Genomic DNA, 140,445 nt, shown 5'->3' on the forward strand with positions numbered 1-140,445 from the left:
ATTCCAATACCATCCATTTAGGCTCCTTCTGAATCTGAATAGAATTATTCATATCAATTTGTCTGTGAATTACACGCTTGACCCAGTTTCTTTTCTCTTGCCTTTCCTCAGATTGATTGTAGGGTAAATAAGGTGTTTAAGAGAAACTATGCGAAATGTCATAATGGCCGACGCACAGGTGATGAATTGGGGCACTTGCATTCCAATACAGCAGGGGTGGCTAACCAGTCCAGCTACAACAAACACCAACACCATTCGAAGAGCCGCACTGTTACCAGACCATCAAAGGCATTAAATGGTTCAACATAACAAAAGAACCATAGAGAAGAGGTGACGGAGAATAAATCAAAATACAGGAGAGCAAGGTGGCGGTAAAATAACCTCTCTCACAGAAAAAAAAACCCCTGACAACACATAACTGAGGGGAAAATAACCACAAACAAAAGACAATTGATTGTGTGTGTTGTGAAAATAAAAAGATAAAGTATTAACCCACACGGGTAAAGTGCTTAAAGATTAACTAATAAAGAATGTTCAAACTATAAACATAAGAAATATAAAATACAAAAAGCGCAGTGTGCCAGCAAGGCACAACGAGGAGCTGCCCAGTGACTGCCAGCGACCTAATCCATAATCAGATTCACAGCACCAGCATATGCATTTCCTGAGCCAATTTCTGACAGATTCCACCAAGGTGTTTCAATCAGAGAGAGAAATGTCATCCAGATTTGTTTGTATACGCTAAACCAATAGATGACAGAGACTTCATGTCCTTCCATCTACATATTCCTAACACTGACTATATCAACACGAAAGAAGTGTGCCTTTACCCACGACCCATTTTTAAAGAAACAAAGGCGTTCAAATGTCATATGTGATCTGAAATCATCAAAAAAGTAAATACATCGGCTGCATTTTACATTCTGCTACGTTCTATTGGTGTTGAAGACTACAACTTTGGAAACTGAGGACATTTCTAGAATCGGTAGGGAATCAAGTCCTGAAATGTGCTGTGTCTTTTCTTAATGTGCGATGAAGTACTGTTAAGCCATTCATCTCATTCAAAAGTGCAACACACAATATTCTGTGTTTGTAATGTAGTGCAGTTGTTCAAGCTTTGCACTACTTTTTCACACTGCTGAATTTATCCAGAAGGTTGTTACCACGGCAACGCCAGAATGGAAGTAGAGGACTGTAGTTACATGACAACTGACAGCTCCAACCACCCACCACCCCCTTGGCCTCATTTTGTTTGCCCTGTGGTGCCAGCAGTAAGTAATTATCAATGGACGGTCTCAGTTATACTGTTGCATCTTTGGGGACATGAAGCATAGAATCAATCTGGGTAGGTGGGAAAAAGAAAGGCTATGACATATGACACAGGGCATTAGTCATTCCAAACTGTACGGATAAATTTCATACATACAGAAAAGTTTTCGAATCAGTACTCAATATTGCAATATCATTTTACATGCTACAACAAAGCTGCTAAAACTAACTAATCACACATGGTTACTTTAGAAAAATACCCTCTATATACTGTAGCACATTATTCTTAATTTCAAACTAAACTAAATTTCATAACTTTCACATATTTTTAACCTGCAAATATTATTATTATTTATTATCATAAAGCAATTAAAATTTTGGCTCATAACTACTTAAAACTGAAAAAAAGCAGCATTTTCTTGGGACGACTTAATTCAAGATCGGAGCATGTGAGAAAGGTAATCCAGCACTTGTACACTCACATAAAAACACAACCAAATCTTTCTTACGACCCTGATTCAATACTATAGCTATACAGTATTAACTCAGCTTTTGCTTTGTGCTTTGTACCCTGCAGCAATATGAAAAGTGTAAATGGCTATAACTCATTGGTCATGAGTCTGACTCATTTCACATTTGGCATCACATCACATTGCACCTTAAATATTTCAGTATTCTCCAAAAACGATTACCACTATCACTGGCATCAAGTATTCAACAAACAAAAGTATTATGGCAGACGCATACCTTTCACACAGATACTACACATAAAATATGTAGAAACTCTCCATTTATAAATGGAAAATGTGACGAGCTAAGAGACAAGGAAAGCATAATGTGTGTGTTCTACCTCATAACCTTTCAGGGATGGTCCCACCAAGACAACTGGCCTCATGGAGGGAACCACATCATACGGAGGGATGTGCTCAGCCTGAAGTGGTGGATACAAATGTTTGCTACAGTCATCTTGGTGTGATTAATGTACAGATGTAAGAGAGTCATATAGGTTGAGATAACGAATGCTAAACCATGTGCCATGCTCCAAAAGTTAAGGACATTCTAATCAAGTCAATTTTCACAAATAATGATTTTTGATAAAGATTTATTCCAAAAATAGGTCTTATGGTAACTCGAAGCATTTTGCAATAATCCTGAACCTCAGTTATGATCAGTTAAACACAGAAGCACGTCATATTAATTTTTGAGTCAAGCTTTTGGTTATACAGATGGTTGGCCTTGACAGTTGACTTTAACAATAATCATAATCATTTTCACAATCATGATCATGCAGAGTATTGTTATTATATGTGCACTGTTTTTCTTAAATAAACAAAGAAATACATTTGTTTATACTCACCACTTTCTGTTTTTGCTTTCCCCCTAAAAACAGTGAAAGATCAAGTGAGTGAGTGTGTGCTGAATGGGCACAGTCAGACCACAGCGTCATAATTACGGCTGCTAAATATGTAGTCGTTATTGAATACAGACACAAAAGCAGAGCCGAGAAAAACTGTTCCTTCCCTGAATGTGATGAATGAGATGTTTGACCTACACTGACTCTAAGCGCCAGGGGGACTAACCTGCACTGTTGGGCTTGAATGTGCCTGACACCATTTCTCCCAGGCTGGAGGAGGAATTCCCAGTGGACCTACTGCTGCATTAAAAAACAAAGAAAATAGAACACGTTAACCCTTTATCGGGCAAGTGTAAGCTCCAGAAAGACATCATTAATCAAAGACCTATCCTTCTGAGGAAACAGGTTATAATAGCCTTTTTCTTTATAGTAATCGTGATATATTTAGGTAAATTCAGAAAGCAATGGCCAGCATTGTTTACGATCTCGGTCTGTAAAAGTGAATGGACTTTACTTAGATTTCCCTTTACCAATTTGTTTTTCCATTTATCACAACCTTTACACTTTTTTTTAAATTTATATTCACAAAGTTTATATAGATCTGCAGGACAAACAAACACAAACAATATGCATAGAACAACCTTTATTTTTTGTGTCTTTTGGCAATATTTCTGACACATTATCAACATTCTAATCATTCAATTCAATTCAACTTTATTTATATAGCGCCAAATGACAACAAATGTTATCTTGAGGCACTTAACATACAGAGAAATGTAAAGAACACATCATTCTCTGTGGATGGGCAACCTTCAAACCCTTTACAGCCGATTTTCACACATTAAGGGTGTGAGTGTTTGATCTGAATCACAAAAAGCTGGAGAGACTGTTGGTCACACGTGTTGACTGGTCAACACGTGTGACCGAAATACAATGTCATTCAAAGACTGACACAGGTCTTAATTTCTGTGTGATGAGTGTCTCAGAATTTCCTAACCCGATCCAAACTATATCAACAGCTACAGTGACATGGCTCATATCAGTTATTTATGAATGAATGATTCTGCTCTGCCCTGGATTTGCTATTTACCCATACGGAGACATCATACCTACAGTATGCCATTTTTTAAAAACACTTAGATAGATACTGCTGCAATTTCTTGAAATCCTCATTACATCCAAAAGGAACCCTCAAATTGTACAGAAACAAGATTCAATGTTTCTGTACAGTCTTCTAGTGATGGAATCTGATTTGGAAAGAACTTTTGAGTTAAAAATAATAATACTATAATTTACAACCAGGGACATCGCTACCTCAATTGTCAGTCATGCCTCATATTGTCATTCCTTCTTCATTTGACCATCTCAGCATTCAGCGTTTATTCAGCCTAATGATCCCCTGTCTAAAGTCCCTTAGCACAGCTGTCGTCTCCTCACCCCTGGAAGCGTCCCTTCTTCTGCTCCTGCTGGAGTCTAATGTTTTCCAGCTTCAGAGGGCTTGGGATAAAGCCGATGTCACAACCTTCCTTTACCAGACGGCCAATCCACCAGTCATTGCTATACTTCTAAAAGCCAAAGCGATGAGAAAAAGCTGACAGTTATTTCTGATGATTGTGCAGTGTACTCTATGTAGTAATATTAGATTGCTGATAATATAGCATACAAATACATGCAAACACAAAACCAACATCATACACTTATCTGTATATGTTATCTGTATACTGTCAATCATATCATCATTGACCCATTGAATTTGAAACTTTTTTGTACTTAGTTGTAATTGTTGTACTTTTGATACACTCTACTTTGTTAAGCTCTTAATTTATCTTATCTTAATACACTTTGCTTTGCTCGTTCCCCTTTGCTGCTGTAACATGTGAATTTCCCCATTGTGGGACGAATAAAGGTTTATCTTTTCTTATCTTAATATGTTTTGGTCACCCATCCAAAGAAATCCGCCAGCAGCAAAAATTTATTTTACTGTTTTATGCAAGAAGCTGTTTCCTCTTCATGTCACCGCAGGTGGACTGAAAATCCTGAATCAAAATGTTCAAACTTGTAAAGACAGTTTAACTCTTTCTACAACTTCACTGCACCAACTCATGAATTTGCAAAGTGCAGGTTCAGTACAATGATCACGATCATTGATATGCTTTGTATTTCTGCATTACTTGTTAAGGTGCATTAAAAGGGAGAGGCCAAAAAGAAAATATACACCATACACTACAGTATGCTCAACACAGTATCAAACGTAGATGACAAATTAAGCCTGCTGTAACTCAAAATCAAATGGAGACAAAGTGCATTAATTTAACAGGTGTGTACAGTACTTTTCTGTAGCAGTAGTGGGCAGTGCCTGGATTGTACCTCTTTTATGTGGAGGAAGTCCTTGGCATCAAATGAGATGCCCATGCCTGCCACAGGGACATCCTCATCCAGGGCACCACAGTAGCTCATATTGGTCCTCACAGCAAAGGCCACTGCTTTAGTCTGTGTCATAGAGCAGTATGACACCAATGCAGTACAGGTATTTGATGTTAAATAAGAAGCCACAGAAAAGTGCTGAATTGTTAATACATGAATGTGAATAATAAAAGGATAGAAACAACTTTAATTTCCATTTAATGCAATCAAATAAAACACCATTGTCCAAGTCCACTCATTCATCTCATTAACATGCTCTGTTAGTCTGCCATTACCCACCAGTCCATCAGCCATCACCATGAATTTCTGTGCCCCCTCCCCCCAATAATATATGACATTATTATTACATTACGAGCATTTTGGCAGACGCTTTTATCCAAAGCGACTTACACTACATTACCACCCTACGCAGAGGGGGGAGCAATTGAGGGTTCGGTGCCTTGCTCAGGGGCACCTTGGCAGGGACTCGAACCGGCGACCCTCCAGTTCCCAAGCGGAAGCTCTACCGACTGAGCTACTGCCTCCCCATTTTTTCCAATATTACAGGAATAACTAACACTTCACCAAAAAAAATAATGGATGTGAGAATAGAGAGCCATGGGAGGCCCATCTGACCTTTGCCCTCTCCAGCTGGACAGTGGCCTGCTGCTCCCTCTCCTGCTGGCCGCCCTCCTTCTCCTCCTCCAGGGACACATCAGAGTCTGATGGTCGGCTTGTGTAGGAATCAGCTGAACCCTGGAGCAGAACAAAGAAGATAGAAATGAAATGTTAGAATAAGGTCTATGAAGTTCAATATTGTACAAAGAGCTGTGGGGTAGCAATGTTCCTTATGATTAAACCTGATGGTGGTTTTAATCCTCTGGGATATAAAGGTAAAACATGTAATATGTCGAAATACCTTATAATGGCAAGCTTTAAGTTACACAAGTATGTCAGATTGTAATGGCATATGTCATGTTGAACACTGAAGACATTTGATTACCAAACACACAGCTACTGTACAAAAAGATGGGTTACAGGTTGCTCAGTCACACAACGGTGTGTATTCCTCTTCATACAGGATCAAAGGCTACCTGATTAAAGGTGACGAGTCAAAAGGAAAGCTACACACAGAAAGACATGGAAGCATGTCAAAGGAGTAAAATAAGAAACGGATACAATATTGTGCAGCAGGAACACACCCCATCAACTGCAAGCAGCAGGTGCAGAAGAATGCTTTCCTGGTGAACTCCTCATGCCTTAATGATAAGGAAAATTGCTCATTAGAGTTTAGAGATTAGATCGCTTATGAGAATTTGTTACTTGTAATTGAATGCTATAGATGAAATGATCTGCCCTGGTATAAACGTCTGCATTACAGTTAAATATTTATTTATTTACATAGTATATTTATATATTTACACTTCTGTTTATGGTGCTGTTATTACAACCTATTTATATGTGTTATTATAATAGATAAGGTGAGAGGATCACAAGAACGTACTACATATTAATGCTAACGCTAAGCTATAAATGGGGCCCATGTTTCTGCTGTTTTTTGGAAAGACCAATGAAAGAAACATTTGTTTAGCCATTGATCATGGACAAAAGCTGAAGATAGGTGGCAAAAGGTGGCACTTTCTCTTTCGACTAGGTCACTACACTGAGTTGACAATTTCATGGTTACACACAGGAGTCGTACTGGACTGCATTATAACAACAGCTGGTATGTTTTACCACTTTAAATAGAATAAATATAAATATTGTTTTTGCTTTCATTAAAGGGTCCACCTGTGTAGGTAATAGGTAGTAGGTAATTTCTTAAATAACAGAATTTATTGATTGACGTGAATCTATATCATAAAGACGAGTTAGCACTCTTTTACACTCCTCCTGGCCCTGTTCCTCAGTTGGGTTATATAATGATCATACAAAAGTTAGACACAACCTTTCTTAAGGTTCAGCGCTTGGGCCAATACTATTCACTCTGTATCCACTTCCATTAGGTAAAACTATTCACAAACACTATTTTCACTGTTATGCGGATGAAACCCAACTTTATCTATCAATGAAGCCAGAGGAGTCCAGTCAATTAAATAAACTCCAAGCATGCATTAAGCCTTAAGGTCCTTAAGCCTTAAGGTCCTTAAGGCTTAAGGACCTGTAATTTTCTACTGCTTAACTCTGACAAAACAGAGCTTAGTGTACTTGGCCCTAAACACCTTAGAAATTCACTATCCAGTTATTTTCAACCACTGTGCCGCACACTAGTGTGCCGTGAGAGATCGTCAGGTGAGCCGTGGGAAATTACCCAACTTCTTTAAATTAGTCTAAAAAAAATGTATTTAGTAACTGCAATGTAGTGACTGGCGAAATAATTAAATCCTCTTCCATGTGTCATGACCTGCCCAGTGGGTGGCAGTAGTGCAATAATGGCCTTGTTAATTCAAGACAATAGAATTAGTGATGCGCGCGAGAGGTGTTGGTGATAAGACGTACACAGCGATCGATAAATATTTAAAAAAAAGGAAAAATGAAGACTCCCACCTGGGCCCTAGACAATGAGTGGCGGTCAAAAGAAAGCAAAAACGGTGAGCTCAAGCAAATGCAGCGAAAGATATCTTTCTTTTGGATTTACTTTCCTGATGCACCGACTCCGTCATGCTTGGTGTGTAGGGAAAAGCTTAACAACAGTGCCATGGTCCCAAGCAAGCTTAAGTGCCATCTCCAAACAAAACACCCGTCACTTCAAAGCAAGAACACAGACTATTTGGTTCGTCTGCGAAAAAACACGGAGGAACAGGCACATTTTGTGAGAAAAACTACAGTTGTCTGAGATAGCTCTCAAAGCTAGCTGAAGTAGCTAATAGTTACTAAGCTGGCTAGTAGTTGAACTCGTGGCCAAATCCAAAAAGCTACACACTGTGGCGGAGACATTAATACTACCTGCCTGCAAAGCCATTGTAACTGACTGAGTATAACTAAATTGAGAGTCTTTTGACTAATTGTCATTGTAAATGTGTAATTTTGTAACACTTTTGGTTGGTGGTGTGACTCAGGATTTTTTTCATGTAAAAAATGTGCCTTGGCCCAAAAAGTTGAAAAACACTTCCACTATCGAATGATATAGCCATCATTGATGACATCGCCTTGGCCTCCAGTGCCACCATAAGAAATCTAGGAGTCATCTTTGACCAGGATCTGTCGTTTTTTGCCCACAACAAATTTCTTGTCTGTCTGTCTGTCTGTCTGTGTCTGTTTCTTTTTCTCTCTATTTCTCTTTCTCTCTCAACCCAACCGGTCAAAGCAGGTGGCTGCCCACCTAGAGACAGTTCTTCCCTAAGTTTCTTCCTGTTTTTCCTTGCCGTTGTTGCCAAGTGGTTGCTCATGGGGGAATGTCAGGCCTCTTTAAATACTCTGTATGTAAAGTGCCTCATACAAAACGCTCATTTGAATTTAATTGAATTGTTTTAAGTAGCTTGACAGTAGGTTACAATCATCACAAGTCATCACAATGCTAAATAGTTCGATTTGATATTGAAATTGCGCAATGACTATTTTCAATCATTCCATGAATCTAATGTTGCAAAATTTGGAATTTTTTGCTGCTGTATACTCGTCAGTATTTTATAGACAGTTATCAGTGTGTACTCTTGGTTAATATTTCATATTTTGGAGTAATAACCCCTACATGCACACGCAGTTTTTTTCTTCTTTGTTCTTTGTTTGTCTTGGTTTTCTTTCCTTTTATCTTATAAAACGCAGGTTTACTTTCATGATCAGTCTATTACATTACATCCATCCTCATCTTCATAAAACCCTTGCATACTTCATGTTTTCATTGCACTGGCGCACTTATTCACCTCATCCACCCCTGAAATACCCAATGCCTGACAGCCACACCCATGTTTAAAAGCTACAGACACACCCATATCTTGTCAAAGGGACTTCTTATCCATTTCAGTACAAAATCCAAGGCTTACACCAAATGAAAACAGCAGTTCAAAAATAAAACTTTGCATTTTGTCATTTTGTGACTGGATAGTAAACTTTTGGAGGATCCTTTCTAAATATGGTGAAGCGAAGGAAATCAAAAGCAGTCAGACCACTTGGACACCGAGATGATAATGTCTGAAATGACTGAAGGATGTTATAGAATAATACTTTCTCTACACTCTATCTGTAAAGCAAAATCTGCCACTTACCATATACCCCTCACCTGTCTCTCTTTGTCTCACACACACACACACACACACACGCACACGCACACGCGCACACACACACACACACACACACACACACACACACACACACACACACACACACACACATACACACACACACACACACACACACACAATGCATTGTTACTCAGGTTATTATCTAGGAGTTTGAAGTGGCCAGCCTTGAGTCCATCGTGCCACACTCAGACCTTATCTGTGCAGACACCAGAGCTAACTCTAGTCCCCTATCTCCATCCTTCTTCCTCCCCTGACCTCCACACACCTATCAGATCTAGACCAGGCTAAAAGCATTCACACTACCATTACATCCAACGGCAGCCACCAGTAGCACCAACAGCCTACAAGTCAGGCAAGTAAGAAAACATCTCCAGGCAACTGCAGAAAGACTTCCTCCTACTTAAATAAAGGAGGGCCTCGATTTATTCATTTATATGACTTAATAATAAACCATGTCTTCTTTCAGAGTCTTCCTCCAACATCTTTACAGCTAGTGTTTAATTGATTGATCAATTAGTGGATCAACAGAATTTCTTTTTTATAAACAATTCATCTTTGTTCATTACAAATCAATCAATCAATCACACTTTTTTGTATTGCACTTTCAAACAAACATTATGAAACACAAAGGGCTAAACAATAAAACACAATAAAAGTAAATGAAAGGTTTAGATTACAAAATAAAGCAATAAAATACTAAAGGGGAGGAGATGTATCGAAGTGAGTAAAACTGAAATAAAAGGACCATATCAAAAGGAAAAATATCCAGAAGATAACAGACTAAACATGCTGATTGAGTTAGAATAACAAACTGGAATCTCTCCTGCCTTTCACCAAGCAGCACCTACTACTCCTTATTGATCCTTGTAACCATTTTTCTGCTGCTCCAACATACATTTTCTCCAACAGATTCTCACTGCACATCGTTACAAATATACTCCAGTCTGTATCAGTGACACTGTATATATATGTGTGTGTACCAGCATGTGATGGAAAAAATTGAATTCAAACTTCTATACTGTATATATTGCACATGTTCAGCATCAAGTGATGTCAAGCTGACCACAGCGTGTGTGGCACGCATTGCTGGGCTCAGACTCAGATGAGAACAGCAATGGGGAAGACAGTCGGCAGGAAGTACAGTAGATGGTGTTGACAGGGAAATGGTGAGGAATGAGATAATGTTGTATTTTAGTGAACAATGTATTGCAAGAGTCCAATCCAATGGTGGAAGGAAAATGCAGCCAGGTTCCTCATCCTGGTTATTTTGGCCAAATTCCACCTGTCTGAACCTGCAACATTAACTCTGAACGCCTCTTTTCATCTGCTGGGAACATTGTGACGAAAAAAGAGTAAGCCTGACCTCTGACCTCAGACCTCAGACCTCAGACGACATGCTCACATTCCTCCACTGCAATGCTTAACAATGTTCTACGGTCTCCCAGGTTGTGTGTATGTGCTTGGGTGTTTGTGTTAAGATTTTATTCAGAAGTGTTATTCATTTCTGCAAGTGTTACTCAAATCGCACTATTTTAACCGCACAATTATTCTTTCTGAAAGTTACTTGAATTTTAAGTTTAACAATTGTGATAGTACACATGTAAATATGACTAATGATATACATACTAATAGCAGGACTGCTGATTGCTTTCTTAAATTTGTTGTCGAATAATGCAGTGCAAACATTTGTTTTGTTACATTTGTCTTTCAAGAGAAGTTGGTTGGATGAAATCGTGAAAAATCAATGAGCCAAGTTATTTATATTTATTTTGGGGTAATTGATATATATATAGAGTAATAAAATATAATCTGTAGATTAATAGACTAATTGGGAAAAAAAAATCTGTAGATTAATCGCATCCATTATCTTTATAATCTTTACTTCATTGATTGAGAGGCAGGCTACACTCACTCACTCACTCACTCACTCACTCACTCACTCACTCACTCACGTTTACAGTTCAACTAACCTGCTTTTTGACAAATTGAAAATTGACAAATGTAAGAAAATGCAATTGCAATTTTAAAGAAATTACAAAATCACTCAATTTGGATTCAAAACATTTTTTGATTTAATATTTTCTTGAGTAATGTATTAGTCTAATAAGGATTTTTGCAGGGCAGCATTTCAAAACCACAGCTAACAGGCTAAATTACTTTTGACTCAGATGGTTAACTATACAAGTACAGCAGGAATTATAAACGGAAAGAGCAAAGGGCAAAGGAACAAAAAGTAAGGCTGTGCAACATTAATGAAATTACTGTGAATCACACACATACATACACAATACATCCATAGATAGAAAGTAATCAGTTGGAAAGATGGTCGATCAGCTCACATCTGCAGATGCTTGATGAGACTGGAGTAGAAAAGCCTCCTCCTGCATTTTTTACTTCTATTTGAAATCACCAAGTGTAACTCCTGTGGATACTTATGAACCAATATCCGCTTATGAGCATACACACGACCATTACATACATGACTCAACATGCAAGTGTGATTCACAAAGAGCTCCTTCACTCACCGCTTCCGAGTCTTCAAATCCATGAAGGTACAAGTTATCATACATGGAGGAGTGAGATTCCAAAAAGCACCTCTTCCGCACAAAATAGGCAACAACTGAAATTACCGGTGATCAACCTGCTCCACAGAGGAGGGATGATGAGGAGAAAGTAGTGACAGAGCCCCAGTCTGACTTCTCCTCATGAATGTGGACAGAGCAAAGGGATCACAGAGGAGAGCCAGCACAGAAAATGTGGGCCTGTGCCTAGCGAGTGTTGGTCCCCATTATAAGGCAGCCTGGGTTTCCCGAGAGGCAGACCAGACTTGGCATTTCATCTGCCTCCTAAACTCAGATCACAGGAGCCAATCCTGTTCTCCTGCACTGGATGATGACAGAAAAGGGATGCAGCCTGCTGATTGGCTAAAGGAAGTGCCACTCCGCTCAGCTGGCTGTGAGCAAGGAAGAGGAGAGCGAACGAGGATAGCAGAGGGAACCAGTCTCATAAATGCATTTGTGTGTGATTATCAGAGGTGGAAAGTAAATTTTCAGTTTTTTCAAGCTACAACAGAATATATAATTAATATAATATATTTTTCTAATTTTTTGATTGAAGCAAAGGTGAATAGATGGTGATGATGTGTTTTAACTGTCCCCACACTTAATGGAAACACAGTTACAACCTTACATTAAGCTAAATGATTCTAAAATCGATATGTCTCAAATTAAAAGAATGTAAGTCAAAAATTGGACAGGCTATTAAAGAAATTGAACAGTCAAATTCACAGTCACATGAACCTGCATAAGAAACCTGCATCAGACAAGGGATAAATGTCTAAAAAAAAAGATCTGTGTATGCCCAAGTGATGTACCGCTGCCCTCTTCTGACAAACTGTAGTACAGCAGCTGCACGTAGTTTGGGTTCTGACACTTAATAACTTGTCTTTACTGATATCTACCGGTGCCTAGTCGTCCCTGGTCTCATATCAGCGACAATTTTGTCACTGGCTTGCCTCCATCTAAAGGTAATTCTGCCATACACATCACTGTGGACCATTTCTCCAAGGCTGTCCATTTTGTGGTCCTGTCTAGTTTAAATAATTTGATGACATCATTTTGTACAATATGGTAATCTCTTTCCAGAAGGGGAATTATTTCGGTAAAATGATTATCTTGATTGGAAGAATGTCTGCAAAGGTGTCATACATCCAGGTTTCATGAATGAGGAAGGTGAAAGTAAGTAAGTAAGTTGAAGTTTGAAGTTTCTATTACTGCAAGAAGATAACGTTCCATTATTGTATCCTGGTAAAACTCAGTCCACCTCACCAATTGCTTTCCTTAGAGAATTATGTTGAGCTGACCCTGTAATAAAGTCAGTCTGCTGTGTAGAAAATGAATTAATGAATTATTTTGTTTTATATTCCAATATGTCACAGTGGGTCTCCTACACTACTTTCACCCTGATTGTAAGACTGATACCTTCAACTATAACCAATTGGTAGAGTTACTCCTACTCAACCACACTGATACTGGCCTCATGACGACATGCCATGGTTTGTGGTCAGGGTGCTTGGACCCCTTAATAGCTGCTATGCAAGTCTACGTCTAGTTACATATTTCTTTTGATGGTTGCATGTTCCAACAAGGCAATGCTGACCACAATGGCCACAATGATGACTTATTCATTACAGATCTATTAGCTCTCTAAAATAGCACCAATCCTAAAAAAGCTTCAGTTTAAAACAAACAGACTCATGGGTGTGCCTCTACTACTGCAAAATCAATATTTTCGAAAATCACAAGCAAGTCAAACAAGTCTTGGTATTCAGATCAAGTCAAAACCGGCATTTTAAGTAAAGTCACAAGAGGTAATAAGAGCCAAGGTTGAGCATGTACAAAGTGTACTTAAAGCTGAACAGGAGGAGGTGCGCCTGCCTGCTAATCAGCCTGCCTGGTTTGAACCCTGCTGTTGAAGGGTAGCTGTTACTATAGCAATATAAGAGAATCAAAGCGTGCCCACTCCTCTCCTCACCTGATGACGATCTCACTGCTGATGACACAAATCACAGTGGGGGATGTGTGCAATTGAGTGGAAAGGGCAAGAGCTTGTATGCGTGTTCTTTGTTTGTTTTTGTTTGTTTGTTTGTTTGTTTGTTTCTCTTCCTGTGAGCCATTTAATCATTTGGTTCACTATTTATCAAAATCTGTCCTAGGTTGAATGGATTTTGACTGAATCTGTCTACCAAAAAATATCCATATATTAGATTTGAGAAGTCTTCTTTGTTGTTTTCATTCCCTGTCTAAAAAGCTGCAGTGCTACACATCCTTCACTGGACAGCACAACAAATTTTGTAGTTCATTATTTATATTTTTTCTTTGGTAGACTGTGTACAGCCAGTACAAGATGAAATATTACTCAAATATTTATAATTACTGGTGATGAAGTTGAAATTAGAACTAATAATACAGATAGATACAGAAAGATAAAGAGGACGCTAATTTGTGTCTTTGTGTCAGTGAATGTCCCTTGCAGCCTCAGTTCCCTTGGTAACTTGTACAATGGCTACAGCTTGGACATGTGAGGCAATGATCCCCGATCCTGCTTTGGTTCACAGCGATACGTGGATGGACTGATCACAGGTCATTGATGGGCCATGTCATTCATATGTGGAAAAAGTAGAACAGTGTCCCGTTTTATCACACGGGAGGCCCAAAAGGAAGACAATTCTTATCTGTGTGTTCACTCACATTGGCAGATATTCAATGCGTCTGGTATTAGAGTTAAGTCTGCATATGTATGCGGTCCAAAACGATGTGAGAATATCTGATTCCGTATTCACAATACATATCTAATATCCTCATCCAAATGTGCCTCTTTTGAGCAAAACGATTTTTCTGTCAGCAGAACCGTAGCATTTGATCCTTCAAACAACAAATCCCCACACATGTCACTGTGAATATAAAAAAGGGATTGTTATTATCACATGTCACAGTAAACAGGGTCGTCCAATGGTGGAGGACAGCTAACAATAAGTAGCTGTAAATGTTGCACCTGTCTGAGGATGAAGCTGGTGGAGGTGGTGCTCCCATCTGATCTCTTCAGCCGACTGCGTCTGGAGTATGTCCCCCTGTTGGCCTGTCATGGGGGAAAACACACATATTTGTTACTCTTCTTTTTTTGTCCCTATATTCCTCCTCACTCTCTCTCCCTCATAGTCAAGGGCACCTTCCTTGACGCACCCCCTCCTTTAAACCAGCATCTTGGCCCCCAGGGTCTCCAAGCTGCTGTCTCCTTCCAGCTGCCTGTTGTCCTCAGTGGTGAGCTTATTATAAGCAGACAGTCAGTTACTGCATTATCAGCTTGTCATGATGGAGTGGCGTTTGCTTGGGTACTCCATTCACGGGCTCCACAGACTCAATTTCCTGACCCATTTTAATAACGAGCCAATTCCAATGCTTGCGGAGAGGATGAAATGCACTTCATCCCTGGACTGACCTCATACACGGCTCTACCTCTCGGCCCGTTTGATACTGGCTCCTGTCTTACTGTGTCTTTGGAAAGACAATGTTTGTGTGATTACTGTGGCTGCTCCCTATTTAGAAATATCCCTCCTTACAAGCTGAGGTCTGACATGAAATATGCTTCATTTCCAGGAAAAATACAACATGTCAGACTTCAAAGCTTCCAATACTGAAATGCACTGGAATCATGCCTACAGACTGGAGGTTTCAGTATGGGTTTCATATAAATATGCTGTAGGAAAGGTATAATTACTCCCTTGTTACATATTGACTGTGTAGCAATGCTACAGATCAATTCTTTCTCTGGAAAAGTGACTTGAACTGGACCATACAGCATGAATCCAGTCTCATTAGAAGAGAAATGAATAATTAAGCACATCATTTCATTTCAATTTAAATAAATCAAATTCTAACCATACTGCAGACCCATATCCATTTTGACAAATGACACCTTAGGGGCCATTAGGTATGTTGAAAAATGTAGAGAAGGCTTCAGTTACAGAAAGGAGTTGTAGAGGTCAGTGTGTCCAATGCTACAGTCTATCTATCTATCTATCTATCTATCTATCTATCTATCTATCTATCTATCTATCTATCTATCTATCTGTCTATCTGTCTGTCCGTCTGTCTGTCTGTCTGTCTGTCTGTCTGTCTCCCTATCATACTTCTTTTACAGGAGTTCACTTATTTTAAATTATCGAATTTATCTCTAATCTTTCATAAATTTGGGGAATCATTTTTTTATTTTCTTATTATTCTTGCTTTGTCAGTATGTAGTACTGTGTGTAGTTAAAGAGAATTTAATCCACTTTACACATACATACACACATATACATGCACTTACTGGAGAAGAGAAGAGAAGAGAAGAGAAGAGAAGAGAAGAGAAGAGACTACCTGAGAAGCTGGTTTGTGGACTCCGTCTATCCCGTGTCGGGTGTATATATGCCGGGACATCTCCGCCAGCTCGTCGGTCCAGGGCGGAGGCTGCCGCTCGGCGCCGCTCCACTGCAGCCGCTGCTGGTGCTCCACTGGAGGACAGGGACAGGGCGCCGGATCCTCCAGCTTCCCTCTGGCTGCTTCGACACAAACAAAATGAAGAAGACAGCAGCGGCGGAGCCTGCAGATACTCCAGCAACACTGTGACTGTGTGTGTGCACCAAGAGCCAACAACACACAAGGACGGATACGCAGCGCTCAAGTGCTGCATTCAAGTACAAACGAAAGATTCCTAACGGCATCTAACCAGATAGAAAACCAAGGCTGGTAACAGCTTGCACATTTAGAAGCCATCATCATTACCGTCGTCGTCGTCGTCGTCATCATCATCATCATCAGCAGCAGCAGCATCAGCAGCATCACGGTGTAATCCGATCACTTCATTTCCATACAACTACAACTACCAATAGGTCGTTCTACATAGATAATTAACGGGTGGGAAAAGGTTTGACAATCAGGATGCGGGTAAAGGAACAAGTAATATATAATAAATACATAAATAATACATAAAGCAATGTAGGTTTGGCTATAGCATAGTTGACAGGATCGATATTGTGGGGGTAATATAGCTTACCACTGTGCGTATTTGTGAGTGTTTTTATGATTATTCTTATGCTATTGGGTACTTCTATCAATCCCAACTAACATTTGATATCATATTGTAGTTAGGTCGGAAGGAGACGCTTGCAGCACAAAGGATTATGGGAGTTTTCCCAACTAAGACATAAATGTGTCGAGTCCTGTTCTAATGGTTGTTTTGTGCGTGCACATCTTATCTCTATCTCTCAAGAACTTGACAACAGTTTCTGACCCTTGGTCTTTTGTTATTGCTTTCACCCAACGACTAAGTGACCAATTATTACTAACTAATGCTTTCCATGCACTGATTTTACCATGCCAATATAATCTCTAACTAGATGTTTGAAGCATACTTCTGGCACTGGAATATGACCTATTGCTGTTGTTATTCCTGTTCTTATATCATTTTGGGCACACATTTCACATTGTCCTAGCACCTCATCCAGCATTGTCTTCAGAAATGGTAACCAATACCGTTGTTTTATTTTTGTTACCAATTACTTGCACAGTGCAAATGGAAAGTTAGACTGCGCAAATCAGAAATCAACATGGTTAACAATGAAACGGAAGCAACTAGTAATCCTTCATGTGATCTCCACAGACCCTTCTCATCAGCTGACCAGCTTCCTGCTGCATTAGAATGATGTCCTCTGTGGTGGTGACTGACCCTAGTGATCCTAGTTTTCAAGGAACAATCCACTGGGATGAGACAATGACAAGACGCAAAATATAATGGAGAGATTATTTATCCCATCTGGCAAGGGAGCATCATGAATTCACCCCTCCAAAATTAGGGGGATAAGGACGAGGGACCAAAAGAGCACTCTCAACACAGACCAGGTTTTATTTTGAAGTATCTTACACATTTGCAGTGTTACAAAACCAGTTGGAAAGTGGATAAAAGGAAGTGTCCCTGGAATATTTAAATATAAAGAACTATAGTGACTTCTGAGATAGAAGTCCAATTTCCGTAACCCAATCTGATCTCGAGAAAACAAGGCATTCAGTGGTACATATGTTTACAAAGATAAGGTGCGACGTCAACACTGACAAAACCAGATATTTTACATCTAATATACAAAGCCTTTATTATGAGGCAGAGAAGAGAAGAGAATATACAGCCCTGCTAGATTAATCTAACAATTGACTGCGGCTGGACTCTACACCCTATGAGATTAATTTAACCCACGGACTTAAGTTTTAAACATGCACTCTAGCTTCTCTTTCTTTACAGTATGTTACCAACAACTGATCATTTCTTAATATGTTCCATTCACATTTCCCCCTTTGCATGAAAAAGTGGAGACAAATTAAGAATCTCTATACATTCTCCAACCATGAAAATGATACATTTATATTGTCCCAATTATAATATAAATCAAAGATAGGCAATGACAATAAAACATTTTGAAATTGATATGAAAACAATCTCTATCTTGCATAACTGTATGACAAAAGGTTCTGCTCCTACGTTCTATAAAACTACAGGTGTCAGGATTAAAAACAGATGTAGCATCGGAGAAATGAAGAGGATTAAGACAAGAGATCGGACAAAAATCATCCCAAAATCATATTAGAAAGGCTTCACAAGCTTATGTTGCAGAGGAACCTGTGAAAAAGTCTGGGTAAAGCCTTCAAACACACGGAGACACACTGAACAAACAGTAACACAAATAAAGGACTTTTCTTAAATATCTCAAGTGCAATCACAGACTGTATTACAAGGCGGTGAGTAAAGAGAAGAGTGATTTTTTGAATCAATTAAACCAATATAGCCACTAACATATAAATGTGAAAATACACTTACTTACATTCTTATAAGTATATCTACATATACTTCTGTTTCGAAATACAGATCAGCTAAATTGAGGGATGCTGGTGAGGAAAATGGAACTCTTGCCTTTCGTATGATAACATTGTGCTTGAACACTGAACAGAAATTAAAACATGGTGTCGTTAAAAACACAAACTATTTACACGACAGCCTCGGTAAAGGATGTCGGGGCCACATCCACGGTAAGGTGAACAGATCTGAAAATGCTATTAATCAGTCAAATGGAACTCCCTCCACACGCAGCCATGTGAGTGGATCACAGAGGGATGGATTTTTTGTGAGCATAGACCAAGTTTAGTCCTAACAAGTGAGCAGAATCTCCATACAGTTCCAGTTCCACTAAGGTCCCAGAAGCTACAGGCCACTCGCTTAACTTAACTAAACTAAACTAAACTAAACTAACCATCCTACATGGAGCGGGTCATTTTCCCTGTAGGTGCTTATGAGGAAAAGGGACAATGAATGATGAGCAGGTGAAGCTTAAAAATAAACAAATAAATATTTTTAAACATGTCTACGTTACTGTGGACACGGCTGTGTTTTTTCTATGAAAGGGCTAAAACAGTGTGGTTCTGTACTAAGAGTTATAAAAAGCTGATTACTTTAGAATAGCAGCTCTGTGTGCCGTCTTCTGCCAGCGGACACATTGAGCCCTCTTGTGTTTTCGCACCGGCAAAGGTAAACACCTAACAAAGCTGATGGCACGCGCAGACGCACGCACAAACGGATGAAAAGACACACACTCCTGATAGCGGACCCAAGTTAAATAGGCTACACACTTATTTCAGTTTACTTAGGTGTTCTCAATTCAAATTTTCCAGGCAAAAAAAAAAAAAAAGTCCCATGCACACAAACACAGACGGGCCCACAAAAAAACTGAAATGTGAATTATGTATTCATCTTTGGCCTTCCATCTGTCAAGGATTTTTACAAGAGAGGTTGCTGATAATAAGCCGCCTGCTGCTGCTGCGGAGCTGGGTGGAGCGGAGCAGCCATTGGATAGGACACAGGCGGCATGTTGGAGTTAGTGTTGTGATATGCTGACATGTCCATGGCCATGCCCATCTGTGGTGGGTAAGGGGCTCCGTGAGCTTGGGGCAGGTACTGAGCATTCATGTCACTGCTGTGGAGAAAACACACCGTTATCTCCCCGTGTGCAAACAACAACTGGAGTCTCATTAGACAAAAACAAGACACTTGCTTCTACGCAGAAACAATCTTGGGTAGAATTGTGTTTAGAAACCGTATATCAGGGGTGTCCAAAGTCTTTTCACTGAGGGCCACATATTGATAAATATATTAAGGGTTGGGCTACTTCTTAGCGGCGGAGTATATTGCCTTACCTCTAGTGTACTAAAGTTAGCAAAATCATTGAAATGTATGTTAACTATTCCTGAGAGTTGAATATGCTTAAAGAAAACACAGCCTACATCACAGCTGTCCATGAATGCTTTTTCATTTATTTTGGTATGAAATTGGTTGGCAGCACATTCTCATGACAGCAGCCTCAGATTGCTTCTTCGTCAGTCTAGTGATCCTCTTCACAGCCCTCTCTATAAAAGGGACATTTTTGGAATCTCTGACTGGATTCTGTCATGAGAGACGGGATCACAGATGCATATTTCCCCTTTTTAGCAGAAAGATTGGCCTTTAGAAATGCAAATTTGATTTTCGGGCAGCGGGGGGGAAGCGCCCGACGTTGAGGGTTGCGTAGTTGTGTCACAAAGAGACGGAGCTTCACACAGAATGCTTTCATGTGCGGATTAAGTTGCGGTCCAAGATGGTCTCTGCCTTGTAGGCTCGTGTTCAGTGTGTTAAGATGATCAGAAAGATCAAATATAAAAGCCAAGTCTGCCAACCATAGAGGGTCACTCAGCTCATAAAGAGGTCGGTCCTACAAAAAAACGGTTGATTTCCTATCTTGCCGAATAAAACCGCTGCAGCACGGAGCCCTGACTTCAGCTACGCACATCAGCTACCTGTATTCAGCATCGACATCAAATAGGAAAGCTTGAAATTGAGTTTGGACACCCCTGATACAGTATAAAGCAGATGATGAACATGTAAAGAAGTCCAAGCTACACCAAGCTTATGCATACTTTATACAAGTGATACAATTCTGATTTTGCTCACATGTGGCACAGATTGGATATTGTTAAAAAAAAAAGAGCGGCTGGAACTGCATTACTTCACATCACACTGCTGATTTAAACAGATACAATGGAATTTCCATTTAAATGCACATGTATGGTTTGAAATCAGAGGACAAAGGCTTTGGCAAGTCTCACAACAGAGCAGTTGAGAATCTGCTTAAGTGAGTACACACAATTTATTGCAATAAAGCTTTCTATAGAGCTGTGTGTGCATGCAGGTTGTCTCAGGTCTAAATAATGTAACCTGTTATGGGGGGGAGGCCATCAAGGAAAAGTCACATGTTTAATTAGGCATGATGTAATGTCCTTACATTTAGCCTAAATAGTTTTGACAGGAGATTGTGCTACTTCCTTCAAAGTTTGATCCCTTTGTGTGATAAAGCTCGACATAGTTTGATCACAGAATGCCCACTCTAATTTGTATGAATAAAACTTTTTGAACCTCCTTCCATCATCGGTTAATGTGACCCCCCCCCCCCCCACCACATTTGTCCATCGGGAGTCTTTACACAATTTGTATTCAGAGAAGTCTTACCTCATGTAAGGAACTGGAGCAGGTTGGCTGTTTGGTGGGGCCGACACATTAGAGGGCAGAGAATGCAGCGGTCCAGGCTGGTCGTTGGGCAGGGTGTATGGCTGTGCAGGGGGCATCGAGGGGGGCAGGTAAGTACTGCCAGGAGGGGCTAGGTACCCCTGAGCAAGTGGAAGGGAAAATAGATTCAATCAAACCCACATCCAATTAAGTTAGGCCAAGCTTTTATCAAAAATTCATTATTTTGTGATTGACTAATACATTGATTTAGAGTCCTTTAAGACACAGACCTACATCCATAAATCAATGCTCTGTGTCAATGTACACAAAACCTGAAAGGAGCATCAGAAATGATCTTTACACTAGTTGAAAACAGCTGAATGAGCAGTGCAGGACAACCCGAGTGTGTTAGTCTGACCTGCATGGCGACAGCTGAGGCAGGAGGCGCATACTGCTGCATCTTGGAGTAGGCCGCGTAGAAGGGAGCCTCGTTCATCAGCTTGTTGTAAAGCTCCAGGGCCTCCAGAATATTCACATTCAGCTCTGATAACTCGGAATGCTGCCTGCCAGGCACACAAGAGACACGTATCATTTATTAGACAAAGATGTGTGTTCATATGCAAAATAGTTCAGGTGGCCAACAAACACTGACCTCATCATAACCCGCAGTAGCTAGGATGCACAGCCAGGTGACAGCAGGTACAGATAGCAACTCAGATAACAGACGGCTTTAAGGTTTTAATGGCAAATTCTGACTTTTTGTTGGAAATATTGAGCTTGGCATTGTCGTTTGTAGGTGGTCCATATCTGATAATTGACTTAACACAGAAACTTCAATCATTAGAGCACCTGTTGCAGGTTGGATTGTGTGCGGCATGATTACATTTGTTATCCAAAGGAACTTACAGATAAGCAAGGAGAGAACAAAAGGACATGCACAAAGACAGGCATAGCCGTCTTGAGCTGGCCTACAGGTCAGCTGTTCTCCAGCTCTATGACCCCCGTGCTGTCTCAGTGTTAGAGGGCTTCTAGCCACAGGGAAACCGGTTGTGTCAACCTGCAAAAGTGCCATCTGCTTTGTTTACTGCTTTGCATGCTTTATTGTACATATAATATATATAATATATATATATAATCCCACTGGAAGTTCCTCTTGCACACCTGGCCATTTATGGTGGGAGAATTTCTCTTCGAATTGCCTCTCTTGAAGTTTCTTCCTTTTTTTCTTATACTCATTGTTCCCTGGATTTTTGGATCTTCCTAGGGAGCTTTGGGCGAGGTCAGGAACTGTCCTAATGTTGTAGGCCTGTAAAGCCCTTTAAGATATTGTATGTGTGATACTGAAATAAAGTTGACTTGACTTTTAAAGACTAACCCTTGGCAGATCAAGTGGAGGTTGATAACTCATTCTACCAATGGAGAAGTGTCTGGCTAGAGGGCCAGATTTACTAAACATGACGGAAATTACTGTCCTGACCACAAATTTCTGTTTTGTCTCATGTTTTCAGTTGAGCAGGGTATTTACTAAGATCATAGTAAATTCAGTGTGTCAGGATATCAATACAAATGCCTCTTGCATTGGAAAGATAATATAGTGTGACATTCGACGCAGCATTTCTTTCTGCACCACAGACAGCGTATTTGAAAACATGGCTTCTCTCCTCAAATATTTGCTCTAGAATTGAATGAATTTCTTTTCTGTGTGTGTCTCTCTCCCCCCCCCCACCTCTTTCTGTATCAAAAACAATCTCCCAAATGTCCCATAACTGTATGCGCGCTCCCATGTTAAATACTTTCTTAAAAAACATACAACAAAAAAAAAGGGTAATGAAGTTGCATATTTTGCAAACTTACCTATCAATCTCCTGCAACTGTGTGTCGATCAATGGGTTCATCTGTTCACATGCGCCTGTGTGGAGAGTTAGGGGGAAAAACAGAACCGACTAGTTAGAATACAGTTACTCCGACCAACCACAAAGGCTGTTGTCAAAGCTCTAGTACTAGATTTAAAAGGCACATTAAACATTGTACCCTCCAATAGGATAAGCTCTGAGGAGTCCGGGGCTAGATCTGCAGGGTCTGTATTCTGCAGCAGAGTCAACGTTCTATCCATCTTTCCCTGTACAAACAAACAAACAAAGAGAGTGAGAGTGGAGGGGAGGGGGGGATTGGATTTTCGGTTTACGAATGTAGGATGTCATTAAAAAGCAAAAACGAGGAGAGACAAATCAAATGGAATAGTGGTGTTGCCATAGCTACATTGTTTAGGATACAGCATAATGACAACCGTTATGATCGGCAACTTTAAGGCATCACCAGTGGTCCTTTTACTTTAGCTGAAACTGGATGTAATACCTCATCAATGAAGACAGGCTCTGGCTCAACTTTGGCTTCAGGACTTGGTTCTTCAACAGTGGCCGTCTTTTCAACAGAAGTCCCTGTTGAAGAATAACACATTTAAATCTGAAATTCGGCAAATACTTTCTACTCCTTAGATTAAATCAACAGACAAGAGAATGTAAGACAGGGCGTGTAAGGAAGAATATGCTAGAAAAAGCATCCAGAAATGACAATTGTGTGTTCACCTTGAGTGTAGATTAATGCCTAAAATCGATAAATGACCTACCAATCTCTGTCTCTGCATTCAGGTTAGCTGTGACAAAATTGGAGGGGAAGAGGCCGACTCCTCTGTGGTTCTCTCCTTTCCACCAATTTGGGTCGCTGCACAGAAAAAAAATCGAGTAAAAATAAAAGACAGGGTCAGTATGTATGAACACTTTGACAAACATTCATATGAAAATATAGGACATATGAGCTTTGTTTGAAGAAGTCAAAGATAATTAGGATTTCAATAAGGATTCATTTTATTTATGCATTTGGAGGCCTTTGATTTGATCTTGAATTGTGTTAGGAAACTTTACCTGTCATCCAAAACCAGAATAAGTTCGCCAGCTTTGAAGGTCAGCTCATTATCCTCAGCGGCTTCAAAGTCATACAGAGCACGGACCTTCTGGACCTCTGGCACTGGGCCACCATTGGTGGAGTTGGCAGGGTCAGAGGTCGGAGTCAGGGGCTGTGTCTCCGCCTGCTGCTTCTGCTCCTGCAAGGACAGCTCGATGGCTGGCAGAGGTGGGGGGTGGAGGGAGAGAGAGAGAGAGAGAGATTTATAGTAGGGCAATTGAAGTGATTGATCAGTTAATCAGTATGTTTTTCTTTCAATAAGAGAATTAGCATTCTCGCTTGGTCAGGACAGTGCTGAATATAAACTAAACACAGATACAACCTTTGATGTGTGGGAATAATAATAATAATAATAATAATAATAATAAAAAGACTATTTGTCTGTGTAAATTTCTTAAAGTAGAAAGCTAAAGGTCAATGAAACAGAAACATTGCTTCTGGTTTGAGATCACTTTGATTGATCAGAAATTGGGTTTAATTCATTTCCTCCAAAATGTATGCATTCACCCATTGGGAGATGGTGCCCAAACAACAAGCGCAACTATAAAAAGTATAGCCCTTTCCCTTACAGTAGGCATGGTAACTGTTGTCATTCTGTTGACGTCATAAGTTTGGTAAAGTAGGTTCATGAAAGGAGAAAGTGTTTCTGAATTGAAAATAATTTTTGGCATGTCAGAGAAGGTGAGATAAATCTATAGGCTCCCAAGGCATGCCAAACTCCAGCTACTAGATGAGCTTACAGATGATCTGGAGCCAACAACAAAGCTAAGCCACACCATCCCTGCAAAACTTATTTCAACTACAAAACATCTTTCCACGCTGGATTTCCTGGCTCCTGGCTCATTCCAGTGCACACATGCTACGTTAGACTTCACAGGCTTGGTTTTCAAATAGGCTGTGACCTGCAGCTGAAGGGTGTATTGTGTCGAATGTCGCACTATATCATACTGTATTTCCCTAGCATACAATTTTTTGTATTGCGTTCCCAACTGAAAAAAATAATAATTTAATGTAATATTAAAGTAAATTAATGAATTAACTTAAATACTGGCAGTGCATTCAAATGAACTTGCTGCTGCTCTGCTCATTTACATGATCAGTCTTAGCAAATACCCTGCTCACTTGAAAACATGCACTGACATTTGCAGGATGGTAATTTGCATCATGATTAGTAAATCTGGCCCTAGAAGAGGTGAACCACTGTGTGGTGTGTGTACGGTGACTTTTCAGTTTACCTTTGGCCAGGTCGTTATCATCAGATGCTTTGCCCACAGCAGGCGTGCTCACCTTTGCGCTGGACCCCTACGGTCAATATAGAAAGAGAAGATCATTTCTTTGCGACTGTATATTACATTTTTTACAGTTTGTGTTGCACAAAAGACTGAAGTTGAAAATGTTATAATTAGAGTGTAATACCATGTTCATGTTGTGTGTTAAATGTCAATATGTAACATGAATTAACCCATAAACACACTTGCTTAGACACTAGATGTCCCTATACAGGGCCTTGTAACCTGTATTGTGCCTGTATGTTCATGTCTTTCAGATAGGCAGGGCTGTCGAAGAGGCAACCAGGAGCACCTGGGCCCAAATCATCCTGGAAACCTTATAATATAAATATGAATGACAAAGTGGGGGCTGGTCTGTTTTCATAGCTCTTGGACTTTGATAGTGCAGATTTACATACATTTCCATCTGTGTAGAAATGTGAACTGAACTGACTCACTAGCCATGGATAGATAAAATAAAAAGGGTTGGAGGAACATAGAGATTAATTCTACGTGGACAGATACATCTGCGTTCACTGCCAACAATACAGGAGAGAAATAATAATAATCAAAAACAATGTGCTTGCTTTATGGAGAGAAATTATCGATCGATGTAATATTGTAATATTCAAAGACATTTCCAAAAAACACGCAGCATTTACTGCAGTACCAAGCTGGAGGTGAACATAAAAGAGCAATCACGACACTGCTGTGGAGAGCAAATGCAATTTCCAAAAGATCTAAAAGCACGGAAAAACGTTCACAGACGGATATAACATGAAAGAATAATTTACTATAATATCTATTCTTGGACTTCAAAAACAAAAGTGAAATTGCTCAGAAAATCAGAGCCTCTCAATACAAAGACCATTAGATTCATCAAATGTGCTATGGATCTACCGTGGCTTAGCATTAAGACTTTTGCCTCACAACAAGAAGTTTGTGGGTTTGATCCTCGACCACGGCTTTTGTGTTTGGAGTTGTGTGTCACCAGTTTTCTGCTACTCTAAACAGCGCAACCCCAATAGCCAAATTCAGAATAGCAGTTTTTTTGTTGTAGAAAATTTGCCATTAATGTCTTATCCCAATTCGGGACTAGACGTCTGAGAATGAAGTCAAGTCACCACAATATTCTTGATTGGGATAAGAATCGTCTTGACGTTTCAACATGCGTCTTGTTCAGTGGTGGTCCGGTTTCAGGTTTCCTTACCTTGGCCATGTCTCAGAGCACTGAACACCTTGTACTTTTGGGCACTACAGGTAGGTTGCAGTTCTGGAATATGACAGCACTAGAGCGTAATGGGTTCCTGGTAGCTTCGCGTTTGATTCTTTCATTCATTCAAATCATTGGCAGTTAATTTGCATCTTTTTTTCACAACACGTTTCTTGCGACCCAGTTGATTATTTGAAACAAAACATTTGATGGTTCTTTGGTCACGCCTCCAATATCTTAGCAATTTCAAGAGTGCTGCATTCCTCTGAAAGACTTTGTACAATTTTTTGACTTTTCAGAGCCAGTTAAATTTCTTTTTTGGCCCATTTTGCCAAAGGAAAGAAGCTGCCTAATAATTATGCACACCTTGATATAGGGTGCTGATCTCTTAAGGCCAGACTCTCCCCCATTACACAAACACACACCACCCGATATGTTTAAATCAAATAAGCATTCCAGTTAAAATAGCTTGGAGTTGGGAAATATGCATAAAGATGACAATATGATCAAAATACTCACTTGCCTAATGATTGTGCACGCAGTGTACTGTGCCAGGTTATGTAGAGGTGTCTACTTATTTTGCATTTCACCTCAGAGATGAGTATACATCATTTACGTTCTTTTCTGAGTAGGTTCTACATGTATTTGTTGCCTTTTTAGATTAATGTAATGTTTATTCGTAGTGATCATCTCGGTCTGCGGTCCGAAATGTGTGAAAATGCACAGTTTTCAGGTAAATAACTTAAAATTGTCGTCTGAAAAACTAAAAATGATCCCTTAAACCTCAACAGCCACATTTACCTGTGAGGATGAGGAGGGGAAGGTTATGCCCTTCTCTTTCAGGGACTTGATCGTGGCAGTCATAAGACTGAGTTGTGGATCCTTCTGGAAGTCTTCTGCCCACTCCACCATCAGTGCCTTCAGCTTTTCACACACCCGGGGATGGGCCTACACAGGGCACACAGCCACACCTTAACAATATGTGAACACATTTACAGCTAAATTGCACAGCAAACTGCAAGGGTGGAAACATATTAACATCTGCATAAACCAACACTGGCTCACTCTGGGTAGCACATTGTGCAATTGTCAAGGGGTTCACTCAGGCACATGTGTAATCCGTAACTTTATAATCACAGTATGCCATCTCATGCATTTCTCACTCCCAAACAACAGAATCACATTTTGCCTTAAGTGCAGTAAGGACAAAAACCTGAGTAAACCTTAGCATATTGTGCATGTAAACATACCGAGTAGAGAGTTGGGCCCCTTCACTTCTGCACATGTACTACATACAGATACCTGGCTCCTGCTTTTCCTCCCAGATCATATAAGTTGACTCATTAATTTTTTTCATTGCTTCTAAAAAGTTAATGATCACTATAAAAAGGAAAATTATAAAGAGAATTCTTAAGGAGTGGCAGGTTCTCCTGACATAAGGAAGGATACTGGAAATGGTTAAAACTTCATGAATGGAAGTCTGACTTCCAAAAAAATTGACATTAAATCACAAAAGACATAGGTCATTTTTTATGGTGACAAATTTGAGGGGTCTTTACTGAGTGTAAAGTTACCACAAGTGGTTTTGATTCAGTTATTGCCTGCTATAAAGGCGTACTGAATAATCTACACTGCCAATGCTACAGATGGTAGCTACAGTTAGTTTTATATCATTAGTATTGTAATAAAATACAACAAAAATGTCTACATACCCTGCTCAGAGTCAGCACACTGCATACTTCATTGACAAATTCCCGTGAGCAAATTTCCAAGTGAAACGTTTTCCCACCGTTTGACACACAGGCACCCAGTAACTGTAAGGGAAGCAGAAGAAAAATGTGTGTAAAAAGAATACCAAGCACTCAATGCATTTGTACTAAAGAAGAGGATTGCGGCAGTGCTCACAGTACTAAATTATTAAATAATTATTATTAGGAAGTGGAACTACAGCAATTAGAAATAGTTATGACAATGTGGGTCAGAATGAAAGAATACAAGGATTCTAAACAAAGTAATTTTAGAGTTTTTAGATTTCTAGAGTTCTTCTCCAATAGTTCCTCAACATAACCAAGTTACTAAAAGGTGTCAGTTTTGCCAAAGGAATAAGTCCACATCATCAATGTTTATGAGTTTCTAAGATCTTAGCCAAAACGATTGATCTTCGCTTGGAAAGAGTCTTGCCTAATTTCTCCTGAGACTGTAATCTCCCTGGACGCTGAAAAAGCCTTCAACAGGGTAGAATGGGAATACTGATTTGCAGTCCTGAAGCAATTTGGCTTCGGAAACAAATTCAGCAGCTGGATCAGATTATTATACTCATCACTACAGGCCAGTGTCCACACAAACAATATTCCTTCAGATTACTTCACACTACAACAGGGGACCCGCCAGGGTTGCCCCCTATCCCCACTCCTTTTTGCCCCGTCCATCGAACCATTGGCCATCTCATTACAGTCTTTCACTCTCTTTAAAGGCGTTATCCGTAATGGTATCGAACACTGACTATCGCTATATGCGGATGACTTGTTGCTCTACTTAACTGACCCCATACCTAGCCTCCAGCTGTCCTGTCCATCCTTGATACATTCAGCAGTTTTTCTGGCTACAAAAATCAACATTTCTAAGAGCGAATGTTACCTCATTAATACTTTAAATTTGCATCTCCGCCAAACAGACTTCCCCTTTAATCTCAGTCGCTCAGGGTTTAAGTATCTCGGCATCAATGTGACTCGTACATTCTTAGACCTCCTGCCTGCCAACTACACCGCACTCACTACAGCCCTGAAAACTGACTTTCTTAGATGGAACAGTGGAAGAGAACCACTCTCCTTAATTGGGAAAATAAATGTCATTCATCAAAATGAATGTTCTGCATAGATTCCTTTAGCTGTTTCAATCTCTCCCTCTATTCCTTTCAAAACAGTTCTTTGACTCTTTGGAAATGATCAGCGCCTTCATTTGAGGTGCGAAGCCCCCAAGGATCCGCAAACCACTATAACAAAGATGTAAGTTCAGTGGGGGTCTCGCCCTACCAAACTTCCAATCCTATTACTGAGCATTCCACATCAACAAACTTCGCTACTGGGTGAATTCCCCTGAGCTACCCTGGTGCAGGCTTGAGGCCCAATCTTGCTCCTTGCATTCTTCCGCCACTGCCCTGATCTACTTGTCTCTCCCAACCAAGATCTCTCAGTTCACCAAGAACCATGTTGTTCTTAATACTCTAATGATTTGGTATCAATTCAAGAAACACTTTAAATTCGTAAACGCCTCCCCCCTGGGTCCAGTATGCAACCAACTGTTCCCACCCTCATTCTTGGACTCTTCCTTCTCAGCATGGCACCACAAAGGCATACAATATTTCCTTGACCTGTACTCCGATGGCAGATTTAACAGCTTCTCCAATCTGTCAACTCAATATACACTACCTGCTAACCAATTCTTGAAGTACTTCCAAATCAGACACTTTGTCTGCAGCAATTTCCAAAAGTTCCCTTCCCCTCCCCCTCAACTCATGTGGGAAGACCTGCTAACGTTCATGACTCCGCCAAGTGGGACCATCTCTGAGATTTACAGCCGTATTCTGATCCTCTGGGACCTATCTAATTTGAAAACACTGGCTACCTGGGAGACTGAGCTTGAACTCCATCTAGACATAGACTGGTGGGACGAAGTCATACGCAATCTGCATACTGCCTCATCCTGTGATCGTCTCGCTCTCATCCAGTTCAAGGTCGTACACAGGGTCCATTTCTCTAAATCCAGATTGACCGAAATGTACACATACGTAGATGACAAATGTAATAGTTGTTCGATGCCTTACTGTAACCTAAGCCACATGTTTTTTCTCTGCCCCAGGCTCCTCAACTACTGGGCAGGTTACTTCAACACACTGTCCACCATATTGGGAATGCAAGTTCAACCCTCCCCTCATATTGCCATCTTCGGCACTCCATATGACCTACCCCAATTTAACACCCCACAAAAGGAAATGATCATGTTTACCTCTTTGCTTGCTAGACGACGCCTGCTCCTGCATTGGAAATCCCTCACCCCTCCCTCTATTTCGCAACGGCTGAGGAATACAATGTATTTTCTTAAAATCGAGGAAATCAAGTTCACTATGAGGGGCCACACTGATAAGTTCTATCAGAGATGGCAACCGTTTCTCTCTTACTTCAAAGATCTACAGGCAATGCCAGAACAGTGACTGATTACCAGAACACCGAACAGTTCCTTTTTATTTTTTTATTTTATTTTACATCCCAGGCGGGCCAGGACGGGGTTGTGTGACTGTGGGGTTGGGTGGGGTTTCTGGGTGGGATGTCCTTTCTTTGTTTTTTTTCTGCTTCTCTCCCTCTCTCCTCTCCTTCTCTTTACCACAGCCTATGATGCGATTTGTACTAGCCTACATTGCTGTTTGACATCATCCTGTAGAAACTGTATTTACCCTATGACATCATTGCAATTCCAATCTATTGTACTCTACCTAAGGGTCTACGTATAAAGTTTAACAACAACAATAGTAGTGATAATACAACCTTCCTTCTTTCGGCAACCAAAGAGCCAACAAATATATTTCTAAATGTATTTCCTTAAGAGCGGCTTCACAATATGCACTGCAATCAGCAATAATCACAGTAATTATTTATTACTACATCGTGTTAAACCAGGGGTCTCCAACCTTCTCCTCCACCCAAACCAGCTGCATGAGCATCTTTTGTGTGAACATTTACAAAAGGTTGATATCCCTCACTCAACACTCACATTTTGTATCAAAATGCACTTCAGAGCGCACTGCTCTGTACCTGCAGTAGACTGAGACCATCCTATCAGTCTGTCTTGTATTAAGTTGCAGAAAAAAATGAAAACGGCCCTCAGACAGGAGCCGGCTCCCATTGTTGACCTAAAAGAGCTAAAAGAGATGATATGGGAACTACAGGGAATTCTTCGAGCTGGTGCCTTCGCTAACGACACATGCCGCCCTGCTAGCAGCCGGAAAGTCCTGTAAAAAGTTGCCATCAACTTTGGTGAAGTGGCGCTCCACAGCAAATGAGACACGCACACACTTGCCACTCACATTCGTAATTTGTTGCCTATTATCGGGGCTGTTTTCGGTGTCACGTAACCAAACTTGACAGCAGCATCGTGTGTTGGACTGACAGCTGATTGGCTTATAATCGTTTTGTGACAAAAGGAGGCAGGTAGTTTATGAATTTGATTGGATAGAAATTTAAACAGCTTTACCAAGTGACGATGTGTTGTCAAATGTACGTATTCTTTGAACCTTTCGGCGAACGACTCGGAAACGCTTTGCGAGTGAGTGGTAGCTCGCGAGCGACATGTTGGCGACCCCCGTGTTAAACAATGTCAGCTCAGAACTTCATATCTACAGGGAGCCACTGCAGCGGGGCAGAAGAGCCGAATGCGGATCCGAAGCAGCGGGTTACCAACCCCTGACGTAGTGTAATGGATTAACTGTAAGCCTTGTATTACCAATGCAGCTAGACGATATGATGTATATGTATAGCACAGATATGAGTACATGTACAGCACATGTGTATGCAACATGCAGTGGGTTTAGTCAAAGTCTAATAATTTTGCATATGTGGTAATGCCGGTGGTGAAAATGCATAGTTTTCAATTCACTAACTTAAAACGTGGTTGTTGCCTGAAAAACTAAAATTTTTGACTTTAAATTATAATGAGGAGGGGAGAAGCAAAAATATGCTTACTGATACTGAGCACAGACATTAAAATATATTATTATTTTTGCACCTTAGGATTGTGGCATAGTAAAACTCACAGTTAGGGCCTGGATGGCAACGTGGTGCACTTTGTGGTGAACTCTCTTCATGATGGCTCTCAGGCAGTCTTTTGCTCTGGAATAGAATGGAATAGAAATTGTTCTAGTACAAGAAATACTTAACAGCACTTTGGGCTGCTTTGAGATGTCCCAGCCCTGTGCCTGATAAAGTACACAGACTATGTCAATCAACTGTCTTGTACAAGTGCCCCAAAAATCACTGTGTTTACATGCACACTATACGCTGAGCATACTGCAATGAAGACAGAAAAAACAGAATTAATGAGTACACCAGTATTCTCGAAGTAAATCCATGACACCATGCATAATCACAGTATGAGGAAAATCTGCCAGGTGTGGAAAAGCATGCAGAAGTGGCCTTTTCTGACTAGAACGTGATTTAAAATCACATATTTACAAAAGGTTTGAGAAACAAACCATTTAATGTGCATGTTTATGTATTAAGTGATGCTGCAATTCTGAGCTGCGTTAAGTGAAAGAAAATCCTTTTTTTGAATTTACCCATTGGTTGTCGTTCCAATCTTATCACAGATGTCCATAATAAGACCCCAGTCATCTGCTGTGTTGTTTTCATTTGTTGCCTTCTCTAGAAAATGATCAAACAAGGGCAAATAGCAGAGTTAGAAAATATTTGGCAGCTTCTCTGTAATCATACCCATGCTGTTCACCATGTCAATTTATGTAAACATGCGATTACAAAACCTACTATAAATGTCTTGCTTGCGGATTAAACAAATTAGACCAACTGAATTATAGTAAAGGACAAACCTTTGAAATAACAGTTACTATCTTAAAAATAGTTTGTCGACTAGGAAATCGACGTCATCCTGGCCATTTTCTACCTTGAACAGGTCAGGCGTGATATTAACACATGTGTTACAAGGACAGATAACACGTTTGCATGGACATTTACATGATATCCGAATTGATAACAGAAAAAAGACAGAATACGTGGCATCATCATGACATCACATGAGTCATTTTCTTGTGATTCGTGTGATTCACAGTTCCAAGAATGTAGCGAGTCACGGTCACTTGAAACCAAACAGTATATTGACTTCCCGACTGGAAGTTAAATAACAAGCGAAAATTCAACGTCAAAAACAACACCATTTAAACTAGGACTACACTGGGTTATTCGTTGTCGATTTTGACATGCAATCCACCTGTCAACTAGCCAGGAAATTAAAATGAAATAACTCAGAAACCTGTTGAAAGTGTTGTTGTCAGAGCAGAAAAGTACATCGCTCACAAGCTAAGCTAAGCTAACACAACCCTTACTTGTTCGCCAGCTAGGTCTGTCATAACGAAAAGGAAATTAAACAACACTTCACTTACCGACATCTTGGTCAAATGGATTCTGAACAAATAAAGGCATGGTAACGACTTAAAAACAACCCGGCTTTGTGAAAAAAACAAGAGTCTATTTGGTGTCGGAACTGAACAATAATCTCTTCCTGATCCATCAAACTCACACCAGTTGCGCTTCCGGAAACTTGGCTGTCTTCAATAATGCCTGAACAAACATTTTAAATGCTGGAATAAAAGGGTCAAAAGACGTTATTTAACCTTGATCGTGGTTGCTGTATAAAAACATTAATTAACAAACAAACAAAAATCAGCTTTAGGCAGTAGGTTTGAGTTGAGAACGGTTTAAAAATTAAATGTACAGTGCAAAAAAAAAGCAGCAAACTGCTGACATCTAGCGGGGACTATTGGAACATAATATCTATGTATTATAACTATGGAAGCCCTTTCTGCCGGCTGAAATCAAAAACAATCTACAAACTTATTTTTCCCTAAATATGAGTATTTATTTATCATAATAAGGACATACTACGTCCTAATTACCAGGTGCTAAGGCACAAGATAATATTGGGACACCCTATAGCTACAGATATGACACAAATTGTTCCGCTCCCCGCACACAACCGTAGTTAGTCATATCGGTTCTCTAAATTAAATTAGTATTTCATGATGGTTTGATAAACATGTGGTTAATTTATGGACTAAATGTTGTATACTACATAATATAGCATTAATAGATCCGTTGAGAATTTGTTTTAAACTCTGGTGACATGGCCTTTTCAGTTAAGTTTTCAGTAACACAAGACAAATTTCAATTGTTTGTGATTGCTGTCAGTTGCATGCAAAATGACTTGAATAAACTATCTTAAATCTTAAAATCTCTTATCACCATTCTGAGGATACCTGTGTCAAAGGGTATTAAACAACTATATAATGTTTTAGGTTATAGCCGGTTCAAGGGGAAGATAAATGCTGTGAATACAACATTCATGTGACATCATACATCAGCTTCTGTGAGGACAGCTGTATACCGACAAGCACCAGGATGAGCTTAAACGACAAACCCTGGTTCACGGTTAAACTCAGGGCTAAATCTAACTGAGAAACTGTACTGAGGAACTGATGCAGCAGTGAAAAACTGAAGCAGCAGTTTGCAGCTAATGACAATGCATATGTGTGGAAGGGTCTCAGAGAAATCACAAACTATAAGACTAAGCCCGCTCAGTCTCTAGATGATCTGTGCCTTGCAAACAGGCTGAATGAGTTTTTCTGTTGCTCTGGTGGTCACGCTGCCAGCCCTGACACCGTCCCCCTTGACACCTACAGCCATCTCCAGCCCCCCCTCCCATCCTCCTCCTCCTTCCCCTCAACACATATGGCCTTCACAGAGGCCCCCTCCTCCCCCACCTCATCAACCTCATCAACAACCCTCTCACTCCTAGAGAAGGACGTTAACAGGCTGTTCAGGAGTCAGACCCCCCGCAAAACTGCTGGTCCAGACTCTGTCTCACCCTCCACGCTGAAGCACTGCGCTGATCAGCTGTCTCTGGTGTTCACTGACATCTTTAACACCTCATACGAGACATGCCATGTACCAGCCTGCTTCAAAGCTTCAACTATCATCCCCATCCCCAAGAAGCCAAGGACCACAGGACTAAACGACTACAGACCCGTTGCTCTGACCTCTGTAGTCATGAAGTCAACATGTCAACATGGCCCTCCACTTAACCCTCCAGCACCCGGACGGCACAGGAACCTACGCCAGGATTCTGTTTGTGGACTTTAGCTCTGCCTTCAATACCATCATCCCGTCACTGCTGCAGGACAAGTGTAAACTTAAATGGCAATAAGCTATTCTGATTCTGATTCTGATTCTGATTCCGATTCCGATTCTGATTCTGAAATGAGATTTGAACCGAATGACCTTCACTGCTTGGTCGGGCCTTAAGGAGCAACATTTGGCGCTCTTCTTCAACCTTTCATCACTACCCTTTGGTTCCCTTATGTTGTTTTTTTTGCGTAATTGGGGATGTCCCAGCTTCTGTAAAATGTCACAAGATTTATATATAAAGTGGCATTTACCATCGAAGCAGTGTGGTTTGTTTAGAACGCAAGGTTGTGTCAGCAATTTACACAACACTTAGGCAGACAAATGGTAAATAAAAGGCTAAATGGAAGCAGTATGGCTTTGAAACAGGGTATGTTTGTGCACATTTTTAGAGATTTTAATATTCTATATACATATTTAGAATCTTTTTAATATCTTATATAGACAGATTCTATAGATTTTATTACAAATATTTTTAATATTTTATATATATGTACAGTATATACATTTATATATTCACATGACATGATACATGATGTCACAAGAAGCACATGTTTATGATTTCATTAACAACTGTGACATAATTCATGATGATTACATCATTAATAACAGCTATAATTTGCAGAATGTATTTCTCACAAATAAACAGAGGCGGACAGTAACGGAGTACATTAACTTGAGTACTGTACTTAAGTACACTTTTTAGGGATCTGTACTTTACTCGAGTATCATGTTGGGGGAGTACTTATGACTTTTACTCAAGTACATTTGAAAGGCAAATATCGTACTTTTTACTCCGCTACATTTCTATCCATAACCATAAGTACTCGTTACTTTTTCTAAAAAACTAAAAAACTAAAAAAGCGGGGAAACCCTGTGGATTCAGTATTTTGTTGTTTCCTTCTCAAACGTGATTGGATTGTACAGGTGCCACTGTACAGGTGCCTATCAGCAATCCGGAGAATGTCAGAAAAAATGACGGGGACTTTTACCTTCTGTAAAACGGTAAAAAAAACCCTGTAAAAACGTATGTAGGTAGTCCGTCATGTCCTGTTTCAACGTAGTTTTCACTGTTTCTCGTGCATGGAGGCACTTAAATATAATAGCCTGGGGCAAAACCGAAGTGTTCTGGACAAACGAACACCGATAAAAAAAGAAAGTCAAACTTATCAGAGGCCGAGACTTTACCACCACTGTTGATGGGTAATATTTGTCTTCATTAATTATTATCAACTTGTCACACATAGGCTTAGGAATACTGTGTGTGTGTGTGTGTGTGTGTATGTGTGTGTGCGCGTGTGCGCGTGTTGTCACACATACACACAAGTTAGCTGCATTTTCTTTTTTCTTCTTGCATATAAACCCATTCATTCGAGCACAATTTTATTTTCATAATTTGTTACATTCTTCAAGGTATTAACGTTAAAGATTCCATAAAAAACTCCATCCAGGAGGTTTCTATAGGTAAAGGTTAGCACTGTGGCAGTCATAATACAATATTTAGAAAATGTACTCTTGGTACTTGAGTACTTTTAAAAATAAGTACTTCAGTACAGTACAGTACTTCAGTACAGTACAGTAAACATCTGACTGTAGTACTTTTACTTGTACTTGAGTAAAATTTAACAAGCGGTATCTCTACTTTTACTTAAGTAATGAAGCTGTGTACTCCGTCCGCCTCTGCAAATAAAACACAATAAAAAAATGGGATTTGCTCCAGCGACTCACTAGTGCAGTGGGCCCTAAAGTGGGGGGTGCTAGCTATTGCAGGGGGGCGCGGCGCAGGATCGGAAGATATGAATAGGTGGTACTATCGCCTCCCCCCCGGCCCTTCAAAGGATCAGCCGTCCTTTATTGTTTTATATCGTCTCACCCCCGTCACATCGATCTGCTGTCCCCGTATTGTTTATATATCTCTCAAAGAATTCTGATAAGTGGTAATGGATGATGGAGATTTTGTTTAGTTTCTGTCCCTTACCTCTTCCAACCAGGTTTGCGGGGCGCAGTGTAAGTTGCCAGGGCAGCATGCCTCTGTTTAAGGTCAACAGCCATTCGCACTTCTGATATCTTCCCTCTTCACAGCAGTACTCTACATAGGTGATGAATGGAAAGTCTACAGTTATTCCTGACAGATCAATATGCAGAACAGTTTAATATATGAACTGTAGCAGTGCTGAAGACAAGTCCCTTTACATAGAAGCCTTTTGTGAAAACTAACTTGTCTTTTTGCCTTCCCTTCAACATGAACTTGTATTGCAATAAGTGGCATAGTGGTCCCATGACATGCAGTGAACCTGCAAAACTTACCCAGCATGAATGGCTGCACTCATTTATTATCTTTTATTTTCTATCCCAGGCAGCTGGAGTAGGTCGCACAAATGGAGCGCTTTAATTAAAAACTGCTGAGACACAGCGATCCAGGGAGAAGACTTGGCAGCCTCTGACAAGTCTTCCATACCCATTCCCAACGTGGTGCAGCTCATTCAGTGAGGGAAAACCAATAATAGGAAACCAATTATTGCCTTTACGGGGAGCCCAGATCCTCACCATACTGTTTATGTGAGATTATTTCAGTCCCTTTCTGAGTAATTACAAGACTGAGGAAGATGCTATGGAGGCAAACGGTCGGTCTGAAAGAGAGAAGTAACTAGTACTCACAGACTGGACCTAAGTACAGATTTACTAACTATTTATACTGTAACTGTAACTAGATTGTGTAACCTGTACCCCTAGGGCAAATTGAGCCCTGCAAATTATGCCAACTAAACTTGATATTTAGGAACTGTAATTTTAACAATGGAGGATCGGCCGTAGAACAGTTTCACCCAGGCCACAATAAGATGAGAGCAAAGACGTATTTTCAAGGTTAAAGTAAAATACTTTTTATTACATTTGGTGTAAATTTGTTAAAGTTGGTGTTGCTGTGGTTGAAAAAATATGGTCATCAATCCTAAAGGTGCTTAATATTTCCAATAAAATTTCACATAGCCAGAGTAGTTTATGAAAATAATGCAACCTAAAGAGACAGCAGATGAAGGGGTAAGCCCACCACAGAATCAGCTACCTCACCAAACGCTCAGTGTCCATGGCAAGAAAGCAAGAAAGAAGTCAGCCACAGACTGCTGCAGCAACCGAGTAGGACCGAAGCTATCGCAGGTCATTTATACCAACCACAATAAAACTGTATAAAAATAAAACAGGTCATAACTGTGTGCATGTGTTGTTTACATATATATATATATATATATATATATATACACATATACACATGCATAATATATGATTATATATATATATATATGTATATATATTTGGACGGTGCAATATATAATATATAATAACTAATATAAAACAATATAATAGTCTTTCTTTTTCTTGCTTCATACATACAAAAGGTGTATTTGGTCACATGTGTATATTGTGTATATTGATTCCTGTGTGTTTCTTGTGTGAATTTATTTTGTATTTCTTCTATACCTTTGCTACTGTGACGACTGAATTTCCCATCCGTGAGATCAATGAACATTGTATCCTATCATATCCTATCCTTAAGAAATTATTTTTCCTCCAAGAAATGCTTTTGGTGACTCCAAAAGCAATGGATGGGAAGAATAGTAATTTTTTTTAAAGAGAGAAACTCATCAATAGTTTGAAACCACTTCACAAAATATTTTATCTGCCAGCAACATTGAGTTGAATCTCCAGATGGGAGAAGTAGATTTACTTATAGATAACTGAATAATTTAAGTAATGCATGATCTGATATAAGAATGCTTGGGAATCAGAAGAAACAATACATGAGTTCTTCATAGCCGAATTATACAGCAGTGTCTTGCAAAACAATAACTAAACTAAACTAAATAAATCCAAATCTCTCTGTCTGAATACTAAACTAATCTTAGTTTGTTAGTTAGAGTGGAGCACACAGACACAGCAGTTATTTGTTAGGGTTAGGGTTAGGGTTAGGTTAAGGTTTTTTAGTCTGGATTTAGACCACACCATAACACAGATGACCTAATGACCTTCTTATTGCATCAGCCAAGGACTTGTCTCTGTGCATACGACACATTGACCAGTCAATTAAAATCCAAGCCTGCCTTAAGGACACAAAGACCTGGATGTCCTGTGACCCCAGTGCACCCCAGCAGTCTAGGCCTATCTCAGCATAATTAGGTGCTGTTCCAAGGCAAGCCTGGCCAGCCCTAACTATAAGCTTTATCAAATAGGAAAGTTTTACTCTTAAACGTAGAGAGGGGTGTCTGCTCCCCGGACAGAATCTGGGAGATGGTTCCACAAGAGAGGAGCCTGATAACTGAAGGCTCTTCCTCCCATTCGATTTTTGGAGATACTAGGAACCACAAGTAAGACAATAGTGCAGCCTAGAGGTGACAAATGCATGTATAATTGTTTCTTCATAATTCTGAAACAGAATGTGCCAGATTTTTGCAATGTTGAAAGAATGTAGTCACTGCATTTCACTGACTTGACTTCTTCCCCAGAGTTTTCTGTATTCTCTCGTCTCACAGTTTATTGTGGAAGCCTGTCCTGTAGAGATGAAGACCGTGTCCTGCTATTAGTATTAATATCATTAGTCATAGTTACACTTGTACCATCTTTATTGTTGCTGTGCCTCTCTCTCTCTCTCAACCCAACCGGTAAAGTCAGACGGCTGCCCACCTAGAGCCCAGTTCTGCCTGAGGTTTCTCCCCATTAAAGGGGAGTGTTTCCTTGCTGCTTTTGCCAAGTGCTTTCTCATGGGGGCATGTTGGGCGTCTTTACACTCATGCTCTGTGTGTAAAGTGCCTCGACATAACGTATGTTGTGAAAAAAACTGTATCCAAGTTGTAAAAAATGGTTGTATTGGTCAAAAATTCATGTGGACAGTTTGACCTGTTGTTTATTTTTTTAAACAACTGTCACATTCTGTCACCTCATGTGCCATTTCCTGTTTTATTTTTAAACTCACTGTCTTGTCTCTGTTTCAGGCGTTCAATTCCTATCCTCCTGTGCTTCCCGCCAGTGTGATTACCTGCCTTCCCTAATGCCATTTACCTGTGTCTCAGTCTCCTCCCGTCTTGTATCTATACCCCTGTGTTCCATGTGTTCTGGGCAAGTTTGTTACCGTTTTTGGCTCCCCATATTTTTCCTCGTTTGTATCTCGCTCCCCGTGTCATTATCTCTCTCTCGTTCCCAGTGACTATCTGTGTACCGACCTATGTCCGCACTCAACCTCGTCTCTTGCCTCAGCCCTTAGATCTAACCTGCCTGTCCCCGACGCTGACTCGTGCCCGCTCTTTTGGATACCTCTGCCCGATTAATAAACACTTTGCTCAGTTGAATCTGCGCTTGGGTCTGTCTGTTCCTTTCATGCCAACAATTTAGGAGCATAATTGGAGAATTTATCAATTATGGAAGTGAAATATTTTTCCAAACTTATTTCATATTATATTATCATATCTCATTTCAATGCCACAATGTTTAAATGTCTCATTGGAAAGTGGTACGAAATTTAAAAAAAAGACTGATCCATCTTACTTCTCTACAGAAATAGCTCAAAGTACAACATGTTGACACACTGCAGTGACATCTTTAGTGTTCTATGACATCCCAAGCTAGTATTGTGCGTGGGGGTGAGATGAGAGACAGTAAGAGGAAGAGCCGTCACGTAGCTATTAAAAAAAATGGAAGAAAGAGGGATGAAATTAAATACTAGGAGAAGCAGAAGCACAGAGAGAGAGAGCACTAACCATACGCACATGAGAATCAGACTCAGAGAGAGTGGGAGGGAGGGAGAAAGAGTGACTGAGTGAAAGAGCAGAGGGAACGCGAGTGAGGGCGGCAGAGGGGAAAACAGGCGAAATTAATTCAGGATTCTGGAAGGGAGGGATGTTGCTGCTGCTGTCCCTGTCGAGGCTCCAGTGCCTCTGTCGTGCTGCTGCGTGTAGCTGAGTGTTTGTGTGAGCAGACAGGACGGCTGCTGGCTGGCTTCTTTACTACAAATCAGATACCACTCCACCCCAGCCACGACTCCAAATCCATGTCTCTGACAAGTCTCCACTGAAGGACTGAACAGGGATGATACTTCGACTAATAGTGGAAAAGGACAGAGGTAGGACAGAGTGTCTCTGTGATTATATATCAGTTATTTCTCCTGTGTCCATATTTACGAGATTCTCTCTCTATCATCAGATCCTCTGTTTCATTTCTATCCCTTTCCTGTTCTTAGCATTGCTGTCCAGCACTGACACCTACATCTTTGCCATAGTTCCCCTCACTTTCAGGGTACTTTCTTTGTGTATTCTGTCCTCACGTCACCAATTTATTTTCAGTTTATGCTGATTAGGCTACAACGTATGTACCCAGATCTTCCAGTTTTATCTGAACCTGTTTTTTATCTCAACCAGTGTACTGAGATGATGCTGAATAGCTGTCAACAGTTGACAGAAAAAGCTGGTTATTTAAATATCACTGCATTGGCACCAGCACTTAATTGGATATAGTGGTGCAATACAATATACAAACAGAACAATCCTCCGATAAATACTAAATTTTTGACATGTTCAAGTGTATTTGAAACTGTGTGTGAATGTAATCAAAACCACTGCGGTGGTCTATTTTATGTTCATATCTAAGATCATATTGATGAAGCTCTGCTGGAGTGCATCACATTGTCATCTGACACTCAAATTAAAATGAATAGCATTAATTGCAAAGAGTTGTTACAGAATATACATTGTGTCATTGGAGAAAAAATAACTTTACCCACAACATATTGGTTGGACCTGATCAGTTGGTTTGAATCACCAGAACTGAATGATGGCATTCATTTCTGAGATTTAATTTCATGTATTGTCTGTGCCTCACGATATTTTTGAAACTATATTTGCTCTCCTAAGCTTTCCACAGCAGTATCCAAATCGCTCTTTTAAGTTAATTTCCAGCGATTAACCGCATCGTTATGCGCAACATTCAATAATGAATTCAAAAGTAGTGAAATGCGCATTTGAAAAATACTGCAATAAATCCCAACTTTAACATTATAAAGTCTTTGTGTGTGTATTGTTTAAAGTGGCCCACAACTTTTCTGCATTTGGCCAGGACATTCACAAACGCACTGTTCTGCAGATAGACACACTGTTCTGTGACAGAACGCTGGAGACTATGCGTGATCATGTTCAAAAGGCAGATGTGCCCGCTGCCCCTGAAGTTGTAGTAGTTGCTGCAGAAGTGTGTTGACTTCATTTGAAACATTCCACTGCCGTGTAACACGAAAATGTTCTGCGCACGTTTCAGCAAAATGTCTTCTGTTTTCATTCCAGTCAGAGCAGTGAATGCAGCTCCCACTTTTAATCACGACAGTAATGCACTGTATTTCCGAGCTGATCATAGTTACGCGGCAATGTCTAGTAGTCTCCGGTGAGGGCAACAGTTGGTGCTTGTTGTAACGCCGTCGCTTTTGGAGTCCTCCCATTATTGTGCAACTCGTGTATTCTATAACATTCCGCAGACCGACATCTTCCACAACACTAATCGGCCTGCAGTTTGTAGCTAGTGAGCAACAAACTTTCAAAATAATAATAACTTTATTTAAAACTGCTTTAAGGCACAATACAATAATTGTCAGCATTAATTTATTATGGCGTTAACGCGATAATAACGCATTTAACTTGCCCAGCCCTGGAATTTAGGAATAGTGCTCTTCGCAACTGGTTGCAATACGTGCACACACGCAGTTCTCCAATTACAGCCGTGATGAGATTTGATTAGGTGTGGTGACTGGAGATTAATCAGAAGTCAGGCATCTCAAAGAGCAGGGGTGTCAAACTCCTTTTAGTTCAGGGGCCACATTCAGCCCAATTTAAACTCGAGTGGGCCGGATTAGTAAAATCATAGCAGTGATAGTAAGTTCATAATGCAAATATTTACTTTTATCGAACTATCTTTTTACAAAACATTTTATAAACCTGAAATTTCAGGACGAATATAACAATACCCTATATATAACAAGTTGTCAAGATCTAGAAAGTATTTTAAATGTACATACATTTCCATTTTTCTGTGTGGTAATGTGAACAAAACTGACTCACTAGCCGTAGATAAATCTCAAAAAAGTCTTTGAGGAACATAGAGTCCTGGACAGTAACAATTTGCTTTCACTGACAACAATACAGTAGGGAAATAATAATAATTAATAATAATGTGCTAGCTATATGGAGAGAAATTAAAGAGAAATTATAATAAATAAGAGAAGAAAACGTGTGAAAATGTTTCCAGAACAAACATGCAGCATTTACTGAAAAGTGCCAAGCTGGAAATGAACGTAGAAGAGCGATTCGGATACTGCTGGGGAAAGCTGGGGAGAGCAAATATAATTTCAAGAAGATGGTGAAGCACGGAGATTACATGAAAGAATCATTTACTAAAATATCAGAGAATATATCCTCGGGAAATCACCTGCCTAAACGCTGATCTGACGCTGATGTGGAAACACTGCAGGGTCCCACAAAATTCAAAAAACAAAACTGAGTCACGAGTGTGGTGGGGGGTCTGGAGCTGGGACCAGTGACCCGTACAAAACTGACCAAACAGAAAGGGTCCCAACAGGGGCAAGAGGTCACATTGGGCAACACAGGGCACCCAGCTCTGGTCGCTGGCCACAGGTCCAAAGGTCTGAGCGAGACGAACGCTCAGGAGGGCATCCCGAAGACCAGAGACTGAAGTCGGGAGGCCGGCCCGACATCCAGAGGTCGAAGTGGGGAGTCCGCTCAGGAGACCAGAAGGCCCGATGTCCAGAGTCCAGACGTGGGACGGCAGTCCGATGGCACATTTAACAGCCCCCAAAAAAAACCTTCACGCTCGGTAGGGGAAGGTCCGGCTCAATCCAACTGCATGGACTCTTCCGCCCCGGGCGACACAATGTGAGCCGGGCTGCTGGCTGGGGAACGAGGATGTCTCTCCGAGCCGCCTGCCGATCGGTCCTGATGGGGGTGCTGCACTTCCTCATCCACTTTGGAAGAAAAAGGCCAGGGAAGGCAGATCCTGGGGCACATCCGGTGGCGACTGCCAGAACTTTAATTCTTTCTGAATCTGCTCATCGAGTCCCTTAACAAAGATCGTTTGCAGCACCTCCTTGTCCCAACCAAAGCCCCAGGCTACTGAGTAGAACTTCCAGAAATACTCCGCCATGGACCTGTTCCCCCCCTTTGGTAGATTATTTTTCTGTTGTAACAATGCTTCTTGGCAATACATTTTATACCGTTGGAAAGCCTGTTTAGTCGCCTTTTAAATGGTGCCCCATTTGTAAGGAACATGCATTTGTGGGATAAACTACGATACCGCGGTAGTTTATTTATTTATTTTTAATTTTTTGCCTGAATCTTAGAGCAGTAATAAATAAACAACATAAACAGCAATAAACTATAATAAATAACAATAAGTAATAAATAACAATAAAGAAACAACACACAGTTCCATTCATACATTAAAACATAAGTAGTCCCATAGCTCAAGATGTCCCAATATTTTGCAATTGACTTTTGGGTAGTAACTTTGATTTTGTTGAGTTCACTTAAAGCCCTTACAAAGAAGCTGTTTTTCAGTCTGGTGGTCCACGTGTCCAGTGATCTGTATCACCTTCCAGACGGTAAGAGACAGAACAGGGAATTACAAGGGTGGGATGCATCTTTCAGGATGGTGTTGGCCCTGTGGAGACAACAAGTCTTAAAAATGTCCTTCAGAGAGGGCAGGGGAAGTCTTGATTTGATAAACAGCTGAGTCAAACTCAGCTGTGCTGCTCATCCCACAAATGCATGTTCCTTACAAATGGGGCACCATTTAAAAGGCGACTAAACAGGCTTTCCAACGGTATAAAATGTATTGCCAAGAAGCATTGTTACAACAGAAAAATAATCTACCAAACACAAGTTTCCGAACTTCCTGTTCGATGTTTATTTATACATAACATTTACTGTCTGTCTGTCTGTCTGTCTGTCTGTCTGTCTGTCGATCTATATAAAAGCTGTGGTTCCCAAAATGGGGGGTGGAGCGCTATTGCAGGGGATAATATTCTTAACTACAGAAGGGGGGCCCTGCAGAAAAAGTTTGGAAACCACTGTATTAAAGTATTATAACTCAATACATCATTTATATTAAATTATAATAGTTCAATATGCACTCCTCATGATATGAGATCATTATTTCTATACATTGCACATTAAACTGAATATGGGACTTTAAAGTAAAACATGTGCCCCGAGGTGCCAAGGTGGTAAATATATGATGGCAGTTTCCACAGGAGGCACAAACTCTTTAAAAATCCGATCTTAGATTCATTCCACAATATGGGCAATACATAAAAACCTTCAAACTACATCAATTGTAAAACATTCACTACCTCTTACCATACTTATTTACATTACATAGTTTGCTGTTGTTGTATATGTTGTTTACATCTTTGGAGAGGTGATTAGATTATGTGTGTCTTATGCCTCTACATTCTTATTTATTGCTGTCATCACATGCTGATTTACCTGATTCACCTTCGTTATCCTTCATCTTGTATGATCAGCCCTTCTTTCACCGGTTTGTGACTTTGAAAGTGTCACTAATTTCTGTTATGGCTGGTGAAGTAATAATGACAATGATGATGGCATTCATATGTTGTGTCTACACGCTAGGAATTTTAAGGATGACACTAATTATTGTCTCCCGCTCTCTTTGCTGCAGAGCTGAAAAAACTACAACATCCAAAACACTGTGATTTGTCTGTTGCTTCCATCTTATCAGGTTGCTTCCATCTTATCAATTATTTTGGTCAGAATTTTTGGGGGTATTTGTATGTCATGACTCAAACGGATCTACTCTCACTGAATTCAGGAAGCAAGACAACAATCATTTTCATTGAATAATCTTTCTTGTTTTCGAATACAGTCTAAAACTCTCCTGTGGCCTCAGTTACGTCATCTACACAGCTACATGCAAGGATAACTGCGCTTTCACTTGGAGGCACGTGTGGACCAACATAGTCCTAATCACACAAGCCCGGACACTGGTTCCAGGCTTCAGGCAGCATGGGAGATGGGAGCTGGGTGTGTTTAAGCCCAGCTGAATTTAACCAGCTCCAACAGTACAGCCAGTGTGAGTACCCACACTTTTAAGGTTTTGGGGAGTTTGATTGGGAGTTTATGATTCTGTTTTTGTATGGTGCCTTTATGTGTGAATTAATTGATGCTGACACATCTTTCTAATGGTTAAGTGCTATGGGAGCTATGTGTGCAAGTGAGCTAGATTAGCCCTGGTGTCCGCCAGCACTCTGAGGGTAGCCTCTATGTCAGGAGCTCTGGCCACAGGTAAGAAATGAACCTCGGCCAGCCTAGCCAGTTTAATGCTGTGCCTGATCGTATCCCCAATAGCAAGAGTCCGGGGATCCGCTAATTCACGGGGGGAGGTAGAAACGCGCCGTCTAGGAGGACTAGCAAGAGTTTGCGACGGGGAGACTGGGGGTGGAGTAACTGCCTTGCAGGATTCTCTAACTCAAAAAGCTTAAAGCAGCAAGAACACGAGTTTGAGGGAGAGGAAGGAAGGGCCTTACTTACGAGCGGTTGAAATATCTTGATTAACAGAGATCGCTGCTAATGCTGCTCACTGATCCCCCTCTTGCCGGAAACCAGAAACTAAAAAAAGTGGGACCAGCGCGACCCATCAATGCTGCTTTTCTGAGTTGGAATTTTGTATTAACGTTAACTAACGTTTTGAAATGCTGCAAAAAAATTATTGTGTAGGGTTTGTGTGGCACACTTGTTATTTAGGTGCTTGTAAGTCTGACACTTTCAGTCTGAACATAAATACGAATGCAGGACTCGTCATGTGAGAGTGACTGATTCAGTCTGAGTGACTGGCATGAATTTTGGCGTTGTCATCATCAGATCTGCCTTTTTTGTAGCAATGTATAATCCCATAAGAAGTTCCTATTGCCCACCCCCAGCCATTGGGGGTGGGGGGATCTCTCTTGGAATTGCCTCTTTTTTTCCTTATACATTTAGGTTTTCTCTGGACTTTTTCTTCGTCTTCCTAGAGAGCTTTGCGCAGGGTCAGGAACTTTCCTGATGTTGTGGGTCTGTCAAGCCTTTTGAGACATTGTATGTGATAATGGGCTATACAAATTAAATTGACTTGACTATAAATGAGGCCCCAAGAGATCAAACAACTATCCACCCTCTTACAAACATTGCTACAGCAGAAAGGATAACAACCTGGCCACAGGGGAATCCAATGACTCAAACAACTATTGTTACAGCAACCAGGAGCATCAATGGCCCTGATTATGACTGTTCACGAGTATAATTGACCCTGATAACGACAGGGTCAATTAGAGATTTAACAGAGATTTAATCCTGGGAATCCCTGCCAGTCAGCCAAAAGAAGTCAAGGAGCCCGTCGGATGGAACCTTCACAGACATCTTCTTCAACACCTCCAGGCCAAGATCTGGGCATAGATTGATCTGAAAATGAAAAGCTTTCCCTGTAGGCTTTGCTCTCTCTTTATAATGACAGTTCCATACAGTTCCAATTCCATCAAGGTCCTGGTCCTCATGCCAGCCATAGTCTGGCATGAGGAATTTGCCCATTCTGGGACGAATAAAGATTTTTTTTATCTTATCTTAGCCTTTGAATATGCAAATTAGGATGTTCTCCCTGGGTCTGCATGGGTTTCCTCTGGTTTCTCCTACCCACAAAAAAATGCATAAGTTACTCTTGTCAGTGCCCTTGACTAAGAATGTTATTCTGAATGTTGATCTGGAGCTGGTCCAGGAGTGCTGAACTATGGCTGCCCACCACTCATCATAGTTAGAATTGGTTAAATACAGAGAAGAAATTTTGTTTTGTGAAAATTCAATGACTTTCTGTAATGTGTTTCCACTCTTTCCTTCTCAGACTCCTCTAAGAAGCTGAAGGATGTACTGGAGGAGTTTCACGGTGAAGGGGTGCTTTCCAAATACCATCCAGAGCAGGTCTGTCAGAACCGGAGTACGGCACTCCTTCATCCTCCATCTGATTTTGTCCTTCATATTCTGCCTAATTTTTACTGTACAAATACATCAAGCACAACTTGTAATATTTGATGCAAATAATCAAGATTCATTACAAAAATGCTTGGTCACTCTGGTGGGTCTGATGGGTTTTGGCCAGTAGTTCATCAGTTTACAGCTGCCGCCAGTAACCATCACCTGTAAACATTTTTGTTGCTGTGGTCTGGATCTTGGATGCTCTCAATAAAATCTAACCAGCAGATCATACAATTAACAGATGAGTCAATATCACCATAAGGTGCCTTTGAGACTTCCCAATTTCCCCCTCAAAAAGCTGAGAAATTTTCCATTTAACTTCACATTTATTTAAGTAGATGTTATGCTGTTAGAAATTGATGTTGGTCAAGCTCCCACACTTTTTATAAATTAACTGCAAGCAGACAATGTACACACAAACAGCAAAATATGTCAACCCTGTCACGGACAATTTTAAAGTAGAATAAATACATTGTAATTACATAGTGATTATAAAATGTATATTTTCAGAAAGCTATTTAGTCCCTTTCTTAACACTATGTTTTAGTTAATGGGAAAAGTATTTGGATAGTAATGAAATTAGGGCAAACTATTTGTTTCTCTATAAAATCAGCGAGAATTGCTTTCTTTTCTAAATAAAATCTACCAACAAAGATATTTGGTCAAACTTTCAAACAATACTATTTGGCCCTCACTTGTTTATAAAGGAATCACACAAAGAGTTTGCTAACTTGTGAAAATAAATTGTTTATTTTCTTAGAACATGAAAATAACAGGGTGGACCTTGGGCATAACAGGGTGGACACATCGTGAAAGGTCAAACAATGACTTGTTTTATCAAATAACTTGTTGTGACAATAAAACCATGTAAAAAAAAAAAGTGATTTAGTATCATTTAACCACTTATACCACACACTGAAGTTAGCAGAACAGTGTGTGGGACATGCCAAAATCACGTACATCAAAGAAAAAAATGGTATAAAATGATTTATTTAATGAATTATTGTACTGATATGTGTGCAAATCTTTGGTCACTTAAATAATAAGACCTCAGAGTTTAATTATTCTGCTACATTTTCATGATGACTGAGTGATTCTGATGAGGACACCAAAGGCACTTTATACTTATTTTCGCACAGATAAAACCACACCTTTATTTATCCCTTTTCACCCTCTCGGTATCTAAATCCTGTTAAACATTTCTCTAACATGACACTTATTGTTTCACATTTGAAATGAGCACTTGAATTTACCTATTTGGATTTTGATGAAAGAGGAATCAAATGGTTTAAATAGTGTCATCGCAAAATAATTTCCACAGGATTAGGAGCTAAAAATGGTTCTAGATCATAACCCTGTGGAATGTGCATGTGGTAGTATAGTATTTGTAGGTGACAGAAGGGTACACAAAGACAGAGCTAAAGTACGTCTACCTGCCGTTTACTTCCTAACTTGAATGCTGGTACACAGTTACACGAGTGCCCGATACAGGTACCATAATTACCTTAATACTATGGGCAACATTACCGTAATACATTGAATCATGTGAACTACTACACTCCTCCCTCCTAGATTATAACCTAGATTAGATAGACTACATGTGCAGGGTTCAATTAACAGTGACATACCCTAAACTGCATAATCATAGCAGTAAACAGTCTGAACATAACTACTGACTTAACAAGCCATTATCTCCACATTAACATTTAGAAATTCAGTCTTTCTGGTGCTGTTCACTACCTTTCAGGATAGCGGCGCTTCCGGAGATGCATCAGCACCTGCATCTTCTTACTCCCTGCTTTCTGCTCGGTCCTCAGAGCTTGCTGTGTAGTCCAGGAAATCGCTGTCTTCCATTCTGCTTGGACATGTTGAAACTTTAGATGCAAGAAGGTCGTCCACATGCACCTTGACTTGGCATTGACCAATTTGCACTAGGTCAGAGGTCCTTTTTGTTGCAGAATTTCCCCTGGAATCTAGTTTCTTACGATGTCTGAAATCTTGAACTAACACCCTCTCTAACAGATTTAACATCCAGTGAGGCTTTGCCTGCTTGTCGTGAGCCTTTTTCTGTTGTAGCTGATGCTTGACCACCACTTCCGGTATGTCTGGCTTCAGTAATAACAGGTGAGTGCGTGGTTGTCTTTTCGGGAACAATTCAGCCGGGGTGCGTTCGGTGACCAAGGATGAAGAGGTGCTGCAGCAGGTCTGTTCAGTGTAGTCTCACACGCTGCACACTGACTCACGTGATTCTCTATGTCTTGGTCTAGTCCAGGCCACCACAGGAAACTTCTGGCTAATGCCTTCATCCGTGTTATTCCTGGATGTCCGTCATGCACATCTGACAGAAGACGTCGCCTGAACTTTGGCGGTATAATGACCCTTGACCCCCAAAGAATACATCCCTGATCCGTAGACAACTGGTCCTTCCTCAAGTAAAATGGCTTGAGCTCTGGATTGGGCACAGACTTTGGCCATCCTGACAATGTCAGATCAAGGACCTTAGAGAAGATTGGGTCAAGTCTAGTCTCTTCTGCCATGGCTTTGGCAGACACAGGCAACCCCTCAACATGGGACACACAGAACACTTCATTCTCATCTGTGCTTTCATCAGCGTCATGCTTGCATGGAAGACGTGACAACGCATCTGCATTGGCGTGGTCACTGGAACGTCTATATTAGATGTCATAGTCATATGCCAGTAGGACTAAGGCCCAGCATTGCATGCGGAGTGCAGCAAGAGTTGGAACTGCTGATTTGGAGGCTAGTATGGTCAAACATGGCTTATGGTCGGTCAAAAGCATAAACTTCCTTCCATACAGGTACTTATGGAATTTCTTGACGCCGAATATTATGCTCAATGCTTCTTTTTCAATTTGAGCATAATTTCGCTCACTTGATGAAAGAGTCCTTGATGCAAAAGCAATTGGTTGCTCTTCACCAGAGGGTAGCACGTGCAAAATTACGGTGCCAACACCATATGGACTGGCGTCACATGCTAGCCTAAGAGGCTTCTCTGGTTCATAGTGTGCAAGACACTTACTGTTCAGGAGACACTGTTTGCAGGCCTTGAATGTGTCTTCACATTTTTCAGACCATGTCCATGGTGTGTCTGCTTGTTGCAGCTGGTAAAGTGGGTGCAGTAATGTAGATAACCTTGCCACAAACTTTCCATAATAATTAAGCAATCCCAGTAAGAAAGTACTTGTGCATCAATTCTGTATCGGAGGTACACCACAGAATCTTGAAGGAACGCACACTTTGATTTCTTGATCCTTATTCCATGCTTTTCCAGTCTTTTCATGACTTCATCTAATATTGCTAAATGTCTTTCTTTTGTAGGTGCTGAGACAAGAATGAGATCCATAAAGCACACTACATTCTCCATTCCATGAAGTATTTGGTCCATTGTGTGTTGGAACACTGATGGAGCTGTGGAAACACCATAGGCCAGAGGTGGTATCTGAAGAGGCTTTGACTATCCCGCTGGCCAGAGTAGCAAATAAGTCCTCAGCGTTTGGTAGAGGATATTCCTCTGGGAGGATGCATCTATTCACAGTCACTTTGTAGTCACCGCCCAATCTCACAGCCTCGTCTTTCCTGGGTACTACGACGATAGGTGCAGCCCATTCACTCCTTTCAATTTGTGTAATGATTCCGTTCTTTCGTAAGCGCTTCGTAAGTTCTTTTTCCTCTGCTTCCCTCAACGCGTAAGGTACTGGCCGTGGCTTGTGGAAGTGGTTTGGCATTGCTCTACACTTTAATCTTTGCTCTAAAGTCTTTAATCTTCCCATATCCATCCTTGAACAAGTCTTTGTGCTTTCAAGCATCTCTTGCAGTGTGAGTGGTTCAGTTCTCTGAAGGCTGAAGGTCTTTCCCCAGTTCAGCTTTATCTTCTGCAGCCAATTTCTTCCCAGCAATGACTGTTTACTGCCTTTAACCACCACAAGTGGCAACATCCACTCTTGTTCCCCATACTTTACCGGCACCAGGACCTTCCCCAGCACAGAAGTGATATCTCCTGTGTATGAAGACAGGTAAATGGCAGCTGGTTTTAGTGGGCAATTCTTCAATTGCTCCTGATAAAGGGACTCTGGAATCAAAGATACTGAAGCACCCATATCCCCTTGCATTTTCACTGGTTTCCCAGATAACTCCATATTGACAAAAATGCCGTCTTTCTTTCCTTGTGCAGTGTATACTGTTAACAACTCCAGCTCATCGTCATCTGGGTCATCGATTTCCCTGGTTGCTATGACCATTTGTGCTTTGTCACTCTCTCACTCACAAATCTTGTTTTCTTGCAGACTCCTTTCAAATGTCCAACTTTCCCGCATCCATGACATGTTTCAGTGCGATAGTGGCATTCAGTTGGTTGATGGTTATCTTTGCCACATCGATAGCACTGCCATTTCTCTGAAACCACTTATTTTCCTCTAGAATCATCCTGCCGGTTGAAACGTGAACTTTGACCTTTCATGTGATGTTGTCTGTCACTTGAAGTATTGAAGCCCCTTTTGGTTTCTCAGCATGTTCTCTCAATTCTTTCGTGTCCTTGTGGGCCAATTCTAGAGCAAGTGCAAATTCACAGGCCTTTTGGAAAGTGAGCTGTTTTTCAGAGAGAAGCATTTTGTGATACTGTTCCCCTGAGAGGCCACATACAGACTGATCCCTGAGTGCATCATTGAGAAATTGTCCAAAGTCATAAGTGCTCGCTAGTTTTTTCAGTGCAAGGATATATTCAGAGACTGTTTCATCTTGCTGTTGTTGTCTTTTGAAGAATCCGACGCGTTCTGCTATCCAGATAGGCTTCGGGTTGAAATGCAGCGACATGGCTTTCGTGAGGTTATCATAAGTCTCCTCCCTGACTTTCTTCGGTGCAACCAAACTTTTCAGTAGTCCATATTCGGTCGATCCAAAACACTCAGGAATACATCTGCATTCTTCCCTGCATCAGTCATTTGCAGACAGCCATCTTTCAAACCTTTCCAATTATGAATCAAAATCTTCTTTCTTACTGTCAAATTCCGGAACCCTTCCAATATATGCCATTTCTTTGCTTAGCCTCGAGAGCAACTTCGGCAGCTAGCACTTTCGATTTCTTCTGAACCAGAAAACATGCAAAATTTTGCATTTAGGTGAAGTTAGACTGATCAAACTTCTTTAGTTTTCATCATTATGGGTTCACTTCGTTACCTCGACGCCACTGTAGTATTTGTAGGTGAAATAAGGGTACATGGAGACAGAGGTAAGGTACGTCTGCTTGCCGTTTACTTCCGAACTTGAATGCCGGTACATAGTTATACCAATGCTCGATACAGGTACGGTTATTACCTTAATACTTTGGGCAACATTACCGTAATACATGGACTCATGTGAACTACTACAGGTAGAAAAGACACTTTACCAGGTTCTACAATTATTTACCATTTTAATGTTTAAAAAATATAATTCTTAAACATTTTGTGGTGTAAAGCAACCTTTACAACTGCAATGTTTATACATTCTTGACATGCTCACTGAAGGGGACAGAAGGGGAGAAAAGGGAATATGTGAGTGTGATACTTCAATAACAAAGGAAAATTTTGAAAAATAAGAGTGTTGGCAGCAGTGTGAATTACTGCTGCCATTAGTATGCGCATTATATACACAAACCATCCTCAAACTTACACACACTGCGATGAATCAGGAAGGTTACATCCAACTGTGCAAAAAGCATAGTAGCCATCTAGCCTCAGTCATTTTAATTTCAGCCCGTACATGCCAAATAGGTAGCTCAGTGGTGACAATATTTCAACCATCAGTGAAGCAGAATACAAACACATTTTACATAATCACCTCTCTTTGGTTAGTGGCAATGGTATTGGAAACAATGGACAAGGTGCAGTAAACACCACCCATCCATTATTTTTGTATAACATACTTTTTTATCATTTCTTGTCATGACTTGTTCAACAGTAGAAACATTATGTGATATCAGGTAAACCTGTGTGGTATTCTAATACACCATTCACTTCTGTGAACTGGTGGATTTGCACAAATTGACAAACATTTCATATTATTTACGAATGTGGCATTGTTAAAAGGCAAATTACGTAAAACTGAAATGAACGAATAAAAAAAATGAAAGATGTCTTTAAAGGTGTCCGTGCTCTGCTGCCTGACACATTTTTTCCTCACAGCGTTAGTGTTTCCTTTTTATGTTTGTGTCTTGTTTTGCTTTTTCTTGTCTTCAATCTCCTCCTCTTGCTTCTACTTTCCCTTCATTATCACTTTCCGCTCTGCTGTAAGCGTCTCCTGACTAACAGCCCAGCTGGATGTGTGGCACCATCTGAATTATCTGGTCCATGAGGCCAGCAGTAGCTCTACAGTGTGACAGCTTGTCAGACTGTAGAGCTACTGCTGCCATCTAGCACTGTGTGGGTGGGCCTGTGTATGTGTGACTATGTCTGTCCATTGTGCTAATTGAAGTGGAATCTACTCAAAGTCAGACCGTGAAAAGAAGACTGTGACACTGATAACTGTTTCTTCAAAATTAATGTTTTGATGGAGCTCATTTTCAGCCACAGTGAAGTGGGAAGGGGAAAAGGATTGATGCTTGAAGCTGTCACCTGTGTTGAGTGTTCGGTTTTATTTTTATTAGGGCTTGGCAAGTTAACACGTTAATAAATTAACGCCAACATTATTTTAGGGCACATTAACGCATTTTTTTGTTTTGTTTATTATAATAATAAGTCACTCACTAGCTACAAACTGCAGGTCGATTAATGTTATGGAAGATGTTGGTCTGAGGAACAGTGTTAGGATTGCAATCCATCACAAGAAGAATACAAACCAGTTGTATGAAAAGGAGGGGACTACAAAAGCGATGCTGTTACAACATGCACCAACTACTGCTCTCACTGCGCGAAAAACATCTGACCTATAAAAGTGGGGCGAGAAAGATTTGGAAACCACTGTCATAAAGTAAATACAGTTTTTACAGGATGATGTCAAACAGCAATTAGGCTACTACAAATCGCATCATAGGCTGTGGCAAAGAGAAGGAGAGAAGAGAGAAACAAAAAAAACAAAGAGAGGATATCCCACCCAGAGACCCAACCAAACCCCGCAGTCACACAACCCCGTTCTGGCCCGCCTGGAAAATAAAATGAAAAAAAATAAAAAGGAACTGTTTGGTGTTCAGGTTTTCAGTCACTGGTCTGGCATAGCCTGTAGATCTGTGAAGTAAGAGAGAAATGGTTGCCAACTCTGATAGAACTTGTACTTGATATTCTCAAGTTTAAGAAAATACATTGTATCCTTCAGCCATTGCGAAATAGAGGGAGGGGTAGGGGATTTCCAATGCAGGAGCAAGCAGCGTCTAGCAAGCAAAGAGGTGAACATGACCAGTTCCTTTTGTGCGGTGTTAAATTGGCGTGTGTCAGATGGGGTGCCGAAGATGGCAATATGAGGGGAGTGTTGAACTTGCATTCCCAATATGGTGGACCATGTGTTGAAGTAACCGGACCAGTAGTTGTGGAGCCTGGGGCAGGGAAAAAACACGTGGCTTAGGTTACAGTGAGGCTTTGCACATCTATTTCATTTGTCCTCTACATCTGTGTACATTTCGGCAAATCTGGATTTAGAAAAATGGACCCTGTGTACGACCTTGAACTGGATGAGAGCAAGACAAGCACATGATGAGACAGTATGCAGATTGCGTATGACTTTGTCCCACCAGTCCATGTCTAGATGGAGTCCAAGCTCAGTCTCCCAGACAGCCACTGTTTTAGAATTAGATAGGTCCCCGAGGTCCAGAATACGGCGATAAATCTCAGAGATGGTCCCACTTAGTGGTGTCTTGAACGTTAGCAGGTCTTCCCACATGAGTTGAGGGGGAGGGGAAGGGAAGTTTTTGAAATTGCTGCAGGCAAAGTGTCCAAAGTGATTTGGAAGTACTTAAATAATTGGTTAACAGGTATATTGAGTTGACAGATTGGAGAAGCTGTTAAATCTGCCATCGGAGTACAGGTCAAGGAAACATTGTATGCCTTTGTGGTGCCATGCTGAGAAGGAAGAGTCCAAGAATGAGGAAGGGAACATGTGGTTGTTGCATACTGGACCAAGGGGGGATGCGTTTACGAATTTACTAAAGTGTTTCCTGAATTGGTACCAAATCATTACGGTAAGGGTATTAAGAACAACAGGGTTCTTGGTGAACTGAGAGATCTTGGTTGGGAGAGAGGAGTGAATCAGGGCAGTGGCGGAGGAGGAGGAGGAGCCGATTGGGCTTCCAGCCTGCACCAGGTTAGCTCAAGGGAATTCACCCAGCAGCGTAATTTGTTGATATGGAATGCCCAGTAATAGGATTGGAGGTTTGGTAGGGCGAGACCCCCACTGAACTTACTTTGTAATAGTGGTTTGCGGAGACAATTGTCTGTAATTGAAATGAAATGCAGTCTTTACTTAAACCAATAAAGTTTTTTTTAATAATGCCTTGTAAAAATATGAAATGCGTAAACTCAACATCATGTTTAGAGAATCAGAGACATTTCCATACAACCAAGACATATGCACAATTTTTTATGACAATGTAGTAATTTCTTCTATTATTGTCTCAGTGCAGAGACCAAACACAAAATTAAGAAAAGTGCTAAGTGCTCTCAGATTCCCTGTGATGAGCCAGTTAAGGTGCTTAATGCTCCTGATGGTGTAGAGGTGAAAGGGTAATAGAATACTGGGATTGAGTGGTGTGACTTGAAAAAGAGCAAGACATTGAGTCCCTAGTTAAATGACTAAGAATAAGAACTGGTTGCTTTCAGAGTTCACACAAGATAAATGGGAAAAACAAAGATTGGACAAAAGTTGTGTTGATGAAAAGTGTGCATTACAAATGCTTGGACCTTTATGGTCTTACTTTTTCCTCCTTCCTACCTTCTGTCTTCTCCATCTCACTATTCCAACTGTTAAACAGAAGCAAGACGTTCTCAACCAAGTAAGCCACAGCCCGATGGGCTCTGCATGCTGTGTGGTGTCTGTGTGAGCAGACTGCATGCACATTCTGTCCACTAACATAACCATAACCCTACCCTGCCCACCACTGGTGCTCTTTAACCCTGGTGGGAATAGGGAAATATGTCATGGGGTTGCTGAGATGTAGTACTGCAGATGCAACCAACTGTGGGTTTGTGGGAGGCAAAAGGGAGGTACATTAACAATGACACCAGAAACATTCTTGGATTGTTAAATTGGCATCATTGGATGTATCTTGCTTTCCTTACATCCTTTTTTTAAGGCATCAAAATTATTGACCTAATCTACGTGCAGCTTCCACACCTCAATTCTCTCATTTTGAAACTTTTTTTCCCGCACATACCTGGTATGTGTGAAAACGCTGTGTTTCTGAATGACTCAGTTACATTTTCTTCCTTGCTACAGTTTGTTTAGGATAGTCTGAGAGTGAGAGTGAGAGTCAGTATTTCTCACAAGTGCTTGAATGGGGACCAAAACAACCACACCAGTGAACGTTTCATGATCTTTTGTAGCGTGAACATGAAGAATATTTTTGCAGTGACAAATCACCTTTACAGTGGAATTGTTGAAAGTCTAACTTCGTAATACTATGTAACTTTTACTGTGTAACAGCATTTCTGCTTTCAACATATTTTCTTCAAATTACCTCTCCCTAAGGGAAAAAATAAAACTCAAAACATTTTCTTTGCAAAAATTACATCTCAATCAGCAAATCTTTTCAGTGACTGGCGTGGGCTCGCTTTGTGCTGCAGATCTTTTCTAATCAGGGTTGCAGCTGTGAGGCTGCCGATCTTGGCTCATTATCAATGTCCAGCTTTGACATGTATTTTGTTTTTTTTGAAAACTTCTCACATAGGTAGGATGCGGCATAATGAAGGAGTGTGGCCATGGCCAGCGGGTAATCACTCATTCTCCTGCTGCAATACTAACAAGCTTTTCATAACAATAATTGGTGAAATCCCTCACAACTGGGCTTGTAATGCTGAACTAGCGGCTAGCCAAGCTAACGATGGCCCCGCACGGATTAAAAACATCAACCAGGCCAAAGAGTCGCAGCAAAAATAGACCTAATACAGATCATAACCTGATAGGAGGATACAAATACATGGAGTAATAATGTTCTGAATCTGGTCTCATTCTCCTGCTGCGATATGAAGAAGTACCCCCTCATTAATTTGGCTTATAGCGATATGCAATAACCTAACCATGTGCAGGTTTTATACATTGGTAATAATTTCATCCATTTGTAATAATTTCACATATGTGCAATAATCCTATTCATTTAATTGTATTGATTTGATAATCAATACAAATGAATACAATACATGTTGTTTTTCTTTCTTCTATATTCAGGTTTCAGGTTTGTGTGCATGTCTGGCATAAACTGACATGGTACAACCATTGTGTTTACACAATGACAATTAAGGTCTTGACCTGACTTGTTTTTATGAATAGCTTGCCTGGCATGCAAATGAAATACCATAGTGATGTCTATTTCAGCACAACCACAAAGTTTGTAATAGGTGTTTATGAATGATTGGTTGTGGTTGTGAGATGCTATATGTTCTTAATGATGCACTAATTCTGTATGCTGACATATATTATGCACTTTGAAACTTGCTGTCATTTTCTTCAGTCCAACAGTACATACCATTTTCCTCTTCCCTCATGAAATGTAATTCATGAGTACAACGGAATTGGTTTTGTCCATGTGTTTGTCCTTTTCTGTCCCATGCAGACGATTGACTATGAGGGTTTCCAGCTTTTCATGGCCACCTACCTGGAGAATGACATCCCAGATGACCTGTGTCAGCACCTCTTCACATCTTTCAAAAGCAAGACAGGAAGCTGCTCTTCTAATCTGTCTTGTCTAGGAGCTAGCAGTCTCGGTAGGTTATTTGGGTTTGCGTAGCTTTATCTCTCTGATGACGGACATTATAATCTCAGAGACTCATGCATTGCTATAACACCACAGTGGTCCATAGAGCATCTCCTTATCATTTAAGCTTTTGCACAGTTCTCTAATTGAGTTCCTTCCTTGCATTACCACCTTCTTCAGGTCCCACGATTATGAAATGGAGAGCAATGTAGTTGTTGTTTTATTATTTGTTGTAACATTTTCTCTCATTTTTGAGACTTGCTTTTGCCTTTTTTTTTTACAATTCCTTAGAAAATTAAGAACTTTTGAAAATTAATTTAATTCAAGTAATTGAATCTTGCTGAATACTTTTGTTAAAGACAAGAGAGAAAGATCTGACATAACAGTTAGCATGTGGTTTTGAAATGATATATGATACAAATATGAGTTAGGTAAAAAAGGAAACAAAGTAATGGTGACAAAACAAAGCCAATTATGATGAAATGACAATGGAAGTATAACCCACAGATGCCTGTTCCATTGACGTAGGCATCTCTACACAGACTGAAGTGACCTCTGCCCCCGTTACAGGTATTGCTACAGGCCCAATATATAATTATGGTGATGTCATCAATTCACAAATGTCTGTTAGGGGTCCAAGCACTAAGAAAATGAAATTTGGAGACATGGTGATGGAGCATAAGATCTAGCCGTATGAGAAAAATCAGAGCCATGACAACAGGTTCATATTGAGGGTGATATATATGTACTGTACAATAATGGACAATTATTGAACTGAACACGTAATGTTTTATAACTTGCAAATTGGAAGGCTCCTATCTAAAGAAACTATATCAACACATTCAAAGAATAGATAAAATACAATTGGCATAGGCCACACATTTTTCCATACAACCATATCAGTTATTGCCAGTAACTGTGGAAGAATAATATTTCATCGCCCCTCAGGAATTCAAGGTCCAAAGATGAGACTTTGTTTGTCAGAGTTGCCCTGAACATTAACTATGGGGTACTAATATTTCATAGCCCCTCAAATATCAGAAATCAAACCATTTCAAGGTAAAAATGTGTATTATGAGTTTATTTTGAAAAATCGGATGTAGTCACTTGTGTATCCTCGTGCTAACTTTGCCAGGTTGCGCTTCGATGCATTTACAATTCAGGCGATAATACGCGTGCATTTGTTTACTTCTCGACTATTTTGGCCATGTGACACTCCGCTGTGCTTCCGTGTCCAGTTTGGCCCCCGACTTATACTCAAGGATTAGGCCAGAAAAGTGTTGTAACTCCTGCTCATCTGAAATTCCATTCCCTCACTAGTCCCATGTCGACATGCCAGGGTTTATGATTCACATCAGGGGGCTTGGACCCCTTTCAAACTTGCTTGCAAGTGTAGTTTAAATTGTACTGTTCCTGTGAATTGTTTCCGTGTAAGGTTTTTGCAGTGTTATGTTATTAAAAATAATCGTATTCTCTTGCTTGCATCCCGAGTAATTTGTACGTTGATGCTTAAAGTGCCTAAATTAACCAAGTCTTTGCTCATATGATTTACCCTCCCTTCATGACTAATTTTATTCTTCCATTCAATTAATTTAACCTTTTACATTTCTGTCTCCTTCCTGTCTCAATTTCATTCTTGCCTGTGTCTTTTGTTTGCAACAGGAATGAATGGGAAAAGCATCCTGTCTGCCATGGGCCGACACACACCAGAGCCCTCCAGTGTGATGACCATGCCAGTCTCTGGTCCCACCAACTCCCCTTGCTCATCTTCCGCGTCTTCACAGCATTCAGGTACAGGCAGGCACACACGTGGGGGGGCTTACACATCACCATGTACCCATGTGAAACCCTCAGGCAGCTGCAGCAATGCCTTCAACACCAACACTGGCCCTTCCAGATCTGCCATTTCTCCACACCTATCACCAGGTGAGACTAGCTACTTCAGAAAACAGGAAATGCATGACGTAATAACAGTAATTGGAAGCTGTCAGTGACTCTCGCAATGCAGGGTCCTTAGCAGTGCGAGAGTCTCCTCATCTGACGGACCTTGAGCTCGAGAACGACAATAAATGTTTGGAAAGACTGTGTGAGGGTCAAATATTAACAGGCAGTAAAGTAGGGTGCGTCCTAGAACAATGACAAACTGACATTGTGACCTCATCCTCATCCAACCACAATTAAGAGCAGCTATAATGTTTAGAATAAAAGTTTTAATACTGTAAATGAAGTGAATGTTACACATGAAAAAATAGAACAGACTGACATGGGCTGCAGCTATTTTCAAACGTCATTTGTTATTTTCAAAAAAAAAATACAGTATCTAAATATCACATTGTGAATTCACAATACATTTACACAATTTTAATGAATGAACAACACTTGAAATTATTTATTGGTTTATGTTAATAAATTACATAATTTGTGGATTTTTGTGGACTACCTGACACAGCTATTGTGTCTAGTCTGAATCTGGATTTTATTTATTGTTGAGTAAGCATTCAGTTGATCCTATCTCAGCGGTAAGAAAAGCAGTCTAATAATATTTATCTGTCTTATTATTGTCAGCTTAGAAACACACCAAATTAAAAGTTCAGGGGTCTAATCACAGCAAGTACATATTAAGTAAGCACTGCCACTGAACTGAAGCTCATTCATATGGCTTTACTTATGATAATTAGTGCACAAGTGTGTTACTTAAGTCGTTCTTCTGTCGTTAGTCATTCTTGAATTTTGCCTTCATTCTGACCCTCTGTGAGTAGTGATGTTTCCAAGCAATGATCCTGTTTAGAGTGGCAGGTAGAGGCTGATATGGACTCCAACACGCCCCTTGCAAGCTATCCGTTTCTGATTAGCTCGCTAAAGGTTCAAATTATACATACTTTTGACAACACGTCACTTCGTACACATGTTTAACTTCTGTCCAATCAAATTCGCAGACATCCCGCCCCTTCGGTCACTAAATGATTATAAGCCAATACTACCGAGCTACTGCCGCCCCAACTAATTTTACGTTAGTGACACCGTAACACAGGGGTCGGGAACCTATGGCTCAGACAGTTCTGAGCTGACATTGCATTGTATGTCATATTGGGCTATACAAATAAAGTTGACATGATTTAACTTGACTAGTCGATTTTCACAGCAGAACCCTAGTAGAGTTGAAAGGGTAATGCTTGTTTTAAGAACTTTCTTGGAACACTTGTGTTGTGCCACAACAGAGATGCCCAGATCTGAGAAGCATTTGTCACTATGGAGGAGCCCATCACCACAGAAATGCTCCCCCTTGCCATCTCCTCAAGTGGTCTTTTTGAAGGACATTGTCTGCTATCTTTCCCTACTGGAGAGGGGAACTCCAGAGGACAAGTTGGAGTGTAAGTGATGAGGATGAGTACTTGGGTAGGGATGTGAAGTTGCAGCAACAACCATACCTATGTTAGTATATGCTTACTGTTCCATTGTTGGGGCCACAGTGGTGCAGTCCATAGGGGACCCTGGAAATGGAGGGTGGCCGGTTCAAGTCCCCTGTGGGCCAGAAAAGTGTGCATTGGCAGCTGGCAGCCAAAGAGTTGCCAGTTTGCCTCCAGGCCACCGGAGGTGCCCTTGAGCAAGGCACCGAACCCCGACCTGCTCCACTGGCGCCAGCTGCTGGCTGCATGTAGTGCCCCCACCGGTGCATGTGTGTAGGAGGGCGGCGCAAACTTTCAAATGTGTGTGTAGCATTTGTGTGGAACATGTATATAATAGCATGTATGTACAACTGCATGAAAATGTAAAGCATGTGTTTGAAAGGAGAATTTCTCAACCTTGAGACAATTAAAGGCGTTCTCCTTCGTTCTTGTTCTGCAAGGCACAAGACACTGATTGAAACTCTGTTTTTTGATTTAGAGAACAAACATGCTATCATCATCTTGCCTTCTTTTTTTCGCTAAATTAGTAGTCACTGTAGCCAATGTGGCCATTCGTAGTCTCTCTGTCCATTGATTGTAAGACTTTCTCTGACACCTCTGGTAACGGGTGACCATTCTGCGCCCCTTCAGACATTGAGTCGCAAAACAAGTCAATATTTTCACCTGCATTTTTTTAGTTGTTTGTATCTTGAGTCTTGAGAGGTATTAAAAGGCTGGCAGACACCCTGTTTGCTCTAAACAATTTGAAAAGCTCTTTCCAGAAGTTTCAAGAAGTGAGCTCTTTATTGCTTTCTTAAAATGAAAACATTGACCATCATACTCAAAGTTCAAAGTTATTCCCCGTTTATAGTCCTGTGGAGAGAAATGGAGGAATCCCTACAAAAAAACCTCTCAACCTCTATAATGGTAGGCTTTCAACCCGAATCTGTCCAACATGGCCTCCACCTACCTGGTAGATGACATGTAGGTGTCATCCATCAGGTACCCTAGTGTGCCCTGGTGTGCCCAATTTACGTGTAAAATGTCTGTTTTAAATCTATATCTGCATGCACTAACAAGGCTAATCCCTACCAACTGGCCCCCACAACATATTACAAATGCAGCTCACTGCACTCCTTCAACCCTTTGAACATCTGGAGAGAGGCGAGGAAATGTTACAGTATGACTTAATCAAATCTGAGTCAAGGTCTGAGTCACCATGGGGTCTTTATTCTCTTTTTTCAGTCATGTTCCGGCTCTATGACACAGATGGCAACGGAGTCCTGGATAGCTCGGTGAGAGGCCTTTGTCTTTGTTTTCTTTCTCTCCTTGATCTGTACAAACAGCAGCTCCAGGAATGGATTGACATTTGTTTTTACCAGTGCTAGGTTAAAGCGTTAACGCATCAATTAATGCAGACAATTATTTTATTGCGCCTTAACGCAGTTTTTTCAATTCTATTATTATTTTGAAAGTCCATCGCTCACTGGCAACAAACGCACCATCACAAGAAGAAGACACGAGTTGTATGAAAAGTAGAGGACTACAAAAGCAACGGCAGTACAAAGTGCACCAACTGTTGCTCTCACTGGAGACATTTTCATATTGCAAAGCAGTGGAACATTTCCAATAAAGTCTGCACACTTGCAGATATTGCAAGAAATATGATTGCTGCTGCCTTACCTGCTTCTTTTTGAACAAGCCCTCTGCCTTCACGCACGGTCTCCAGCCAAATGCAGAAACATTGTGGGCCTCTTTAAACCATACATACATGCACACTTAATACTTGATTTCATTTCATTAATATTTAAGTTGAGATTTACAAGAAATATTTTAACTGCTACTGTGTAAAAGGAATACTTCTGTTAAAAACAATTTATTTATTTACCTACATAATTATTACAAGTGTTTGCAACCAAATGTTATTGCACTTTTGTTCATATTGCAGTACTAAAAGTGCGCAATACTACTTTTTTAATTCATTATTGAATTAATTAATTAAGCACATGATGCAATTAATCACGATAAGAAATTGTAATTGTTGCCCAGCACTAGTTTTTACATAAGATTACTATTAGTAGCTCAGTTTCAGTTGAGTTTAATTTTACCCATCTTCTGGAATGGTCTTGTAAATAGAATAGACATTGCGAAGATCATGCATGTTTAAATTGTTATACAGGAGATAGGATTGAACCGATACATGCAAAGCAGGGAAATGACAAAGAACACAGAGCAGTGTGACATTCTTATACAAGTTCCTAGAGGCTTATAACCTACAACCTATGGTATCACTTAACCTCAAGAGACAAAAAGAATAGCTAGATCTGCACTAAACTGACATGTTCCAGACTCACGGGTTCCTCTGAGAAGATATAGCATATTCTTATGAGAGATAGGTGAAAAAAACAATCTTATCAATCATTCATCAGGGCCTCCACAAGCATAGCCTCTTCGCAAATACATCCCACGTGTGTAAACATACTCAAACCTTCTAAACCAACATCCATTTTTTCTATCACTCTTTCAAGGAGTTTATGTTTCATGTCCATTTGCATACACATTTAGCAGTATACTTAAAAATGTGAAAACTGAGAATTTGCAGCTTTGGTTTGCAATGTTTGTTATGATTATGAAGTGATGATTGTGGTAGAAAATAGGTGTTTTCTCCCCTTTGTGTAGGAGCTGGATCGCATCATCAATCAGATGGTGCATGTAGCAGCATACCTGGAGTGGGATTCAACAGAACTACGACCAGTGAGCGCACTCTTATAACACACTGAATCTAATAAAGTTGGTACTTTTTAAAGGCATTTCCACTTTCATTTTGTCCATGTTTTATGGCAGACCCAAAGTTGTGGAGACAGATAACCAGAGAGTGGAGTTGAACTCCAGTAGCTTTACCTACCTACCTCATCGAGGTCTATGACTTGTCTTTTCTGGTTTTCGGGACTTCTTTTGTGTCATTTTAGATTCTGAAGGAAATGATGAAAGAGATTGATTACGACCGAGATGGGACAGTCACACTGGAGGAGTGGATCAGAGGAGGCCTTACCACCATCCCTTTATTGGTCCTGCTGGGCATGAATACAGTATGTGTGCGTCTGTGTATGTTGATAACAGCAGTTTAAAATTTTAAAGACAGAAAGTTTTATTTCCACATGATCCTTTTTTGTTGTTGACATCTTTATGATTCAGTCCTAACAAACTATTTGCTGCTGATGTGAAACACAACATGCATATTTCTCATATGCCAGAGAGTAACGACCTACTGAATCAAGGGTTCAGAAGACCTGAGGAGCACATTTTTTAAATAAACACCCTGATTCAGGGGTGTCAAACTATTTTTAGTTTGGGGCCACATTCAGCCCAATTTAGATTCAAGTGGGCTGGATTAGTAAAATCATAGCATAATAACCTTTAAATGGATATAAATGGACAGCTCCAAGTTTTCCCTTTGTTTTAGTGCAAAGAAGTACAGGTTCATATTGCAAATATTTACTTTTTTTTTTACAAAACATATGATGAACAACCTGAAATTCTTAACTCAGTGGTTCCCAAACTCCCCCCCCCCTTCTGTAGATATTTTCTTGCCCCCCGCATGATTTTAAATGTACATAAATTTCCACATCTGGGTAGAAATGTGAGCTGAACTGACTCACTTTCCGTGGATAACTCCAAAAAAAGTCTTGGAGGAACATAGAGTTTAATTCTGCCCGGACAGTTACAATTTACTTTCACTAACAACAATACAGGAGAGAAATGATAAAAATTAATAATACAGTAATGTGCTTTGCTAAATGTAGAGAAATTAAAGAGAAATTATAATAAATAAGAGGAGTAAAAGGCAAAATATTCAAAGACAATTCCAGGACAAACACGCAGCATTTACTGAAAAGTACAAAGCAGGAAGTAATATAGCGAATTGCGATTTGGATACTGCTGTGGAAAGAGATGCTGTCACTTCGCGTGTCACTAAATTGACATGCGTGGTGGGAAATGTAGTTTATGGACAATTTACTCTTAAAAGCTCTTTGCTCTCGCAGCCCACATAAAATGACTTGGCGGAGCCTTGAGTTTGACACCTGTGCCCTAGTAAGATTGTCATCAGCATAAATCAACGTTGGCTCCCAGTGAGTTAGAATAGAGCTAGATTATATGACTGTAAATTGACAAATAAACACGTAAACAGTTAGCTACATTTCCACATTTTCCAATTTTATGCATCCCTGGGGGAAAAAAGTGTGTTCAGAAACAGTTAACTTCAGCATGATGTCTTTGCTTTCGTGTCTTTCTATCCTGGTCTTTGCTGTCTTCCCATAGAATGTCCAGGAAGACGGCAAGCATGTTTGGCGACTGAAGCACTTCAATAAACCGGCCTACTGCAACTACTGCCATACCATGCTGTTGGGTGTTCGCAAGCAGGGCCTCTGCTGCTCCCGTGAGTCTTTGTTTCACCTGTTCTGTCTACTGGTCTCCTTGAAATGTGACGCGATGAGATACCACCATATCTACTGATGTTTGGCAGAGTAGTCAGACTGCCAGTGGATTTTTGGTTTGGAATCTCACCTGATGGAATTGGAGACAGACCATTTCCGATATGCGAGTTGAAGGGAGATTTGTAGAAAACCTACCTACCAGTGAGCTGTTATGGCAATCTTTTTCAATCCACTGTGACAGTTATGAGGAGCAAGACAAATAGCTCCTCACAGCATTGATATCAGTTTAATGCTCAAAAGCATGATACATATGAAGCCTATCTTATTATGTGCATCGAACACAAGAACAGTTTTCTTTTGTACTCGTGTTCTACAAACATCATCCATTATCTTCTTTGCTTACATTGTCCTTTAATATTATGATGTACTAAATTTTCAGACATGCTTCAAATGATAGATGGGATTTATGTGTCCCAGCTTGTTTTCAGTTTAATAGAGGTTTTATGGGCCCTTCAATTTATTGATGTGTGAAGTATATTGAACTTGCAGTGTCTCTCTGTATGCTTTTTGGGAGTAAGATGTGATAAGAAGTTACAGATTTGTTGGTTTAAAAGGTGAAAGATTTTAAGATATTTATACTTGTGTTGTTGTATGTTCAATTCAATGTAACTTTGTGCATACAGCCCCAAATCACAACAAACATTATTTCAGGGCATTTTACACATAGAGCATTTAAAGAGAACCAACGTGTGTATATGTTAATATAAACTTTTAAAAAACACTTTGAAGATTCATTTATATTTTATAATAACTTAGCTTCACACGGGGAAGTTCATTCTGGATAGGTGAGTCAAAAAGATTGCTTGTGAAACCAAAATATTGGAATTCATAAAGGAGACAATATGTTATTGTCTGGTAAATGAACTCAGGGTACATATGTCGCACTACCAGTGGTTCCATCTGTGCTACCATGCATGTTACAAAGCTAAGATAGCCAGGCCCTGTTTCTCTGCTTTCACAAGTGACTGTATTCACAGCGGCACCATGGGACTATTGTTCTCAGCCAAAGCTTGCAGTCTGTATTACAAATTTGATGAACTGAAGGAAGTTCTTTATGTGGTAATTAGCCGTATAACAGACACGACAAGCTAGCACTGTAATTTTTGTCCCTCAGAGTATTGTAATCTTTGTAATCTTTGGTAATTGGTTACTGCTTTTTCACTTGAAACATTATCAAATAAAAGAGTAATAGTTACGACTCCTTTGTCAATTTGGAGAGAACCTAAAAACAACAGAGAAGAAAGAGTTTAATAATACAAGTTCGCATATAAAGAATAATGTCTCTGCTGCTTTGTCATCTGTCGAATGTTTCCTCCTCAGTATGCAAGTACACAGTCCATGAGCGCTGTGTGTCCAAAGACAATGCTGCCTGCATCAGCACCTACACCAAGTCACGCAAACATACTAATGTGAGTATAAACACAAAATAGAGTGTGTTATACTACCAAAGGTTTAATGTGATAATCAGGTTTCTGATTTCTAATAGGATTCAGTAGATATGATTTATTTCATCTCAGTAGACTTTAACAGCCACTAATTTTCACACTGCCGGGATTGCAACTTAAAACAACAACGATGCGTATAATGCCACGTCTAAAGTATTGATCACAGCTGATATTCAATCGACAAGATTACACTAAACACTTTCACGAGTTAAGTCCAATCAAAGCCAGCTTCATTTAAAGTGAATTTGATATGCATGGCTCAGTACACTTAACATGTAATCAAAAATAAAATAGGACAATATACACACACACACACACACACACACACAGGTAGAAAGCAATGTCACCTTATAGCAACAAAGGTACCAATATAAACTTGGCCTTCCCCCTAAATTGCTTATAGGTGTGAATGTGAGTATGAATGAATGTATCTGTCTGTGAATGGCAGCCTGAGAGTACTGACAATCTTTCTTTCTTTCTTCCTCCCTCAGGCTATGCAGCACGTATGGATAGAGGGTAACTCTCCCACCAAATGTGACCGCTGTCACAGAAGCATCAAATGTTACCAGGGCCTGACAGGCCTGCACTGTGTCTGGTGTCAAATCACTGTGAGTTTCCACACTGAGATGATATAATTGCACGTCAGTTAACACTGGAGAGTGTGCGTATAGCTTGTGTGAGCTATGGAAAACCATTGCACGTATGCAGTTATATTTCTTAAGTTTTTCATTGTGTTTCCATTATACACAAACTCGAACTGTGTCTATGAAGGTTAAAGGTAAGCTTATTGGACATTTTGAGCCCTATTCAGCATGTGAAAACACCTGTATAGAAGGCTTTTGTGGCTGTCACAAGGAATACTTTGCTCCCTTAGAAGTGACAAATCTTTCAATGCTAAAGACACTCTTAGAACTGCTGTGTGATTTCCAGCCCCTGAACATAGAGCGCATTTCATTTTCAAACTGTTTTCTGCGCCAACACAAAGTAACGATTTTCATATCATAATTGGCACTTTCACTGCATAACATCATCTGCAGCCATAAAAGCCTCCGTACAGCTGTTTTCACATGCTAGTGTGAGTGTTGCTAGTGATCAATACAGGAAATATGATGCTGAGCCATATTACCTTTCCCCCATGTACAGTAATATAGTGGTGTATGATACAGTTTTTACATGAGTTTTCAAATCCACTAGATGTCACCATTGACTTTGCACATTGCACTCATGCTGGTAAAACAGTTTCACAAGACATTTGTTGCAAGAAATGTGTTCCTGCATAATCATTAAACATGAACATGAACTTTTTTTTAAATATATTTAGGCAATATTTCATACACTTACAGATGCATTCTGCCTACAGTCCTTATGTCTCTTCTTGTCATAGCTCCATAATAAGTGTGCCTCTATTGTGAAGACTGAGTGTGATGGAGGAACCTTAAGGGAACACACTTTGCTGCCCTCATACATCTGCCCTGTGGTCTTGGTGAGAAAGGTTTTTCCTACTGGCCCTACATCCACCCCTGTGTGTGTGTGTGTGTGTGTGTGTGTGTGTGTGTGTGTGTGTGTGTGTGTGTTCAATTTTCAATTTTGTAATTAAGTTTGTTATCCCCATAAAATATTTATGATTAAATATATTTTTTTTTATTTTTAGTAATCAGAGCTATGGGATATAAATAGCTGTTATTTTTCTACTTATTTTAGTTATTTATTTTTTAAGTTCCAAACTGGGAAATTGTTCACAAACGCTAGAATAAATAAATGAAAACACAACACACACAGTAGTAAATAAAAACACAGTCATAATAAATAAAATAAACCAGTAAAAAGGCAAAATATTAATTTAAGGGCAGAAAGAGTGGATGTGACCTAAACAAAGAATATGTATGACTATGACTATGGGGCAGAGTGTTCTCTATCAGTGTTCTCTATCAGACAGTGGTGAGGAGTTGTAAAGGGACATGAAGGATCTCCTGTATCGGTCTTTGTGACAGCGAACCTGGATCAGTCTCTTAGAGAAGGAGCTGCGCTGTCTGTCCAGTAGGTGATGGAGAGGATGATCAGGGTTATCCACGTTATACCAGTTTGTTCAGTGACCTCTTCTCCATCACAGTCCCAAAAGTATCAGGTTTGCAGCCAACTATGGAGCCAGCCTTCTTAATAAGTTTGTTAAGTAGCATATTTCCTCCTTTAGGAAAAAAAATTCATATTAGGCCGGCAGACTAGTTTAAGAATCAGAATCATCTAGATTGTTCAAATTGACTTCTGTAGTGCTTCTCTCCAAAGTGCTTTACAACGACCTCACATTCACCCATTCATTAACACACTAACAGCAAGGTTAATCATGCAAGGGGCCAACCTGCACCCTTTAATCTGCCTCCTTTCACAGGACCATCATATGGTGGTGAAGCGCAGTGATGGGGATTCAGCCCCCAGCACCAGCCCTGATGACACCAGTCAGACTTTCAAATTCTCCCCAGGAGATGGACAAGCACTGCAGGTATGCAGTTAGCATTGGTCATACTATCTAATCAATCTGTGATTTGTAGTTTGTCAAACTGAGTTAATTAGATAGGATAGCATTCTTAATTGTATTTTCCCTTCATGCCTTCAGATCACCCCTCTCCCAGGCACTCGCCCGCTCCTGGTCATGGTCAATCCCAAAAGTGGAGGGAGACAGGGTGAGCGGTAAGTTGCTGCTATCCAAGGGCCAACTGCTGTGCTTAAGTGGTTAGTTCTTCTTTGTTGAAACAAACAGTGCAGACATTTAGTCAAGTCAGCTGGGACTAAAGTGTCCATCCGCTTGGTATCGGCTAATACAGAGTACTAAATCTAAAACCTGGCAAAAACAGAAAATGAAAGTAAATGAAAGTGCAGGGAGCACCAGGATAGATATCAAAATGAAAGCTCATCATACATACAACTGAATTTCCTACTTTCCTCCGCCTTGGCAGAGGTATAAGCACTGAAAAAGACTGAAAGTGAATTCTTCAACTACTCTCAGTTTACACGTTAAAGTTAAGTTACACATTGAAAATAAACAGCATCCATAAGTTGCATGTAGCCTTTAATTAGATGGCTTTGCTGAAATTATATTAAATCGAGGTCTAAAGATGAAGGAGACAGAAAAAAACTTTTCACCCACACATCCCTGCTGTATTTCTCGAATGAAAGTGCTTTTGTTGCGTAGCTCTCCATCTACCAGACGACACCCACCATAGCCTGTTGCTCTGACACATTACCATGGCAACACATGCTTTAATACCATTTAATAGGAAATCATTCACTATTAATAGACAGTTGTAGAACAAATGATCCTACATTTGAACACAGGCCATTATTAGCACTCTTGTCTGGTATTGAAAGAAATCATTGTTACACTATTTTTGTATACACGGAATTGTTTTATGAAATTCTAGAAAGTTGTCATAAATCTAATAAAAATCTAGAAACATTTATTGATTGATTTCATAAGGAGATTTTGAAAAGCTAGAATCTGTTGGATCTGGATTTTTTTACACTAAAATCTTATTTTCATACATATACTTTAGTGGTCTATTACAAACACACTGTTGCTCCTAAGATAAGTTGTAAAATGTTTGTGCAGCCTTCTGTTGGACACTAAAAGCTACTACAAATCAGTTTAGAGAAGATTGCAGAGGATTCAGTGGGCATTTTAGATAGATATGATGAATATTCGGTCAGGTTACAGTGACACAATACTATGCAGACACCCCTAAATATTGTTTTTTGTTTTCTAATTTGTCCTTTTTTCTCATTCATCTTGTTACCTAACTTATTGCACTTCGACTCTAGCACTAGTTATGCTCTTAGCTGTTGGTTTTGGAAGGTAATGCACTTACGATTTCTTGTGACCTGAAGTTCTTTTATCTACCTATGTTGAACGCACTTATTGGAAGTCGCTTTGGATAAAAGCGTCTGCTAAATGACCCTAATGTAATGTAATGTAATATTGTATAAGAACCTGGTGACCGGTCAATGTTACATGGTTACTAGACAAATGGTCCCAAATCAGTCACAGCAAAGACCTATGCCTTCCATTGGTGGAGAGATGAGATTTTTTCACGACACTCTACTAGTAGATCTGTTTTCCGTACTGTATGGCAGGGTTACACATGCATTCTTTATCTAGTTTGTCCAGCATGCTTTTGAGGCTACAGTAAATGATGCTTGCAAATAAAGATGTCATTATTTTTATATAGTTATATAGTATAGTATATTGTTGCACCATTATATCAAATGGAAGTAATTGAGGAATCATGTACACCATTTTAATGAACTTTTCCCCAGACATTGAGTATGCTTCATATGGCTTCACTGTATTTCTGTCTTTCTCCCTCCAGGGTACTGAGGAAGTTCAGGTACCTTCTAAACCCCAGGCAGGTGTACAATTTGGAGCAAGGCGGACCAATAGTTGGGTAGGTCTGCTGAAATCATCTCTTCATTACGATATTCAGTTCAAGGATAGAGCAGTGTTTGCTTGTCATGTCTAAGGGAGACAAAATTATGAGGACCTTGCTAGATTTGGTTGCTAGATTGTGATCCTGAAGTTTTGGACACAGTAACAGGTCCTGTCTGTAAACAAGTGTAAAATAAAGATGCTTTACTTGAGTGAGTAGGAATTGACACTAAGGCAACGCAAAATAGACCCCAAAATGTAAATAAGAGCATAAACATCTGTCCATGTCTCCTTATGATTATCTATCAGGGACATATATGAGGTGACATAAGCTGCTGCTTAAGGCCCCATGATGGACAGGAGGCCACTTACCAAGCGTTTGGTGAAGTTATCCAAAAACAGATTTTGATATTGTCAGATGTTCTTAAGAATACATGTGTTGAATGAATTAATGTATTGTTGTTTAATTTATTTATTTGTTTGTTTAGAAAATGTACTGTTCCGGGGTAATAGCTGTTGAAATTCAATATCTGCATCAGACCGGGAAAATCCTTGGGCCCAACCTGTCAACTCACACCTTCCATAATGATGCAATTACTGAGAAGCAGCGCAATTCTTTTAAGCATTGATTGCAGATGTGCAAGCAATGTATGTTACTGTGATTATTATCTAAATTTGGGGTTTTCAGAATGAAAGCATGAATCTAAATTATAAATACAGTCAGGGAGCGGACTACTCTGATGACAATGTTTTCCCTCCATGTCAAACTGACCTGCTGTGAAGGTTAGTGAAGGGGAATGAGAACACTGCATTACTGTGCTGTGCATGCATCTTGACACACATGAACACACACTCATACATTCATTGTAGACTGAGGACTTTTTATACTTTGAACTGAAGGCTGATGTACATGCAGGATTCATGCTGGAAAAATGCCAGATACAGTGTGAGATGCTTCCAAACTTTACCTGAAGGGTAAAGCATTTCTCTTTCTCTCCCTCTATCATGACTCAATACAGTTCCCTCCCTCCACAGCCCATTGGACTACAATATTGACTTCAAGAGAGAAAAGACCAGTTAAAAGTTACATGATGTTTCATGTGAGGAAAGACGTGTGACGTGTGTCAACTGGAGCTTATTATGAAGCTATGATATTTATGTGAGATTTCTTGATATGTGAGGTATATCTGGAATTTTACTTTTTATTAAATCATCATATGCCTTTAATACATTTCTGGACAATATCAATACTTGGATATTATTAAAAGAAATGTGATAGCCCCTTTGCACATTGGAAATATTATTTTCCCTCTGTCCTTTCTATAAGGCAAAGAATATTTTATCATGAGTGTAAAGGAATGATGTGATTATTGGCAAGGAAGGTTTTTTTTAACATGTCAGTCTTCTCAAGTAGTTATTGTGCTTTATCACTGGTAATCCACAGCATGTCTTCCGAGGTGATGAAATGTTGTTACTGTAGAGCAGCTGGTTAGTTGAATTGTCGTATTGCTGCTAAGAAGTGTTGGTGCTGTGTGCACAAATGCATATAAATACATACAAACCCTTTGTACTGGATGAAGGCCTATTGTCACATAAAGGGTTAACCCATTGCCAGCTGAACTCTCTCCTTCTGTTTCCATGGGTTCCCTAGCAACAGCCTCAGCAGACTTTGAGAGGAGAGGGAGCTCACTCTGAGTTCTTTTTCGGGAATGCAATAATTTAGCTGTCTCTTCAGCCATTTCAGACTTTCTTTCTTTCCATAAATGTAGATTTCCATTCGGTGTTCTTGTCATGCATAAATCATAGCCCAGAACACTTAGAACTATGTGGCTGCAAAAAAATCATACTGACATGTAAGTGTTTTGTTTGTTTGGAAACACTTCTCTATGTTGTGGAAATCATCCCCACATTGGTTGCATGTTAGCAAATCACTTATTATGCTGCCTAGCCTCAATTGTATTCACCACGAGATGCAGACAATGCTTAATAGGTGGTACAGGCTGTTATTGTTTCTTACCAGGTGGTCGGTGTGAAAGGTGGCAATGTCCTGTTTGTTACTGTCTCATGATGGAGAGAGATTAAAGCTGCTATCAACACCTTTTGTCCCAAAACACATAAAAAGGTTACTTTGAAGGGCTGCCCACTCTGTGGCTTAGGTTATTAGGGCAAAGAGTGGGGTGAACACAACCGAGAGCACACACAATGATACAACTCAGTGCTTTGCAAATCCCAATGATAACCAGTATGAAATCAAATCATATAGTTAATCACCTATAAATAAACATTAATATATTGTGACATTTAGATAGTGGAACCTTGTGGTGAATGAGTCAAACAACGCATCTGTTTTGTGCTTGTGTCAGCATGTTTGAGTCAAACCTATAGATCTCTTGTCACCCTAGGCTCAACTTTTTCCACGATGTCCCTGATTTCCGGGTACTTGCTTGTGGAGGTGATGGCACTGTAGGCTGGATACTAGACTGTATAGGTATACTATATCTATATCTGAATATACGATGGCACAAAATGACAGGTTTCTGGATTGTTGTTGTTTTCAGTAGTGTTGTGTCAGTAAGATAGATCCTCTGTTTTGCAGATAAAGCCAGCTTTGCCAGGCATCCTCCAGTGGCCATTCTCCCTCTGGGCACTGGGAATGACCTGGCTCGATGTTTACGCTGGGGGGGAGGTAAGGTCTGTCTGTCTGTCTGTCTGTCTGTCTGTCTGTCTGCCTGACTGTCTGTCTGTCTGTCTGTCTGTCTGTCTGTCTGTCTGTCTGTCTGTCCGTCTGTCCGTCCAACTGTCTGTCTTCTTTACGATCTTGTGCATGTACAAATGCAAGGAAAATAGTTTGAACCATGGGTTAGTAAATTATGTAACAACTTCAGAAAATAGTAAAAGATGAATCACAACAAGCATTGTTTTTTTTTTTGCTTAATCAGCAAATACAGTGAATGATCACAGGTGATTGGTCTTTAGTTTAAAAGAGAATGCTGTGGTCCTTGGTGTAGTAACCAGGTGAAAATACATCACTACTGTACCTAAAGCAGTGCTATGTAATTTTTGAAGCCCCCCAGCATGTGCTATTGTTAATAACAACCATTCATTCAGCGTGTCTCTTGGTTTTACCTTTTGTTTCAAAACTTTCTTCATATAGCTCCATCCTCTTGTACAGTCTACACCGCAGTAGCCTGCAGCTCAGGTGTGTTTGTGTCTCTCTATTCACAGGCACACAGAAGAGTGTTGGCGGGTCAGATCAACAAGCAGACACCATGCATGTGATTACATAGAAACACACCTAAGATGTCTAGCAGACTCACTGTAGTGGAGACTGGATTAGAGGACAGAGCTCAGTGAAGAACGAGTACTTAATACATATTTTAGCAATTTTGTACTTCACTACATATTCGAGAAACTATACAACGTGAGAGTGTACTTTGGGCTGAGCTCGTCAGGTTGGCAGCTTAACGAGAGTCAGATAAGAATTCAAAGCTTAGAGGATTCAGATTAGTCCTCCGAGGTGTAATGAGTTGCAATAGTTCTCAGAGATAGAAATCAGTGTGTGTATCCTGTGTCAGACTGAAAACTGTCAATATGTGGAATCCCTCGCCAGCCATTTATTTATTGCAATACTTCGGGTCAGTAATTAGAATGGGTGGGTATGATGTTATTGGTTGATTTTTTAGCTGAATAGATCATGTGTCCCAGAAACAGACAGTAGAAGCTACACATAGTATGATGAATATACACACAGGTGTAAACAGTGGGAGAGGGGGATCATTTAGATGCCAAAGTGTTTTGTCTCACATGAGGTGTGACAGCAGCTGTCAATTATGTGAGTTGATGAGTATGTGACAGAAGCTTTCACTGATGATTTGTGTTGTCATCTTTGGCCGCCTGAAGTCTCTGAATATTCTGAACTGTAGAGAAACTGTAGAATAAGACTGCTGATAATGGCTGTGTAGCCACAGCTTCATATAGCTTATATTCTTTCAATGCATTTCATTCCAGCAATAGTACTAACACATCAAAAAAGTTATAGCAATGGGTGGCACTTGGCTTTATTGTTCTCTTTCACTCTCTTTCTCTCTCTGCCCTCCCTCCCCAATATTATATTACAGAAAATTACATCTTATTTTACAAGATGTGATTAGATGAAGTAACTAGTGTGTCTGTACATATCCTCTTTCCAATTAATCTTTGTGCTTTTCTCTCTGGTTGACTTTGACAGGCTACGAGGGAGGCAGCCTGCTTAAGTTCTTGTGGGACATTGAGCACAGCACAGAGGTGGTACTGGATCGCTGGAACATAGACATCGTCCCTGATGATAAGGAGGAGAAGGGAGACCCTGTTCCTTACAGCATCGTCAACAACTACTTCTCTATTGGAGTGGTAAGGAGAAATCCCAGTTAGACAATTCATCGGTTTGATATTAATAGGTAACAAACATAGTTACAAGAACAACAACAACAATTATTTGTATTATTAGTATTTGTGTTAGTAATAATAGAACAAAATGGTAACTTCTCAGTTTATCATTACATCAAATAATCCATTACAGAGGATAGGACATTCATGTAATTCAATTTCAACCAACATCCAACCTAGCAGGGAATAGTTGTTAAATCAGCACATTGTAGTTGAAGTTGATAAGCACTACAGTTACACTAGGCGTTTCCTGCAACTTCTAAAATCGTGAATATCTCATCAGGCCACATTAAGTAGCAGTTACACTTTGACAGTTCAATACTATCAGATGTCACATCCGATTGTATTATCCCACGCAATAGTTAAAACAACTGGAGAAGACATCGGGAAAAATGGCTCTCGTGTTGATGAGGTTGTGCTCCTCTTTGTTTTGATGCAACTGATGAGAGGTCGAGAAGAGCCCGCATGAGATGCACACTGATGAGTAGGCAGCAGCGAACACAAGCTATTAAAGCAAGTTTAGAGGTCTTGCGTGCAACTGTTTAGGTGGAGAGAAAGGTATGGATGGCGCAGTCAGCACTGCTGGACCCAAATTGTCCAAAACTTGACTTATTCCGACTTGAGTCGGAATAAGCACATCTTCAGCTGCACATCTTCAGCTGCAGCTTCTCCTTTACTGTCAGCACACTCATCTCTGTGTCCCGGTGTCTTTGCGTAAACAAGTGTCTATTGCGCTCTGGTGATTAGCCACCGGGTCATGCCAGTGTGCCATTGCGCATTTGTTCGGGGTAGGTAAAGCATTTATATTGACCATGTCTGAAGCCCTCTTCTCCTTGCGCAGAGCGTACATAAACGCCTGAATTTTGCCAGGAGGAAATGTAGTGAAAAGTGTTTTAATGATGTGTGTGTCCGGTGAAAGTGTTTTGACACGTCCTTGCAGTTACACTACGAGAAAATCAGATCCCAATGGTTCTGCAGATCTGACCTCAATCTGACAAATATCTGATATGGCCTCAGTTACACTATGCCACTTCATGTTCAAAGCTCTTTATTTGTCATACAAAGTATAGTGGTAGTGCTGTAATATCATGCGTGGCTGTGGAGGATTCTTATGGCGTTTGAGTAAAAACTTGTGAAGCGCTTCCCTGACTTCAGCAGCCTGAACAATTAGTGAAGGCAGTAGCTCAGTGGGTAGAGCTTCCGCTTGGGAACCAGAGGGTCGCTGGTTCTAGTCCCTGCCGAGGTGCCCCTGAGCAAGGCACCGAACCCTCAATTGCTCCCCCCTCTGCGAAGGGTGGTAATGTAATGTAAGTCGCTTTGGATAAAAGCGTCTGCCAGGACACATGATGTAGTGTCCTGGTTAGGTGGGGTCTTTCCTGATGGTAAGCTTGGCAGAGCGTACCAGGTCCTGTACCATGCAGTTTCCAAACCATGTGGTGATGCTTCCCATTAGAATGCTGTTCGTGACTGCCGTGTACAATTTCAGGATGATTGGTGACATCTTGAATTTCCTGATTCGCCTGAGATAGTACAAGTTTGGTCTGGCTTTGCTGATGATGGAGTTAATGTCTGTGCTGCAGGTGAGGTCCTCTGTGACGTGAATGCCAAGCCTGACACACCTCACCCTCTTCACTTGGTTACCACTGATGAAGAGGGGTACAGCTTCCATGCTGCCTCCTTGACGTCCACTACCATGGTCTTGTCGATTTTCAGGGAGATATGGTTGGCACGGTACCACAACGAGAGATTGTTCACCTCGTCCAGTTAATCCTTCTCATCATTGTTGGAGATCAGCCCCACCACCACTGTGTCATCTTTGAACTTCACAATGGAATTGGTGGGGTGTGTCCAAGGTGTAGAAAGAGTCCAGGAAGTCCAGTACCCAGTTGCATAGGCTGGTGTTATCTACCCTAGCATGATAGGATATAAGAAAAAGGAAATGCCACATAAAATGGCAGAGTGTAACCGTAGCCTTAGTCCGGCTATCAGATCTAGATTATGTGTGCAAATGATCCATTGTCTCAGAATGTGGAATTCACCTAATAAAACATTGAAGGAATCTGAATAAATGTTGTAGGTGTTAACAGTGCTGGCAGTAGTGACACTTTTATCACACAGAGCTCATGGGATGCTTTTCACTGCTTTTACAGCCTTGAGACTTGAAAAAGATTTCTATCAATTACCATCAGTTTGCTCAGCCATGAATGTGAACATACGTAAATGCTTCATTGAGTGACCTCAGTTCAGTGCGCTCAAACTAGCCAAACATTGAATTGAACAAATCATTGAATCAAATGAGACTTTATAGAGGGCTGTCTGCCTTCTGCCCTTGCAGTTAGTCGCTTTATCCATTGTAGTTGCAATTGGTTTTATCCAATATGGCACAAAATGGTGACCTAACAACGTCTTAATTCCTACCAGGTATTTTTTGCATACAAATAATTTGTTTTTTACAATTTAAATGCCAGTTCTGCCCATGATGATACCACAATATTGTAGTTCAACAAGACATCAGTTTTTGCAAATAGAAATCCAGACTTCTGCTGTTGTAATTTTGAAATCAGATGTAAATCAAGTCAATTAGGAGTCACCGAATTAACCTGCATGTCTTTGGACTGTTGTTATTCACACTGCTGCACCAGCATCACTGTACAATACATACAGTATGTGAATTCTGTTTGAGGAAATATTATAATTTGATCAATTTTAATTTCAATACTTCCATTACGTTTTGATGTGTTGCTGAGAGACAGACATACAAGTACTAGTAAAAGCATAAAGCTGGGGAACAATAGTCTGCTTTGGGGAGGGAAGGATAATAGCAATAAAAAGGTGAGATGGAGTGGGTACTCCCTTGAATAAATTAATTTACAGTGAACATTGAAAAAATGTACATGGTATACTAAACAGCACGATAATGCATATGATTTAGTGGCAGATGTTATTGAGAATTGATGGCCATGATGACCACATTATGTGATCAAGATTGACAGCTTCAATTGGTAGATTTGTCAGTGAGATTTGCTATGCCTCTTTGGCAGGTTAATGTCTGTTTTCCAATTTAGGAGGAGGAAAAAAAACTGCAGCTGCAGATTGAAGTTGCTTAGCAACCCTTTATCCTGTATCCCAATGGAGAAACTTCTACAAACGCTCAGGGACATTTGAATGGCTTCTGTGAGACCATCAGAGTGCTAGTCTCTGCTGATTGAGATCGTCAAAAAGTGAATTTGCTCCAAAACAAAGCGATACCAATAATGTACTGTTTTGTTTAGACTAATACATCAATCAGGGAGGCATTTCCACCACCACCACCACCTCTGTTTTGTGGAGCATTCAAACCTTCACAATTCCGTTTCCCCTTCTTCAACAGATTATATGTTACAATATGGTAATACACCTGGATAACACAAATGTAGTTAACAGCCTCCTTTGACAATCTGGCACAATACAACACAATGACTGGTGATCGTGCTGTGTGACTTTGTGCTGAATTGTCACCATAGCAGCTAAGGAAGGAGAAGGAGTTCTGCTGGAGCCTTTAAGTCTAAAAATAAAGCCCACAGCCAACCTTTAGAATAAAAGGCTATTAATAACTAGACTTGCAATCAAGTTTGAAAGGGGTTCAAGCCCCATACGACAATCATAAACCATGGGGTGGTGGTATTGGGTCACTTGTGAAGGAATAGCATTTCAGATGAACTCTCTTTGTATTTTCACGCTATGAAGGAAATTTGTAAGTCAATCTAAAATACTTGGTTTTACAGAGACACAACTGTCTTCAGTAGTCATGTTTTCTAACATGGTAAGTCTGTTACAATATTTTTCTGGCCATATCTTTGTTTATGTTTGGTGTGACCGTCTAGCCATTAGCCTGAGTTTTTGTTTCCCCTGACTGTAAATGTAAACATTTGGAAACGGTGGACATGTGTCATGTTATTGTTATTGTTTACTGCAGGTATTATTCACTTGTATATCTTTGATAAACATCGGTTGACATCACCTATTAAAGCATCACTGCGGACTTTGTATAGACACAAACTCAAAGCCCGCAGGCCGAATCCGGCCCGGCAAGTCATTTTCTGTGGCACGTGAGAGCAAAGAGCTTTTAAGCGTAAATTGTCCATAAACTACATTTGTCACAATGCATGTTGATTTTGTGACTCGCGGAGTGACGGCATCCCGACAATAAAATGCAGCGTTTCCACAAAGTGTCAGATCAGCGTTTAACGAAGGTGATTTTCAGAGGATAGATTCTCTGATATTTTAGTAAATGATGCCTTCATGTAATCTCCGTCTGTGAACGGCTTTCCGTGCCTTACGATATTCTCAAATCAATCTTCTTGATCGATTTACTCTCTCCAGCTTTCCACAGCAGTATCCAATCTTTTACATTCATTTCCTGCTTTGTACTTTTCAGTAAATGCTGCGTGTTTGTTTGGAAATGTCTTTGAATATTTTGCCTTTTACTTCTCTTATTTATTTGAATTTCTCTTTAATTTCTCTCCATATAGCAAGCACATTATTATTATTTATTATTATTTCTCTCGTGTATTGTTGTCAGTGAAAGCAAGTTGTAACTGTCCAGGCAGAGTCCTATGACTCTCTATGTTCCTCCAAGACTTTTTTGGAGTTATCCACAGATAGTGAGTCAGTTCAGTTCACATTTCTACACAGATGTGGAAATGTATGTACATTTAAAATCATACAAGTTGTTTTATATATACCTTATTGTTATTATTGTTTATTGTTGAAATTGAAATTCTTATCCACAGAAGGGGGCCCTGCAGAAAAAGTTTGGGAACCACTGACTTAAGAAATTTCAGGTTGTTCATCATGTGTTTTGTAAAAAGATAGTTATATAAAAGTAAACATTTGCAATATGAACCTCTACTTCTTTGCACTAAAACAAAGGGAAAACTTGGAGTTGTCCATTCACACCCATTTATAGGTTATTATGATATGATTTTACTAATCCGGCCCACTTGAATCTAAATTGGGCTGAATGTGGCCCCAAACTAAAATGAGTTTGACACCCCTGCAATAAAGAGAGGAAGTAATTGCGGAGAAAGAAAATTTCCCTGTTTTTCATACATATTAGGAACAGCTGAAACTGGTGTGATTATAATTGGAATAGAATTCGCCATGTAAACACATAAAATAAATCAATTTTATTACTTTCATCCCTACTCTGGATTAGAGTCTCTGCTTTCATAGACTCTTCCAGCATATTACATATTACACAAATACTGGTAACATAATCTTGTGCACAGGCAGTTGGTGTATGGTTTTGATTATTTGTGTGAAACTGCTTAGCACATTAACAATGCGCCAATGCGGCATAGCCACAAGTGAGCCATGGTGACAGATGGCTGCTTATCTGGGTGCACACAACACCTGAACAAACCAATGTCTGACTCACATAAATGATGTAACTATTAGCAACCCCTCAAATCTGGTTCCAAAGCCATACAGGGTTCGCATTTCCTGCCATCCCATCATAGACATTGCTTCTTGAGGATTGGTTGCTATGGTGTTCGGGGACTGGCAAGGCCACATCTGAAAGATTCCACAGTCATCTGTCCTTTATCTCACTGACTTAATTGTGCATGACATAGTGTACAGCATGTGGCCGGCTGAGCCACAGAACTCAGAGCTGTGAATCAGACCATGTATTTTGTGATGTTTTTCTTCAATCTGTGCACACACATGGCCATTAATGTAAGGTGTACTTCGTGCAAATAAAACATTGTTCATAGCTAAATCTCTCTTAAAGATGACAAATAATTCATTCAGTGTGTTTTCACTGAACAGGACCTCTTGAAGCCTGATGTAGGGGAGGATCTGTGTAAGTCCTAAAGTGCCTTCAGTTGACCCTCAGTCTGGAAAGAATCTTGTGAGAGAAACATGAGAGGAGGAAATCCCACCATGTCAGCAGCCATTACTGATGCCACCTCATGCGGCACTGGGGGAGCTGATCCCTCTGTAGCATGTCTCGGTGGGGTTTGTGTGGCTGTTGCCACATGTGTAAATGTGTTTGAATTTGTCTGCTCATGCATGTTTTGTGTGTTCATGCCATGTGAAAGCTGATTCCTAAAGTGAATTCCCAGTTTTCACAGTGTACTGCAATCCCGGCTGATCCTTTTGTTGCTTTAGGGTTTAGACCGTGGGTGATATTTCTTTGTTGGGATAGTTGATCAATACAAAAATATGCAATGTTATATATTATGCAAAGTTGTTCTTTTTGTTGAAGTCGTTACACAAGCCAAAACCATTCCTGCAAGGAACCAAACTCCGCTCTCAGGATATCTCATGAATTGAGGATATAAGTAGGTCATAGTTTGATGAACAAAGGCACACTGTTAATTTGTAATGACACTATGTAACCCTCAGATGGAAAGCAACTGTAAAGTACTTGCTACATGGAGGTTTAGTCCACTGTCCTGGGGTATGTATTAAGCACTTAAAAAAAGATTGTGCGTGCTTGCATGCATGCGCCAAAGGCTGGCACAGACTCAAGGTCAGTGGAAGTGTCAGTGACAGGAAGTCGGTGCCTGCATGGTTCGGACTAGGTTACCACTGAAATGAATGGCCATGCTAAGTGACACCTGGCCAGCCCATAAAGAAAGAAGGAATGGGAGCTCAACAACACACTGGACACATACGTTGTCACACGTATGGTCTGTTTTTAAGATGAAGATCCTTTATCTCGCCCTATGTAAATAACATTCCATTTTCAATAACTTACTTGAAGTATTTCCTCAGTGAGTGACATTAGCACCTGTTGTTGACAAGTCGGATGGAGTATCCATGAAGTTACAGATCACACTTGTGTCCCCTGAGCAATTACACAAGCTCAAAGTGTTAGTGATTTGAGATCAGTTTGTGTTTCTTAAAGCAGTAATTACATGTTTGTAAGTTGTACTGAAGTCAAATTCTGATCCATAAGCAGGTGTATTTCTGTGGAATAAATCCTCACAATCAAATATGTTGTTTGCCTTACATTGAGTGGGCTACCTACTCCAAGTACTATGGATGGTTCAAACACAAGAGGACACATTTCCTCATTACTTTTCCATAACTTGAGTTTTGTTCCAAGTAAAAGAGGTGGCTTGCTTGCTCAGAATGCTTAGGCTAATTGCAAACCAATGGAGCATATACATACTTCTTAAAATTTACTATTTTACATCTTCTTAGAGAGCAAATGGCAATTCTTAAAACGTTTTAGGCTTTGTATGTGATAAAAGGTTACACACATAACCTTGGCTGGACTTACAATTCTATTATATAGGGATAACCTGGTAAACCAACACTGATTTCTAGATTTAAATCTGGTTTTAGTGTTAATATAACATTTGGGATAGGGGTCCATCAGCTGCAGGCGAGATCAGGGAGTGACAGAATGGAATGCGTATCTGCAATATCTAGTGTGTGATAACATTTGTAACAGGAGACATTTGTGTGAAAACATTTGGTTATACAAGTTGATGCATTTCATAAATTGTTGTAATTTTCCATTACATTGATCACAGATTATATTCAATCTGCGAGATACAATAATTACGCTGAAGACTGCCTTTATGTTGTGAAGGCAGTCAAATCAAATCCAACTTTATTTTAAGGGCATTTAATTTGAATGGTTCAGTGCTCTTTAAATAAAATCATAACAAATAGGACAATACATACATACAGGATCCTCTGAAGTGAAATACATGTGCCGCATATGACTGTTCCATATTGTTTCTATTGACCCGTCTTTTCAGACACTCCCCCTTTTATGGGAGCGTTGGCGCATTAAGAAAGCTGGCATTAACAAAGTGTTTTCATTAGCAGCATCGTGATACCATTGAGGTCTGATTGCGGGGCTTAAAGTTTGTCAAGCCAGTTTATGCATACAAGGCCTTTGTAGTACAGGCCCCAGGCCAGCGGTACGGTGACCGTGTATATTCAATTTCCCCTTGATTGGTTTCCCCAGTGTTCCACAGACAGTACAGCTGAAGATGAGGGGTTTGGTGTTAGAAGCAGACTATGACATTTTTGTTTGACATTAAGCTAGTCTCGCCTCTCTCCAGGGACCAGAGAGACACAACAGGGGTGAAATAACTTTGCCACTAGCACCGCCTTCAAACGGCAAGATTAAAGCAGCCTTAATAACATGGGCAACTTTGAGTGATGCTAAATGTCACGTATTGTCAATGGTAGATTTTTCAGGGGGACAGGACACACAAGGTGATGCTGGTCAGTGATTGTGCAACAAGGTACTGAAGCAAGGCAAGGCAAATTTCTGTGTATGTGTATCACACAAAGAGGTCATTCAATGTGCTTAACAGAAAATAAAACAAGCATGTTAACAAACATAAAAGAAGAAAAAAATAAGAAAACAGTACAAAAACACAGATTATAAAGTGGATAGTAGTAAGAAGGTGCAAGATAAAAGATTATCTGAAGGCGGAGGAGAACAGAGCAGTGTTATAGCTTTTTTTTTAAGCCAACTACATTTTGGGCAGATTTGATCTCTGTTGGGAACTAGTCCCAGCTGTGGGCAGCATAATGGCTGAACCCCATCTCACTCTGTTGTTAAGTCATTGCTTGACTGTATGGAGCTAATATTTGATCTGTTTTCTACTTTCTGATGGAAAAAAGAAGCAAACCCATTACACTTTTTAGTCAATATAAACTCTTGAGGTAACTGTGTTGGGGGATTTGTTACTCTTTCCACAGTGGCGAATAAAGCTTAATATTCCCATTTATAATGTTAGAGAAGAAAGATTGCCTAGCCCTGTGCAATGCAGAGTTATGGATATAGAGCCTCCTCAAAAATGGCATGGTCAATTTGAAGCTTAGTTTTTCTCCATTTGCGCTCAGCTTAGCGGCATTCTCTCTTTTGATTTGTTACTGCAGTGACATTTCTCTGTGGTCCTTTTTGTCATTTTACCCTTAACGCTTGCAATAGTAACAAGGAACCTGAGAATTTTATAATTAATCAGAGCTGGGCGTCCACAGACTCAGCTTTGTCATAAATATAGCTCCTCAAACAGAGTGCTGTATTCTCATTAATGTGTGTCTTATTGACAGTTTTAGATCTGGTTTGGGTGGTTAGAGTGACCAGCCCATCACAGAAAGAATCAGAAGGAGCATAGTCAGTAGCATTCACACAGGGAACACTGAGGGTGGAGGGTGTGGTTATGGCAGTGAGTGGGATTATTTGTACTCTGAGAGAAGCCAATTGAGTCACCTACTGTAAGTTATTAACTATAGGGTAGGGTAGGGAAATGTCACAAAACTCCCATTTAGTGTGTTGAACTGGATGAGGTGAAATTGTTGATTGTGTGCCGTAATTTGTGACTGCTCTTCAGGGTTGGAGTCTTAGTCGAGGGTCTTCATGCAGAATTCACCCCCAGCTAATTGCATGACATTTAAGTAAATTTAACAGAATATGTACCTTGTGATTGAGTTCACCTTGTGATGACTCAAGGAGCTGACACGCAAACTTTTATTTTGTTTCATTGTATTGCTTTAACCAGCATTAGCAGTTTTCAGAAGTATTTATTTTATACAAAATGTTGTACTTTTCACTCACAACCCATTGCACAGTTTCACAATTATATAGTTATAATGTTATAATCAAGCCACCTTGAGCTCAGGAAAGAGGAAATGAGTAGTGAATTCCCGAACATCCCAGTCAGATAAGGGAGAACACAAAACTCATTCAGGAAATGAAGCTGTCAGTCGGTATTGTCAATGGATTGTGTACCTAAATCCTGTGTGTAAATTTAGTCAAGATATGTATAAATTACAGCTTGAACCATAACCCCTCACTAATTTATCATTTCAAAGAACACAGCCATCAATTTCCCCAAATTTGCAATTGAAAACACACAATTTCCCCCTTTATTAATGCCTAAGATTATATTAACTTAATATAAACCAGTACAATCAATTTAGAACAAAGGCTAACTATTTCTGGGTCTTCACACACCAGGGTTTTGGTGTAAATCCTCCTTTAATGGCCATAATGTTGTAGCGAGCCATGGGATTGTGATATTAGAGGCACAAGACTAGGGGTTTAGCATTGGCCTTTATTGATTAGCAGATATCATCAGGCACACATTACTTTGTTTTCCCAACGGCGTTGCATGCATGAAGTCATTCGCAGAAGAAACACTCTCACTAATGGTACCACTAGCTATTACAACATAATTACATCCAAAAGTAAATAACATTAAATACTACTACTAACAATTAAAGAGAACGTTCATGTGAATAACAGTAACTACCAGTACTATTAAATAATTAAAGAAACCAATCAAAGTAACGGTAAAACAGTAAACACACCCCACCAAACACCGCCCCAAAGGATTATAGGAAGTCCCTAAACACCCATAATCCCCAAACACGCTACATTATACTTAAGGTTACCGACCATCAAAGGAACTTTGTTGATACCATTTGATAATGAAGTGTGTGTGTGTGTGTGTGTGTGTGTGTGTGTGTGTGTGTGTGTGTGTGTGTGTGTGTGTGTGTGTGTGTAAATGCATGTCATATACAGTAAATAGGGAATAACAGCAAAACTTAAATTAATGAGTTTGATAGAACATTTTTAACTAACCCTGCCTACTTTCATACGTCGCCATACTTAACCAATCGCTGCATGAGCTGCACTTGCCTGTCAAGCAGGCTGAGTATGAAAGAGACACTCTGATATAGGAAAGGTTCTTCTTCTATCGCTGTCAAACTGGAACAATGCAGCCTCTGCCATTGTATTGATACGCTCTTAGTTAAGGAGCAGATTGACACATGCCATACACACACAAGAACTACATCTATGTTAGCCATACCACTTTCTCTGATATACTGTTGATTCTCTCAGCCCCAGTATCGTAAGAGTAAAAATTAACTGTGACTGATTATCAGTGACTGATGGATCAATTCCTCAGCCTTAACTGATTACATCAACTTAAAGCTCAAGTGTCCAGTTCAGCACTGACAAACAAACAAACAAGCTGAAAAAAGGGGTTAAACAGGCAGGGCAGGGGTGTGGCCTCATTAGATCTCTGAGTAAGCTTTAACTTGATGATGCACCTTGTCACTTTTAAACTCTATGTCCCACCTTGCATTTTACGCCCGATCTAATTTTTAGACTAAACTCTAAAGCACTTGTGCCAAGGTTGCACAATTACTACTATAAACATACTAAATGCAAAGAAATTCTACATCTTAATCTTCATCAAAACAAAATACAAAAACATCCCATCCCATCCTCCAGGGTTTCAAAATACCGGGGTCGTTTTGCCTTGATTGCTGTTTACAGCCTTTTTTTAAAAATGATAGCCTCTTAAGGATGAATTCTACCTGTAAAACCAGGTAATTGCTAAATAATTTTATGCTGTTGATGGAGAGTTTATTGCTGGTAACTTTGAGTATATGTTCTCTCCAACAGGATGCCTCCATTGCCCACCGATTCCATCTGATGCGGGAAAAGCACCCTGAGAAGTTTAACAGCAGGTGAGATCATATTTTGGGAGTGAATGTGCAGCAGTATGTAGCCAATGAAATGGTGGAAAGTGATACTTTACATGCCATTTTGTCTGTGTCCATTGTATGCTTGGTGCTTGGTTAGCAAACAAGCAATCTTGCAATCAGTAATTGACCTTTAGTTATTTTAGTTATTTTATGAACATGGTGGGAACAAGGATATGTTATAAACATGAGAGACAAGCTGAGAAGGAAACAGCAGCCAGTTATGGTGACCTGACATGAATATCAACCTGGAGGTTCAAATGACATCAATGCTGATAGTCCAATTGCATCATTGTTGTAAGTATTCCAGATAGTAAGGTTAAATGTTCAAGAGGAAAAGGTAGGGGGGGATAAAAGACAAAAGAAAAAGATGAGAAAGGGGACACACAACAGCTGTATACAAAGCTTTTGTAGATTGCCCAGGGGGCTGTACAATGAGCTAGCTAACTAGCTCAACTGACCTCGGCCGTGTTTGCGTATGCTGCCCTTACAAAATCAAAATCCTGCAGTCAGGCTTTATGGATATCGCAAAGCCGCTAATAGGCAATATTTGTTATTGCCGGTCTTGTTAAAGCGGAGACGTGCACACTCCAATAAAAAGGGGGTGTATCTGTAAAAACAAGCCTGTAGGAACAAGATGGAACAGTCACATTCAGATACAAAATTCACATCAGGGAAACTTGTGTGGGCGCAGTGACGTGCGGTGAGGTTGGTGGCTGGGGAAGCACTGACTCTTTCAAAGTCAGATTTACAAATATATGAATTCAACACAGTAGCATAAATTAACACCATTCAACTGGCTGCTTGCACATTGACTACTGGTTATGTTTCATATCCCACATCAGCATTCTTTCCGCACACATAGGTAAATATTCGGCCAATGAAGAATTTATAAATAAAATTATAGTGGCTCAGAGAGAGCGCATTTGCTCTGCTGCACCCTCCGTTTGTTCCTAATTTACCATCACAGTTCCACAATTCATACTCATTCAATACAAATGAAACTATACAGTCCACAACAAAAAGACAAAAGTAGTTTCTATTGTTAAAAATAACTTGATATTTTTCATTATCTTTTTTATATATATATTTGAAGGATTGCGCAATCCGAGAGGAGGCACAGCCCGTCGCTGCCTCCCTTCCCCGGTATTTGAACAGGAAATGACACAAATTCAGCGATATTGACTATAAAAATCATTTGAATGATTGGAATCACACAATAATTACATTTCTATCACAGATCAGTGGACAGTGGATTTTTTATTTTTTTTAAATCTGTCATCATGTCACTGCGTGGGCGTATTGACCCTTTTTTTATATGGTTGTACTTAGAACATTAATGTCAAATGCGCTTTCAATAAAACCTGATTTCATCTCACATCCTTCACAAAATTCAAATGGTCTTCAGTGTTATTAAAGTACCTTGTTGATTGAATATCACCTGAATCAATACCTTAGACTTCGTCTTATTCTCGACGTTATTGTTTTAAGGGGTGCTACTGAGCTACCTATAGAGTAGGACGTGCGTATTACAGTCCCGCAGAATCTCATCTAAATCTTTTTGACCAAAGATACCCCTACAACTCTGGTGGGTTAGGTTGTAGTACTGATTCAGTATGCGCAGCAAAGAAATCCCCAAACCGTCCAAAGCTTCAGTTGAGACCTATCTCTGCGGCCGCATTGAGGCCAGGAGTATTTTGCGGGGGGAATTACAGTCCATGCTGCTGGAAATTGTCCATGTGTTATGAAAATGCAATGATAAGGTATTTTGGTTCCCTGTCATTTTCCCCCTCTCTTTCTGTCTCTTCAGAAGAGCTTTATTGCCAAGTAAGTTTTCAAGTTAAGTTTTCTTGCGCAACCTGTTGTGGCCATAGTGCATCCTGTGACTGTTGGAACAGAATTGAATTGTGCCATCCTGCAGTTCATGTCATCATAACTGGCTGTGCTTTGTCACTGTTATTTTGGTTATTTGTTTCTTCTCCTCTCTGGGTACAATCTCAAAATGTCCATAACTACAAGCTCATTGTTTAAGCCAGATGCTTTCTTCAATAAATACTCAGCAAAAAAGCAAGACACGGATAAGATCTCTGGGGCCCATATATATCACAGAGAGAAAGGTGAAAATACAGTCATCCTCATCATTTAAGACCTTCTCAAGCACTTCTCCAGACTTTCCATACTCTTTCCAAATATTTCTCAGTCAACATCCCAAATTCCTTACAACACTTCATTTCCCTTTATGTCTTTATGTTCTTTAAGTTCTTTAAGCCAGTGAATCACACTATAGCTGAGTCTCTGTGGCGTATGTTGATGTTTCAAGTTGTCTATATGACATCTATGTGACATCATGCATGAGGCTTCTGTTGTTTTACCTTTGTTAATTAATCATAAAAAGTAATAAAAGACAAGGACAGTAGGAGGGAGAAGGGAGGTGGCTTGTTTGTTTACCCTTTAAAATTCAATAATTAATGACTGACTTTCCATGCAGTTCCATGTCTTTTTCCCACATCACAGAGAAAGAATGAAAGAGTGGTATTGGATGATCCCTGGGTATTCTTCTCTGGGTGCATTCTTTATGATCAATTAGAGTGAAAATGTATTTTGAAATAAACATGAAGATGGTAAGCAGGATACATTCGGTGTATGATGAACCATGTCCACAATACGCAAGATAAATTCCCCTTCTGTTCTATCTTTTTTTCCATGCTGAATTAACATCTTTCACTCACACGTAGTAGAAGATAAAGATACTTTATTTGGTCAAATGAAATACAAACAGGTCATCCGAAACACAACACATGTATTACAGTGGGGTGATGTGGCACCCCTGGAGAAGTTTGGGGGTTTGGTTCCTTGTCTTGCCTCCGTGTGGCTACTTTATTTGTCATATTACATGCAATTGAAATTTGTCTTGCACCCCCTCTTACATATCACACACACAAACACGTGCATTACAGAAGGGGGTGCAGGGCAGCCATTCTACGGCGCCCCTGGAGCAGTTGGGGGTTCAGTGCTTAATGTTTAGGTTTAATGTTTAAAAGGAACTTCAGGTCAATCAAATGTTTTTTACAGGGAAAATTGTATGATTTCAACTACTGCGTGTATGAACTACAGTACAGACACAAACATGGGAGCAACAGCATTGAATGATGATACAATTAGTGTGATTAAGACCATGAAAAGCAGTGGCCTCAAGTTCAGAGCCTTGGGGCTACCCTTTTTTGATATTTACAAAGTCAGACTGGACATTTACATTACATTACATTACGATCATTTGGCAGACGCTTTTATCCAAAGCGACTTACATTACATTACCACCCTTCGCAGAGGGGGGAGCAATTTTAGGGTTTGGTGCCTTGCTCAGGGGCACCCTCGGCAGGGGCTCGAACCGGCGACCCTCCGGTTCCCAAGCGGAAGCACTACCCACTGAGCCACTTGCCAAATTTAACCCAATGTAAATGATCTGAGAGATACCTGTAGCCATGGTTCGAATAGGCATGCTCACAGAAGATGGAATTTTATTTTCATTTGGAACAGTTACTTCACTCAGCTTTATTATCAGTAGTTCAGGTTGATAATATTTAACAGCGGTAGGAAATGTATTGTTTTTTCTGCTAAGCATTAATTATCCCATTGTTTACTATATTAAATGCTGAAAGTTAATTCTAATACCATACTCTTTTTTTTCACCAGGAGCCATTTTAGAAGAAACATCTTTATTACCATATCAAAAAATGTAGGACAAATATTTTACAGTGAACATATGACACGTACCATCATATTAATCTCATAAAAAAACAAAGCAATGTTATTACTTATTTTATTATTTTACCAAAACTATACCTTTCATATTCAGATTTTCTGTCTGTCCACATATCACTGTCACAATTAAGTTGCAGAAAAAAAGGAAAATGGCCCTTGGACGGGGGCCGGCTCCCATCATTCACTTAAAAGAGCTAAAAGAGATGATATGGGGACTAACGCACCGGCTAGAAGACGTCCATGATGACCTGCTAGCAGCTGGAAAGTGCCGTGAAAAGTTGCCGTGGACTTTGGTGAAGCGGCGCTCTGCGGACGCGTTCGCACCGCAAATGAGACATGCACACACTTGCCATTCACATTCTTAATTTGTTGCCTTTTATCGGGGCTGTTTTCGGGGGGGGGCATCCTCATATCCGGCGTGCGCTTGTGAGCCGAAGGTGTCACGTAACCAAACGTCGGCAGCGTCATTTGTTGGACTGTTAGCTGATTGGCTTATAATTGTTTTGTGACAAAACACGGAGGGATGTTTGTAAATTTGATTGGATAGAAATGTAAACAGCTTTACCAAGTGACAATGTGTTGTCAAATGTAGTATTCTTTCAACCTTTCGGCGTGCGACTAGGAAACGCTTTGCGAGCGACTGGTAGCTCGCGAGCGACGTGTTGGCGACCCCTGTGTTAAACAATGTCAGCTCAGAACTTCAAATCTACAGAGAGCCACTGCAGAGGGGCTGAAGAGCCTGCTCCATCTCTCCATCAGTTTGGGGGTCCTTGGCCTGAAAAACGTTCAAGACCCCTGTTGTAGAGCATACAATGATAAGAGTGCATGGTAACTGCAAAATGATGAATGAAAACATATTATAGATTCTAAGATCAATATCAATACATAACATAGCAATAATACTTAGTTACTCAGCAGAGGAGGATGATGATAGATGACTTGACATGACAATGACATGACAAACCTAACAAACTTAAGGCCAGGTGTTTAAAGGAATAAGCACCATTATATTGTAATAATTTATGATATGATAAACATACGGTGGCCGAGAACCGCCACCGCTGCAAATAAAAGAAGCGCTGCAAAAATAAAAAAGCTGGTGTGCAAAAATAAAAAGCTGGTGCAAAAATAAAAAAGGCGATGCAAATAAAAGAAAGTCTGCAAAAAAGAAACGCTACTGCAAATAAAAGAAAGTCTGCAAAAATAAAAAAGTCGGTGCAAAAATAAAAACGGTGATGCAAATAAAAAAGCCACAACGGAAGAGGGTTACCGGGGACTGTTTTTGCCGATGCACCTGTGTGAGTAGAAGACGACGCCGACGCACCTGTGTGAGGAGAAGAAGACGGCGACGACGACGAGAAGAAACTACGAATAGGAAAACGAACTAGAAAGTAAGTGAACATGATAGTGTTTAATGTCGCTACGTGTACTTTTTAATGTGTTATTTGGTTAGGCCAGGTAACCCCAGGTTTGAAGTTGAACTGGAGAATGCCGGTGTATTGTTAGCTTCGGCTAACACGGGGAGACCACTAACGAGAGTGGAAGCAACTGACGGCTACAGCTTATTACTATCGTTGTTGTTGTTGCTTGTATCATTAATAGTCATGCTAACAATAATCTAAGGCGTGGGTAACAATAGTTATTTGGATGAATGTGAAGTTTAAGCTGTGTGAGGTGGCCAGGGACTTTTGTGAAAATACCATGACCATAATGTCAGATTGAGGTATTGAACTGACGGCTAAAATGTTCATGCAATTTAAGTCCAAAGCAACCTAATGATACTTGTTTTTTTTGTTTGTTTTTTGCAGATCATAATGAATTGTCCTTTTTGTGGACACCAGCAGCCTCCGAAACTACTTTGTCGGATTCAGAGGTGATCATCATGAGTCCAAGCTCTGCAGAATTCAGTGCAGCTGATACATTGGTGAGTGCCACATTTGTTGTGTCTTACATTGATTATATTGTAAGTTCTGTCTGAAAATGAAAATGTTTCTAGATTTTACATAGAAGCCATGTTTCTGATGAAACGTGCCAAAATAGCATTTTAAATTACAGTAAATGTTGCAGTGTCCTGGCCTACACATATTTTACAAACTTCAATATTTATGTTCAAATTTGTTCAGCTCTAGTTCTGTCAATCAAATTTGAAGTGCTCACTGATATATTGTTTTTTACTTCCAGATATGGGAACCTGCAGATGGAGAGTCAAGCACTGATTCAGCAGCTCTGGTAATTGTAGCTCCGAAACATAGTCTATCGTTCACACTTAGCCTTGTCTGAAAATATTGTCACACAATCAAGGCTTAAACTACTTAAAAGAATGTGTCACGCTCTGACCTAGAGATCCATGTTTGTGTACATTATATTAAACATTTCATTTTTAGACTGTTGTCAAGACCGCACATTTTTATTGTATTTGATATCAGGAATGTGCTTGCAGCTTCAGCTTGTTTCTTTAAATAAAAAATAAATAAAAAAACTACAGACTGTTCTTTTTTTTTTTTTTTAAGATTTTTTCAGGCATAGACAACTTTATTACAGACATTTGTACGTTGCTTTGGACAAAAGCCTCTGCCAAATGACAGGGGAGAGAAGAAAATGACAGCAGCAATATACAGCAGCAGCAAATACAACACATAAAAAGAAGTTTGTTTTGGTGTTGTCACAACACAAATATGTCCCTAAAATTTTTACAGACCAGCCATGTTTTTCAGGGTGATGTAGTTCTCTACAGCTGATTCCCACTGCAAAGGAGCTCTTACACCACTCTGTCGTTGCAGTTCTCCAAAAAGAGTTTCATGCTCATCCCCAGCAGGAGTTGCTGGCACTGGCATGATGCTGGTGATGTGGTTCAGGGTTTGGGCAGATGCTGGGAAACCACAATTGCTAGGAGCAAGTACAGGAAAGTGTTCACACTGAGCAACACATCAATTAAGTTTCACTTTCATGGTCATTACAATTATCTCCAGAGTTTCTTACAGGACAAGGATGCAGAGACCCAAAGACAAGCAATGATCTTAGGTTAAACTAAGTATCAAATATTAGAGAAAGCATTGCACATGAGGGAAAACTTTATTGTGAATCTTAAATTTTATAATCAAAATGTTACAAAATATTTTCAAGTGCAGTTAAGTACCCACATTTTAGAGCACCACATTATTTCAGTTTTTACGTAATTAATAATAAATAAGGTGACTCCAGGAGGTGAACTTTGTGTTTGCAGGGCTGCCATTGAAGAGATGCCTCTCCCTCAAGTCACTGAACAGATCCATCCAAAATTGGCTCCTAGATAGAAAACACAAATTCATCCAGGTCATCGTTCTTCAAGAGGTTTAGATTAATGTACAAGTCCACTTACTACTGACTCATGCCTTTTGGAGATTTCACTACAATATACCCTTTCCTTTAAAAAGCACAGCAATATACATTAAACTGAGAAATAATATAAATGCATACAGCAAATACAATAATCCAGGGTCAAGTAAAACATAAATGAATTAAAAGTGACAGAAACCTTTGTTTCCGGAACCAGCTTTCAATCCGCTGGTTGGATGTTGAAGTGCCATACATGTGGCTTTAAGCTCCTGCAAACTCGTCTGCATGCTCTGATCTCATGGTACATTGAATGGCGGCCATTATTCCATTTTCAGTGCCGCAATCTGTGCGGAGCCGCTTTGGAAAAACTCCATGCTCAACTACACAGTTGATGTAGTTTTGAGCAATTACTGAAGGGTCGTTGTTCGTCTTTCCACAATTCAGCCACATAATTTTTCTGGAGAAGCCATCAATGCAGCCACTTATGCCAATTCCAAAAGGTTTTAATTTATTATACCCATCAACGTGCCAGGTTTCGTTTGGTCCCATTGAATGATATGCCCTTCGAACAAATCTACGTCTGCAGCGATTCTCTGTTCCACATGGATCCAGCTCTGCCATTAGGTGCATCGTCTTGTCTGACGACAAGAGAGTGTTTCCGTTTCAGAATCTGCAACATCGCTCTATACCCTAAAAGCTGGCCTGATCCCTTTAGCTCCTCGGAAATAGCTGCCTGCACAGTAGCAATTGGAGTGTAGTTGATCCTTCTGGTCAGGCTTGCATGTTTTAGTCTTTTTTGTAGATTGCGAAAACTGACTGATGTGTTGTGTTTGGTTTTCAGTAAGTCCACTATTATTTCATAACTATGGCCCTCTGTGAAATATTTTTGGATAAGTTCATCCACTGGAGTACTAGCTTCAGGACCTGAGGGGTAGGACGGAGGACACTATATTAGAGGCTAAATGATGAACTGCATAATGAACATTTTCAATTTTTACAGAGGTGAATAAATGAGATTGTTAAGATTATCATGTGTGGGTGACATGGTAGTTAGTGATTAGTTATTGAGGAATCAAGCTATTCAATGCACTCGTTAAAGTTAATTAATTGAAAATGTCTTTATATAAAAGTAGCATAGTGCAAAACACTCAAAATTGTTGCATAGGATTTTTTTACAGGGATCAGTAGCCTACTAGACTAAGAAACTTTCTTAATTTTTCATGTCTTCAAATTCATTGTATTCCACATGCCTCTGTTATGGATTTCACCATATGAAGTGGTATATTCATGACTAACAGACAGTATATTCTCTGAAAAAGCATAGCAATCCATCATGTTTAAGAACCTCATTAACTGTCAGAAAGAAATGTACCTTCATCTTGAAGACTCCTTAGGAACCTGACATTTCTACAGCATGAGCCACAATATACCAGGACGGATGGAAGGTTCACCCCACAGAATGGACAAAACATGACCTGGTAAATGACAAAGCAAAAACAGTCAAGTTTAGGATTCAATCTGACATTATGGTCATGGTTCTTTCTCAAAGGTCCCTGGCCACCCCACACAGCTTAAACTTCACATTCATCCACATAACTTCTGTTACCCACGCCTTAGATTATTGTTAGCATGATTATTAATGATACAAACAACAACAACGACAGTAATAAGCTGTCTTCACTGTAGATAGTCACCACAAAACGAGCTCACTCACAGAGTCACAGTCAGATGTTGGTCCAGAAAGTGTGTCTCCAATGCTGCTGAAGCTGTTTGAATCTGAAGCTACTTAAATAAATGAGTGTGATGGCATCACGCTAACAAAACGATGTCATCCAATAACTCAAACTCCAGCTATGATGTCAAACTGACATCTGGTTAGTGGTCTCCCCGTGTTAGCCGAAGCTAACAATACACCGGCATTCTCCAGTTCACCTTCAAACCTGGGGTTACCTGGCCTAACCAAATAACACATTAAAAAGTACACGTAGCGACATTAAACACTATCATGTTCACTTACTTTCTAGTTCGTTTTCCTACTCGTAGTTTCTTCTCGTCGTCGTCGTCGTCGTCGTCGCCGTCTTCTTCTCCTCACACAGGTGCGTCGGCGTCGTCTTCTACTCACACAGGTGCATCGGCAAAAACAGTCCCCGGTAACCCACTTCCGTTGTGGCTTTTTTATTTGCATCACCGTTTTTATTTTTGCACCGACTTTTTTATTTTTGCAGACTTTCTTTTATTTGCAGTAGCGTTTCTTTTTTGCAGACTTTCTTTTATTTGCATCGCCTTTTTTATTTTTGCACCAGCTTTTTATTTTTGCAGCGCTTCTTTTATTTGCAGCGGTGGCGGTTCTCGGCCACCGTATAAACACAATTAAATGGGATAAACGAGTAAAACTCGAAACAATAAAGCCCAATACCATATATGAGCTAATCTGGTGTTTTGTCTTCAGCACTCTTGCTGAAGACAACAGGTGATAGGATCACTGAAGTTAATCACCTGATGGGATTAACACAGTCGGTAGATCAGTGAGAAAGTAATCCAGTCATCACTAATCCAGTAATCACTGGATTATTTGATTATGTGATTGTGTGGTAGAACTATGTCTTTTCAGTAAAACTCATGTTTATTCACGTTGTGAATAAACATTACCTTTCAATCTAATGTTTTTAGAATGAAAGGTATGTCATTTATTAATCGCAGACAGATAATAATTATCATCATGATCATGAAATTTCATCCACTCAGACTTGTTGAAGAATAACTGATTTGACATTCTCACCCACTTGATCTTTGTGTGGTAAACTTTTGATAGCCGCAAAAATGTGTTCACATTTCATAAGACAAAATGAGTTGCATTGTACAAACATCAAATTTCCAACATTGAAATATCCCTGGAGTGGATAAATGTGTAAATGTTGTTCAGCTTTGTTGTAAGTCAGAACAGTCAATCCTCTAATACAAGTGACTTATCTTCATATACGTATATGCTATCATTAATAACAGAAAAAAATCACGGATAACACTCGCAGCTGTATTGAAACACATAAAAGTAGTTCACTAAATGGTAATTCTAATGTTTTACTGAGTAACATATAATGTAGTCAACTTTGTTTAAAAAAAAGGAGGATAATCATACACTATGAAAAACTTCAAACATAAGTCTTACAGAAAGATATCTCAGTTTTTATAAATTGTAAAAATCATGTTTTGTTACTGTACATTTCCAATAACATTAAACTGATACTTTCATAAATTGCACAATTTAGACAACAACAAAAAGAATGCCAACAACTCCAAAGCAAGGCAACCTGTCATCAGCGGAGTCTTGTGATAGGATCGCTCACTCCATGTGTCTTTCGTCAGGGGGTAACCCTTTACGGGACCATCCTATTACTGTTCCCACGCTCATTCACAACAGAGCGAGGCCGACATTATCTCAGGCCTGTTACTTGGTCTTTAGGTGGGACAGAATATACCAGCATATTAATAATGCGCCCATTCCAACATGACCCCATGCGACCATCCGAGCATTATGCTAGCATATACTGCATGAATGGAGCTACAGAGTCACTTAAGTAAAACTAACACAGCGTGTGAGAAAAAGCCTGTGAGCTTATTATAAAAACAAGTTTCAGGAGCTGCCACAAAGACTCTGTGTCCCTGATGCCCCTTCTACTGCACCACCCCACCCTGAAGATGAATACCTCAATTAATCCCCAATGTGAGCAGTGACCATGCAACTTCACCACCACCCCCCTCCTCTGCCCATCCTCCTCTTCCCTTGCTTTGCCTGTAACTGTTGGCAGAGGTCATTAGATAAGATTAGATTAGATTAAATTCAACTTTATTGTCAATGAGCAAGTACAGGTACAAGCCAATGAAATGCAGTTAGCATCCAACCAGAAGTGCAAAAGTGTACTATTATATAGACAGAATAGAGAATATATACAGAATACAGAATATATACACTATTTATACTATATATACTAACTTTAATTATAAACTACTAAATATGTAAATAAATAGTGCAAGGAGTCTGATCAGTGCAAAACAGAAAGTTGTGCAAATGGCAGTGGAAGTTAAATGAAAAAGATCAGTGCAAAACAGAAAGTTGTGGGAGGATGGAGTTGAGTGGGGGAATGGAGTAGAGTTCAACAGGGTCACCGACTCGTGGAAGAAACTCTTCCTGAGCCTGCTGGTGCGAGAGCGGAGGCTTCTGTAACGCCTGCCGGATGGGAGGAGGGTGAAAAGTTTATTATTGGGGTGGGATGAGTCTTTTATAATGTTCCTGGTTTTGCCCAGACAGCGTCGACGGTAGATCTGTTCGATGCTGTCCAGCTGTGTACCGGTGATCCTTTGGACAGTTTTCACCACCCGCTGGAGTGCTTTCCGGTCTGATGTGGAGCAGTTGCCAAACCATACTGTGATACAGTTTGTGAGAATGCTCTCAATGGTACAGCGGTACGAGTTCACCAGGATCCTGGGACAAAGGTGAGCTTTCTTAATGCTCCGAAGAATGTAGAGGCGCTCTTTTAGCCAGGGTGGAGGAGTTTATGGACCAGGTGAGATCATCGGAGATGTGGATGCCAAATAACTTGAAGCTGGGCACACGCTCCACTGCAGCTCCGTTGATGGAGATGGGGGTGTGTGCATGGCTCCCTGCCCGCCTGAAGTCCACGATGATCTCCTTGGTTTTCTTGGTGTTGAGTGCCAGGTTGTTGTCAGCACACCACGTGGTCAGGTGCCGTATTTCCTCCCTGTAGGCCGTCTCATCGTAGCCTCTGATCAGGCCTACCACCGTGGTGTCCTGAAGTTCTTTTATCTACCTTTGTTGAACGCACTTATTGGAAGTCGCTTTGGATAAAAGCGTCTGCTGGCTGAGCTTGGAGATCAACTTGGAGGGGATCAATGAACAGCATTCTGGCTTAATAGTTCGGGGTGTCCAGGTGTGTCAGTGTGTAGTGAAGTGCTGTGGAGATGGCGTCCTCAGTTGACCTATTGTGGTGGTAGGCAAAGTGTTGAGGGTCCAAAGTAGCAGGTAGGCAGGGTTTGAAGTGTGAGAAGGCCAGCCTCTCAAACCACTTGGCGATGATGGGGGTGAGGGCAACAGGACGGAAGTCATTCAGGCCCGTTAGCGGTGGTGTGCTTCGGCACTGGCACGATGGTGGCGGTCTTGAAAAAGTCAAAGTGAGTGTAGAAGTGGTTGAGCTCGTCAGGGGGGGAGCTGGTAGGGGGCACAGTGTTGGGTGGTTTGTAGCTTGTGAGTGACTGTATGCCTTGCCACATACGCCAAGGGTCAGAGGAGTTGAAGTGCTCTTCAACCTTCAGGTTGTAGCCATGTTTGGCCTGTGAGATTCCCCTTCTCGGGTTGGCCCTAGCTGAGCTGTAGGCTTCCCGGTCTCCAGACCTGAAGGCTGCATCTCTGGCTTTGAGCAGAAGGCGAACCTCTCTGGTTATCCAGGGCTTCTGGTTGGGTAAAGTTTTTATTGTTTTAAGTGATGTCACTCTGTCCACACACCTGTTGATATGATCCAGGACAGAGTTTGTGAGTATGTCAATGTTAATCAGGGAGTCTGTGGTGGCCTGAGCGGAGAACACATTCCAATCTGTTTGTTGGAATTGCTGTTGGAGAATGGAATCAGCACCTCGGAGCAGATCTTGACGGTCTTTGTTACCTCTGTGTTTATAATTGAACATGTTCTATTCATGTTCCCTTTACACATGCATTTCACCTTCTGTTGTTATTTTCAGAAAATACATCTACTATCCTCTGGCTAACTTGTCTGTGATTCCTTCTCTTTCATCAGAGTGAAGAACAAGCTGTGGTACTTTGAGTTTGGAACCACTGAGACTATATCTGCCACTTGCAAGAAACTGAATGAATGCATGGAAGTAGAGGTGAGTCAGTTTTATTAAATCCGAAATTAGTTTTTAGTACTTAGCAAGAAATTAGAAAGGTAAATCACAGAAATCAGAATCGGAATCATAATCATAATAGCTTTATTTGCCAATTAAGTTAACACTTAAAGGAATTTGCTCTGGTCCTTGGTGCGCACAAAAAAACATAAAAAGACAACAGAAAACAACATTTAAAACATACATTTTAAACATAAATTAACTAAATGAATACTGTTGAATAAAGTGTTAAAAAACGTGCAGGGGTTTATTGTGAAGTCAGTGGAAGACCCGGTGCCTTGTTGATGAGGCCCACTGCAGAGGGAAAGAAACTGGATTTGTGTCCTGATGGAGCTGATGGAGCCTCCTGCCAGAGGGAAGGATTAAAAACAGTTTGTGTCCAGGGTGGGAGGGGTCAGCCAGAATCTTGCCTGCCCGCTTTAGGCTCCGGGAGCCGTACAGGTCCTGGAGGGACGGCAGGTTGCAGTCGATCACCTTCTCTGCACAGCGGATGATACGCCTGCACTTGTCCTTGGCAGTGGCTGCAGCGAACCAGACGGTCATGGAGGAGGTGAGGATGGACTCAATGATGGCAGAGTAAAAGTGCACCATCATTGTCTTTTGCAGGCTGAACTTCTTATGCTGCCGCAGGAAGAACATCCTCTGCTGCACCTTTTTGGTGAGGGAGCTGATGTTGAGCTGGAAACAAAAAGAGCTGATGTTCGGTGACGGGCTTTCTTCGAATCCCGTCTGACTGCCTCCGAAGCTGCTGCACAAGCCGCGCTGACCAAGTTAGAGAACAAATGCGAAGAATTTGCAGCCTACACGCGTCGCAATAACATAAGAATCATCGGCATACCAGAAAAAACCCCCATTAACACCGCCACCGCTGCTGCCTGGCTGAAAGAAGCTTAGAGCTCGACCAGGAGCCCCCGCTGGAGCAGGCACACTGCACGTTCCAGCAGAGGCCCAGACCCCGGGATCTGCAACTCGATCGATGCCGCCAATATCCTCCACCGGGCTCGAGACCTTCATCTGACCAACACCGGTGGTACGAAGATCTCCATGTTTCCCGACTATACGCCAAAAGTGGCGCGGGCTTGGGCCACTTTCAACACCGACAGGGACCAGCTAGGAAGCATGGAAGGACGCGATGGAGTCCGTTACGGTCTTTACTTCCGGCCCGTCTACGGATCACCTACAAGGGCGCTGAAAGGAATTTTCTTTCCGCTGAAGAAGCCAAATGTTCATCTGTTCACTAAAACCTATAATTGTACAAGTTACTCTCCTACAAGGTCATTTTATCTCATTCCACCTACCCATATGGGGTCTCAAAACAAAACACCCTAACCCAATATTTTTCTAAAGCCTATATTTACATAATTCGGATTCTGCGGGAGCTTCTCCCCCCATATCTTGTATCTGCTACTTACATGGTTAGCTTGATCTCTTTCTCCACCCAAGTTGTTGCCACCACTGTGTGGCAACAATTTGACTTTGACGTATTACACTGCTGTCTCCGCCGAGGAGATTATTTGAAATCCCTCACCCCTCCCTCTATTTCGCAATGGCTGAAGGATACAATGTATTTTCTTAGACTCGAGAAAATCAAGTACACTATGAGGGGCCACACTAATAAGTTCTATCAGAGATGGCAACCGTTTCTCTCTTACTTCACAGATTTACAGGCTATGCCAGAACAGTGACTGATTACCAGAACACCGAGCAGCTCCTTTATATTTTTTCATTTTATTTTACATCCCAGGCGGGCCAGGACGGGGTTGTGTGACTGCGGGGTTAGGTGGGGTTTTTGTGTGAGATGTACTCTCTTTGTTTTTTTTTCTGTTTCTTTCTTTTCTCTTTCTCTCTAGCACAACCTATGATGCGATTTGTACTAGCCTGAACTGTAAGAACTGAATTCACCCTATGACATCAATGCAATTCCAATCTACTTGTACTATAACTGAGGGTCTACGTATAAAGTTTAACAACAACACTAGAAGTGATAATACAACCTTCCTTCTTTCTCCCTATCTCTCTTTCTCCTCTTTCTATATCAAAAATGATATCAAAAATATCCTACAACTCTCTGCGCAATGTCATGTACAACGTTTGCTTCAATAAAAACAAATTCCAAAAAAAAGAAAAGGAAAAAGAAGATATGGAAATTAAAGCATTAGAGGAATAATTATTAATAATAATAATCTGCATGAAACCTTGACTGTAGTGTTCGTTTGTCATTGGTGAGCTTCTGTTTCTCTTCTTTCTGTCTTTTGTTGTAGTGCGATGGGATCATTCTGGACCTCAGCAATACCTCTTTGGAGGGTATTGCCGTGCTCAACATTCCCAGTATGCATGGTGGCTCCAACCTGTGGGGGGAGACTAAGAAGAGGAGGCACTACAACCGCATGAGCAAGAAGGTTTCTGATTGCATGCCAGTCAGCACCATCACTGATGTTAAAGAGCTCAGGTTTTGTTTGCAGGGTGAGTCATCCATGCCCCAATGTGATGTTACAGTGGCTGACTACTATGTGTGTCTTCATTGCATCATGAACTCTTCACTTTCTGATGTTAGCTGTTTTTTCTCTAAAGTTTTCCATCTACTCTAAATCTCTCGTTTATCATCACATCACACCTCACATCAGAATATACACTAAACTGTTTTCAATCACTTTCTGATGGGTCTAAAATATAAATTATCTCTATAAATAAAATCTTAAAAACTGGATGTTTAAGGGGACTTTCAGGTTCCCTGAAATAAAGACCACAACCCACTGTCCACTTAGTGGTGCTGTAGCACTGAGTAAGTGGAAAGGATATGCAGGGGGCATCATTACTGTCCTTATGCAGAGGAAGTTTGTTCCTGCAGGCATCTTACTGATTCAACACAGAGTGCGATCCAGCAAATTAAGAACAGCATTGTATTGTTAATTTAATTTCTCCACCAGCAGGTTTTTCGGATGGTGACATGCAAAGCGTGAACCACTCGTAATCACAGTTGAGGAAAGGACACATAAAAATGGGGGCTGTGTCACAAAAATCGGGGACATCTAGTCACCTCAATGTTTATTTTCAGTCTCAGTTTTTGCCTGCTAAATCTTCTCTGTTCCAGATTTTTTACTGCACGTCTCCATAGTCCCTGCTGCTGCAGATAGTTGCATTGTGATACTGGCATTTTCCTTTCACATTGATAACTTAAACTTGGTTGGGGTTAGGGTCAAGACAAGGTCATAGGCCATGTTATGATCTACGATCACGTAATTTAAATAGCTGACCCAATGATGCGGACACAAACACCAAAACAGAGGATCAGGTAAAAATCATATAAAGGCTCTGTATTAATAAGGTTTACATATGCAGTAACAAGAACACCACTGCTTTTAGGACTTAAATGTTTTGCGGTTTGGTGTACTGTTATCTTTAAAAGTAATAGACCTCCAAACTCTACAGAACACTGAGGTTTGGAATTGTTTGGGTATTCAAGCAAACATGAGTGCAGCTGCCCCTTCGAAGTGGATTAAAGAAGAATAAATAATTTTAGACCTAATGATTTATTTAATATTCACAAATATGCGCGTATCGGGAATAACTCAGATGGACCCTGTTTGAGTGCATTCAGCAGTCAGCAGTGGAGGGACAGTGATCAGTTTGACACAATTATCAGAGAAACCAAATGATATACTTTTGGAGAGGTTATATGTTAATTAACCAACACAGATTTTTTCAAAAACACATGCTATTACCGAAGAGACATCAGTGCCTTTATTCAGAACAGTCTAAATGTAATCCGAAGTCCCACATAATCCTTCTTGCTCAGAGCAAAGTGAAGAGACTTGCAGGCGGTTTATCGTCTGGTGTTTAGCTTTTCAAAAAAAAAAAAACCTGGATAGGAAATATTTCTTAGTCAAGAATAAATCGATCTTTACTTGTCTCTCATCTCAACTCTCATTTGTGGTAAATTGCTGCGTGGATTCACTCCGCAGTCATAAATACCTCTGGTTTTGTATGTTGATTGATTTGATCACTTGAGTATACTAAATTCTCTCATGCTGCAAATGGAGCTGCAGTTTCTGCTTGACAGGACAAGTCAGGCCATATGTATAAGTTGTTTTCACCTTCAGGCTGCACTGTGCACACATGCAGGCGCACAAGGTTGTATTGAATACTAGTGAGACCCTTCATTCAGTAGTCACTCAGTAAGTTAGCCATCGTAGTCCTTGACCTACATCTAAGACTTGTCCTCTAGAAGAAACTGCCCTCATTTACTTGAAAGGATTTACCTTATCTAATTATACTGCTAGGACATTTGGTTCCCGCAAGACTATAGATGTACAAACACAGACTCACACACATGCACGCAGATAAAAGTCCTTCAGTACCTTCTGTTTATTGGATTTCCTGCTCGGAAAAATCACAAGATGAATTTATGATCTATTTTTGAAAATCATACCCTTTATTGCCTACAAATTAACATCAAAGTGTTTGTAAACATATTTGCTTTCTATATTTTTATTCTCAATAAAAACATTCTCTCATTTTCTTTTAAACGTTTTTTCATCACCTGGAAATTAAATAATACACACACGTGCAGGCAGTTATGCATTCCAGCCTGTGTGCCTGTGGGCAGTCATGGCTCAGGAAGGTACAGTGGTGGTTGAGGGATTGGAAGGTTACTGATTAGATTCGGGCTCCTCCTGGTTTGACTCAAGGAGCATGTCAAAGTGTCCTGAGCAAGACTGTGAACCCCTAATTGCTCCTGATGCTTTGCATGCCATCATTGTATGAATGGCAGAATGTGACTTTAGATAAAAGTGATGAGGCTGTATTCAGACCTGGCTTGTTTGGAGCCCTTATCCAAAACTGGGAACATTTACCCCCCTAGATTGGTTTGTTTGGGCATCTGTGAACACCGCAATCACACTTCGATCTGGACCAAATCAACTGGTCTGAGACCGCCTTGAGAGGGTGAGGTCGCTCCACAGAAGGATTTGTTTGCAGTAAAAATTCAATCAAGCCAATAAACCGCTTGCATATGCTATGTAAAAGAGTGAGCAGATAATGCCTAGGCCCAGAAATATCAAACCCAGCTTGCCTGATGTGTCTTCCAAGGCGAAATTGATGGGTGAACATGTTGGTGTCTGCTCCATCAGAGCGCATCTTTTTCTATTGAGGTGACTTGAGGTGGTGTATCTGATAGGAAGAACAACACATTGTTTTCGAGACTGGATGCGTTGCAAAATTAATATATTGTCAATTTAACAATTACAGTATGTACACACATTTTGATGATTGATGATTGATTTCGTCATGGCAAAGAATGAAACTTTTTCCAGGTAAGGGGTTAATCACAAAGCAGTTTGCAAGCAGTTCCCATTTGTTTAGAAATGTTGGACCATCAGTAAATGTTAGTGTGAACATAAAATCCAATCAAGGATTTAAAACAAACATTTTTCCCCAAATCAGAACAAAGCAAGGTTTGAATACAGTCCATGTTTTGTCCATATACCATAATAAAGGAACAAGAGGATGACATGAATAAATGCACCAATGCGTCGCAACATAAGCAATGAAAACATACTGTAGCTATTTGGAGACTCAGCAGCCCAGGCTGCTCCAATTTGTGTGCAAGTGGTCTAGTAATGTATTTGTGTTTTATCTGTGCCTCAGTCTGTGTGTGTATTTTTCTGTTTGTGGCCAAGCATGTTTAGCTTACAAATAATTGTTTAGGGCAGCTGCTCCCTCTGGCGCAATATATATATATATATAAATATTATTTTTGAATGTGTTAAATGCAGATAATGCAATTAACCAGATTAACCAGATTAACCAGAGTCAGCAAAAGGAGCCCCGAGCAGGTCTGACTTCAGTGAATAAACTTTAGACCTCAGGGTCAGTCTGGTTTCTATAGTGTATCAGTCAATCTGGATACCAGTCAGAGGTGTAAAGAAAAACACATGAAGGGCTGGATCTGATGAGAACCTGGACCGACGTATAAAGGACATGGTGTGAAAGATCTCCTCCTTTTATCTTTCCGCCATCTCATCCCTCCCCTGTTTATTGTTTGCTTGGATAAGATTTCCTTCCTCCGTAAAACTAGGACCAGTCCACAGATTTGCAGTTTGTCCTTTCCTTTTGCTGTTGTTGTTTTTGTCCATGACATTGTTAAATGCTAATGTTAAAAAAAAATGGTGGGTTGCTGCCACTTTGGGCTGTGGCAAGCTTATGTCGGAGCAATTATTATTTTCTGTTGCGCCTGAACCATACCCTGAGGGACAGGCTAAAATGCTTCTGTGGCATGTTTCTGCTACAACAAAAGCTAAGTTTACATGCACAGCAATGCTCTAATAATAATAATCTGACTAAGGCCATAGTCAGTCTGAACTAAAAGAGGAGGTTCAGGTCAATAATAGCTGAACTATTCAGTTTTTTAGTCAATTGATTTAGACATTTTCTGAAGCCAAATCAAACAGGATGACATGAAACACCTTTCTGTATATGTCTTTGCAAACGCAAGAACGAAAAGTACTAAAAGGTGTTCTTGCTCATGAAAATGCCCGGGTCTGGAAAAATCCCATGACATTGTGTAACAACTAAATTTCATGAGGGCCTTGTTGGCTTGAAGGTTGTAGATCATCAATCGGTGTATTTTTGTGTTATGTCAGTAACATTGTGTTCTTTGTCACAAGGCCAAGTGAGCAATGCTCACCCCTGCACCATTACCTCCATGGTGCTGGTGAGGTGAGCTCCTGTTCCTTTTGACCATCTGCACTCTGGCCACCCTGAGACAATAACAGGCTGGTCTAGGTGGGAGGACAAGTTGGCGGAGGAAGGATACACACATATTGACAAATATGGTGGCAAAATGCAGATAATAATTACTGATCAGAGAAATTTAAGTTTGAAATGCTGCATCGTTTCATCTTTTGCGTTTACCACAGTTATATTTTGGTTTTGGTTTATGTCTGTTTGTGTCCTTCTTAATAGATTAGTTTTGGTGCAAATATGGAGCTAGTAATTATTTATAAAAAAAAACATTTTGGCTCATAATTCCTGAACTCTGTAACATTGGAACAAAAATGGGTCTATTTTGCATGGAATGCAAAATAGAAATGTGACTTCATTTCATTCAAATTCATTAATAGATAAAAATTTAAAATAGATTAATCAAATCTGACCTAATCTGTTTCTGCAAATGAAATTGTTTGAGATATTTTGTACCATTTTCCTGTAATTTGTTGTCAAATTCTCTTAGACATGACTTATTAGAAATAAACTCCCTTAAATCTTCAACATAACATGCACATGCAAACAAAATCCTGCACAATGTGATGGATTCGATGAGTTGTACAGTAGTGGCTATATTGTAGGCTGTGTAAGAGCTATGTGATTTTATGATTTCATTTCAATACAGCTAATCGAAATCACTGTAAATTCTACCCAGTTAATTGTTTAGCCTGAGTAGTCCTAGAGAGGATTTGGTGTTTTCCAAAAATGATGATGACCACCTTGCTGAAGGTCATATATTTAAGTACCAAACAAGTATTTTTTAGTGTGATACTGTTAATTCTGGTTAGGTTAGGATCAATGGAGAATGTAGTTACTTCCCAGAGTAATATATGAGCAATTGTATAATATAGATTAATGAGTAAATCAGTGACTCAAGTTTGCCTGCGCAGCAAAGAAAATGTGCAGCACAGCAGAGAGAATTCTAGCCAACTGCCTCTTGGCAAAGCTGTGCCATCCCATCCCAGAATGCACTGTGGCGGTGTTATGTAAGAGGCTGTTCTAGTCTATTCTTAGCGCTACCTCACTGAGACGTAACAGTGCTGGTTGACCGAGAGTTGGTGTGCAGAGATCTGATGAGGGGAATCATCTGCAAGGTGAGAAACAGCACAGTGGGCTACTCTGCCATCAGGCTCTCACACTGAGACACGAGCAAAACAGCATGGCCATTTTTGGTATGAGGAGGAAGTAGAGGTGTGTGGGTGGGTGTGCAAAGGTCTATATATTTAAAACAGGAAAATATATGAATAGTAACATTGCAAATTCTTGCAATGAATAGTACATGTCAACACTGCCTGGAAATGACGTCTTCTTTGCTCTAAATTAGTGATAAGAACTTGTTTCCTTTTAACAAGTTTCACATATACACATATACAGTATATACATATAACACTTAAACAATCCATTAATATATTGTGGCCCAAACCCTACTTAATATCCTGGTCAAAACGGCAGCCCGTTTGTGTTGGTTTAGGACTGGCACGGTTGTACTGCTGCTGCTTACTGTGTGCGAGCAGGCCTTACACATTTTGAGGTCAAGCAGAAATAATCTGTTCATAAATACATGTGCAAGCACAAGGTTTTGAGCACAAGCACAACAAAATCCATGTGGAAATCTGCCATATGGTGCTTTCGAATTATGGCAGGAAACCACTGCCATAGAAGCAATGAGGAAACAGTAAATGTAAATGTTAAGGGTTTCTTTACACAATTACAAACATTCCACGCTAAAGCTCTGTGTCTTTGTTTCTTTCTTGTTCAAGTTTAAAGGTCAATACACATAGCAGCCACAGATACACGCACATACACATGGACAATCTTTATTCAATAACTTCAGATTCATGTCCTAAACATTAACCTCAGGCCATTGAAACACAGTTTTCACTGTCTAACAATGTCTGTCTGTCAGTGCCCGTGTGTCATGGCATGGCCCCAGTCTCACTGCAAAGAGAGGAAGTTGATGAATGCTTAATTAAAGAACAATTGGAACTGTCAGATTCACAGGGGCCATTTTGCAGAGTCCAGCTATCAATAATGAAACACTAAATTTTACAGTTTTTTCATTTTATTAGATTTATGACTATTGTTGATGATATTTATCAAATTAGTCTGTGGGTGACAACAGGTGAGAAATTACCATACATGTTGGAGGTAACATTGCTTTTGACCAAGGCACTAGGCTGTGGACCTGGTATTACATTACATTACGATCATTTGGCTGACGCTTTTATCCAAAGCGACTTACATTACATTTACCACCCTTCGCAGAGGGGGGAGCAATTGAGGGTTCGGTGCCTTGCTCAGGGGCACCTCGGCAGGGGCGCGAACCGGCAACCCACAGGTTCCCAAGCGGAAGCTCTACCCACTGAGCCACTGCCTCCCCTAGTCCCTTGGAACAAATTTGGATTTGGAACAAAGCCATCAGGCTATACATGGTCAGGCGAGGTTGGGAAATTATTAACACTGTTTCTACTGCAACAGACAGACAGACCTGGGGGCTGGACTATGGTGCTAACAGACCTTGGCCTTGTTTGCATAAGCTGGTTTGACAAAATCGAAATCCCGCAATCAGGCTTAATTGGTATCAAGCTGCTGCTAATCAACACATTTTGTTAACACCGGCCTTCATAATGCGGTGACGTGCACTCCCATAAAAAGGCGAGTGTCTCCAAAGATTTATTTTTTTGCTATTTGTTTTTATTGAAGCAAACATTACTGCGCATACAAGTATAGGATATTTTGGAGATAATTTTTATACAGAAAGAGGGGGAGGAGGAGAGAGATATATATAGAGAGAGAAGGAAGGTTGTATTATTATTACTATTGTTGTTCAACTTTATACGTCGACACTGAGGTAGAATACAAGTAGATTGAAATTGCAATGATCTCATTGGGCAAATACAGTTTTTACAGGATAGTGTCGAACAGCAATGTAAGCTTGTACAAATCACATCATAGGCTGTGGTAAAGAGAAGGAGAGAAGAGAGAAACAAAAGAAAAACAAAGAGAGGACATCCCATCCAGAAACCCAACTCAACCCCTCAGACACACTACCCCATCCTGGCCCGCCTGTTTTAAGTTCAAGTTTCAAGTTTATTGTCATTTTCACAGTAAAACACAGGGTAATACAGTTAATTGAAATTCTTTATGACGAGACATCAACAGCAGCATATAGAGATTGAAATTGAACTTAGTGCAAATAGCGCAATTGTGCAAAAGTACTAGGCATAAAGAAAATGGAAGCAGAATGCAGACCAGACTAAATAACAGAATAAAAAATATATATACAGACTATTACCTATAAATAAATCTAAAGTGGCACGAGTGCCAATGATGACGTAGTGCAAAGTCACTGGTTGAGGAGCCTCATGGCCTGGGGGAAGAAACTATTTTTGAGTCTGGTAGTCCATGTGAGGGGTGGCTATAGTCTTTGGTGATTTTGTGTGCTTTTCTAAGGCATCTTGTGTGATAGATGCCTTGCACGGGGGGGGGGAATTGGAGCCAATGATGCGCTCCACTGTCTTAACCACCCTCCGGAGGGCCTTGTGATCCTCAGCCTCTGCCATACCAAGCAGTAAGGCAGCCAGAGAGGATGCTCTTGACGGTACACCTGTAGAAGTTGGTGAGAGTTTTAGTAGACATGCCAAACTTCTTGAGTCTCCTCAGGAAGTACAGGCGACCAGGTGAGATCGTCGCTGATGTGCACACTGAGGAATTTAAAATGGGAAACTCTCTCCACCTCAGCCCCATTGATGTGAATGGGGGCGTGCCCCTCCTGCTGTAGTCCAATCATCTCCTTAGTCTTGCCGACGTTGAGAGGTTGTTTTCCTGGCACCAGATTGCCAAGGCACTGACCTCTCTGTAGGCAGTCTCATCATTGTTGAAGATGAGACCCAGGATAGTGGTGTCATCAGCAAATTTAATAATAACATTGGAGCTTCTTGGGGCCACACAGTCATGTGTGAACAGGGCGTATAGCAGGGGGCTGAGAATGCAGCCTTGGGGGGCTCCAGTGCTCAGGGTCACTTCGGAGGAGGTGAGGTTACCCATTCTCACCACTTGGGGCCTGCCCGTCAGGAAGTCCAGGATCCAGTTACAAAGGGAGTTGTTGAGGCCCAGGATCCTGAGCTAGGGGACTAGCTTGGCGGGCACAATTGTGTTGAATGCTGAGCTGTAGTCTACAAACAGCATCCTCACGTATGTTTCCACTATATCTAGATGGGAGAGGACAGTGTGCACAGTCAGGGTGGTTCTGTTCCCCCTGTAGGCATATAGAAGGAGGTCCAGGGTGTCAGGGAGGGAGGAGCAGATGTGGGTTCTGACTATGAGACTGATGAGTGCTACAGGGCGGTAGTCATTCACTACCACAGGATCCAGCCAGGTCTTGGTGAACGCCAAAACACAGCAGCTAGCAATGTCCCGCTGGAAGGCAATCCTCGCGTGTAGTACGTCCATTTTATTGTCCTTGGATTGAACATTAGCCAGTAGAATGCTCAGTAGTGGCGGCTTGTTGATGTGCGATCAGGATCTGCAGAGGATACCGGCTTGTTTTACTCTTTTCTTCCTCTCCGCGGGCGTGTTGGTAAACACAATGGCGGCAGAACAAAGGGGTCCAAACTCGCACTCCGGAAAGTGTTAAAAAAGTCTGTATCCAGTGAAGAACGGATCGCCAAAAGTGCTTGTCGGTCATAATGGATGAGCGACAGTGCAGGATTTACGAAAGTGACCAGTAGTTGAGGAGCCTGGGGCAGAGAAAGAACATGTGGCTTCGAACATCTATTACATTTGTCATCTATGTCTGGGTACATTTCGGCCAATCTGGATTTAGAAAAATGGACCCTGTGTAAGACCTTGAACTGGATGAGAGCCAGACGAGCACAGGACGAGACAGTATGTAGCGTATGACTTCGTCCCACCAGTCTATGTCTAGATGGAGTTCATGCTCAGTCTCTCACTGTTTTAGAATTAGATAGGTCCCCGAGGTCCAGAATACGGCTGTAAATCTCAGAGATGGTCCCACTTAGTGGGCAAATGATGCCAGAGAGGAATGCTTGGATAAAATTACAAATCATGTAAATAACATAATAATAGTAATAATAATGATAATAATGATTAATTAATCATTAATACTTTAGACTATGCATCATTCTCATCATTATTGTCTTAGCTGCAATCACAGCAATGTGAAACCCATGGCAAAGCAAGTAAGAAGTGTTCATAAATATTGTATGCCTTCCATCAATAATCTGTAGCATTGGTAAAGAATGTCCATTGGGGATTAAAGAAGAGTTTTCTGGTATCTAAATATCCTCGCCTTGACCTACAAAGAGACCCTGGTGTCAGGCAGGCAGTGCCTCATATTTCTGCTTGACTAAGCTGCAATATATGCTGCTCCTTGCCATAAGTTAGAGAAGTCATACAGCTTTGTGACCGATAAATCAGATTTGAGCTTGAATTGAATTACCAAACCCCTTAATCATGCTTCGTAGTAATGTCTCCTGCTGCTTCTAGCTCCAGTCACAACATGCAGAGCTGAAAATCCTTGCTTGTCTGCTCTCAATGTTTTGTAAGGCAATGAGACTCTCAGGGGACAGTTTGACTGGTTCTCTGCACCTCTTTTTCTCCATCACGGATACAATCCCTGCTCAATCCAAAAGATTGCCTTGATACTCTAAATTGTGTGGCTCCTGATCTAATGGTTCTTAAACTTGTTTTTGTCCTGGCACGTGCAGTGGAGGAAGTAATCATTGGAAAATGTATTAACAACCTGGACAGTTGTACCTTTAAAGGATGGCATTGTTTTTTAGGATGACAAGGGTCAATGACACGGGGGCTCAAGTCTTGGCACATATGTGCCAAATCAACTCCCAAGTGTTTTGTTTTGTTTTGTCAGGTCCAAGTGAAATTGCAAGTCACTGGTTCGTACATCCCAAACCATGACACCATTAATTAAAGACAGACCTATTTTTAAAAACTATAAACACTATTCACCTGTTTTCACACATTTCAGATTTATTAAACTTTTTGTGAAAACCACTACACACAAATCCCTTCATAGTACTCCGGGCCTTCTCACCCCAAATACAAGCAGGTTAACTAGGTTAATTGGTGATTCTAAATGGTCTGTAGTTGTGAATGTGAGAGTAAGTGGTTGTTTGTCACTCTGCAATGAACTAGTGATTGTACAGGGTGTACCCCCGCCCTCGCCCATTGCTGGGTTTGGCTCCATCAAAAACCCTGCTACCCACTAAGCTGTTACAGACAATGGATGGATGGATGGAAGTTCTCACAGCTTACACACAGTGAACACAATTCACCAGGTGGAACTACTAAGAAGCAAAATTGTTTATACACCAATCTGACGTGTCAGTTCACTTGTTTTAGAACAGTTGAGCGATAACGAGGAAGAGAACACAAGACAGGAGGTGGAAGAGTAAAATCAAGGGCAAAGTGGTTGGCGCATTACCAACATATTTGTAATTTCCCTTTCAATGCCTAGCACATTTGTTTAGCTATCAGTCACTTTGTGTAGAGCCACGCATACACGGGACAGAATACTACTCTTAAATGTAGAGAGGGTGTCTGCCCCCAGCCTAGTTTTTGTCAGTGCACGAGCACCTGCATTGTGAACCAGCTGGACAGTCGTTAGATACTTGTTATGGCAGCCTGATAATAATAAATTACAATTATCCAGCCTAGAGGTGCATAGACTAGTTTTTTGTGCCCTTTTGCAACAAAATGTGCCTGATTTTTGCAATGTTATGGAGGTGAAAATAAAGCAGCCTTGTTTTCATCTCCTTTAAAAATCCCCTTTAAAATGAGGAACCAGGTAGAGAGAAAGAACACATGCAGGGACAAATTTACCCAGAATTTCTGGCGATTTTAGGCGCAAACAAGTCAAATAGCTCTCCCCCATATTTGTATATTTACACACTGAAGTTACGCGCCTTCCAAATGACAGAAATGTAACTCTGGTGCATGTAAATGCATGTATTTTCAGGATATTCACATATCGCCTTTTCCCACTCATTAGTATTTCCTAGGGTCACCTTCCCTATGTGACATGGAAACAGCCAACTGTAACTTTGACACTATTGTTGTTATTGTTACCTTCCTTGGTACTCTACCTCTCTTTATCCCACACATTCATTCCCCCTCTCTTAACTGTCTCCATCCAGATTTCAGTGACCAGCTGTTAGAGGTGGTTTGTCTGGAAGGAGCAATAGAGATGGGACAGATCTTCACGGGACTGAAGAGTGCAGGACGCAGGCTTGCCCAGTGTGCCAACATTACCATCAGGTCAGAAGCCCCCTGTCTTCTCAGTTGTCTCATTTGCTGGATCAAATGACAATACTTGAGTAGTTTACGTGTAGAGACAATTGTAACATGTGTAACCAATAGCCTACTTAATATAAATGGAGATGTAGCTTTACATTTTTCATTATCTAATTTTATTTAAATTTTGGTGTTAGAAGACACCAAATTGCCCACTGGCTTCAAAGACTAGCAACCACAAGCTCACAAATGAATTATATTACTGGTCTAATTGCACCAGGGCTACTTTTTGATTGTGACACCTTATTTGTGTCCAAAATGAAGTGTTTTGAATTCATTTGCTCTTGCCAGGCTTAGTCCACTGAACATCCACACAGAGCTGGGTACTGTACTGTTTCAAAGAGGTGATGCAAGTTGTTATCTCACCTGATCACCAAACTGCACTCAATAATTTCATAGACCAGAATTTAAAGACCATTCAACACATTCATTCTCCAATACTGTGTCCCCCTGGTTGGCTGTGTCCCAACACGCATGGAAAGCTTATACCAACTTTGAGTGTGTGTATGTGAGTGTTATGTGCGTGTGTGTACACTGGATCTGTGATTAAAGAGTGGGGGCCTGTCTGGGAATGGGTCTCATGTGAACAAAGGTTGCAGTGTTTGACCCTCCACTGGGACAGTGTGAACAGGCCTCCTGCGCCTTGGAGGTGTGTGTGATTTGACCCTTATAACCTACTCCACCCATTCTCTCAATGTCTCTATCTTTGTGCATAGGACTTCCCGGTGCCTGCCCATGCAGATTGATGGTGAGCCATGGATGCAGTCCCCCTGCACGGTGAGAATGAGCACCCTCCACTGTAGCATTACAAATCAAACAGTATGTTTACATGCACATTAAAACTGCACTCCTTCTGCGATTGAGGCGATATAGCTAACATTTTTTCCAAACATCATGTGAACTCCTTAATGCTTTTGAAAATGGCACAAATCAAAGACAGTTTAAGCTTCCACAGCGCAACACATCACTTAACTGTATGTCACCTATAAAATTAAGGTGTTGTCCATAGATTTAGGAGCAATCTGGACATAGTATGTCATAACATATAAAACTGAAACAACCATTTAAGCACAGCAAACCAAAGGGCAAATGCACAAGCATAACATAACACTGCAATTTCCCTTTGGGTTTAATGAAGTACTCTATCGACCACCCTCCCTCCCACCCTTCCTCCCTTCCTTCCTTTCTTCCTACCTACCTACCTACCTGCCTGCCTGCCTGCCTGCCTGCCTGCCTGCCTGCCTGCCTGCCTGCCTGCCTGCCTACCTACCTACCTACCTATCTACCTATCTACCTACCTACCTACCTAATGGCAGAATTAATTCCAAACTATCCTATTGGTATACTACTCATTAGTTATTTATGCAGGCATTATTTCCTAATGAGAAATGTTTTGGCATGTAAACTTACTTACGGGAAACGGAAATTCTGTGGAACTATTAGTTAGACAAGATTAGACCATTTAATATTCCACGCAAATACTGTTGCAAATGTGTTGAAATTCTCCCTTTCTGTCTTTGCCTTGTTTCCTCCTCCTCACACACACACATACTTTTCTCCCACACTGTTAAGCTGTCCAATATCACATAACTGCTCTACTCGTATAAAAAGAAGAAATTAAAAATCGATTCAGCACTCACCTCGTAAAATTTCATCTAAGATCTCTTATGTCCTCTTCTGCCCAATTTACAGATCAGAATCACGCGTAAGAACCAGGTTCCCATGTTACAGGGCCCGCCTAACAACACACCATTCTTTTTCTTCAAGAAACGCAACCAGAGCCGTGATTAAGGGATATGCGTGGACACATGCACGCACACACTCACATGCATCACACAGACATATGTATATGTGTGCACACACGCCATCTATTGTGTTCATAGGTACACTGGTACCTTAACTCCATACTGGTACACTGTTTCCAGAATGGAGTTTGAAAGTAGGCATACATTATCCGGATTACATTGAAAGTCGAACATTCCTGCCAATTCATTCCCAAAGGGACATACAATGAAACCAAAATTCAAAGACTGTCAGTATACCTATCTGTTCCTGCATCATCCCCTGGTTTGTCTCTAACCCCCCATCCCAAACATGAATTTGGTCTCAGCCATTTGTAATAGCCAAGTTTCTCTTCTCAGCCATACACTAGAACCATACTGATTATTGGCTTTTGTCCCTGTGAGGTGAATTCAATTTCTTGTTCTGAAGCAAAACAAGAAGAACAAGAAATGTTAATTGTATCTACTAAATTCCAATTCTGATCTGCTAAAACAGGCCGTGCATTGCCGGATTGCGGGCCGGGTGGGCCGCAAATTTCGAAGCGTGCACCATATTATGTTATGTATATAATTTATATGTGTGTATATATAATAAAACCAGTTTGGGAAGAGGATGGGAGGTAGAATTAGGCTATAAGGAAACAAAGAGAAGAGCAGAAGGAACCAGAGGTAAAGTCAATGTGGTAGACTAGAATATCCACAGCAAGGGTACTGTGTTAGTAGAGTAGGATCCCCCGCTTGGTAAAAAAGCATTTTGAATAATGGAACAGCAATCTCTTGTTAGAGTGCTGACTTCAGGGTCTCCCCACAGACTTACCAGCCTGTACAGGAGAGGAGCACACAGAGAAGGCATCCATTATTGACTTGTTTTTGTTTTGTGTGTGCGTTGATGGAAGTCATGTACAGGAATTGGTTTGGGTAGGGGGAAATACAGACAGTTTAGCCCATTAACACCAGGATCACTCAAAACAAATGTGTAGACTTTGTAGATGATCTGGATATGACCAAAGGCCGAGGAAGAGTCTGTCTGTTTGCCCACACTTATCACTATTGAAACCAGAAGTCCAGAAGCTCCAACTGAACTATGAATTAGAGACACTGTCTTTCTGGTTCAGCTTGCTATCCTCTGGAACACAACATGTCCAGGTCCTTGGGGCTTCCTTGCACTGAATTATTGAGAATTGCCATCATCAACTGTAGACAGAACAATGGGATCTTCCAAGGATTGTTGACATTTACATGTGGTTCCACCTGGGAATGCTGTTTCACAAAACACTTTTTCAGTGTTTTACAGCTTGAAAGCAGTAACTTATCACAGCCATTACACTTCTGACTGTGTAACAGAGAGCAGATTTAATACATTGTTGCCACTAATTGTGGAAACAACTCTTAACACAGGAGCTCCAAATCTGGTGAAAACCTAGCGGGGTGAACTTTTTTTTTCCTTTTGACCCTGCAGGTATCCCCTGCTATGAAGCTGCTACAGCATGTAAGCTTCATATGATCACTGGTTACTTATGTACAGCATGGCTAAAGTGTAAAGACAAGTAGAATGCATGTATGTATGTACGTATGTATGTATGTATGTATGTATGTATGTATGTATGTATGTATGTATGTATGTATGTATGTATGTATGTACGTATATATGAATGGATCAATAGCACAGGAGGTATGAGACATTTGGGGAAATCTGTCCAACCCTGCTGAAATGTATCTGATAACAGGGCAGAGAGCGATTGGCAAGATGGCCTGGTCGTACAATCTGAGCCCCAGTATAGGCTGAGGATTTGATCCCTTTACACCCTTGTTACCTATAAGAACACTGAGTGTCTACCCTTGTACCTGTACGGTGTATACAGTCAATATTCCCCTCCTTCCTGGTCTGATTTTGAATCGCAGATGGGGGAGTGTCTCAGCTTGCAACAGTTGCATCAAGTGAGTATTTAATGCTTAAAATATACCCAAACACATCATATGTCTCCCCCTTCATTTGTATTTGTCCTCTATGGAGCCTGGGCAACAACAGAGTTCAATGGGAAAGAGTACATGCTTACAGTTATTTACATTTACTGAAAGAATCCTTTAAGACAGTTATATTATCAAGTGGACACATTTTAATATTTTGTAATATTTTATCTTAAATTCAGTCAAATTGCTGCAAGCCTGCTAAAACAAAGTTTAGTGAAAACAAATATGAAAGACCATGCTCACTATTGCAGCTCATTTTCCCTTCAAAATGCTAAAATGACATTTGAAACTTTTTTTGCGTTTGTGTTTATGATTCTTTGCAAGAAAAGGCAGCAAAGATGTTGTCAGTGCACACGAAAAGGAAAGTTTCCGCAGTGACAATAGCCCATATTTTATTCTCAATAAATATCTTGGTGTCAAGTGACTGTAGCTCTAGTTAGAAACCAACTTCTTTCCCGATTGGCAGATTGCTTGACTTTGTGTTCTTTTTAAGATAAGGTTGCAGTGACCTGTGTTGCATGCAATTCACAGCAAATCGCTTGCAATTGAAATGTAACTTACACCCTCATATCCCAAACACAAACACATGCATTACAGAGGGGGTGCAGGGCAGCCATTTTTCGCCGCCCATGGAGCAGTTGGGGGTTCGGTGCCTTGCTCACGTGCACCTCAGCAGTGCTCTGGAGGCAGGCTGGCAACTCACCAGCTACCAGTCTGCTTACTTGGTCCACAGCTGAAGTTCCCAGCTGCTCCGGTTCCCAGCTGTCCACCCAACGGACTGAGCTACTGCTGCCCCTTTTTTATCCCATTGTGATCTTTTCTTCGGAGCTATGATCACAAAATCATTATTGTGTTTAATTTGTCGTGAACCCAGGAATATAAGAATGCACATTGTCTGTTAAGCATATAAAGCTCAGAGCCAACCAGAATTAATTGGTAACTTTTGACCTTGATTATGCAACACTGAACCTCAATGGTCTAAAAAGCTTGGTGTTGGTGGGATCCGAAAGAGAGTTAGCTTAGCATATAATTGATGCTTAATAACCTGTTCCACAGAGCCCGCCTGACTGAATTTCTAATGTTGGGCACAACTCATGTCTAGTCCTGTCCTTCCAAGCAATCAATTCCTTCTGTAAACATAAACCACTCTGCGCTCACTGCCTCGCACAGACCTCAAACAGAAGACAGAACAATTTTAGATAAATAAATAAGATACAAATGCCAGATGTGATTGAAAGGATGATTACTTATTTGCAGAACAAAATTTCAGTGCCTCAAAATGACCACAGCTAATCTGATGTTACTCTGATTGTCAAACATTAACCCGCTGAGTGTCACATTTTGTCAATGTTCAACATTCTGCATTAGCTTGCATCAATAAGTCTTAGACAATGGCTGGTTTTTGTTTGAATGGCTTGCCGGGATGTGTTGCCACTGAGTTGTTTTGCATTAACACACAAGGGAGGTGATATCTGTATCTATTTTTATTTGCGGGTCGGGTTTCCTGAAGCACGCTGTCAAATCTATGTCTGTAGCTTATTATCCCTCTGATAATTGAATGGGTATAAAAGCACAAGCACATTTAGTGTGTAAGTTTAAATCCACCCTTTGACACTGTTGTATATTTACATATCTGCATCATAGCAATCCAAGAGTAATTTTTGTGTTGAAGTATTACAATACAGTGTCACTGTGTTGTCTATAGTTGGTATATTTCTTGCTTGTAACCTTATTTTATTCATATTCTATATTTCAATGACACAGTGTACACAACCAGGCCGACCACTTGCTATGGGATGCCATAACTGTAAAAACAAAACAAAACAGTAAGATCAAAACAATACAATATTGCTTAGAGGTTGTAGTGTGCCATGTTTATGGTTTTAAGAAGCAAATATGTATACGCATCTAACATGAAACAAACTTTACTGCTGTGTGGGACAGCAGTAAACACCACCATTTAACTTCAACACAAAAGGCAATAGTTCAAGAGAGTCACATAGTTTCAGTTTTGTCTCACATACTTCTAAGATTCAAGAGTTTGTATTTGTTACATCCAATTTTGAAAGTCAACTTCGTAGCATTCACTCGACACTGCACCATATACAAATAGTAATACATTATTTTAACCTGCATACCGGTAGTGTCTTGAATGACATTTCTGAACTGCATTCAACACCAGAATCTCTCAGCTTTGTATGACCATGGATGTATAGTTGAGGTTACATAATTTTGTCCCTGACCATAAAGCGTGATGAAGGTGGGAATTGGTAGGTAGTCGGTGCGCATTTTGGATTGTTAACCATCATCAAATAATCAAATAATTGATGATCATCCTATTCCTGTGCAAACTCAACAAATAATTGTACATTTGTGGGGGGTTTGTTTCAGTTCAGTTCAGTACAGTTTTTGTTGACACTGTCAGGCAGGTGTGGAATACTGCTGTCATTTCTGTAGCTGCAGTTGGCAGCTTGGAGGATGATGAAGCTGCATGGTGGTGGTGTTTTGGATTCCGTTGTAAAATGTTTCATCTACAACATTTTGAAACACAGCTCTACTTGATACAGCACACCACTAAATACAACCTGAAAATGCGAGAATATAGAATATACAATAATTCAACACATTATTGCTTCACAGAACAGCATCATAAATGCAATATTAGCACCCATGTTCATTCATTCATTCAACAGTGTTTCTGGCAGATTGGGCACATGGCCCCCCCACCCCCACCGTTTGCCTCATCCGTTGCCTCTGGGCTGACTGGCTGTCCATCAAAGGCACAGTTACAGCCAAGTATTTCCACATGTGCAATGTCAAACCGCTATGACAGATTTGAGAGTTGATGTTCCTGTTCACAAATCACAAATCTGTTTCTACAAATCACAATGGTGCAAAATAAAGAAGAGGGTGACAAACCATCGTGAGTGGGACTTAAAATTACTTAAAATTGTTAAGATCACTGAGGGCACATGTCCATCAGGATTCGATTGGATAAAAGAGGCTAAAGAATCATTCCTCATCCCTCTGTTCTTCTAAAACAGTATATGTGATAGGGTGAGAATCTATAACAGACTAGCTGTCTGTTTGCTGTTCATTATCTTTATTATATCAGTTGAACATAAACACTGACACAACAGGAAATGTGTGATACAGATTACTAAGTGAATAATCATCAAAACAATGCCACACTTCTTTACAAGATAATACAACCATAAATTATACATCCAGTTCAAATATTATATGTATACTTAAAGCTACAATTAAGGCAATAAATACTTATGTCAAAGTTGTGTGTACACCACAACGCGGTTGAAAAATCTGTGTATGCTTTCTTGTGTGTAACTGACTTGGATAATGTGATTGTCAATCATCTAAACATCTGTGTGTCGAATGTGTCATGTACAACACAATGTGTCATGTATTCTTGGATGCCAGCAGAATCAAGAATGAATTATATCCATGTACAATTGGAGTACTGATTCAATGTAGTGACTGATACAAGGGGAGGTGTGTGAAGTGTGTACTTGCTCTTAATCATTTTCAACTATGTGGATAACTGAGGAGAGAAGTCAAATTAAAAACTGGCAGGGAGAATGAAAGAAGGTACGATTGCACAACTTGGAGCGTCAGTCTGCAAGGCATCTTGAGTGTGGCTGCTAAGATAACAAGGCTGCTATTAATAGCAGACATGTCACATCTGGACTCTTGCACCAAAAGCATCATTATGCCCTGAGGCACTAAGACCCTCTTTTACAATTTGTGCAAAAATGTGACAATCGTCACAATTGTACAATTGTACAGTCAATACAATACGAACAATAAGAATATTCCTAAACTGTCAAGTCGAGGAAAAATTAACCAACAAATTTGCACATAAACACAAAAAATGGAACATTTCCCTCTCTTAACTCTAAGATAAAATGGCATATTTGAAAAACATTAATGTCATAAACAGTGAGAAGTTCAGGTTTCTGGAATATAGCAGAATATGGAGAATCTCAGAATGGCTTACAATGGTTGCAAAATGGAGAAGAAAAGGTTTATGGAATGTAGTAGAATATGTGCTTTCCTAAACTATATTGCAATATGAAAGGTGGAGAAAAACAAATGTATAATAAACGGTAAGGGACAATGTGTATTAACAACATCACACACTTTTCCAATTATTGTAACCATAATAATAATGATGAGAAGAAGAAGAGAGTTTGACAGTGTTTTTAAGAATGAGTGACCTGTGAAACACACATTCATTGAGTTGGTTACACAAAAAGGTATAACTTCTACGATTAATGTTTTTTGTTTACCCAGTCAGTCCCGCAGATACTTAAAACCTCAAAAACCTATGATATTGCACACCTAATATACCGGAGCTGGAACACTGTTTAAGTGTGGTAAGTGAAGCTCTGAAGCTTGTATGTGAGCAGCCCTGTATGTACAGAGTGACGCGGTGAACCAGGCACAGTGTATTTTCACTCTCCTGTCTCGGAGATCAGGATTAGCCCACAGTGTACCCTGGTAGCACTGACTTGGCTGCTGTGTCAGTGTGACACTAACCCACAGTTATAGTTGCTGAGTCTATAAGCCTTGTCAAGGGAAGAGGAAATTACAGCTTTAAATCCTGGCCTGTCTTCCGACGCCCACAGAATATACACAAGCAGCATGCCACCCCTGTATATGGCACATTTATTTAAGGAAAGAATAAGAAAAGCAACACAATGTGCTCACACCACATGCCACCCACCACATCCGCATCAAGCCAGAGATGCAATATACAGCGGACCTGCTGGTTGGTGCTGAATTAATAACTGTGTACAGAGAAAAATGCAAATTGGCTGAGAAGTAGTAGTCCAGTGTGTGGATTCATCAGAAAATCCTTTGTCTCATCACATTATTTTTGTCAACTACTGTGTACTAAAAGTATTACTTTCATAAAACAGATGAAAGACATCTTTGAAGATTGTTTGCAAATCAGCTTGTTTCAGGAATTTATGTAATCAAATGTTCGTTTAATGATTCTAGCTCAGAGTTGCCATACTGTGTCTTCAAACATCATGTCTAATCTTATATGTATATGTGCATATTTGGGAAAACCTAAATAAAATGTTTGTCAAGTTATGTCAGAACAGAGGACCCAAGTGCAGATTCACAGGTACAGGTGTTTATTACCAGGGCTGGAGACGGGAGGCGAGGTCAGGTTCAGGCTTAGGTCGGGGGTCGAGCGCACGGGGAAACACTAGAGGTACTGCCACGGGGGACATAAGGAAACGGTAACAGGAACGGTAACAGGAGTATGCCGGTAACACAGGCACACAGGTAACAGAAGCAGACGTAACATCAGTTAACTGAAGCAACGATCCGACAAGGAACACAAGTCACAAAGGGGTTCATATACACACCAGACAGCCGAGGAGACAAAGAGACACAGGTGAAACACATTAGGGAAGACAGGTAATCACAATGATGGGAAACACACGAGGGCAGGATGTTAATACACCGGGAACATGGACAAGACATTATTACAAAATAAAACAGGAAGTACACAAGACAGACCATGACAATATTCTAAGCAAAAGTTATGCCTTTTGCTATGTTGCTATTTACTGCACCACATACTTGATTATATAATTGTGATTGGCTGAGTGGAGGCTTTATCCTAAAAAGACAAACTGTTTAACTTTGACCTTATTTCTCCTTATCTACTATTTCTGCTCCAGCAAACACATGAGCTCTGCGTCATGACTGCAGGGATTTGGTGGGGATAGTTCGTACCAGCTATTTGAAAGCCCACACATTCTTAGCGACATTTGCAGCCAAGAGATTCTTAATTTAGAGTCAGAGGTGATAATGACAAAGGCTATTTATTTTTGACCTCTAACATTTAGGTCATGCCAGTGGTTGCCAAACTTTTTCTTTCGCACCCCCCTTTGATAGATCAGAAGGGGGTGGGTATAAAACAATACTGGACGGCCAATCGTTTGACGGGGGGGAGATACGATATTTAAGAACACGGGACGGCTGATCTGACGCTCTGGAAGCCCATTCTCCTGCAGCGAGACGAAGAAGCATTGCCTCGTTCATTTACCTGAGGCAGTATTTATTCATATCGCTCCTCTTCCGATCCCGCGCCCTGCCCCCCCTGCAGTAGCTCTGCGCCCCCCCTAGGGAGCGCGCCCCCCACTTTGGGAACCACTGGGTTACACATTTGTGTCAGTGTCTATAGAGGAAGCTTATTTTGCATAAAAGTTTTGGGCTCAAACTATTTTTCGTCATCTGAAGAGTATGAAAAGGACAAAAATCTATATTGATATCTTTGGGTTGAAGTTGCCCAAAGATTTGCTGCAAATACGGTGTTTCAGGTCATATACGTTATATATCATTAGTGATTTGTGATGGATGCTTGTTGTCAAACAACAAACAGAAAAGGAATAGGAATAGGAATAGAAAACAAACACATTGAAAATGTGGTTTTCTTTCTTTTAGTTAAGCACATTGCTTGTAAACAATATGGGTAGGTCAGTGTGGCGCTGACGTTATCTCAGTAGGGTGTAGCTGTCTCTTTAAGAAACAGTTCAATGGCTTGTGAAAAGTGTGAATGAAATCCATCCATTCACAAAAATAGTCCAGAGTCACGCTGTCATTGGCCAAACGGACCTTGTGCATAATTCATGAAAGTCTGCAACGCCATTGGCTGAACTCGCTTTGATTGACAGCACAATATTACCAATGAGCGTTTTTCCCCGCCCGCCGCTCGCGCCCAGGGGACAACCGACCGGACCATCTACCCAAAGCTCAGTCAAGTTTATAGAGTGAAGAGCAGCACCAGGTCGTCAGCGCGCACACGACTACAGGACCACTGACACGCTCTTTACGTGTCTGAGGATATTTCTACTGCGTTATTCTGAAAGAACGGACTTATATATTCACAAAAAAGGTATGTTTCAACGTCTTTATCGGTGCGACTGTTGAGACGCATGTTTTTCCTGCCCGCAGTTGTATTCTTTTACCAAATGAATCCAACGCCATCTTCTCCCAAGATTTATTTACTTTGGCAACCATTTTATGGCGGGCTGTAACTGCGCTGAAACACGTGATTTGGTTTAAATCTGTTTCTAATATCCCCTTGTGGCTTGCGGTCCTCGGTTTGCCTGCGTGAAAATAGGTTTGTGTTATCACTGCAGTCAGGAGAGTGTTTGTGATTTGTGAATGGAGGGGGGGTGGCAGGCAGCATTTGTTTCGCTCTGTTTCCAACACACGGATCGAGTTTCACCTCATTGACAAAAACAAGGGGGGTGGGGAGGTTGGGGTGTGAGGGAGAGGAGGAGGCATGGGTGTCGGGTTTGTATCGTCCCCCAGCGGCGACCCCCGGCCCCAGCTCACCCATAACGCTGTACACTAATGGACCTGAAATACCCCAAAGTCTGAGTGCAGTGTGCGTGCGTCTGTTCGATCGAACATTGAAAAAGAATTCGCGGATACTAAGGACCAGCGTTATTGAGAGAACTATGTTTTGATTGGCACATCAGAACAGAACTGATGGGTTTGCTTTGGTTATTGTTATTGTGTGACTAGTTGTACCAACACGTGTGCAACAGAAAGACTGGCTCTGTACATTCATCATCCATTAACAACACAGAGAGAAGTGAGTCATAGTACTCTTGTTGATTATGTGAGTTAACTGGGCATGTAGGTTTGCTCTTATGGTATCTTATCAGAGCCGGAAGAATTTATACTCATCATTATACACAATACATTCAAGCTTTTAGGACATTGTGTTAAACTTCTTTGCTTTGCTGTGTTGTGCTCGCCGTAGACACAAACAGAGCTGATGAAAGTCCTCCACACTGTCAGTGTGTATGCAAGATCCCCAAGCTCATTATGGAGAGTAGTGCCCACAGATGGCCAGGACAGCTTATATAACAGCGTTAAAGGGGCACCGGCGTGTTTACACTGTGCAGCTTTGACTAAACCCACAGCGTCCGTTTCAAAAAGTAGTTTGTTGCCGCTGTGAATAAAAGACGAAGAGATGATGGTGGCTTTGTTAGCAAAATGTTAGTCCAGAATAGAAAGAGTGTAAAATATCATACATTAAACATATTATTAGATAAAGAATTGTCTTCCAGTGTGCTTCCAAATGTATAAATACTGCCTTCAAGTTGGAAGTAGAAGTATGACATTAATATTGGGACCTGCTGTATGTTTCCATGCTTTGTGTTTTCCAGAGTGAAACAGAAAGTGACCCAACTGCTCTCGCTTTAACGCAAGAGAACCCCCACCCCACCATAAACCCCCTGTCAACAGGAAACATGGACGGATTCTATGATCAGCAAGTACCCTTTCTGGTCCCAGGCAGTGTAAGTAGACACACGCACGTCTCAAAAACTCCCATACACACACCGTATTAACAGATCTCTTACATGTGGAGCTGTATTGCGTGTAACCGGTCATTGTAGATCAAATTATGAATGACAAATCAACATTATTTATTATGAGTGGAGTCAATCTTTGGCTGAACTGTCTAACATGTGTTCCTTATCTACAGCACAAGTCACCTGTGAAGGAATCGCCTCACAGCAGGCTCCTCACTGACAGGAAAAGGAAATTTGTTGACACAGAACTTGCCCAGGACACAGAAGGTACATTGGTGGTGTCGACCTCCTTGATGACAATGCTGTGTTTCAGTTTACATAGGGACACCTGTGATACTTCACACGATATAAACTTGTGATCTCCTTACAGAACTCTTCCAAGACCTCAGTCAGCTGCAAGAAATCTGGATTGCTGAAGGTGAGTTCTAAGTTTTCCGTTAGAATGTTCTTTTGGAGTTCTGCGGTGGAACCTTTCTTTATCCAGCGCTACAATGTTCTATTCTTCTGCCTCTTGGAGTAGAAAGGCTCTCAAACAGTCATTTGTAGTTTCTTGCTTGCTGGACAATTATGTTTTTATTAAACACAATTTACACATTTATTTAGCCGTTTTATTATTATACCCATCCACTCTCATGCTCCACAGTTGACATGTTATTAGGGAACATCTCTTTATCTGGTTCTCCTTTCTTGCTTAATGGTAAATAGGGAGAGATTGGGCTGGTTTTGAGATTAAAGATTAACTTGATGAGGAGTAAGTAGAACAAACACCTGAGAATGGGAACATGCTGACACACCTGTGTTTGATTTTGCTGCGTTATTTCATTTTTCTTCACTTGTCAACATTTTTAGTGTCTGGTTACATTGACAGCTTTCTCAGTATTAAAACAAAGGCTTCCCCTGTCTTTGGTGAAATGACAATAACCACAAACACTGAAAATTTACGGCCTTAGGAAGCCAGGAGGGATCTAAGGCCGGTGTTTCTGTTGTGTTTGACTTTCTTTTTCCTGTATCTCAACAGCCCAGGTGCCTGATGACGAACAGTTTGTCCCAGATTTCCAGTCAGATAGCTGTGAGTACCCGACTCTGAATACTGAATTATTTATCTCTCGTGATTCTGTATACGGCTTTGTCCTTAACCACATTCCTAAGTAATCTTAAGCTTTTATCAGTTAGCTTTGATGGTGGTTAGGATGCGGTACATCTCTGGTAAAGGTGATGTTTGTATGTGGTTCATGCTCACACTGGGATCTATTTGAATTTACTGAAAAACACACGGCTCATCTTTTCTCAAGCGCATTTTTCTCACCCCTCCTCTTTCTTCCACTTTGTTGAATCAGCCGACTGGCATGGGGCGTCACATGAGCCAGCCCTCTAATGTGATTTCACACTCTCTTGCACTCAGACCCTGCTGCTGGAGCAGGAGAGATACGGCCGGTTCAGAGCTATTTGCTTAGCTGCCATAGGCCTGTACTAACATCCCCAAAGCTCCTCCTGTCCCTCGTCCCCTCCACACACCTCTGTACCCTCCCGTTATGTTGGACTGGCAAGGTGTATGAAGAGTCTCCCTTTCACAGCACACGTTGATGGACACTCACATGCTTCGTCGTTAGATCTGCTCAGGTCCATCGACATCTCGGCTGATTTATTTGGCTCCTGCTCCTCTTTGCTCAGGGATCCAGTTTCCGCCTGGCCCATTATGCGGCGCCCCGGAAACGGCAGCCGATACACAGAAAGCTCCCCGCTAGTCTAATGGTTACAGCACAGGAGAAGAAAATCATTCGTCATCATTGAATTACAACCAAACTGATTCATGGCACTTGGTACAGGCCGGCCATAATGGGAAGCAGAGATGAGAACTTTGATAGCCTGTGTGTGCATGGCGCTGGTAATGCCATGCTACCTAGCCGTGGTGAACAGATTGTTGTTGCCAGACTCTGCATTTGAGGAATCATTAAGGCTGATGTGAATTCTCCTAAGTGGCCCTGTCAAGCAGGGGAATACACAGATGCCCATGGATCCATTTATCCATCTTTCAGTTCAGATGCGGTTAAGATAACTGCTGCATCCTTTTCTCCACATGGCTTCAATGACATCATATCTGGAGTATATCTAACGCACTCAATTGTGTTGTTTCTGTTCATCTGTCTCTTTCAATTGAATCTAGTAATGTTTCATGGCCCGCCACCAGCCAAGATCAAACGAGAGCTGACTCCAGCTAAAGAGCTTTCTCCCTGTCGCCAGGACAGCAGTCCCATGTCCTATGGAGAGAAGTGCCTATACAGCTACAGGTACGTAGCATGTCAACACGGCTCCGTGCCAGGGGAATGAAGCTCATGCTAATGTTTAGCCTGCCCCACTCTCTTAAAGGCTGCTTTGGCTTATTAAATAATGATAATGATAACATTTTTCGGTAAGTTAAGAGGGACATGCTGCCATTTCCTGAGTTTATTTAATGTACAGCTAGCAATACAGCTAACTAGCTATTTGATCAGTGTATAGAATTTTATAAAAGATCCACTTCCTCTCTATCCTGGATTTGTAAAGGAAGAGCACCTCAACATTGCACTTGATTACTCTTCTACTTGTGCTGACCTTGGCACCGTCTCTCCCTTCCACAGTGCCTGTGACAGGAAGCCCACTCCGGGATTCAAGCCATTAACTCCTCCCTCCACACCAGCCTCTCCTTATTGCCCCACCAGCACTATGGGATCACAGCAGCTGAATGAGCAGACCCCTCCTCCACACCCTCATGCAGCCAATCTGACTCCAGGGCCTCATCCAGTACAGGCACAACCGCCAATAACAGGCCCAGCAAACCAGCAAACACTCCCCGTCCACAGCCAGAGCTCGCCGTTTGCCGTGCCCTGTGCACCTCTCAGCCAGGATGCCAACAACTTCAGCCCCGAGCCCAGGTAAATTGGTTTGACGCTTCACGTGACTGTGCGTGTAGCAGCATATGTGCAGTATGTTTATGAGCTACATAGATGGGTAAAGACCTGAGTGCAGATGGAGCCGGGGCAGCGAGTGCCAGCTCCTCTTTTGGATGCAGTCCAGTCCAGCATTTTAGAAAATGCCGGCCACCAAGCCAAACAGCTCTCTCTCTGCAAAGTTCCCATCCTGATTTATGATCATATCCCTTGGTGAGAGCTCAAGATGCATCAGCTTACACCGGAACCAATATGGCTATGTTCTGCTACTGGCACAGCATCCAGTGGACTCCTCCTTAAGAGCAGAGTTGATGACATTGGACACTTTTGCCTTTCCGGTCTTATTTATAGCTTCTGTTCACAACTGGGATTGCTGTCACTGAACTGACCTTTTGTCCTGCACAACCTTTGTTTGGTTTGGTTAGGCTGAGAAAGAAACAAAGGCAGTAAATTCTTGTAATTAATCTTAACAATATGATGTATGTTTTTATTTTCTCTATAAAAAAAATCATTCTTCTGCCATCCCTCCTCTATTCTCAGGTTCCAGAGACAGATGTCAGAGCCGTCTCTCTCCTTTCCCCAATCAGAGAGTCAAGAACACACCCAGTTCTTGCCCCGGCCTCCCAGCAGCAACAACAGCAGCAGATTGCCACGCGATGGCCGGCCACCGTACCACCGACAGCTGTCAGAACCCTTGGTGGCCGTTCCTCCGCACGGTTTCAAACAAGAGCTCCATGACCCCAGATACACAGAGCAGGGTGTGCCCACCATGTGCTCATCTGGCCCACCCTCAGGGCCGCCACATCAGGCCGCTTTCCACCCCATGGCCATCAAGCAGGAGCCTCATGACTTTTGCTTTGATTCTGGTGAGCATAGCTAAGTTCAGATGAGTCCATTACCCTTTAAGAACTCACTGTGGATCTTCGCAAATCTGTCTCCCTGTATTTACCCATCGGGAGAGGAGTGCTTTGCCAAGCTGTGAGAGTAATTGAGTGGGCTGTGTGCAAATAGAATTAGCAGAAAGTGAGGAATACGCCTGGTCCTGTTTGTTCTGCCCAGTGACACTTGATGGTGAGTGTTAGCATGCGGAGGAGCCCTGGACTGTGGGCACTCATCGCATAAACACTGACACAGAGATCTAATCCGCATTATTCCTTCTCTGTCACACCAGTGTTGTAAAAGAGAAGTGTTTTAGCTCAACCTAATCCTCACAGGGCAAGAATGAAGTGGGTCATTCAGCAGCATGCACCAGAACAGAGGGCCTACCTTGAATAGATAGATATTTAGAATGCACAGAAAAGCAACCAGTCCCGGTCTATCACAGAAAATGGAGACACACTGGCAGAGTCTAACTACATCACTAAGCAGCAGCAATTCTTTGATCCTTCCCTACACCCACACACCCAGCTGCTGTCCCTCTTCTGCTTCATCATCATCCTCTTATCCTTGAACTTATCTTTTTATTCTGCTTTTTCGCGCTAGTTCATTGTTATACTTCCAATCTGCTTCTGCTCGCTGAGCGGCCAGCAGGCAGGGCGGTGATGTAATGACAAATCCTTTTAGCTTCTTATGGCCTTTAAATACCTACGTCACAGAGACTGAGCATCTGGGAAATAGGATGGATGGAAATAGGACATAGTCAGCATCAGAGTGTCAACAATAATTGAAACTGTGCAGATGTCAAAGTTGTGCGTCTGTATACGGGATGTTGCTCAACTAACTTTATTTTATCCTCTTTGTTTTGTCAGAAGTGCCTAATTGTCAGTCATCATTTGGAAGAGCAGGGAGCTTCTATCAAAACAACCCTGACAGTAAGTATCACAATGCATTTTCATTGATTTTCTGAACTTTACTTTTCATCTGTTTTGAGTAACTATAACTCTTTTCTTTTATCCAATTACAGACTTCTCATTCGACCGGGAACAGCAGATGTACTTTGACGATGCCTGTGTCGTTCCGGAGCGCTTTGAGGGTAAAATGAATTTGACATACTTCAGTTCAAATAATAACAAAGCCCAGAGTGAAGGATTTTGGCAAACCACTAAAAAGTCAACACAAAAAGAAGAAACATTATGGCAGAGGAAGTGTTTTTCTCCAGTGTCTTGTTCTCAAGCTGGCACTGTTTCTTTGCTCATTCACTCCAGACCCTTGCCAGCACTATGCCAGCATTGATGTTTGGTCTTTGAGCTGAGATAAAGCTGGGTTAAAATATGTCAGCATATCAATGACACACCTCTTCACACATGACACCATGCTGGAACCTTTACTGGCATGTACTGCGTGTGTGAACAGGGCTTATTTGAATGAGGTGTGTGACTGAGGATGGACCTTTCACCTCACTGTGGCCATGGTTGAGTGCAATGCTGACGAGTGTCTTAATCTCTCCTCTTCTTCTACCCGTAGGTAAAGTCAAGCAGGAACCCTCTGTGTACCGAGACGGACCTCACTACCAGCGCCGCGGCTCCCTGCAGCTGTGGCAGTTCCTGGTCACCTTGTTAGGCGACCCAGCCAACGGCCACTTCATTGCCTGGACCGGCCGCGGCATGGAGTTCAAGCTCATTGAGCCCGAAGAGGTCAGTCACAGTTGATAACTCGCATCGTGTCCACCGTCCGAGCACTCTGTCTTCAGCTGACACCGGCTGTGTTTCTCTCAGGTGGCTCGTCGTTGGGGGATCCAGAAAAACAGACCGGCCATGAACTATGACAAGCTGAGCCGCTCTTTGCGTTACTACTACGAGAAGGGCATCATGCAAAAGGTAAAGGCAGGTTACTCTCTCCCTCCGTCTTTGTCTTTAGATGTGATATTTGAATACAACATTGGGAGTCTCTGCTGTAAGGTCTTAATACAGCCGGGGGCTATGTGAGGGACAACGCAGTCAGGCCTTCAAGTACTTGGACAGTATTATTATATATTTACTTCTTTTACAGAGATAAATACATGAAGGCTATACAATGCAACTGCACTGTCAATTACAAGTGAAGATTGAGAGCCATGAATAGCAAACGCACTCCAGACATTTTATGCAGATTAAAAATACACAATTATTGGGAGGCAGTAGCAGTAGCTCAGTCGGTAGGGCTTCCGCTTGGGAACCAAAGGGTCCCCGGTTCGAGTCCCTGCCGAGGTGCCCCTGAGCAAGGCACCGAACCCCCAACTGCCCCCCTCTGTAATGGGTGGTAATGATGTAAGTCGCTATGGATGAAAGCGTCTGCTAAATGACCGTATTGTAATGTAGTTGAAATCCGATGTGTGTATGGTTTGTAATGGAAGGTGTGTTTATGCACATAGAGTATTTACCAAATGCCTGTCCTCTGCTCTCCAGGTGGCTGGGGAGAGATATGTGTACAAGTTTGTGTGCGACCCGGAGGCTCTGTTCTCCATGGCCTTCCCAGACAACCAGAGGCCCAACCTGAAAGTTGACCCGGACAGCTTGCCAGGTCTGGATGACGACACATTGCCCCTCACTCACTACGATGAATGCGCTCCGTATCTGCTGGACGCTGGGGAACGCGTGTGGCAGACTTGCCATTTCCAGACGGCGATGTCTACTCACATGCAGCAGGCTCCCAAAGCCGAGAGAACACACTCTTGAAATCCAGACGGTGAACTGCCGAGCAGCCTGGACCAAGGAACATGCCCTCTACTCTTTATCATTCCCTCTCCTCCTCCTCCCTGGACGACCACCACAGATGAAAACCCTCAGAGGTTCCCTTCTGAGTATAAACACTCATCATATGAGAAAGAGAGTGGATTGTGAGAACAGTGAGGGTGAACAGGACTCCAGTGGCTTGGCCCACCTTACAAATTTCCAAAAGTAAGGCAAGGGACTATTGTTGCTATGGAGACTAGAACGAAACAAGGTTGGATGTTGGCGACCCACTTTGTGCAAGACTGTAAAAAGAGATTTTAGTTCAGATTTTTTGACAATATTCTTTTTTTTTTTTAAACTAATCTCTAGAATAAAAACATAAAAATCTAATAAGATCATCTAAATGCAGCATTATTCTATCGTTGCCTTTTTGGGTTCCCTTCTGCCGCATTATCCAATCACTGCATCTGAAGTAAAAAGATGTGTTTAAGGGCTTAAATTTGCATAAACTGATTAACAAACACAAATCATTATATGAAGCCACGGTTCTGTCTGATATATTTACTGGGTTTTTTTTGTTTTGTTTTTGTAGAACCGATTTTCTACAGTTTGAGATTGAGAGACGTCGAATGCTAGAGTTTCTGGCTAGTTGGACACGTTCCTCTGTTATGTAAATGTTGTATTCTTTAATCCCTCTGCCAGTGAGTTGGAGCCATTGCATCTGCTTCAAGAGAATGTTCCCTGTTTTATAAAGTGCAATCCACCATCTTTTAAACATTGAACATCAAGCAGAGGCTTTGAACTGATTCGCACTCCATCTCCTCCATTTCAGAAGGAATCCATGAGAGGTGTTCATGGTTCAGACATGCCTAAGAGGTGATTATGTATGATAAATGCTCACATTGCTTCTTTTTGTATATGGCTCTGGGTGCTTTATATTTCCTCTTCAGTGTATCTCATCCGCTGATGCTCCAGTATGGCAGGTGCATCAGGCGTTGCATGCAAAAAGGAAATGGGGCAAATAATGTGACACCTTTTTTTCTTGGACTCCTCTCTGCCAATCAGAGCTTGCCAATGGGAGCTCTGTGCTATGTTTGCATGATGTAATCAATCAGATTTACTAACATGTTGCTTTATTGGACAGAGATTTTTGTGCTAATTCAGCTTTTCTTTTGGTGTTCAAGGTCTACGTTCCCGAATGGGGGGTAAAAGTAAACTTCTATAAAGTATATATTTTTGCTATATGGCTGCATCTGTTTTTTGATTTTAATGTATAAGCGGCAATATGATGTGTGTTAAGGCCACAGTGAAGATGTACGATCTGTGCACAGGGATGGTCTGTGCTTGTATAGGCTTCAGGCTCCTCCCCTCCCTGCTGAGTCCCTGATCATCTGTACTGGGTACAATAAACTGACTCTTATGTCCCTCTGCCTTTTGTCCTTGGCACAAACATGTTTCCCACATTTTTCCATTTCTTATATTTTAGCCATATGAATCTTTTGTAATTTTACTTTTCACTTAAACTGACAAATATGGAAGGTACAAATTATGTGTTCTTTCCAGAGCAAGTCAGAAGTACCTGATGCCAAACATGGAAGAATTCTTCTTATTAAGCGTTATTTCAGAGATGACTTATGATAAGAATTGTCTTAAAAACGTCCCTCCTTTTTTCTTTATCAATATTTTTCCAGTGTAAATTAGAATGTCAAGCACTTTCCAAAGCAATCAGTATTTTCTTTACATACTTCCCTTTTACCAGATTGTCAATTTTCCAGAATTTCCTAACTCAAAACTGGTGAAACGCTCTATTGAGGCCTTGATTGTTGTAAACATGTAGAGATTTTCTTTTTAGCCAAACTCATTTAAAGTTGAAACTGGAAAAAATACTTATTTATAATAATTGTCTCTATTGATTCACTGCCATTTGAAGGCATTTTTAAAGCATAATTGCGTAAAGTGAAAATAAAAGTGTTCTAAAGATAAACATACAATTTGTCCACTTCCCTCTACACTTTAAAGGGCCATATTTGAAAACAGCTGACAGAACTTAAAAAAAACATAAATCTAATATTTTGAATATTTTAAAAACTATGGATTACATATTTGATGCTTACGTTGATAAGTGTAGTTCCACAGAAACAGTGTGGAGCAGTGAAGGTATGATGAGGTATTCATGAGTTAAAGTGTGACACTTCAACGAGCACATAGGCTAAGCTCCAAATATAAAAAAAATATTAAGTACAGGACAAATATTTGAAAGTATAAACATTTTTATAAAATTTATTAAGTAAAAAAATAAAAAGACACAACCTACTGATTTCCACTGCTGACTATGTTTATTCCTTCATTAGATTTTAAAGATTGCGTACAAAGACAAGTTGGGGCGTGTGTGTTTCTCAGCATAATTGTCAAAAAGGAGCCATAATGTAAAGTGAACCCATTTCTATTACAGTACAGTGACTGAGCAGTTAGGATGAGGTGTTGTTGAGTATTTAGCAGTGTCACCACAATCTACAATATAAGGCAGCTGCTTAGTGTCCCAAAGTGAACCATATTACATTAATCATATCTTGCTACTATAGTTGGAGAGTGTGTGTTTGTGTTTTCTTAATGATAATCTATTCATTTGGAGTTGCAACATGCACCTTTCCTCCAATCGGCTCCAAACTTGGCAGAAACATTAAGGGGTCCGGTGCGTTTCACATCATTGACATTTATGTTTTATTTGTATAAACAAATGATAGTAGTGGGAGATGACATCACTGACACACACTAAATTGAGAATCATGAATGATGTCATAGTGGAGTGCAGGGGTAATGGATTGACATGGATATGCACAATTAGTTAGTTATATTATATTGTTGCAGCAAAGTTTGGGGGGAGGGGTTGCATTTTGATTTTCCCAAAATGTGTTCTCCACAACTCGTAGCAGTGTTATTATTTAAGAATTGTGATATCATTTCAATATCACAATTTGCCATGTAACTCAAAAACAAGGCATGATGTCGTCTGGTATCTAATAAAAGAGATTTAATGCTGTTAAATGACTTGCTTCGATGCCCAGCAGCTCTGTAGTGATGAGTTGTATCAAACCAGAGTATAAAAAGCTACAGTATGTCCTGGATTGCACTCACACAGCCTGGCAGACAGCTTTTCATTGATTGAGAGAGGATAGAGTGCCTTTAAATTCTCTGAAAGGCCTCTTACAGTGCCCAAGGGGGTGGTGCCCTGCCCTAATATTGTATGTATGCACATGTGTATGGTTAGTGTCATCACCCATAGCTTCCATTAATTTGATCAACTGCAAGCCTAGCAGCTCTCTTTATTGCTGCTGTTTCTATTAGAGCTATTGTGGAGTATAGCCTGCCATGTGTAAGCACACTATTCACAACATTTCACAAAAAACATTCTCCTTCATTTACTCAGCAGTATGTAATGATCAACAAAAAATGTAATGTGAATAGTCTGACACATCAGCTGTAAGAGTTCACACCTACATTCCTTATCAATGGTGCATCACAGTCACAAACACACCTTGACACTGTCCACCATCTCTATTTCGTCATTTATTCAGTCTTGGTTTTGTTACAATCTCCATCATACTTCCTGCCTTGGTCTGTATACTTTTCCTTTACCTCCACTATAAACCTGCTATTCACAGTGTTAATCCCAATTTAACGGTCCTGATCCACTTACCAAAAACAACTGATAAGACTGATGCTTGAGAAATGTAATGTTACCACGGCAACGGTCAGTCACCAGTACAGAATTTCCTCATAATGACAATTAAAATAGGTATGTAACAATTACAGATAGTGTGTGTATATGTCAGTCACAAGTACACTGTGCTTACAGATACTTGGCTCTGGGCTTGTGCAGGTATGGGAAAACAAAATAGAAAGAAAAAGAAAGAAGGAACACACTTTATTAATCCCCCAAGAGGAAATTATTTTTAGATAGTTCAGCAGTACATGTTGTATCTCATGACCTCCAGCTGTGAAGTAAATTATTGATTCAGACACAAAAACTTGGAGTGGCTTCAAATCCATGTGAGTTACACTGTTGCAAAGGGAACAGCACAAACTTGACAAGCAGACTTGACAAACAGACTCGCACACACCCACTCCTGCACTTGTTACTTACATGTCATTTTCATTTCTCTACCAGAGCTTGTTTGTGTTACGTGAACTGTGGCTGCCATCTAGTGGATAAGAATATTTTTTCAGCTTTATCTTAAAAACACATCCTCATTTCACATAAAACAGTTTTCTAAAGTAAACATGAGACGCTTTACACATTTGAGTCATAATTAATGTATCTAATCCAGCCCATTCATGTAATGACCAGAAAGCAGCCGTGGCATGCAATGTAAAGTAGTTATAGGCAGGCAAATGAAAGATAAGTCGGTAAAAGACAACTAAATCAAAAGAGCTTGGTAAATCGAATTGAATCGAATCGAATTGAATAGATGGAAAAGAATACAATAGAATCCCAGAGTGATCGTTGAGATCTGCAGCAGTCCAACATCCCGGCAGAGGAAGCTTGAGGCCATAATTGACCTCATTCTGGTGTTGTAAACATCAAGCTAGAGGTCCATGATAAGGAGTCTGCCTGTATGCTAGCATTCGTTGTCTCTGGAACTAAATGCATTATTCCGTTGCTGGTGGGTACAAATGTGATACGTGCTTCCAAATGCAACCTGCAAATCAACACATGGTCCTAAAGGCTTTCATGTGGTGAAAGAGAACCAAAAGTTTGATATAACGAATCATAAATTTAATGCTAATATCAAAGCACTGTCCAGGATGTTGTCCTCACAGAAGTTTGAGAAGGGACAAAAGATCCCTTACAGACATCACTTATGAAGAAGATATGTCCACTGGTCTAGTTCTCCATAACAGAACACTGAACACTAAATCTTGCAAAAACAAAAAATACAATTTGGTTGAACAGGTGTCCCCTCTCCTAAAAGAGTGGAGGAGGTTATACTTACAGAATGATATCCTGTATCGTAGTGTCAAAGATGGTCATAGTTCAACCATTGAGTAGCTAGTACTGCCAGAAAAGCTGCAGAGAGGATTGTGAGAAATGATTCAAGCCATTTTGGATCTGAAAAGACATTTGCATTGATAAGAGTGCCCAAATTTTGGCCTAGGATGTGGAGTAAAGAATGATGTGAGCATTATGAAATGTGCTGCTTAAGAAAAGAAACATTGTAGACCTCAGTGCCGCTTTGTCAGTAGACCAATTTGATTTTTCTTTTTTTATAGCAACTGTACTGTACTA

At 40.6% G+C, this 140,445-nt stretch overlaps 4 protein-coding genes and 2 long non-coding RNA genes across 12 annotated transcripts in view; 3 read left to right on the forward strand and 3 right to left on the reverse strand.

Annotated features, from left to right (window-relative positions):
* The window catches only part of cacnb4a (calcium channel, voltage-dependent, beta 4a subunit), a 19,125-nt gene extending 2,881 nt beyond the window's left edge, over nucleotides 1–16,244 (reverse strand). The window contains exons 1-8 of one of the 5 annotated variants that reach the window (XM_076156361.1): nucleotides 16,185–16,244; nucleotides 14,821–14,904; nucleotides 5,663–5,782; nucleotides 4,991–5,113; nucleotides 4,061–4,188; nucleotides 2,850–2,920; nucleotides 2,627–2,649; nucleotides 2,120–2,200 (exon numbers count right to left, since the gene is read on the reverse strand). In XM_076156361.1, coding sequence (XP_076012476.1) covers nucleotides 2,120–2,200; nucleotides 2,627–2,649; nucleotides 2,850–2,920; nucleotides 4,061–4,188; nucleotides 4,991–5,113; nucleotides 5,663–5,782; nucleotides 14,821–14,904; nucleotides 16,185–16,244 — 690 coding nt within the window. Of the gene's footprint in view, nucleotides 1–2,119; nucleotides 2,201–2,626; nucleotides 2,650–2,849; nucleotides 2,924–4,060; nucleotides 4,189–4,990; nucleotides 5,114–5,662; nucleotides 5,783–11,792; nucleotides 11,838–14,820; nucleotides 14,905–16,184 lie in introns of those variants that run through there. The other 4 variants (XM_076156362.1, XM_076156367.1, XM_076156376.1 and 1 more) reach the window with 4 other exon arrangements.
* Nucleotides 16,245–17,686: 1,442 nt separating this feature from the next.
* Nucleotides 17,687–34,149, reverse strand: stam2 (signal transducing adaptor molecule (SH3 domain and ITAM motif) 2). Its single transcript, XM_076156410.1, has 14 exons — nucleotides 33,992–34,149; nucleotides 33,155–33,239; nucleotides 32,633–32,708; nucleotides 28,539–28,640; nucleotides 27,628–27,774; nucleotides 25,581–25,647; nucleotides 24,306–24,504; nucleotides 24,011–24,105; nucleotides 23,740–23,822; nucleotides 23,416–23,503; nucleotides 23,239–23,293; nucleotides 21,803–21,947; nucleotides 21,388–21,545; nucleotides 17,687–19,822 (listed from the first exon to the last, which is right to left on the reverse strand). Exons 1-14 carry the CDS (start codon nucleotides 34,029–34,031, stop codon nucleotides 19,627–19,629), a joined length of 1,536 nt encoding a protein of 511 aa, XP_076012525.1. The 5' UTR covers nucleotides 34,032–34,149; the 3' UTR covers nucleotides 17,687–19,626.
* A 12,709-nt stretch (nucleotides 34,150–46,858) lies between these two features.
* dgkg (diacylglycerol kinase, gamma) lies at nucleotides 46,859–118,715 on the forward strand. Of its 2 annotated transcripts, XM_076156201.1 has the most exons (26): nucleotides 46,859–46,925; nucleotides 48,723–48,799; nucleotides 57,807–57,827; nucleotides 59,604–59,754; nucleotides 60,252–60,314; nucleotides 61,407–61,670; nucleotides 62,963–63,115; nucleotides 64,376–64,425; nucleotides 65,810–65,884; nucleotides 66,100–66,219; nucleotides 67,451–67,568; nucleotides 68,947–69,035; nucleotides 69,563–69,679; nucleotides 70,456–70,554; nucleotides 71,458–71,568; nucleotides 71,683–71,756; nucleotides 73,433–73,507; nucleotides 75,891–75,976; nucleotides 76,085–76,174; nucleotides 77,717–77,877; nucleotides 89,351–89,415; nucleotides 102,315–102,405; nucleotides 104,685–104,886; nucleotides 116,364–116,484; nucleotides 117,237–117,297; nucleotides 118,213–118,715. In XM_076156201.1, exons 1-26 carry the CDS (start codon nucleotides 46,859–46,861, stop codon nucleotides 118,309–118,311), a joined length of 2,700 nt encoding a protein of 899 aa, XP_076012316.1. In that variant the 3' UTR covers nucleotides 118,312–118,715. The 2 variants fall into 2 exon arrangements, with proteins under 2 accessions (XP_076012316.1, XP_076012322.1); XM_076156207.1 differs by lacking the exons at nucleotides 57,807–57,827; nucleotides 60,252–60,314.
* On the forward strand, nucleotides 94,329–95,511 carry LOC143003966 (uncharacterized). The gene is made up of 3 exons (XR_012963918.1): nucleotides 94,329–94,583; nucleotides 95,001–95,116; nucleotides 95,374–95,511. It is a non-coding gene; the product is annotated as an uncharacterized LOC143003966 (long non-coding RNA).
* LOC143003958 (uncharacterized) lies at nucleotides 94,975–98,653 on the reverse strand. 2 transcript variants are annotated; one of them, XR_012963916.1, is made up of 4 exons: nucleotides 98,525–98,653; nucleotides 97,880–97,982; nucleotides 96,333–96,477; nucleotides 94,975–96,078 (listed from the first exon to the last, which is right to left on the reverse strand). It is a non-coding gene; the product is annotated as an uncharacterized LOC143003958 (long non-coding RNA). The 2 variants fall into 2 exon arrangements; XR_012963915.1 differs by lacking the exon at nucleotides 94,975–96,078 and having other exon boundaries at nucleotides 96,246–96,477.
* An 8,360-nt stretch (nucleotides 118,716–127,075) lies between the features above and the next one.
* Nucleotides 127,076–136,641, forward strand: etv5a (ETS variant transcription factor 5a). Its single transcript, XM_076157054.1, is given in 14 exon segments — nucleotides 127,076–127,206; nucleotides 128,505–128,626; nucleotides 128,815–128,908; nucleotides 129,012–129,059; nucleotides 129,660–129,710; nucleotides 130,806–130,929; nucleotides 131,260–131,553; nucleotides 132,109–132,434; nucleotides 133,317–133,379; nucleotides 133,472–133,540; nucleotides 133,972–134,141; nucleotides 134,223–134,324; nucleotides 134,892–135,078; nucleotides 135,081–136,641. Coding segments are annotated over 13 exon segments (1,671 nt in total). The 5' UTR covers nucleotides 127,076–127,206; nucleotides 128,505–128,578; the 3' UTR covers nucleotides 135,176–136,641.
* Nucleotides 136,642–140,445: the final 3,804 nt, after the last annotated feature.

This window comes from Genypterus blacodes, unplaced genomic scaffold, assembly GCF_046128005.1.
Source record: "Genypterus blacodes isolate CSIRO-AG114 ecotype Tasmania unplaced genomic scaffold, CSIRO-AGI_Gbla_v1 ptg000008l_1, whole genome shotgun sequence".
Lineage (NCBI taxonomy): Eukaryota > Metazoa > Chordata > Actinopteri > Ophidiiformes > Ophidiidae > Genypterus > Genypterus blacodes.

Coding starts and splice junctions, on each gene's coding strand:
- stam2 (XM_076156410.1), bottom strand. CDS start 34,031: ATGCCTTTATTTGTTCAGAATCCATTTGACCAAGATGTCG. Junction 28,641..32,632: donor TTGCCATCCAGGCCCTAACT/GTGAGTTTTACT, acceptor CTTCCCTTACAG/TTACTGGGTGCCTGTGTGTC. Junction 21,546..21,802: donor CCTCAGCTGTCGCCATGCAG/GTCAGACTAACA, acceptor CCACTTGCTCAG/GGGTACCTAGCCCCTCCTGG.
- dgkg (XM_076156201.1), top strand. CDS start 46,859: ATGGGAGATGGGAGCTGGGTGTGTTTAAGCCCAGCTGAATTTAACCAG. Junction 48,800..57,806: donor CCAAATACCATCCAGAGCAG/GTCTGTCAGAAC, acceptor ACTGTTAAACAG/AAGCAAGACGTTCTCAACCA. Junction 60,315..61,406: donor GACCTCTGCCCCCGTTACAG/GTATTGCTACAG, acceptor TGTTTGCAACAG/GAATGAATGGGAAAAGCATC.